The sequence below is a fragment of the Solea senegalensis genome, linkage group LG13, assembly GCF_019176455.1.
Source record: "Solea senegalensis isolate Sse05_10M linkage group LG13, IFAPA_SoseM_1, whole genome shotgun sequence".
NCBI lineage: Eukaryota > Metazoa > Chordata > Actinopteri > Pleuronectiformes > Soleidae > Solea > Solea senegalensis.
Genome location: NC_058033.1, coordinates 10,611,754 through 10,733,538, shown reverse-complemented (window position 1 = coordinate 10,733,538; position 121,785 = coordinate 10,611,754). Strand labels below are relative to the sequence as shown.

The window sequence follows — 121,785 nt, the reverse complement described above, 5'->3', positions numbered from 1 at the left end:
GTTTAATCGGCGCGTAATTACGCACGGTGGACCAGTGACACTCGCCCGGGATTCCACCATTTATCTGCCACTGTGTGTGCGTGTGTGTGTGTCTTTGGGGAGTGGCTTATCTGTGAAATTCAGACACCCCCCACCCTTCTGTTGTTTTTTTTCTCTTGTGGTTCCCCGTTCACTTGAAAACTGCTGTCGCGTGGAAGTTGTGTGACAGTGTGCCTGTGCTGCAGATCCACACATACACGCGCGCCACTGGAACTCTCCACAGATCCGTCTATATCGCTGTGAAAACCTTCAGAAACAATGTGCACGTTTATTAAGGTGAGCGAGAACATTTAGTATCTGCTTCATGCAAACGCTTTTTTCTGTGGCGCAAGAACAATCCGAGTCTGCTTTTGTGCCAAACGTGACTCCGTTTCTCTCCTGCAGATGGCTGGCTGTGCAGCTCACACTTGTGGAATACTGCTGGATTACTGCAGAAAGACTTCTTTACTCCTCTGGGGTTAGAGACAGTGTTGCTGCTGAGCGTCTTCTCTGTGAACAGCTGCAGGTTTTAGTCCTTCACCACACTTTGCTGAGATGTTTCCACAGCTCTATATCTTTATTGAAGTAGTGATTGCTATTCTCTCCATATCCGGCAACATACTGGTTTGCTGGGCTGTGGCCATCAACTCCACTTTGAAGAACGCCACCAACTATTTTCTGGTGTCTCTGGCTGTGGCAGATATTCTGGTCGGTTGCCTCGCCATCCCCTTTGCCATTACCATCAGCATCGGCATAGATCTGGACTTCTATGGATGTCTCTTCCTGGCCTGTTTTGTCCTGGTTCTGACCCAGAGCTCCATCTTCAGTCTGCTGGCCATTGCCATCGACAGATATTTGGCAGTCAAAATTCCTCTGAGGTGAGTGTGCAGACTTGTCTTCTAAAAACCAAGCGAGACCAAGACTGTCAAAGTCAATTCAACTGTTATTATAGTGTAATTATACAATCTGCAAGACTCTTGTTTTGGAACATTTCATCCCATTTCAGAAAACAGTGACCTGACTTTTTAAACCACGTGTTTGTTTGTTTTTTGAATATTATGCAAAAGAAGGTGATTCAAATTTCCTTTCTCCATGTGCATCATGTTTTCCATAAGAAATGTTCAAAAATCAATAGCTGCAACATCAACACCAGCTCTGTTAATTAGGGCTGAATGATTTCGGTAAAAATATCAAATAGCAATTTGTCTGAAATGTATGGTCATTGTGATTTGAGTTGCAGTGCAATATTTAAAGGTTCACAACAAGATTGAGATCCCATTAAGATATTAACGTGTGTAATCTAATGCAAGGATGAGAACTGAAAGATATAAATTGTTTCTGACATTTGTCACATACAGTATAGAGAGTATTGTATTTTCTCGTTGGCAGGAAACGGAACATGTAAAAACAAAAACAAATTGTGATGGCAATTTGAAAACAGTGAGTTGTTCGTATTCTGTTTTCTGAGGACATCAAATATTTATCAAAAGTCCTGACTTGATAATCACATGAAACCTGTGGAGTCAGGGGACAGACTTAAACACTTAAGTGTTTGTTATCTAATCATGATTTCATCATCTGAAGGGTTTTGGTAATCTTGGACATCTTATGAGGCAGAACCTCATTTTTGAGGAAGTGGTTAAGTTTAGGCCTAACATTTGTATTGTGGTTCGTCGTGGCTTGGGTGTCCAAATGAATGGAAATCAATGCAGTTTCCTAAGAAGAATAGCAGTACAAACTTGTGTGTCTGTGTGTGTATGGTGACTGTAATTACAGCAGTAGATCACGAAACAAAGTGTGTCTGAGTACTTGAACAGTTTTCCTCAGCTGGAAAGGAGCTAACTGTAACAGTAACAGCAGGCAGCCTTTAATATGACATCTCCTACAGCTCATTAACCGATGCAAAGATCTGTCATACAGCTGTGCGACTTGGCTCATCAGTGTGTGTGTGTGTGTGTGTGTGTGTGTGTAATCAATACCTGTGTCACTTCCATTGATCCTGATGGCAAAGGTCACAGAGCTCCAGCGTGCAGCTGCTGAGCGCGTCCGCCTCAGGAAACAGAGACAGGCGGGCACAGCACGGCGCTGCTTGATGTTTCCGTGAATTGAAGAATTTCAGCTTTTTTATCAGATGGGACTCCTGTGTCTCCAGGTCTCCTGTGTTGTTTTTGGCTTTTCATATGATCGGGGAGCTGGCAGTTGGATTTTTTTTTATTATTATTATTATTTGAAAAGGCAACATTCAGAGCAGGGAATGTTGTGGGCACTGGATGTTTTTCGGGGGGCTGTTCATGCTTAAGGGCTGTTTGGCTCTGATGTGCTGTCATTCCAATTACGCTCAAACTCGGGCAAAAAAAGTTGGCAAAGACAGTTTGACACCAGTCAGGGAGCAGGGCTGTCTGCCACTTGCCAAGTGGCTTGTAAAATCCACTTTTCAACATGCTTGTTCTTGACTGAGGAATGAACGCCAAGTCATAACACCACCTCTTATGCTGTACGTACAAACTTTGTAGAAGAGTTTAAACATCGATGTAACAACTGTTTTCTCTGTAAAAAAAAGTATAGTGGCGTCACAGCATCCTGAGCAGAGAATGAGGTCACACTCCAGCTGTGTGTGTTGAGATCCAAGCTTCTCTGTTCTTTGTTTTGGTAGATGGTGCAAGAATGCATGCATGTCGGCGCATGTGCACGCTGGTGAACACGCAGGTCCCTCCCTGTGCGGCAGTTGGCCCCTTCTCACGTTAATAACGGTGGTGACAGAGTCCAGTGAAGGTGAAAGTGACCTTTCAGTTATTTCTTCCACCTTCTGACGGCAAAGAAGCGTCTTTCACACACGTAATAAATCACAAGAACCAACAATTAAAGATAGACTAGGTAGGATTTTTTTTTTAAAATGTATTATATTTTCTCCGGGTTCTCTGGTTTCCTCCCACATGTCCACTGGCAACCTGTCCAGGGTGTGACCCCGCCTTTCACCCTATGTTAGCTGGGATTGGCACCAGCAGGCCTGCGACCCTTATGTGCAGGATAAAGCAGTAGATGATGGATAGATGAATGGATGGATGGATGATAGCCTGTCAGCATAAGGTAAATCAAGTGATCTGAGAGAGAACCACACTTGTGCACCTCCTCTGGACTCAGATTACAGCCTGACAACTTAATGTGTAGCTTCACGGGAGGCTTTGACCAATCACAGGGCAATTCAGAGAGAGAGAGAGTGAGAGTGAGTGCACACTCCTATTCTATTGTTCTACTACACCTACACAGGTCCCTTGGGTGGAATGATGGAATGAAAAAAAACTGCCTATGCTTCAAAGAAACTTAAAATGGAAAGAGTCTAAAAGAGTTTTGTACAATAAACACAATAAATGTGTGAGTTTTAAGAGATGGAAAGATCACCTCAGGTCATCTGCTGTGTATTAAATGAAAGTTTGACTGTCTGACATAGATATATGTTTGTGTGTGTGTGTGTGTGTGTGTGTGTGTGTGTGCGTGTATGGGAGGTCTCTTGAGTCAGAGAAGCGTGGGAGTTTGATGGTTCTGCCGAGGGTTTCTAGGACTGCACCCGAGATCTCGGATGTTGTTCCTGGAATCTGTTGAAGCCCCTTGTTTTGGGGGGAGGGACAGCCCCTGGTGCTCCTATGTTCTCTAGTTCCTCTTTCAGACCTTTGGTATTCCTCTGGCTTGTTGGTGTTTAGGGTCTGAAATATTAACAAGCTGTAAGTGCGTTTACCTCATCCAAAGTGTGTACGTGATGCTCAAACACATCTTGAATAAACCCAACGATGATACTCTCGTAACTTTCCACGTCCAGTGTTTTCAACAAGACATTTTCTAGAATCCGTTGAAAGCCCGGCTCCCTAGTGCGTGATTAGTGTGTGTATGTTCAGCTCATATAACAAGTAATAATGTTTGGTGTGTGTTTCTGAGTGTGCGTGGTAGTTGTGGTGGAAAGAGGGGAGGGCACTAATGTTTTCTGTGGGGACAAAAAAAAAAGTAAGCCATCACGATATACGTCATCGACTTTCAAAATGAATATGCGTTTTAAGGTTCGGGTATAGGTGGGGAATTGAAAGGGAAAGTAAGTCTGCTCTGAGCAGCATCAAAGTCACAGAGGTGGAGAATTAACACATGAGGAGAGATAAGAGACACAGATGGACTGTGAAAACGTCATATATGTTAAATATTAACCCAGAATGTGTATGAGAAAGAGTTTTTGAGCTTTGCTGAAGCCCAATTACTTCCCTATCCAGGGGAGAAGTAGCCACACCAGCAGCACCTCCTCCTCCTCCTCCTCTTTCGGTCATCTTCATTTTTCACACACCCTCATCATTCCCCTAATCCACAACCAAGGAGTCAAAGACGTACACGCTGCATCATTTGGTGAAACAGACCAAAACACAAACATAAACAGAGCTTGTGGGCTGTAACTGTGAATATCCACTGTTATCAGTGAAGCCACTATTCCAACCTTTCTGTGTGGAGTTTGCATGTGTGTGTGTGCACAGTCCAAAAAAAGGTTAATTGGACACTCTAAATTACCCGTAGGCGTCAATGTGACAGTGAATGGCTGTTTGTTCTCCATGTGATGCACTGGCGACCCTTCCAGGGTGTCACCCGGATTGACACCAGCATCCCCGCGACCCACACGGTGGAGGATAAAGCAGTAGACAATGGATGGGATGGAGGTTTTCTTAATCTCTGATAGCATATAAATGATGTCTCAACAAAATACATTCTTATATAATGCGTCTTCAAACGCTGTCTCCAGGAAATGAGTCTTAGCCAAGATAAGATCCTCCAAAGTCATGGAGTCATGACTGTGTGTGAGTGTGGCCCGTCCGCAGCCCTTTGGGGCTCCAAATCTCTCCATGATAAAAGTGTTTTCACAGATGTTAGTGAAAAGGGGAAAGGGCAGAAGCACATGTTTTAAAGCCCATGAGAGGACAGACCCAAACACCCACTCAACACTCTCCTCCAGTGCTTGTACGCCCCGGCTGTTGTTTTCTGTAGGAGCTTTAGGATTTACTGGATCCACATCAGCAGCACTGCCTCGCCGGGTGGCCAAGGCCTCCTGCCTCAGGCTGCAGAATCAGTACATTATATCTTAATCATTTAAATGGGCTGGTGTACGAGTCTTCTTGTCTCTGGTTCAGCACATGCAGGGGCGTGGTTAAGTGCCATGCTTGATGTAAATCCTGCTTTAGGCCTCAAAACACAGACATACAGAGAGTGAGATGCATCATCGTGAACAGCAGCCTGAAATTACCCTGCAAGTTGCTGTGGAGACTAAATCACTGTCAGTGCCGTGTGATGTTCATTCAACATGTTTGATATTAACATCGACATTTCCATCGCAATGTGTTTTGGAGGAAATTTGAAGCTGATTCAAAGAGTCCTTCATCGGAAAACAGGCTCTGGCAAAACTATCAGACCTGCCTGAGGGAGCATTTGTGTGTCGACAGCATAACATGGTGTTGCCAGGTGACACGAGATCCAAACACCACTACAACACAAAAAGAGAAGTGTGCGACTGATAGACTTAATTATCACTGCGTGAACTCGTTGGATCAAGGTTTGAATGTAAAGGCCTTTTATTTGTATTTAAAAGTGGATTTTTGGTTTCGATATCATTGCTTTGCGATTTAGGATGTGTGTGTTACAACAACAGAAAAAACACTTATTTGCTTCTTGCCCTCAGGGTTAGATGAGAGCACTGATACCAGCCCTGTGTGTTAAATGTAAAGCTACAGCCAGATACAGTTCACTTATCATAAAGACAGGAAAAAGAGGAGAGCAGGTGAGCCTAGATCTGTTTGAAGATAAATGATAATTAATCTTGTTTGAGGCAAACTAGTTGCAGGGATATGATGTTTTCAGTAAGAACAAGTGCCCATGTCTGGTTCCTGGTGCAGGGGGGCGCTCACATTATATTACATTAATCATTCAAAAATATTGTATTTTATTTGTTTGAAAATAGACTTTTTGTTTGTAATGATCGGAATTTTGTTTCATCTGACTCTTTTGCGTTTGTGCTCCCTCACTTGTTATTTGCGCTCCCTGATATGTTTTTTGTGCCGTTGTTTTGTGTTTGCGATTCTAACCATTTGTTTGCGATTCCCCAAGTTTCCCCCGTCGACAGCTAACGTTTATAATCTGACCACCGTACAATTGTTTTGTCGGAAGTAGTTCCAGATGGACAGCGAATCCAAGCCTGTGACTACTTGTGGTCCATTGAGCTGTCACTCCAAAACTCAGTAGCCAATCAGCAGGCAGCTTCCTAAGCCCCACCCATGGTCCAACGGACGAATGAACAACTGTTAAAGGAAACTGAAACAAGGAAATGCTGAAATAGTGTTTTATTTACAGTGGATAATAACAAACAGAAATGGGTTATATTGCCAAGCAAATAACACACAAAGATGTGTTATTTGTGTCTGGATTTCAGTCGCAAAATCCGTATGGGACTGAGGAAGACGCTGTCGATCAAAAAGTGGTTGTGCCTTTTAGACAGTCCCTCCAATCCTGCATCCACGCCTAGTCACTGGTCTATTTACTCCCAGAGACACTGAGCTTCCCTGGAAGTGATGATGTTACCGCATTTATCCAATCAGTGTCTCTTATGCAGCGCAGTATAAAAAGGCCATTCTGTGCTCTCTCGTAGAGATTCCACTGGTTTTAATGCTCCGTGCTGCTGCAGGAATGTAGAAACAATTGTGCGCCTTAAGTAATGAAATGTAAACACAGCAGTACATTGTGCATTTATTTTATGACATTTCAGAGGAAATGTCTTAGAGCAATCGCCTCTCCAAATAGCATTCATAGTGGATTTAAGGCCAAGCTGTGCTCACATGACGCTCCGCTGGACTATGCAGTAATTGCTTCACAGTGTCAGATGCACTTCTAGGCTGTATATTGTGAACTAAGGTTGGAATTTGAACTTTACCCCAAATTTGAACAGATATGCAAATTTTGGACAAAAAATATAACTTTTGCCCATGCCCTCATATGCAGCTTGGAATGTGTGGCAGGCTGACGAGCACACAAGAGAGTCAGGTGGAAGGTGTGGGGACACGACACGGACATGATGAGCTTTGAAGCCTCTGCACACTCACCCATCTCCCATCTTGTGGGCAGCGTGCTGTATTATTCAAGGCCCCCTGGGGTGAGCAGCCACAGGACCAAAGCTGGACTCACACACACACACACACACACACACACAGATGAATAATTGACCACTGGGATTTTTATAATTATCAGATCCTATGACTGTGTTTGGTCTCTGAGGCTGACTGATATAATAATGATTAAGCAACCTTGTTGTTCCAGGTTATGTGACTTTCATTCTATTGGCAAATTAATTGCATCTAAAACTACACATGAAAGCTACTTCCTCATAGCCTGCCATTCGCTGTCATCGCCCACAGCCTTTAATAAGTTCATAAATAATGATGGTGTGGATAAGAACTGTTCGTTATTTACTCGATTGCTCGTCCCCAAAAACACAGACAAACAGGATCAACAAGGGTGATTTCATGTTTTTACATGTCTGAACAATGAGCCACAGTTTTTTTAACACATAACAGGAAAAAAACACACTGATGATAAGTGTAGAACTATAATAATCGTGTGTACATAACAAATGTGATGCTAAATATGATTATTAATTATTCAATTGTAGACGAGTGATGTTGGTTACTTCTCACTAATCACCTACACATCATAATCACCACAAGGTGAATGTGTCTTCCTGAAGTAGTGTGACCGGTTCCTCTTTTTTTTTTATCTTCCTCCTTGGCTATTTGTGGCTCACTGAGAGTCTGTGTTTGTGTCTGCAGTGACCTGCTCTCCTTCTCTATGCACTGCTCACATTATGTCTGAAAATAGTGCCCTTTATGCAGTGACAAGTGCTTCATCCACACTACTGTGTTTTCTGCTGTGGATACACCTGCCGTCCACTGTACACAGGCATTTCAGAGTGATTTTGTAAAACGCTACAGCAAATTAACCCTTAAACACACCTAGACACATTTTTGTGTTTTTTGGCTTTTCATTTCTAGAATATTTTAACCTTTTTTTCATGCATATTTTAAAAAATGTTGGCCAAGTTGTGCATTTTTGAGTTTTCTGAATTTTTTTTTTTTTACATTTTTACAAAGTTAAGTAAAATCCTCACACTAACTCACCTACGCATCAAAATGTGCACATTGAAATCCATTCAAATCACAATTTTCTTTTCATTTTTTTCTTTATGAGCACATTTTGGTGCACTAGGTGTGTTAACATTCATGAGTGTACATTGAAAATAATTCGTTTTTTTAGACCATAACATGAAGGTACAATTTAACAAAAACTTGAACAGTATAAATATTATCTCCCTCACTGTTTATTTTCTTAGTATCTAACCAGCAAAGCACCGTCACTCTAGTATGTAAACCCGCCACGCGAGTTAGTTTGTAATAATTGAATAAAGTCTGCCTTTCAGTTTGTATGCTAAATGATACAATTTACTGCTTTTTATTATGAGATTAATTGAATATGAGCAGAATTTTGTTAAGTCCATAGGTCCGGCACACGATATGTTATATTTCTCATGTGGCCAATTTAGAGCGTCCAATTAACAATGAGCAGAGGGGATTGGGTACAATACCTTGCTTACCTTACCAAGTTCCCTTCCACTGAGCCATGGGCTGCCCCAATCAGTGTGTTTACATAACATCACAAGAAAATGACCCAAGCCACTGCAATACAGTCACTTGACATGGTAATTTCAAGTTAATTTATTGAAAAATAGATCATTTTCTTAAATGACTTTATTGAAAATACAGCGTAGACATTTAATAAACAGATGTATATTATAATATAACAAGTAAAAATGAGGGATGATAAGTAGAAGCTGATAAGTGAGAAACCCTGGTGTTTGTGTTAAGAAGCGAGGTTTACTGTACTAGAAGAAAAAAGAAGAACTGAATGTAGAATGAAGAACTGAATGTTGTTAATGGTGTGTCTGATAACGTGTGTGTGACTCGCGTGTATTCATGAGGCTAGTAGTCGCTTCCTTCTGGACGTAATGATAACTTTTGCTGTTTGCTGTAACCATAAATAAAGGCCAACGAGCCACTTAATGAGAGACTGCAGAGACAACATGGACGCTCAACCGCTAATTAGACCCAAATGGAACCGCCTTGTGATGGTTTAGTTCAGGTTTGTCAGGAGGAGTTGTGTTTGTAAATGCCCGTGTTTTGACCAGCGTGGGTGAACTGAATCTTACGAAAAGTTTATAAAGACACAGATGATATTGTAATCTGTAATCTGTAGTGAGGGTAGAGGGCAGGTGGAAGAGAGCCTGGAGACGTCTGCATCTTCGAGCCTGCGTGTGAATGACAGCGAGACAGTGAGTTTAATACCTGGGGTCAACCATACAACGCAATGGACAGTGCACAAGAGATAAGAGTGCGGAAAGGGTAGAGACAGCGTCGCTGTCTAAAAGACTGGAGGTGGTAGAGCTGAAGATGACGTGGTTTTAGTTCAGGTTGCTCAGGTTAAACGGTTTGGTGATAAAGTAAGAGCGTGAAGATTGAGATGGTTTGGTGACGTGCAAGAGGTAAAGAGGAAGACGACAGAGAAGGTTCATGGATGTTGTGAGGGAGGACATGAGAACAGTTGGTGTAACAGAAGAGGACACAAAGATGGAGGCAAACGATCGCTGTGGCGAATCCCTTAATGGAGAAGCCGAAAGACGAATACATTATACACATTCTTGCAGGTTGGACTTTTCTTAAGTGAGGGCTATTATGCATCTCCACTGGTCTCATGATTCTTAGATTGGGATTATCATTTCACCAATTCAGTTAAATTGATTTCCATGATCAATGGCATCCCCAATTTTCTATATTAACTACGTTTTCATCAGTTAGTATAAGCATCCATGTAGATATGAATGTAAATACGACTTTGAACAACTCTTTATTTATTTTAAGTTCATCAACAAGGATTTGGCAGATGGCTTTGTCGATGACACACGAGCTCAAGCTCTGGTCGTCATTCACTCATACTTTACCGATGACTAAGCGACACTGCAAATTGTTGCTGCATAAGTTGAGCTGCAAAAGCGCGCGCGTTGTCAGATGTTGCTGACCAGATCAGATGAATTATTTGTGGCATCTCCAGCTAAGACTGTCACATGTGCGCAAGAGCATCAACCTGTATGTGTGTGTGTGTGTGTGAGTCATTACCATGCGGTCGCTCGCCTGAGTGACTTAGACCAAACAGCTTCACTGGCTTCCAGTGCATTTCATGTGATGTGGACAGTCAGGACACTTCAGACACAGTCAGAATTTCACATTATATTTCCATCAAGCCGTGGCTCTCCGGGGATCATCCAGAATCGGTAAAATCCGATACAGCACTAAGTCAAGAGAGGGATTAAAATGAAGACCCCCAGCAGTTTCTGTGTGTTTCTCCTGAGCTGTGTTGTGTGTTGTGTATCTTTTGAAAGATTTCTTTATTGGGGGATGCTTGGAATTCAGTGCAACATACAAAACATGTACATAGTACTAAGTAACTATAATGAAATAATAAATAACGGTAATAAATAATCATGATAACTTAACTCTGACATTATACAGCATCTTCTCAGGTTTACAGTGAGACACGAGCTCAGTAATCCAATCCATTACATAATTATAATGATAGCACATTTGTTTTTTTGTGTTGCCCGCTTTCTTTATCACACTGTGTGCATGTGGTCACTGAAACACCACACTAAGCATACATACATGTATATTCACTCACAGGTGATGCAGGATGTGCATAGTGTCAGCGCGCACATGAGTTTGCTCAGTGTGTGTTTAATCAGGATTGCGTGGCAAAGTAACACCAGCTGATTGTTTAGGTTTTACGAGTCATGTTTCAGAATTATTGAGGCTTATAATTGTACCTTCTGCATCACAAGGTGAGTTGTTGTGCTGAGATCATCAACGGCAACACCATTTCCCCTTAAGTTTGTTTATTTAGATTTTTGACTACAAGTCGTTCTACAAAGGTGCTTATTCAACCGTTCAAGTACTTTTTCACGCCACTATAAGTCACTGCATTAGCTCTTATTGTACAGTATATACAATAACCATGATAACAGCTTATGTAGAATGTCATCACATATAGCTGTTTTTAGAATAGTGAAAATTAACTTTGCCGCAGCTTGCTGCTTACATGTGTATAATCATACCATCAAACTCATTTGTAACTGATTCTTTTTTACAGTAACTTGTTTTTTGACTCATTTTGGACGACATACTATACTATGACGTTTTTGACCGATTTTGGACGACATACTATAGTATGACTTTTTTGACCGATTTTGGACGACATACTATAGTATGACGTTTTTGACTGATTTTGGACCACATACTATACTATGACTTTTTTGACTGATTTTGGACGACATACTATACCATGACGTTTTTGATCGTTTTTGGACAACATACTATACTATGACTCTTTGGATCTTAATATAACAGAGAACTGTGAGTGCACTGCAAAAACTTCAGTTATGAGTGTTGCTTGCTGTCTGGCTTGCTGTTGTTGTATTAACAGCACAGCTTTGATGGGGACATGCCAGATGGACACCATGACAATTAAAGCTCTTCTTTGCGTTCAGAATAAAGAAGAAGAGATATAATATGATCACCCTATACAGACGTGAACTGTCAAACTAATATGACACTGAGAGGAACCGTGTAATGATACTTCATTATTCAACAGAGCCTGGTACTCTGCAAAAGTGAGGGAGATCTGTGTTATTTCTTCTTGTTCACTTTGATGGCAGCTAATGACAGACTATAACACTAGATAATTAGATAATAGATTAGCACTGACTGTGCCAAGAGCCGGCTTCAGACACGAGCGCTGTCTCACACTGAAAACATTGCTGCCAAGGAAAAAACAGATTTCACCCCCGTAACAGTAGACTCAGTGAATAAGAATATATCCAGTTCCCTTCAATATGATAATAATCCTTTGGTGAAAACCTGCTCTAAATATCCATCTTAATGGCGTTTTCAGGCACAAAATAACAGTCACGAGTGGCTGTTCTTTTCTGAAACTACCAACATCTTTTATTTTATCTTTTTCCAATATCTTTTGCATCCAAACAGAGTTGACACTGTACACAGTAGTGCCTTTAGTAAGTCACCTGGCAAGTTTGTTACACAAAAAATAGTATTTAAACAGTTGTTTTCTGTACATATTACATTCACATTACTTATATTTCTTAGAATTGAAAGGGTCATATTTCTTACTTCTAACTTCATGCAAAATGTCGCTTATTTTTATCTGTTTGCTAATATTGTGTTTTGGCATTCTTATACCTTATATTATTTTATTTCTAAGGGAGCAAATATTAGTGCATTCTAATTTTCACCCAGGTGTTAATGAAGTATTCAGAATCTGATTTACCCTAAATCAGTTTTTCCTCGAGTCCCTGCTGAGCGCCACAAAGCATCCATGTCTGTTGGTTGTGAGTAGCTCATACAGTCACGCTTCAAAAAGCCTGAATTGCCCCTTTAGAACATTAACACACCACCTTGACTCTCATGACGTGATTTTGTTTGTGACCGCCTATGAGAAAAAGGTGAAACATGAGCACGGCAGAAGTCAGTGTTTATCCGAAATCCCAATGTCATTTCATGATCTGAACTGTCTCTGTTCACTCACGCTTTCCTGCACTGCTCTCCACCATAACGTGCATCATGCAGGTAATCCAAACAAACAAGAACGTCTCCCTGTAATGTTCAGGCAAGCACCTGACAGCTTTCTGACGGTGCTTAATCAGAGCGCCGCCTGGCAGCCACTTAAGCCCTTTAACCTGTTGTACGATAGGACAGTTAAGACACCACGCCTCGTGTGGAGCTCATGGCTTCAGTTTAAATTAGACATGCAGACAATCTGATTCCATCGTCTTTGGTGGCGGGGATATCCATGAGCCCATTTATACTATGACAACATAAAAAGGCAATCTTGAGCTCAAAGCAAAGCTTTTGAATGTGGCATTTATGTGTACAATTTAAACTCCAGAGTAACTTGTGATGCCAAAGTAAAAATGTAGCTTCACTGACAAAGTAGAGCATTATTGTTCAGTGAAGTGACCTTTTGTTTCGTATATTACTTATTTATTCTTGTTTCCTGTTTTATTTTGAAACCCACGTCTTGTCTCGTTTCAGGTTTTTCACTTCCTGCCCTCCTGTGATTACCCGCACCTGCCCTAATGTGTCACACCTGCTTCTAATTGTCTCTAATTGTCTGTTCCTCTCCTGGACCTGGTTTTGAATAAACAACGTTACGCGCTACATCTTAAAATGGTGAAAAATGTTGATCTTTGACGAAAGGTTTCAAAAGGACTGTTTTTTTTTCCTCCTCGTTGCTGCAAAATCCTGTTCTGCTACTTTTCATCACAGGTATGTTCCTTCCAAAGATTCTACTTGGGTGATAAAGGTGGAAAAAAACACATATGAACATTTCCATAAAGACTATTCAATATCTTAAGGATATATATGTTCACTGCATTATCATAAGATCGAATGGAAACTGAATTTTGTTGTTGTTTTGTAAACCGTTCACTCCCCACACCAAAGTTCATAGAGAAAATCAGCAATTTTACATCACAGCAAACAGGAGATGTTGATCCACTGCTGTCTCCTCCATTGAGTTTGAAAGTGTTCACTTGTGAGGTTGGCGTTTGAAATCCTTCCTTGGATTTAACTAAGTGACATAAACTTGTCAAATGTGGCAGCAATAGATCAGCAGCTCCCAATTCGCTGTCAGATAAAAACACTGTTTTTCTTTATGGGTTTTGGTGTAGGAGCGTGAAGATGAAGAGCCTCAGTATCCAGTTACAAAGGCTGTTTAATGGCAAGATAAAGAGGTGAACACATTTGTCAGATATACAGAATATGTCAATTTTATGAGGTGAGCTTTTTGTATGCATGTTTTTCCCCCATGTATTGTGTATGGCAAGCATCTGTATCTCAAACTGGGTGCATGCACAAAACCTGAACTTTTTCCACCCACACCCAACAGTCATAAATAACGTGTTTTATAGGTGAAATATGTGTCAGTATTTCCCAGTTCCCTCAGACCAAAAGGGCATAGAATAGGTTTAAGTTCATGTCGTGACAGTCGCTCATAATATTACATTACTACAGCCTTTTGTCTGCATTGAATCAAATGTGTTCCTGAGAGCGCAACATGTGCACACTCACAACATGAGAACCTGCTAGAAGTGTCAGCTTTGATCACTGGCACAAATTAAATTTTTAAATGTCAACTTTTTGTTTTGGTGCCGAGTGAAGTTTGTTGCTGTGTAATCAAAGCACACAAGGAGAACACCGAGTCACTTGACTGCACAGTCTTGAAAAAAAATGAATTGTAGAAAAACCTGCTGCATGTTATTTCTACCGCTTTATCCTCCGTCACATGAGGGCCGCTGTGCCAATCTCAGCTGACATAGGGCTATCGGCGGTGTACGCCCCGGACCGTCCACCAGTCCATTGCGTGGCCACATCCACTCTCAACCATCCATCCACTTTCCCACTCACACCTATGGTCAGAACATGCAAACTGTGCAGAAAGGCCCTTATTCCAACCGGGGATCTTCTTGCTGCAAAGGCAAGAGTGCTAACCACTACACCATCTGTGTGACCCCTTTCTTAAATCCATGTTTTTAAAATCAAAGACGACACTTAGAGCTCCGTAACTCATATTAATGCAATGCCCACGCTGTTAATTTGTGTCTATTCGATATTATTGCGTTCATATGAAAACAGGAAGTTGGATAGAGCAGACCTCCTGCATGTGAACTTTAACTGAACTCTCCACCCTAAAGAGTTGCCAAGTGTGTGTGTGTGTGTTTTATTTTTCACAGTACAGGGCAGTCTTCCAAACATGACAGTTGTCACTGAGTGCATACAGCTGGGACACACACATAAGAACTATGGGGCACTGAAGAAAAATCACTGGTGGTCTTCCGGAGACATGAGCTGCAGCCATGAACTTTTGACCACATAGGAGCGTAATTGTAAAATTGAAGGAGGCCTCTTGGATGAGAGGTGAAACACCCTCAGTTGCGTATAGATGTATACATTTAAAGTACAGTGTGCAACATTTAGCAGCATTTATCGATGAAGTTGCATGTCAAAGCTCAATCTCCTTCGCCTCACCCTTCCTTTTCCAAGTGTGTTGGAGAATCTATGAAGATTTGTTAGTAAATCTCAGATGTTTAGTTTGTCTATTGTGGGCTACTGTAAAAACATGGTGGCTCAAAATGGTTGCCTGTGTAGCGCTCCTTTTGGGGTAATTCATTTTGGTGAAAACACTTAATAAAATCTGCTGATTTGTACATTTATAGACTTAATTTATCATTCATTTGACTTAAATGAAAATAATTTCACCCACGTTTCCCCTTGACCTTTGACTGGTCGCTGCATCGTCACACGGGTTAATGAACAAAGAGAGTGGCAGGAAGAGTGAAATGTGCATAACCACCACCACCTGCTGGACGGTTTCTGTATTGCAACAACAGGCAGCTCAAGGCACGTGATAATGGTGTTTGTGAATAAAGAACAACATATATGGAGATTTTTAGGGCAAATCATTGATTAAGGGAGGGAAAGTTAATTAAAGTTGGGTTGTAACACGCAAATTATTTTCTTAATGGATTGTTTACTTTCTTAATTTATCAATATGTTGTTTTTTATGAAATGTCAAACATTTCGATAAGCTCAAAACAATGGCATCCTAAAATTAGGTTTCATTTTTTAGTTGCTTGAATCAGTCCATGTCCCAGCATGAGTGGGTCTTAACCATCAAACAGTAATTATTTATTATTATTGTTATCCTGTTTAATTCTCAACGCTTGAAATGTGAAAATACGCTTCATACTGAACAGTACTTAAACCATAAACACATTTGATAATTTTCTTTTATTTAGACAACCCAAATAAAAGGCACATAACATTGCGCATGTTTATGTAATAATCTGACAAACGTACATTTAAAAAAAATGTAGGAATGTTTGACCTTTCTGCTAATCAGAAAGCCTAAGCCTTTCATATATATACAAAATTACCATTGTTAATGTTCTAATACAAAAGATTTATAAAAAAAAGGTTATCTTATCTTTCACATCTATTGTAACTACCATATTCTCAGAACTAAAATAGTTTGTTTTTTTACAAAGATATACATTCAACTGCTTTCACAAGAGTCCTGGAATTTCCTTTTTTTTTCCTTAAAAATAAAGAGATGTTCAATTTCATGAGAAATGTTTCAGGTTATCACATTGTTATTGTATCAAAATTTGGCAAACAGGTTATCATAGTGTTTCTACGCAAATGCATAACAACAACAAAAGAAGCTACGGTAACATTTAGTTTCAAACTAAACTTTGGGGGGGGGAATGACGAACATGCATATTCCATTTTTCAGGCCAAAAGTGGAACGAACTGCAACACAGTCAAAATAACATGGCATTCATAGAGTTGACGCTCAACATCTAGTGCTTGGGCTCATGCAACACCAATTATTTTCCCATTATTTTAATGGACACAAACTTGCATTTCATCATAGTCATCCAGCTCTCAGCCACATGACCATGCAGCCAGAGACTGAACTAGAATTTAAAAGAAATGTGTAATGGTACAGCGTGTACTCAATTAATCATTTAAATGGACGGCTATGTTTTATTTATAAAAAAAAAAGAAGCCTGGTTAAGTGTTCTCACACCAAAATGCCAAAAAATTTAAAAAAGGAACCATGTTCATGCATAATGGACTTTTATGTTTTTTTTCCTGAGTGAATGATCCTTAGTATCATCTTGGGGAGGGGGGCGCAATTACAGATAAATGATTCAAAATAAAACGTGTGTGCAGAAGAGTCAGAGAAAACTAATGACAGTAACAGACTGAAAAAGCTTCACTACACAGCCAGGACTTTCCATTTACAGCCACTAGATGGCCCACAAGTGAAGACTGGCTCACTAACATTCTTTTAAGACTTCAATTTGATCTTTGTCAATAATACTGCTGCTGCTGCTCACCTGTATGTAGGATATGCTTTCAGTGCAAGACTCAGTTCATTCTGACTTCATGGAAAAAAAACATTACAAATAGGCAAAGAAAAAAAACAACAACAGACCTTTGTGTTTCCATACAAAGAGAAAACAAAGCATTTCATCATCGAGAGGACGGCGTTGACACGTCTACTCGAATGACTGGAGCAAAAATTAAAATGCTGACATGAAAATACATTACTATGTCAACTGTACAAGTTAGTCACTGTACCTCGAGAGCATACCAACTATCTGAGAAGGAAACAATAAGCCATTCACTGTGAAAAAATATTCTTCCATGCAAGTGGAAGCTGCTGTCCCTTTTACTAGACTCTTTTTCCTATAACATTAAATAGTGATTAGCAGGCTATAGTTACAAAAAACAAAAAAAAACCACCAACATAAAAAGCAACACCCAGAGGCTTTGGGAGAGAAGTTGTAAAACATAACAAAAAAGCAATTTCTAATTATTGCTTCAGTCCATTTCTCATCTCCCTTTCACAAAAGCACTGGTGTGTGTGTGTGTGTTCCTACAGAGTCCTCGAGTGTGCTAGAGGAATCCTCTTCTCTCATTTGTCATGATACAAAACAAAAAAAATATCACAGTTTCATCATTCTAAGTGACTACACTAAGTCTTACAGTTTTGTCCTGATTTAAAGATAAATCCTACTCGATTCCTACTCAAGTGTCCTGCATCTGGTGTCAGTCACTGATCTCTGGTTGAGAAGTGGCTGCGACTTCTCCTGCTGGGCCGCCTGCACAGCTTGTGGAAATAGTCACTTCACGGTTTGATGAGTCAAGGAGGGTTTTTTTTTTGTGGGGGTGGTGTTGGTGGGTGAGAAAGAGCTGGACTGGACGAGCAAATCAGGAGTACGGGGGAGTCTCTAGTTTTGCCTTATTTTCCCTTTCTTTCTAGCCAGTTCAAAACTCACTCTCTCTTTCTCTCTCTCTCTCCTTTTCCTCTTATTCCTCTTTTTACCAGGGCGGGGAGGAAGGCAAGACTTGGGACAGAAAAGGCATGGTATCCACTGGCCTCATGGCGATGTTGAGCGGGCCGGTTATATTCATAGACATGGGGGTCGTTATTGCGACTGGGTGGGCAATATTCATCGGCGCCGTGGCCGGGATGTTGACAGAGGCGATGTTGAGGGGTCCGGTGATGGTGACCGGATGCTGGAGACTGATTGGAGACGTGATGTTCACCGTGTTGGTGCTAATGTTCATTTGTGCGGCTATGGTGACAGGGTGGTTGTTGCCCCGGTTCATCGCCGAGGTGATGGGGACGGAGACAGTCACAGGTGTCACTGAGGCAGAATTGCAGACTTCATTGCCTTCTGGAGACACAAGATGAGAGTTTAGTGATGTAGTAGGAAGGAGATAAGTTAGGGTTTATTTTATAGAGTTACTCTAGAAGTGTGGTTGTATGAGGCACTGATTGCAGTGTGCCCACCACTGACTCACTTCCTGTCTGTGCCCTGATGTTAAATTTCTCATTTTCTCTATTCTATTCTCTAAAAAACTTGAATAGCCACTCTGAAAAGGCAGTCCAATGGCCAGATAAAACTGAAGAACTATTGCTATACTGTGGTCTTTAGCAGGTGCAGATTTTATTCAGTGAGCACTTACACATTAAGTGGTTAAACTCTGTTCCTTATGTCCTCACTGGCAGCCATATGTAATATTGTCACAAATAACATTAGAAGAGGCAGATGATCTTTAATATCAAGGGCTTGATAAATGTAGTGGATGTGTTAAAAACATGGATGTGTCCTTTTCTACCTTCATTTATTTTAATCAATGACATCTCTGTTAGCGGTAAATTAGAGTAGACTAGACAAAAGGAATTATTATGAGATGAATGTGGCATAAGTCTTGTGCCTTTCCCAGTGTTACATACCTTTGTTACAGGAGTTAAAGTTGTTCTGTCCATGAGTCTTTAAATGGCTGGTGATGTAGGCCGCACTCAGCATCTTCCCACAGATGCTGCAGGTCACTTTGCCCTCATGCCTGATCATGTGGGAGCGGAGTCTGTCTTTGGTGGCGAAAGCAGAGGTACAGGCCTGCAACCGCGTAGCAGACAGGGTCAAACAACAATAACAGCAAATGAATCAATAACGCTAATAGTAGTAATAACAATAATAATCATTATAGCTTATTGTCATGGCTCTTACCGTTACTTGACATTTAAACGGTCTTTCTGAGGAATGCACATGCTTCACATGGCAGCTCAAATGGTCTGGCCTAGATTTGATAAAAATGAAAGGACAAAACAAAAGGCACATTTAAATCTTTGGACAGTGATGCAGTGAGTTACATGAGCTGTCAGTGAGTCACACGAGGCCCTTTGCCATCATACTATCAGAACATCTAGTTCCACATACAGACCATGTTATTTCAGCACATTCGTTTATATTGAAATTTCCATTTTAATAGGGATTTTCTTGAATTGAGAACAACTTAATACTTTAAAAGCATACAGACCAACAAATGCAAGACATATGCTTGATGCAATATTATGAGGTAATTCCCTTTTTAAAATCCATTTCAGCTGGAAGATGAAAATGTACCTCTAATATATTTTCATACTCTGGGCTTGTTTTTGAAAGTCACTTTACAGTTGAATTGATATAACCAGATATAAAGTTAAGTATGAGTTGTTTACAAACTATAATTTACGGGCATAGGTATCTGCAAAAACATACTGAGGGGACAGGCATTGGAAAAAGTAAATACACATTTTGTCAATGGCATTTAATTCTCCAAGATCACCCGTGCGTGAGGTAGTTTGACCTAGTTTCAAAAAAAAAAAAAACAAGGTGGTATTTCCCCTGTCATTGTTCACTTGTTTTTTATAAGACGAGTCATACCACGACAACATTAAGTATTTATTTTCTAGCACCCCTACTATTAGTCACCAAAACCGAGAATAAAGAGAATGTCAGTTATGGTTTCTGAATAAATTTGTCGACTGATCCCTCTCACAGAGGATTAAATGCAGCGTAAGTAGGCCATAACATTAATTTAATATCATTAGTACCACAAAGTGAGGGTTAATTATTGTATTTCTGACTGTTGTGCCACAGAATTAAAAAAAGGTATACCACAGAATTTAACTACATTTAAGAGTTTAAGTAAAAGTTATAACAACAACCAACATGCATGACATCACACAGCACGGTTTATTTGTTTTAAAATTCCCACATTATCAGGAATTTGCATTTACCTTGACCTTTTCTAGTAAAACTCCAGAATTTACACTGACGCTTCCATCATCTTGTTAACTTGAGGGCAGCATCATGTCAGGATGGACATGATGCAAACACTGGCAGCTTCCCACTAACCCAAAGTTTTTTTTCTTTAAAAACTGAGAAGATTGAAGAGGATTCTCTAAAGTGGTGCTATGAATAAGAATTAAGTCTTTATTTATTTTTTTTTCGTCCTCCAGACATCGTCTGGCTGAGTGGCAGTGACTCAGTGGCCTGTTATTCAGTCCCCATTCTCACTTTCCAGTATGCTGATGAATCCCTGCCCCACGTCACTGTGTTGGACTCACGCCTGAAACTGCCATATACAGCACAGTGATAGTGTTACAGCTTGACCGGGGATCACACTGTGTTGCCGTACACAACTCTTATTTCCTGAGCACACTCGATGGTTCAGTATTTTCTCCTTATGTATGTTGGATTGATAAATCGCTGTCTCAAGACGTCCCTGAACAACATATTTAATCTCCAAATAGCAAATGTGTTGACCCGAACGCATGGTTAATTGAATTCCTGGGGGGGGGGGACAGTGACATGCTGGCGGGAACCGCAAAGTGACAAGTGACGCCTCCCCTCCTCCCCCGATACCCTTCCACTGATGCTCCTCCATGTGTGACTGTTTAAACATGTGGTTGGACTGGAGTTGGGGGGTCAGTGCAAGTGCAAATCTAAAACTGTGTAGAAACATCAAATGAAAAGGCAGCCACTTTGCTGCTACATGATCAGTAAATGGCAGTAAAATCATACATTTAGAGCTGCCAATTAACAAACACACAAAACATTAAATCACAACCCTAGTCAACACACAGTATTAGTATTACTGGTTTCATAAATAACAGGCCTTTGTTTGAGGACCATTTGAAACTTGATTATACAACAGAAATAATTATACTATGTTCAAAATTTTAATTTGAGGATGCATAATATCTTGGCTTAATGGCTTTAAAATAGATATCAGCAAAAACAACCTAACTATAATGATTAAAAGAGTATGCTGAATATGCTGCTCTCGCCTTGTCACCTCTCCAACTGTTATAAAGAAAACCTATAGCTACATCTGCTGAGACACGAGTACATAAAATACTGTGTTAATTTCATTTGAAGAGACTAAAATAGAGTTAAAATAGAGGAGATGAGATAATGGGGAGGGGGGGGACACTGGAGAAGCATGTTAATACCAGGTGTAAATTCATCTATCTGATCACAGAAAATGCATTTTAATGTCAGATGTAAAGGAGGCCATAATAACCTCTGAAGTTGGGCAAAGGGAGACCCGTAAATATGGGTATTGGTTATTGGTCCAAGCACTCCAAATCTGTCCGCAAATTGGCACAAAGTCCAAAATCATGCACCTCTAATTTATTTTCTGGCATGGCACACCTGCAGTACCGTAAGTCACCTGAACATAACTAAATAAGCGATAACAAAACCTTATTCTTGAGTGCTTTGTAATGAATGACAACTCAAATCACTTCTTTAGATTGGAACCATAAGTCGGTGGAATTATTCACTGACTCCATTAGCATAAGAGCTCACATGCATACTTCCTGTTTAGAGTTGTTAATTATTGATAGAAGCACATGGGGAAAAACAGCAGCAGTTAAGTCATGTTAAGTCTTTTCTTACATTTGCTGCTATTTTCTCACTGATTTAGTATTTGCCATTGTCATCACACCTCATTCTTCATGTCGCTCATTCAATTGTGTACAAAACAGCTGCCATTTTTTGCAACTGAGCAAAACAACTTATGGATCACAGCCTGGACATGATACCCAACTGGAAATATTAATGTTTGGGAGTTGGTCTCCAAGAGTACATTCATTGAATCAGCTGGATAACATGGGTCCAACATAGAAACTTATTCCAACACTTTAAGAGCTATAAGAGGAATGTACAGAGACATTTGAAACAAGTAACACAATCTCCCCATGAAATCTCGTGCCAGCAGGTCACAGTCAACCATGGCTAAGGACTTTTCAGAGTGTGTCCCTATGACAAATATGTCCGGTAGTATGAAGACAAATAACTTCATATTACAGATATTATTTTGCCTTACAATGTGTATTAACCAGTTAAGCATTGCCTACGGTACTAATACAGATATATATTGGTGAAAAATGTCTAAGCTATAATGACCATTCATGTCAGTTGATGAGTTCATCAAATTCTCAGTATTGGTCCAATCCTAGTCAAAAGTGGATACAAGAAAACTAAACAAGTGGAATTTGATATGATCCGTAAAACCTAAATATCACTTTAATGCGTCACTAAGCATGGGTGACCTGCTGTACAGAGAAATGTGCACCACCATCATGTGACCAGGATGTGAGTGAGGGCTGCACCTGTCTGCCAAACTGTTTATGTTTTTGGCTGGTTATAGCGAGTGGGTAAAGGCAGCAGCACACTGGTTCAGTTGTTTTAAAGGGGTAAAAGATTACATCAAGTGATAATGGTGCCAGTCATGACAAAGTGGTATTTTGCCCTCTCTACTGTAAACTACAGAAATATTGCAAGTGTATACCATTTTATTAAAATGCCTCTTTCACAGTAAAGTTAGCAGGAAAAGAGAGAGGATGCTGATGAACCAAAGGGGTCAACAAAAAGTTGCCAGTGCTACATGGATAAGAGCCTCACAAAATGATCCTTACCTGGAAAATCCTTTCCCACACACAGAACATACATAGGGCTTGTGCACTCCCCCGTCATGAGAGCGAACATGGTAGGTCATCCGGTCCTTTCTTTTAAAGCGTTGCTGGCAGATGGGGCACTCGAAAGGCTTCTCGTCTGAATGGGACAGCTTGTGGCGATTCAGGTGGTAGACGTCACGGAATGCCTTGCCGCACATCTCACACCCATGGTTTTTCTTGACGGGTTTCGGGGGTTTCTTGACGACGTTTTGCTGCGGCATGTTGCCCATTGCAGATGATGTCATGATACTTGTGCCTGAGGAAACCGAGGTGGTTGCTGTGGAGAGGATGCCCGCTACCGTGGAGATGTAAGAAGGGGTGCCGTGGTTCTCTCGTGGCATAGAGGAGATCATGGGTACCATGGTGGGGGCTGTTTGGGCTGTCTTCTTTGGCCGTGAGACCATCTTAATACCGGTGTGGCTGGACTCATGGCGTCGCAGGTGGTAGCTGTCACGGAAGGCCTTGTTGCAGTAGCCACAGATGAACGGTGTTTTGCCCTTGTGTTCCTTCTTTATCACGGGCACAGGTGGTCGCACACCTCCACTGGCCATATTATCTTTGAGGAGGTCAGCAGCACTGACAGGTGGCTTCTGGTCCATTTGAATGGGCAGAATAGGCTTCTGGTCAATCTGCTCTGCTCCTGCATTGAGCAGTGGCAGCAGGCTGTTCTGGGCCACCTGGTGCTGGTGGTGGAGGGCTTCATTGGCCTGCTGATAAAGTAAATACAGAGACAAACATTTGCTTAAGTCATGAGTAATTCATCCAGACATGATATACATTTACTATGCGCTATACTATACATACATGCACTATAGTTGAGAGAAGTCCGGAAAAAAACAGGCAAACATTTACCGGGTTAGCTACTGCTAGCAATACCAGTCGATAACAACCCCTCGTGGTATTTGTCGCACACAAACGGTGCAGCAACATGTCCACGGATAAAAAATTAAACAGTACTATATGTATGACTGATTTTGTGTGAAACAAATACAACAGAAGTTAACAGTAGAAGTGGCAGTGTTTGAATGGGGGCAGTCATCTCGGCATTATTACTGGTAATCAGTAGTTAATCAATAGTCTGATGTCTAATAGTGTTTAATAGTAATAGTATTTAAAGCAATATGACTGCCAGTGTATCATTACTTTTATAGATCTGCATGAGAATTACTACAATAAATCAAGCATTACTGATTGCTGCACCAGCACCCCATGAGAGTCAGCAAGGTCCAAGAATACAGACATAGATATTCAAGATGTTAAACAAGAAAAAATGTGCTCTAGAGTTGTCATTTATGAGGGTGACGCAAGTCATGCAACTTATCAATAACACTATCCAGATGGACAAAAAAAATGTCTCCATCATGTGACAGTGCTGATTTAAAGAATCCACTTTAACTGCCAAGAGAGCTCTGAAGAGCAAGCCATTAGTTCAGCAACAAAGATCAGGGGATATGTTGATATGTTATGTTGTGGTTTTTTTCAGATGCAAACTATTGGTTCCCAATAACAGAACAGAAATAGAATGAAGTGGTGGGGGTGCAATTAGCAGCAGCAGCAAAACCAGTAGGGTCCAACTCATATAGTGAATCTTGTTTAGGTGTGTTTTTCATTGAGTACCAAGGTAAATGACAGCAGTGCACCTCAAGAATAAGGTGTGTCCCTCACAATCGACAGACTGCAAAGTTACTTAAAAGATAAGTTTAAAATCAAAAAGACAAATGTCTTGTATCAGCCCTAATGAGTTGCCATATAGTAGATTGTTGTACTATTTCTGCCATCATCCAAGAAAGTAAAAAAGCATTGCAAAATATATGGGACATTCATTGATGACTGTTTGATTCCTTGGTTGTTAGATTTACCCTTTACCCCCCACTAAGACAGTGGGGGTTTGCCCAAGGGCTAAACAATAAATTGCTTTCACACTGAACTTTCAAATAATGCAATGGCTGAAATGTATCTGTTAATGATTTCCAAATAGCTATTCATAACTTAAAGTTCTCCTCCTTGCATTAGAACATTTAGCAGTTAGAGGGCTTGTTTAGATTATCTGAAGTGGGGTTGTATGACGTACTGACAGTCAGTGATATCTGTACTGTACAGAAAAAGATGGCAAATCAAAAACGTCCATAAACCATTCAGGCTTCTTTTTTCCTATCATACACAAACATAAAAATGATATCATGACATGGTATATACTATTCTTGTCCCAGTAAAAAACATTTACAACTGTGTTGTCAACTACCAGCAAGAAAGGGCAAGGTGAAATACTTGACCTCCCCCTTTGAGGTTCAATCATCCATCGAAGAACGCCAGCCAAGGGAAGAGGAGGAGGGGTATAGCAAAGAAAAATGAACCACACAATGTCCTCCTTATGTCATCTGGCCTATTGTGAAAGACACAAATCTGAGCAGTGATGCACTTGGGCCTCAGCGGGGGATCTTTGTATGGTCATCTTCATTGATTTGGCTCATCTATTCATGAGACAGGGACATTGTTTATCCGCACACTAGTCAGCTAAACTATCCACAGTTCCCTTACACACAGAGGGACCTGGGAAACTCACAGATAATGCCACCGAAGCCCACTCATCCATTTGTCTAAGCACCTGCTCACACTTGCCACCTTCCAGGATTAGTCGTCATCATCATACCAATGCTGCCCTTCCACTGGCACACCAGGGTTGGGTGGAGTAGGGGCTTTATGTTTGGATGGGTGTGGGCGGGGGATACCAGCCAGGAAAACCTCTTTGTGAAGTTTGTTAACGGTGGGCATCATCACTACAGACAGACAAGCAGGCAGGCAGAGGTGCAGGGCCTGTCAGCTGCTGTGCTTCCTGTGCAGCTCTGACCATTTTGACACAAACATGCTCTGACAACTGGGACTGCTGCCTAATAAATAACATCAAAATGGAGGGAGAGTCCTCCTGATGGCTCCACAGGTTCCACAGGCTCCACTGAGGGCATTGGTTGAACAGTTTTGTTTATGTTTTGTGTACCTTACTACCTCATAGTTGTCTGACAAACTTTAATGTTCATATATATTATTTTATATTAATTCCGTCACTTGGGCCTGGACAAGATGATATTAGTGGACAATATCAACTGCTTATAAATTGATCACAACCAGTCTTCAAAAAACATAATGCACACTATAAATCCCGATTCATACCCTTATTCCATATTGGTACCAATGCCATGCAGCATATAGCAGAAATTGCTTATCCACTGAAGACTGATTTTCTATAACTGGATGATTTGGATTTCCCTTAAAGTCCAAGGCCAAAACTGAACACCCAAGCAAACATACACATTATAACAGATACCTAAAGTTTTGTTTTGCCATTATATATCCAAAGCATAAATACAAAAACAAAGTGACAATATGCCCATCAGTAATGTACATATATGATACACACAGCAATATTCCCTTTCTGTTACAATGCTGGGTGGTAAATAAACTTCTCATCCACTGTAGACATTTTGGCTTGTTATAGCAGGAAAAGGCACATGTGTAACTGATAACATTACTACATTCCATTTAGTTAAGTTGTTTCCAGAGCCTCGTTATTGTGCACACATGCTGGCTCAGTGGTTAGAGTTTGAGCCATTGATGATAAGTTTTTATTTCACCTGAGCTTTTGCGTGTTACGGCAAGTTAATATCTGCCTCGTATATGACACCGACTCAATACTGTATGTCTCTCTGGTATTGTTAAGCATACAGTGTTGAGCTTAGAAAACTATAGGGATTTAATACAAGGCTTAACATTGAGGTAAAGCTTGGTTCAACAATACACTGCATTTTACATAATCAGTGCACTAAAATTCCTTTGCATGTGTAGTTCTATAATGGTTCCTTATTATGACTGACTTAGCAGGATCTAATATTTACCAGTATTGCAGCAAATGGTGAGTGTTCATTGAATGAGTGAGTAGCAAATTATATCTTATCCATGACTAATTGAAAGATGTTTAGCCACCAGTTTGATCCTTTATAGTTTTGTGTGTCCACTAGAGTTGCAATGTTCGCAACTTGTTTTAATTATTTAAAAAAAACATAACACCCAAACCGATTAATTGATGATCAAAATAGTTGATGTAATTTGATTTAGTAATCAATAATTGTTTTCACTTAATAGATCTTAATATAATACAGATTTATTATGACTTTGTTACTGGCATAGCACTCTTCTGTCACTGCATTTTTACAGTGTTTGTTAAATATGACTTTACTTTACCCATGTTGATAATCAAGTAATTTTCAAACAATGATTATTTGAAACAATTGTCACACCATTTAAACTAAACCATTTGAATCATCAACTTTTCAAGTGACACTTTTTTTCGTAAATACCTTTCAAGAAACAGTAACGTGGTAGTGACTGGTGATCTCATAAAAACAACATTACTGCAAACCAACTGTTAATGGCTGAATGAAATATTGCTCTCCAAATGATGGAGAATGAACTGCCCACACATCTACACAGTAACAGTGTGAGGCACATTATATTATGCAGGGCCTCTGGCTGAACGCCAACATACTGCAAAAAAAACAAGCCACAAAGTCTATCTGCCTGTTTTATCAGGAATAATTAGCGCTTAAAGTTGTGCATAAGCATCGGCCTCTGCCACAACAAACATGCTGACTTGTAACTTCTCAATGACGACACTCAGAGCAGCGATGACAATAATGTCACGTTTTACCTGTACTTTTATATAATTTGAAGGAACAGTGTAGTAGACTATACGGCTTATAGATATGATCTTGCTAGCTCTTCACCATGATCAGTCATTATTAGCTTTCTGCGGGTTTCCAATTTCCGTTAACCAGGGTTACAAGATACACATGGTTAACACTCGGTTAATCTGTTGATAATATCTATGTTTACCAAACCTCAAAAACGTCTTCAAATGTTTTGTCCATTTACTGTCAGAAGAGCAAAGAATTCTAAAAAATATAATTCAAGAAGCAGAAATCAGGGACTTGTTTGTTTTAATATTAAAAACACTGACACTGATTATCAAAATAGGGGGAGGTTTATTTAGTAATCAATTGTTAAATGGATATCATTGCAGCCTTTCTATTAAGATTCAGTCTTGATCAATAAACAATACAAACCTGGCAACTGAGCCAAAGGACTGCACATATTAGTCATAAATTATTTAAAAGAGGGCAAAGTACTAAAAGTGTCCACTTCAAAGTAGGAATAAAACAATAACAAGCTATTCAACTTCTCATGTGAATATTGTTTTGTTTCTTTTGAGAACTTCAACTATTAGAAATTTGGGAAACATCAACTAATTGGGGGGTAGGGCTGCAAATGTTGCCATTTGCAAAGTTTGGTAACACTTTAAGTAATAATTTAAGCCGTTTATGTTTCGTTCTCGCTCATGAGTTAAAACATTAAGCTTTAATTAAGTGATAATATTCAGAAAAGTAATCTGTTAAGACGCAAAAATTGCACCTGTGACGTACGTCCATTTTAGTGACCAAAAGCTGACAAAACATAAGAAAATTTCCACTCGAATTGGCAGGAAAATGTTACATTCTTTGAAATGTACTACTTAAAATATCCGGGTCGTGTATTTGTCATGGCCAAGCTAGGTTTAATTAGTTTAAGCTAAGTAAGGCCATGGGGAATCAAACATTTCATTCATGCTGTTGAACAACAGGCTTCCATGTTTGCACACTGAGGAGAAAGCGGTGGCATAAAGCAGACGATCACTGCCTACAGCTGAACACACTTTCTGGCGGAAAAAAAACAAGGGACTTAACAAATTGCGTACGGTCGCTGCTAATTTCAACTCTGCCCCTTCATTGCTAGTGTTAGCTGCTACTGATATGTGCATAGTTCAAATGCCTTACTGCCGCGGTCACCGGAATAAATAGACATAATAAACAGAGCACTGCTCCGCTCGATATCAAGTCGTGTTTTCTAAGCTCCTCACAGTAGCATCGTCCAAATTATGCTCCATTTATTTGTGGCTAAGTGAGCTAGCGAGTTTTTAAATGGAGGTAGCCTAAACATCGTTAGCTAACTTGGCTAAATACAGTGAAACCGGCTTTGAGCAAGCGGAAAGTTCACCGCGGACTCGTTGGCAGTAAATCTCAGCAGTTCATAACTAAGTACACGCTTATTCAACATTACCAACACCAACCACCTAAAAATACGACGCATATGTTTTGTTATCAATGAAAATATTCGCTCGTGTTGGATCTCATTATCACACAGGGTCTGCTAATCAAAGCCTTCAGTGGAGAAAAAAAAAAAACAGGTCTGTCTCGATTGTAACGGTACGGTGGCGTCTCTCCAGATTTAACGTTACTTCAAATCATCTCGCATGTTTTGCTGCCTTCGACTTGGCAAACTAACTTAAAAATCACAATCCTTGTCGAGTTATCGTACACCTATATCCAAAATATCCGCACGATTTACACAAAAGCCACGTTTTCAAACACTCGTTCAGAAGAATTGATTTTTTTGTTCTAGCGTCATTCCCAAGCCTCACAGCTGGACGCCTGGATTCATATACCATTGTTTTGCTTGGTTACTTGAGATTAGCGTGTACTCGTTTAAAAATATGGCTTTAACCGCCAACAGTGCGATTGTTTGCGTTTAAATCGGTTGTTTAATGAGCTAACCCGGTTCGCCTCCCGAAGAGTGAACTTACTTGAAAAAGAAACGTACTCCAGCTCGGCTCCATTTCCACACTTACTAATTCTGTAGGAAACCTGGTAGAAGCGTACAACAAAGCAACCAAACATGGCAGCTGAAACAACTTCCGGTGACCTCGTGGGCGGAACCACTTTGCACACTATGTAGGGGTGCGAGTGTAAATGTAGTTTGCTAAATGCGTTTGCACGATTCGGTGAATAAATTAAATAAAGTGTGAAAATTAATTTCTTTCTAAAAATTTTTTTTTTTTTTAAAAATACCACCTGACTTGCTGCCTTGACACCAGAGAACAATTTGATCAAATGATCAAAAAACATCATCACCCTCTCGTTGTGTTTTTTTTGCTGGTTCCTCGAGGGCCATTTGCTACAATAGTTTACAGTCGCTTGCGTTAGGCTTTACCGTCGAATTTCCGTAAAGCTTCGGTCTAATTTAATGAGAAAACGCAGCACCTTTATGTACTTCATGCTATACATGCCAAAGCACCCCTGACGTTGGCCTTATCGACTACAGGTTCGTAAAATACGTCATATTATCGCTGCGGCCGACACCGCCAGTCCACGGTCTGCGCATCCAGAGGTGAAATACCTGTGATCTGCTACAGCCTAGTGTTCGACAACAAACTGTACAATGGGCAAAAAGTCTCGCGAAGATGGGTCCTCATCCTCTGAGGAAGAAGAGTATACCGTGGAGAAGGTTCTGGACAGGAGGGTGGTGAAAGGCAGAGTCGAGTTTCTCTTGAAGTGGAAAGGCTACTCTGAGAAGCACAACACATGGGAGCCAGAGAAGAATCTGGGTTGCCCCGAGCTTATTGCTGAATTCATGAAAACCTACAAGAAAAGCAGCAGCAGTGGAGGCTCCACACCTGGCAGCAAATCAAGCTCAAGCTCCATGGAACGACCTAAAGAGTCTGGTAGCTCAAAGAAAAGGAGCTCAGATGATGAGGAGGGGGGGGAGGAGGAGGAGGAGGAGGAAGAAGGTGGAGGTAAACCCAAAAAGAAGAAAGACGATGACAGTGTTGTTGTTCGTGGCTTTGAAAGAGGACTCGAGCCAGAGAAGATCATTGGAGCCACTGACTCCAGTGGGGACCTGATGTTTCTTATGAAGTGGAAAGACTCTGATGATGCCGATCTTGTGCTTGCTAAAGAGGCTAATCAGAAGTGCCCACAGGTTGTCATAGCCTTCTATGAGGAACGTCTGACCTGGCATGAAGACAGTGACAAGAAGGAGAAGGATGCTGTGAGTGCATAAGAGAATCACTTCAGGAGGGAAATGGAGCTTGTCCACCGCAGGCATGAGTTTCAGGCAGACATTTTCCACCCCCCCAATCATCACCATAAACCACGTCCACATCAGAGTATAAGGTCCCGAACGCTTGATAAAAATCCATCTGACAAGAGGAGATGGTGTGGCAGGCTTGGATGAAATGCTATTGTACTGTTGGAGGGTTTATGCTGTATTGTTTTATTGTCTGTTGCAGGGATAGTTCAGTTGTACTTTTGCTTGATGAGGTATCGACGTGCATGCCCCTATAACAGGAACCAGCTTCATACAGAGACATGTATTCTCTCAAAAAATGACTGCCAGTGAGAACACACATAAAAACAAATTTTAGCCACTTAAATTCACTGAATAATATCTATACCCAATTAAGTCTATAACATTTTAAGAATATGTTGGCCAATTTATCACTGGGTATCCTTTTCCTGACTGGAAAGTTTGTGTCACTTTGTAAACTGCTCACAACCTGCATCAAGGTACATAGAGGAAGTGAGGAATTTTACGTCAAGACGCATTGTTGTTAATCCATTTATGCCTCTATTAGTCAGTTCAAATGTGTTATTTTGTCACTGTGACAATGTGTCACTACCTCATATACACTTAAGAAAACCAGAACTATCCCTTTAAAAGTCAGGCTATAGTATAGCATCCCTTTTCTTCAAGACCATTTTTCTCATCATTGAATGAACTTTTTTTTAATCTCTTGTACATTTTCACTTTGTTCTGTTTACTGTGATGAAACTTTGTAAAGTTGTTGAGAATTGCAGTCAATTAGTATCTTTGTAATGTAGTTATGATATCGTTGTTAACTTTTTAAATCTCTTTTTAAACTTCTTTATGCTCTCACTAGTTCAAGTTAAGGACAATAAAGACATTTTTGTTTTAAAAAAAGTGGTCTGCATGGCAAATATTTAGCTTTCCCTCTTCAATGGAGAAGTATATCCGTCCAAACAGAGCCGAAGATGACTCCCATGAGTCGCAGCATATGGCTGTCCATGGTTTGAGTGATTGAAAGCATCAGGTAGGTTTGGCTATTACGGGAAAGTGTTATTTGCACAGTTAAATACTTACATTATACATATATTTTTATATAGCATTCATAAAGAAAAATACCAGAAATTTACAGTAATTAACTGTATAATATGATGTGAATTTAGTGATTTAGTAAGAAAATATTACTAAATGGTGTTACTATGAAGTTAGAGTGAAACACTGTTAGTTTACAGCAATTGACTTTATAATGAAACAGTAACCTATCGTGACAGTACATTAGCAGGAAACTGTGAAAGTAGTAGCAAGCAGCCTATCTGCATGGAGTTTGCATGTTCTCCCTGTGTGTGTGTAGGTTTTCTCCGGGTTCTCCGGCTTCCTCCCACAGTCCAAAAACAAGCAATATGGGGATTTGGTAAATTATCCATAGGTGTGAATGTGAGAGGGAATGTTTGTTAAACCAGGCGTTCTCCTTTGAGATAAACATCTAAGAGAAACCCAGCTGATAAATGCCACGTCAAAACTAGAAACATTTATGGCTCTAAATCTTAATTTTCTTTCCTACTTTATTATTTATCATTATTATTATCTTGAGGGAAATTTAATCTACAGCGTGAATCAAATGTTAAAACACACGCTTGAAAGAAGTATGGCAACAACAGCACCAACACACATAAACATTCCACAACACAAATAAACAACGGTCTGATTTTATCATGTGTAATTAGTACCACAGAATTTAATGAGAAAGTCACCGAGTCACTGTGAACATGGTAGTGTTTAGTCATTGGATTTGTTGTGCTTGCGTGTATTTTTGACTGAACATGTAGAGTATAATGCACTTTCTCTTTGACATCAGTTACTCACTCTGTGGGAGACGGATCAAATAAGAGACTTGACAAATGTAATATGAAGCATTACAGTAACTAGACTGTACAACACAGATGTGTGTACTCTCTGCACCTGTGATTGATGAGAAAGCTGGATGATCGTTGGTTGATTTGAGGACTGGTTACGTTTAATTTCTTATTTTTATCTGGATCTTAATCTTAATCTTAACCTGGAGCTGGTCAGTAATAATGAAAATGTGGCTGCCTGCCTTAATCTGTAATCTTTAACTGCACCCCCTGTGTTCTGGTTCATTTTACTGTAAGTAAAAACACCAGGAGGGGTCACTGCTGTCCAGTTTCTATTTGTGCTTCCTTCACATACTGTTGGAATTATTTTAAATAGTAGCCATTTACACACAAGCAACCTAAATAGGAGTTTAAAAATTAAAATGAATTTGTTTTTACAGATCTTATATACATATATATGCATACATAAATCTTTTGACACTGAAAATATATCTTTTGTCATTGAACAACGGTTGCTTCAGTGTAAATTACAATTGTGTAGCGTACACAATTGTGCTACATAATAGTATTGTATAAAATGTTTTTTTTGTATATTAGTCTTTTGTATATTCATATTTTATTCGTCTGCTGCATCACTCACATGTTTTTTTTGTTGTTGTTTTTTTAAATCAAAACACACTGACCACGATTGGTTTACGAGAACTCGGAGCTTGCCACGAGCACTTGAACGCACCATTTCCGTGCACCTGCTGACTATTCCGTAAGAAAAATGCAGAAAACTTCTCCTAGGATAACAACACTGATTTGCGGGCTATCACAGGTGAGTCACGGTCATATTTGCTCACTATGTGTTACTCTGCTGTTGTCTTCATGTTTTTACTCTGTGCTGAGGGCGCCGTTGTTTGAAAATGAGGGCAAAGCAGCTTAAAGAGGGAGCATTACGGTCAGGTTGTGGAACAGTGGCAGCGACAACCTAGTTATGTGTACCATGTGTATAAGAAATGTTAATTATTCAAGCTTAAAAGTAAATAAATTAACAACTAGCAGCGATTTTTTTAAAGCATGTTCAGAATATGCAAACAATGTAAAGTCAGTGTAAATGTTTCTCAGCTTCTGTCAACACGTGATTAACTGTGGATTAAGTGCGAATTGAGTGTTTGTGGCTTCACATAAACAAAAGCAGGGCTGTTGACTAAGCTGAGCTGATGGAGGATGTAGCTGAACGTCTGACAGCAGGACAACTTCAAGTGTATTGATGTGTCAAGGTCATGGACTAAGGGGACACAATTGATCACTGCATCAGATATCGCACAGATAAAAATGTACTGGTTATATTGCGTACTTCTCTACGATTGTGAAAATGTAAATAGCACTCAGCAACAGCATTTTAGCAGAGTCATGTTCATTTTTTCCTTATTTGAGAAGAATATTTGTGATATATTTGGACAATAATGTCTTTGACGAACTTTGAAATGGTTAGCACAATAATGTGTTGTTAACAGTTCTATCTAAAATGGACTATTGGACTGATATTGGTATCTTCAGATACTCAAGTTTGTGTTATCAGCAGTGGTAGTGGATTTGAAAAGTGGTGTTGTGCCATCCCCAGAGCAGCGTTTCTTAATTTTGTCCTGGCCAAGGATCCTTACAAGATAAAGAAATATTCTGAGGACCTCCACCTGTGCTTCCTTGCAATAATTTGACCATCAATTAATTGATTAGTAAGTAACTATTTCAGAATACATAAGACAATTTATTGTACTCTGAAGCCTTTCATAAAGGCTGATGTGTATATATATATCTCATTGTATTTGTGAGTGAGACATCTGAAAAGTGGTTGGAGTATGACTGAAGCGGCACCCACGAAAAGTTTCAGTAGTGAATTATACAGCTTAAAAAAACAGGTCATCCAGCAGTTTGAGGGGATAAATCCCCACCCTGCTCTGCTGTTGTATACACACAAATACTCCCTCAGTCAGATCTGATAGTATTGCTTGATAGGGCCTGTTGTAAGGTAAAGGACACAGCAAACAAATAATATTACACCTTTCTGTTCATGAAATGGAGGCAGAGTAATAACATCAAAAGGATGGTGGAGCTACAACCTGTTTAATTGATTGATTAAGTGGACTACTTTACTTTGCCCAGCACACATGTGCTTGTGGGTAATCAATTTCTTGAATGAGGTGTTTCTTCTTCTGTACTAGGTGGTGACACACCCACTTTCAGTTTGTGATTATTAGGCGTTTACATCATAGCCCAAGGAAACACCTGGCGAGTTGATAGCGGGTTGAGCACCATTTAATTTCCACTGCAAGACAAGTGAGCATACATCCATGGAAAGACAGTCAAGTCAGCTGAGGACAGTGGATTAAATCGACAGAAATGAATGTGAAAGTGTTTACATTTAGAAATCGTCAGGGTATAAATAAATAAAAATACTCTTTATGTATACATTCCATGTTATTTTAAAGTATAAATTATATTAAGGCAACGGTGGATCATCTGCCCGCTTTGAAGTAAAATAATAGATTTTTTTGTTTACAAAGTGATAGCAACTTCAGTTTCCAGTCTGACGAGGCTGTCTATTGGCGAAATAAAGAGACAAACATATTCTGAGGATATCGTAGACTTATGTAATAGGTGATGTAAGATGTAGATAAGTAATCATTTCTGGCAGCCATGTTTTCAGTGAGGTTTCGTGCACATTTCAGCTCTCCTAATTAATTCAGACAACCAAGTAGCAGAATATACGAAATACAGCTGTTTGACTGTTACACAGCAAATAACAAAATGACTTGCACACTGACAACTTAATCTAAACGCTCTCAGCTTAATGAGCTCCAGATATTGATTTGATGCATTCAAAAAGTTGCACCGTGTTGTATTTAATGAGCTCCAGTGACAATGCACACTGAGGGGAAAAAACATCAATGGATAGCAAGAGTAAGGGGTAATATTGAGGACAATGCAGGGGAAGTCTTTGAAGAAACATGGAATGTCTGAAAAGCCTTCTGCAGAGTGAACAAGCCATGTGAGCTTAAGACACATGAGAATGAGAGCGAATGGCAAGATGTTCAGTGAGAGAGGGTGCACACAATTGTAATCAAGTATGATCAAATGCTCTGTAGAGCAAGTGTTTAAAGAGAATGCAAAACACTGAAGAAAGGCTTGCATACTGGCCTTGCAACCAGAAAAAGATAGAGGAAATTATATGTCTGAAGAATATTCTTGAGCAGAGGGCTAACACAGGGCTAAGAAGGGGGAGGAGTAGTTCATTGAGGAACCAAAGAGGAGGGGGAAAAAAAGCTCAATCACAAATGATTTCAGGTTGTCGTTGAAGGTTGGGACTGAGATAATGGAGTTGTTTGAGAGAATCACCAAGCGATAAGAGGTCGCAGATAAAGCATAGTTAAAATATCTCAGAGGAGACAATGCTGCTGTATTTACAGGCAGACTTTCTAAATCTTAAAACAAAGAAGGAGGTGAATGGACTGGTAGTGCAGACAGCCCTGTCTATGACGATCACAAAGATGAATCTGACAGGTGGTTCAGGAAGACCACTTCAATCTTTACTATTGCTTTGCAGAAGGTCACATTTTGAGCCCCCTAGATACTCCCTAGCAGCATGGACCTTCATAATCACCCTGAAAATGATGATGGTATTTTAGTTTGGGAAACAGTTGGTTAGGTTACCTTCAGCTTCAACTTCACTTTTTTGTTTCCCTGTCTCGTACTGATTTTCAAAGGATTTTACAAACATTTAACTTTTTGGCCCAAAATGAGAAATGTTTTCAAGTTAGGCCAATAACTTTTTGAAGACAAGGCTCATATTGCACGCAAGTGTGGAAGCACAGACGCACACATAGAGCCACCAAAAACAATACTTCACTCCCACTCCATGGGGTGAAGTAATAAGGAGGTGATGAGAGTGAAGGCTGAAGTAGCACCTGAGCCTCCACAGAGGAGTTGTGGATGCCGCATCACTGAAAATGAGAGTGAGGCCCTTTGTTTTCAAGTGAGGCAATAACTTTAATAAGACATGCTTAGCTTTAGGCAAACTATATGGCATGAGAGCATGACACTTAAAGGATAGTTGAGGTTTTTTGTGGTTGTATGAGGTACTGACACATAGTCAGAGCTGACTACACTGTGCATGCTTCTGGCCTCCCCCCCAAGTGGGGAACCAGCTTGAGATATGGACACTCGCTCTCAGTGAAAACATGGTTTCTTGGTTTCTTAGATATCTTTTCCAAGTGGAAACTTAAGGTTGTGTGTAGTTGCTGTTGTCTGGTGAAAATAAATAATCAATGAACACATTTGAAAATATTTGATATTTTAATCAAATTCCAAGTGAATTATTTGATGATTTTTGAGTTGAAAAGATTCCACTGATTTATTATTCTCCTGGCAAATATGATTCTAAATTTCTCTTATTCATGTCTCTTCTCCACAGATCACATCACTGTTCACATTCCTTGGTGCTTCAAGGATATTTCTCCATTAAACAGTTAAAAAATTAGTCAAAAGATTTCAAACTGGTGAATGACAGCAGGAAGCAAGCATGTTTCATCTAATTAAGAAAGACAAGGAGAAGGACTTTGGAAAGAAAGAAAAGAAAGACAAAAAAGAAAAGAAGGAGCGTATGTCCCAGGCTGAGTTGAAGAGCCTGGAAGAGATGAGCATACGACGAGGCTTTTTCCATCTCAATCGCGGGAGCTCTAAGAGGGACGTGAGGAGCAGGTTGGAGATCTCTAGTCCCATCCCCATTAAAGTTGCGAGCAACACAGAGCTCAACCTAACAGACCTGGGGGGCGAACACCTTCACAGCACACAGCAGCAGCAGCATCAGGATGTGCAGCAAATAAGTGCGAGTACCTCTGGTGAAGACATGAAGAGAGATGAACTAGTACATCACCAAAACTCTGTTAAAGAGAGAGCTGCTAAGTTTGGAGAACTTGCCAAGCTGAATTATACAGTGGGGCAGAAACATGTGTCTTTTAATCACAAAAGCAAAGCGGACAAAGCTTTGAATCCTTCTAGTCAGAATTGGAGTACATCTTTAATGTCCAACCTGAAAAGCACCAATGTTGTTTTCATTCCTGAAATGGTGGAGAAGACCTTCCCTGGTGTGGACCTTCAGCTGCCCGTGCTTGTTGCTCCACCAATACCAGACGCAAGAGAACTTGAGTTGCAACGTCGCAACACGGGGGACTTTGGCTTCTCTTTGCGAAGGATCACAATGCTAGACAGGCGCCCTGACGGAAAAATGAGTCGACGCGTGGTTCACTTTGCTGAACCAGGTGCTGGGACTAAGGATCCCGCTGTGGGCCTGGTTCCAGGAGACAGGCTGGTGGAAATAAATGGGATTAATGTGGAGAACAAGAGCAGGGATGAGATTGTGGAGATGATCCGTCAGTCTGGAGAGTCGGTTCGGCTAAAGGTTCAGCCGATTGTGGAGCTGAGCGAGTTGAACCGCAGCTGGCTGAGGAGCACTCAAGAGCTGCACAAGGAGGTCTTTGATGTAAGTAGTACTTTCAAAAATCACTTTCAGTCCTTTAAATAAACAGTAGACACATTTTCCACAAGGGTTGGTTGAGTGGTCATATATACTGTATTTGTTGTCTGTGATTGGATAAATCCATTGTCCCTTGTTTTTCCCCTATAATTAAGTTTGTTCTTCTGTTAGCTTCTTAGCAACGTCCCGTCTATATTTTTTGACAGATGTTTGTGACATACACAAGTATGTTCCCCGTAAAGTTTGGTAAGAATCTAGCCACTGGATTATTTATCACATTTTCAAGAAATTCCTTTCTCTTATGATGGGCAAAACTGTAGAAAAAATGTATCTGTCAAAAGTTCAAGTTCAGATGTGTATATCTCACTGATATCGTTTGTGTAAGATGCTATAAGAAGGTAAAGTTCTATACAGATCCAGAAAGTCGTCTGGATCCAGTGCATCAAAATGTAAACATTTCAGGTGCTGTATATAAAACGAAGGTGATAAAGTGTTTAAGCTTTGGTATAGGTCTGGTGGAGGTCTGCCTTGTTTAAAAAAAGAAAAAAAAACTGAAGGATTTTAAGGATATATCTAATTGCAGTTTTACAAGATGATGCAGCAAGAAGACCTGGGGCCTTTCTGCATGGAGTTTGCATGTTCTCCCTGTGTGTGTGTGTGGGGGTTTTCTCTACAGTCCAAAAACATGCAATATGGGGATTATGTAAATTTGTCACTCGAAATTGACCGTAGGTGTGAATGTGAGAGTGAATTGTTGTTTGTCTCTGTGACGGGCCCTGCGATGGACTGGCGAACTGTCCAGGGTGTACCCGCCTACTGCCCTATGTCAGCTGAGATTGGCACCCCAATCTCGAGGAGGATAAAGTAGTAAATAATAGAGGGATGAATTACCATCACTGAAAACCATCAAAAGTGGGTATAAAACATGGGTCAGATATGCTATATAACATAAAGCACATATATAGAATATCCTTAAGTGCAGCCTTTGCCTTTTTATTAATCACATTGCAGTTTTGGTCTGAAAACTATTGGTTGCATAGCTGTATTGAGAGTTCAGCTCCATAAGTCTATCAGTGTGCACATTCATTATGATGAGCCAATCTATTGTGTAGGTCTCATACTAGTCAAAATCATTGGATTAGATGATGGAAAAATAAAAATAGAATATACCCCCTGATGATTGAATATCATATTAATACTTCACAAAATCAAAAGAGGGAGGTGCACTGCTGTCATTTGACCAGAATGGGAGTGAGGGCTGCTTGCACTTGCCTCGCTGCAGTAATAAACCGCTTTATCCTTCATGTGAGAGTCGTGGGGGCCAATCTGGTGGTGCTGACATGAGGCGAAAGGTGTGGTACACCCTGGACAGGTCGCTAGTCCACACATAGACAAACAACCATTCACTCTCACATTCACACCTGCATGCAGTCAATTTAAGTGTCCAATTAGCCTAATTCATTACAAAAACTTTTGCTTTTGCATGTAGTATATTGAAAATAATTCATATTTCCCTGGGGTTCCATCTAAAAACATGGTAGCATCATGACAAAAACCTAGCATTTAAATGTTTAAAATCTTTAAAAGTTAATTTGTATTTTATGCCAATAATTAGGTCAGTTGCTGGTGAAAGAAAATCAGCTCAATGTAAAGTAGAATATAATAATGTATCATATTTTTTATATCTTACTTACTAATATTAGACCCGGCCCTATGTCTGTAACAATAAGGTTGTCAATTCATCATTAAGAGCTCAGATGTAGACATATCAGAGATAATACTGGTATTTATTTATTTATTCATTCATTGATATCGGTCACAAAAAAGTGATATTGTACCATAGCTAATTATTATATTAAATAGATTTATTCTTCGTTCAGGCTGAAATGCTGTTTTCTACAGATCCCAGGCGGAACACTCTGGCTGCTCAAATTTAGATTAAAGTGTATTTTACATCACTCACATGCAGCAAGCATGTCATGTGTGACAAATTCTGCACTGCCACTTGATTGTTTAGCGCTTGAGATAATGCAACGCCAACTTTTCCTGCATCCACAATTAAAAGCAATGTCACATACGTGTGTACCCCTATATCTTTAGTTCCATAGCAACTCATGCAGGTACGTTGGTTATGTCTTGACACACTGATCCACTTTGACCACTTGCAGTTAACAGTGCAGTTAGTCTCCCTGAAAATATCCGATTTTTACCTGCAGTTTGAACACCTCGCCCCATTGTGAGATCTTATGATTATTAGAGTGCCTGCTCAGCGGTGCACACCACTGAGCACTCCGTAGTAATTATAACAATTATTTTCCCATGTTTGTGCTGCTCTGGTAAAAAGCTGCTTTTTGATCTGTGTTTTTTTTAGATTTGACATGGGTTTAGGGAAAATAAGTGCATACGTGCCTTGACCCAAAGATTGCCGTTACAGATTGTAACGGCAATCTGTCGTTCACCTGGTACTCCAAATTACCACTACTATTAAGCAGTCTTCTTGGCAATAAGCTTGACACGAAAATAATCTTCCGAGGCAGTAACTCTGTTCAAAAAAATAGCTTTACTTAAGAAAGCAAAAAAAACAAACAAAGTTACAAGATTCACTCTTGGCATATTGTCAAAAACTGTCATCATGATGTCATCATCAGTGTGATTAAAGGAGCAGTTCAACATTTTTAAAGGAAAACTACTAACCCATTGTAAGCAATATAAATATGGCTCTTACAGTGCTTTTTTTAAATTTCTTCTTTTATTTAATGTGTTTGGTAATGAGTGTATTTTGAAAGAAATGTGTTCTTGGGTGTATACCTCTCTCACACACACACACACACACACACACACACACACTAACCCCGCTTTGCCAGTAACAAAGGGATACTGAAGGAAACAATGACCTAAACATCACAGCAGCCAATAGACCATATGGTGTTGTGAGTCTTGTGAGCTGGCTGTTAATTAACCTCTTCAGATAATAATGTGCAATAAGTAGAAGAGCACCAAGTGGAACTGTTTATCACCTGAAGTGTTTTATCATCTTCACTGTGTTTTAAGTATGACTTAAACTTGAATGTGTAGGTTTTAAACCTCTGCAAAGAAGGTTGTGATAGTGACAGTGTTTGTGTCAAAAACCAGGCTGGTAGAGGCTTTTTTTCTCTCTCTAAATGCTTTTTCTGAATCATATATCATGAGTACAATAGACTCAACTGTTATATTATAGAACTCTCTATATCATAGAAACATTTACATTTAAACATGACCTCACACTCTTGTCATTTCAACTATTTTTATCTTGTTTTTCTGTTTAAATCCTGTTCACATCTTGATAGTCAATAATAAATTAGGTTGTCTGGAACAAAACTACACATATTTCAAGCTGGATTAATATATACTATACATTTATAGGTCTCAATATTAACTGTAAATGGTTTGGATTGTGGATAAATTGTCTTAGCAAATAGGGTTGGTGAGGGTTTTTTGGACAATGACTTAAAAGCACTTTCATGGCCAGGTATGGCCTGTTACCTCACTATTCCCTGTCAGAAGAAGCAGATGAAGGTTTGCAGCTCACTGCAAGTGTTGAATTTGTATTTGGTGGCTAATGAAATGAAAGGTAATGAAATGGAATGTCTTTCAGTGACCAAGTCGGTCGGTTGTGGGTTGGGCCAAGTTCAGTTACAGATTCACAATGATGTAAATGTTCGGGCCTTGACCCATAATATGAATAGGGTAGATGCCTAACATGGTATAGATTTTTTCATGGAAGGAAACTGACCACTTTCATTAAACTGACCGCTTTGCACTGTAAGACATCTGATGTCAACTTGATAAAACGTGTGTCTGTTTATGTTTACCTTTGAAATTCTACACTGGACCATCTGGATGATTATATACACAGTCAGGTCACAGTTGCTTTGCTTCTATAGAGCAGTCACTTACAGTATCTCCCTGTCTTTACTGTGTCCTATATTCTCCAATTCGTTTATAATCATCAGTGGTAGCCATTTGAAAAAAAACAAAAAAAAGCAGAAAAAGTGCAAGTGAGGTTGACCTAGAACCAACAGCACTATTTATAGGGGTTTATAATAAGATCTTGAGTCTGGATGTAGAGCTCTGCAACACACTTAGACACCATATTGGATGCAAGTGAATACGTCAACGTTACACTCTCATGTCTGTGCATGCTACAGCCAGGATACTTAGCTTAGCTTAAAGTGATCGTTTTTGAAGTGTAGTTTTGGAAGCACTAACGCATAGTGGCTCCGTGGTCGAGCAACTTGGAAGGTTGTGGGTTAGATTCCCAGCTCCACTAGTCTACATGTTGATGTGTCTTTGAGCAAAAAAAAAGTAGCCCCATGTGCGATAGAAAATGTGAAAATGCATTCAGTGAGTAAATGGGTGTGAATGGCAAAACTGTCATTTAAAGCAGCATTAAGTGCTCATCAAGACTAGAGAAGTGCTGTGTAAACACAGACCATTTACCTCTGTTTAATGTCAGTTAAACTGCTGTGGTTTTTGCGGACGTTTATGTGCTGGATTATTTCCTGGCCAGGAGCAGCAATGATCTGTCTAACTGCTGTGAGTCTAGAGTACAATAATACATAGTAGTATCAGTTAAACACCTGCTCTCCATCTGCCTGCTGTGTTTTCCTCATATGGTTTCTGATTACACTACTGTCAGAGGGTTTGCTCACTCCTCAACTTTACATACAAACCAGTCTGGCTTTTCGAAAGACGGTAGAATCGACCAATGTACAGACTTTGGTACTAAATAATGTACTCTCAGATTTAATTAGAGGAAGAACATTGAAACAAATGGGCGTTATGTTTCACTGGGTGGCAGCCATTGTTCATCATACAACATCAATAAGATGTTACCTCCATGTTTAGACTAAGAGTAGGCACTGTATTTTTTGCAATTTACATCAAGGTACACAAAAAATGTTAAGTAACCAGTGAGGGCCTTTGTTGGCTGAATATGAATAAACCAAACTTGCAGCTCTAGTTTTTCTTTCTTTAATTTTTGAAATACCAAAGCAAAGCTGAGCTGATTTAAAACTGAGATTAGGGCTGGGCAATCTATATTGTGACATAAGACAATAGCAGAATTTGACAATGTCTATAGTCGGTGGCATTGTTTCTAACACACGTAAATATCCATCATTTAACATTAAAAAGCTCATGAAATAAATCAGGTATTATCTGAAACGAAACATAATAATATGTGTATCTTAAGATCATGCAATACAAATCAAAGAAACAACCTGTGTGCAGCTTTATATGCACATATATCACCTATATCTGGATATAGCCTAAAATATCCAGACATTATATATTAGCCATATTGCCCAGCCTTAACCGAGGCTCTCAGTTTCTTGCCAAATGTTTCCTCAAAAGTCTCGGCATTATTCCATATGTTTCGTCCTGCTCTTTTAGACACAGTTTTAACATTAGCAAATAACCTCCCCGAGATGCCATTTAAATCACATCATCCTCATTCGCAGTGAAGAGATGCTACAGTAGCTGACAGCATTAGCACAGGTGTGGTTTAGAAAGAGGCAAGGATGAATTTGATGTATTTTTGCTCTTAATGTCATTGTTAATGATGATATTTTTATATGTCTTTATATTTGTGTATCTTTATGTATATTTTCCTATTTTTTATTGATGTAAGATTCTTTGGCGCATACATTAGACACAACTCACACCTTCATATCTCATGTAATGTGGTCAGCTGAAATGAGGGATCAGGACTAGTTTGATAGCAAATGCTAGGACAGACATATTTGACATTCTTAGGTGTGTCACTGATAGCGTGTCTGTCAGTGGGACAGAGACATATGTCAAACACACCCTTATCGTGCCAACTCAAAGGAATGGCCATTTTGGTTGTATCAAGTGGCAAATACAGTATTTTATGCTGTTTTGATAAGACAAAGCATGTTTGCTGTTAACATGGTGATCACTGTCGCAGCTGCTGGTCTTGTGTGTGTTTAAGCTGAGAATTGTCTTTGCCTGATACGTAATAGGGCTTATGTTGTGATTCCATTTGCAATAATTAGAATAACCTATGAGTATTTCACCCAAAATCACTGCACAGACAGTCAGTCTGACATTTATTTTATACAACATGTACAGTAGAACCCCCCCTACCTGTAACACAGCAGTATTTTCTTTTAATTTTCTTCTTCAGTCCAATGACAGAAGATGCAGATGAACACACACCTGAGTTTAAATGTGCTGCTCTTAGATCATACACACATGGCCCACATTCAGAGAAGATGTTCTGATTTTCAGGCCTATTTACTGAATCAAAATCTAGGTCACATACAGGATGGAGGATTGCAGAGCGAGTGAGATCCCATAATTCATTTCTGGTTTTATGTCCCAGAGTAGGGACAATAGTCACATGTTGGACATACTTTTTCTGACTTCGTATTGTATATATTTTAAATTATAAATGCACAAATAAGCTTTCGGTGCATAAAGAATTAATAGCAATGAAAAGAGAAATTTACATGAATCATTGTTTGCTGCTTGTTGCAAATGGCTCTGGACATGAAATGTACACAGTGACAATTTTTTTAACTTTGCATACATTTTTTTATGAATGCTAAGTACAGCCAAGCTATCCCACTAGGTAGTTACGTTTGAAAAAAATGGCTTATGTCAATCACAAATATTGTTTACTGTTTACCAGCATATTCTCTATGATGATACTCATTTTGTCATTGAATATATGATTAGTTATTCAAAATATATACATTTTGTATTCTTCTGTTATTTTAACTGCGGAAAAACAATTCAAACGGGTTGCATATGATCAAATAATTAACGTGGGAGTGCAGGGTTTATAGCAAATGGTAACTCCATTTGCTATAAACCCTGCTCTTTCTGATCCACATTAATTCTCCAGTGTGACAAACAGTCGACATGATGTCCTTTGTCCCAGTAACTGACTCTGAGGGATTAATACTCAGTTTGTCTGCAGTGTTAATACAATAATATGTGAAGCTGTGGTAATAAGTGCCATATATGTGTGTGTATATATATATATGTATACCTGTTTGCAGATAACATTTAATTAGTGTTTATTGTCTCATTCACAGCCACTGATTAAGTGGTGCTACGTTCTTCTAAGTGGTCACAACTGAACAGTAGGTTGATTTAGGTCAGTAGAGAGCAGTGAGTCTGCTTCTATGAAATGGAGAAATCTGATAGATTGTGTAACAGCTCCCTCTTGTGGTGTAGGGAATGACTTCAAATGTGTATGAAGCCTCAGTCCTTAGCTATATTTGTGTGTACATTGGTAACATCAGTGGTGTATGGAGTACTGGAATCCATACTTGAGTAAAAGAACAGGTACCTTATAATGTATTCAGTAGAAATGAAAGTTACTGAAAAATAACAAACATTTGCTGTACTTGATAAAGGTAATTTCATTTAAATGTACTTAAGTACTGCAAGTGAAAGTACAAGTTCATTTTGATAATTATGAAGTCACTTCACCACCTCAAACATGTTGCATAAATTTGAACGGCAAAGGTAAGATGTGAAGTATGTGTGTCGCTGTGTGACATAAAGGTAGTTTTTTAGGTAGTCTCTTCTCCTGCTGGTTCAGTTAGTCTAATAATCACACAGTTAAACAGTGTAATCGCGGGGCTTGTGCTAGTTCTGTTGTTACCATGACAACGTGCTGGAGCTGTATTATTATACCTTTTTTAAACAATGTAATGAAGGTTCATGGGGAAAATGTGTCAGTGTAAAAGTGTGCAATTTAGATAGTGTAGTGCAGTGAAAGTGGAATATTAGTGTGCTGTCAAAATCAGTGCTGTTACCGTTTTATTTACTTCCTGTAAAGGGGGTATTCAACAATAATACCTGTTTTTAGGTATGTTTGCTTTGTGTTAATTCTACATTAATTCTGTAATTTCACTTGTAACATTAGTAGTATTACTTTGTCACATAACGTCACTGCCCACCATAATATGCACACACACACATTCTTGTATACTAAGAATGTTATACACAATCTTGTATAACATTCCTAGTCTACGTTCCCTATAGCCCCTTATCCTAACTCTAACCGTAGCCATAACCAATTAATGCTTAACCCTAAACATAACCTAACCACTTATTTAAGTTGAAATATGTTCTGCAATCTGCACTTGATGCCTCAACCGCCCTCAAAGTTTCACCTGAGGGTTTGTCTTTTTTGTAATTTTGGATTTTGCTGAAATAATACTGTGGGAGCACAACAGTTTGCTGCGGATGAGAGAGTCGACCTCTCTGATTTTCTGCCCCCATGAGGAGAGAGGGAGTGAAACGTGTCTGTGGATATTAATGTGACTGCAAATTCTATTTATAGCCCCTCTGTATTCCAGCAGCTGTCCCTCTTCTATCCCCCCTGCCCTGTACCCTCTCACATTCCCCCCCCAACCACCCACCCTCCACCTCTTCAGCCTCTCCACACTTGTTGTTGCTCACCCACTCCCTCAGGAGTAGTGAGCGTGTGCCCTTCGCAGACCCGGGTCCTGCTGTGGTCCAAGTGACAGAGCCAAGACTGGAAGGTTAACCCGGGCTCAGAGAGAAGGTAACCCGCTTGGACCTTTGGTGGAGCTTGTGTGTGTGGTGAGCAGCGTGATCTGCTCGTGGTGAACATGCTCTGGTTAGCTCTTCCATTACGGCTGTGATGGCGTCTCAGAATGGCCTCCTGCTGGAACTATTTATAGGAGGGAGCTTCTGACTGATGAAAGCAGGGTTAGAGATGGTGAAACACTTTTGCTGCGCAGCTGATTTAGCTTTTTAAACCATTAATGGAAAGTCGTCATGACAGGTTTTACACATTTTAGCAGGTTGCATGTTTGCGTGATCAATGGAATGGAGTGGTGTGCTTCTGTGTTGTTTTGCTCTTGTCATCACTTGTGTCATCCCCACAAATGAAACAATATCTTTGTGTTGTTTGTGGGTCTTAAGAACTGAGTGAAAGCCATGTGATGATGACTTTTTCAAAGTCTTTGTATGAGGACCCACTTTAATAAGGTGGCACACTGTTTTTGACCTACAGCCTTCTGGTTTACCAGTGAAGCTAAACATATTTTAATAAGCCACCAAGGTGTGACGACAACATCTGTAAACTTTTTTAATGGAGTTAATGGTAGGCACATATTTATATTAATTAATTTTTATATTTAAGTTAATATTTTTGAATCCGTAAATCAGCTATTTCCCAGACACATAATCATGCCCGACATTCAAACTGTGAATGTGTAAACGGCAAGTGACAAAATTGTGAATCTTAAGCGACCCAAAATACATTCTCCAGTATCTCATCTGACCCGGTCTCTTGGAATGACTGTGATACATAACACTGACAGTGATCTGTAGTCTTGTTTGTGATGTTTAAGTCTTGTCAGATCTTCATGTTCTTGTTTTCCATGTGCCTCTAATTCATTTTCTTCCATGTTGCGAATGTGCTCTGTACTCAGTACTGCATGGTCCAACTGCCCTGTCAGTGTATGACCTGTTGAAACTACATCACATTATTCCACCACTCATACATAAATTCCCACTCTTCACTGTTCCTCACAGAACCTCCTCCTCTCCCTGTATTTCTTCTTATAATTCCATATATTTCTATTCTCCATGCCATCCAGCTTGTTCCATGACTTTGGCTGTTCACCATGGCACACAAATCACGCTATTCTTTCTGGGAGCAAAAGGGAAGTCTCATTTTTTTTGGATTTTTTCCCCCCTAGCCCTTCAGTTCATATCTGCATCATGTTGCTTGTCAATTTTCTGAAATTGTTCTATATATTGATACAAGAAAGCTTTGTCCTGAATATGTGGTTTTATTTATTGTGTGTGTGTTGCTTTATGTCATATAGGTTAAAGCTGAGAACAAGCCAGAAGTAAGTCTTCCGTCGGCTGCATGTCTTTAAACAGTAATCACTATGATGCAAAAACAAACCTACTAATCATGGTCACAACGTTCTGCCAGATAAAGGCAATTTTCTAACCAGGATCTTTAAAAGTTAAACTTAAAGTTAAAATACATTTTGGACTTGGTAGTCTTAATCAACATTTAACAGGGAGAGTACAGTTCTTTGACTTGTGGTTGTGTGATGACTATGTAAACTAATATAGTTTATATACGGCACACAGGAGTTGTTGATTCACTGCTGCCTTCGTCAAAAATTATTCGGATTTATGCAAGTGACACAAACTTGCCACATGAGGCAGCAGTAGACGAGCAGCTCCTTTGTCCCAGCGAGCTAAAATCACAGATATTATCTGTGATTATGGACTTTGATGCAGGAGAGTTTCTAGCCATAAAAGGCTGTCCAACAGGAATAAGCATATCCCTAAGATACTGCAAGCATATATCTTCTTAGGTGAACCATTAGTCAAAACATGTTGTTCCTTTTATCTGCACTGGCAGCCATGTGTTCAGTGACAGCAAGCGCCCATGTCTCAGGATGGTCAGCTTATACAACCACACTTCACAACACCTGAAGAATCATTTGAAATCCTTCTTTTTGTAACAAACAAATATGAAGTTGAAATCATGTAAGCATTATCTATATCTTGCGGTCTAAAAAAAAACGTTGGATTTGTGCATTTTCAGTGTTTGCTTAACGTCTTCCTCTTTTGCCACAAGCTGCATGCGTCTCGCTGTGCAGATTTAGTTGTAAAACGGTACCTTCAGTTTCTAAACTGTTGACTTGACTGCATGGGCGACACGGACTTCAGCACTTGCGTTGACTAACTTTAGTGAGGGTTTTAAGATATCCAAATGTATAAACGTAAGCTAATATATCCATATTTAAATGCTTTTCGATAAAGAAAACTTGCTGTTAATGTGTTTTGACATTTTATCAACATTGGCTGTGGGAATAATCCAAACTGGTGTCTGCCTTGCTCTGTTTGTATCCAGTCTGATGCAGATAGCGCTAAACCTGAGCTAGAAACAGGAAGTGGTGCACGGTCAACTGCAGTGCCCGCTGAAGTGCCCAGTAGTAACGTAACGATGCCCGGCCCAGACGAGCAGCAGAGTTCTGGCAGTAAGAAGGTGGTGAGGGTTGTCCGAAGGGTTGTTAGACGAGTGGTTCCTGCTGGGACTGAAGAGCAGAACCAGAACCAGCCTGCTGTTTCTGAGTCAGCTAGGGTGACGGTCAAAACTGCTAAGGCTCCTGGGGTGGACAAGGATGATATCTCTATGGGTTTGACCAGCCTGATGGGCAGAAGTCGAACCAAGGAGCACCGACCACGCACCCGCACCCAGGACCGCAAAGAGGAAGATGGGAAGCAGGATGAGGAGAAAGAAGATGAAGAGGAGGAAAAGCAAACAGTGCAAAAAGCAGAGGAGGTCACATCCAAATCCACATCTACTCCTTCATCACCAAACCCAGCACCACCAAAGGTTAATCTCTTCACTCCTCCTGCTGGGTTTATCCCTCAACCCAAGCCTGACCCCTTGGCACCACCGGCTGGTTTCATCCCTGCCCCCAGACAGAATCTCTTGTCTCCTCCACCTGGTTTTATTCCTGCCAGGAAAACCAGTCCAGGTCCGCCAAAACAGAATACCCTCCCAAGACCCCCAGGATTCATCCCCATCCCAAAGACGGACCCACTGGCTCCTCCAGCAGGGTTCATCCCTAAACCTCGCACATTTGGTGTAAAGAAACCAGAGGTATAGTGTGACAGAAGTGTATGTTTGCAAATAAACCCCAGGTTTGAGCATGATGTGTGATAATAACCAGACATTACTCTTCATATCCATGAAACCTCCTCATGATCTTTACCCCCGGGAGACTTTCAAATAGAACATGGTTTTACATCCCAGACCCAGTTCACACATAGGTGGGTATTTTTGAAAATGTTGCTTTTTCGCTAGCCTTTCATACGTAGGCTAACTGTGGGTCAGATCTCTGGAAAAAATTGTTGAAAATTCCTGCTAGGGTAAAGATTTTCACGAGCTCCATTCACATTATGTGTAGACCGAGAGTTTTTGGCTTGTCGTCACATTTGTTTACATGAGACGAGTTGTTTAATGGCATCAGGCACAGCCAAGTTTGTGCTAGTGTTAGCGTTGCTAACTAGACCTTTAGCATACACAATTGATTTGCTTATTTTATGGTTTTGTCTGCCACAACAGGAAGTGACATGTAGTATATCTGCCTTCTGCTTGGCCAACAAAGCTTTAAAGTTAAGGGAATATCGCCATTTATTGACTTGGCATACTTATGACAGCACTTAACGGTGGCTTTTTGTGTTTTCGTGAGGACAAAGACATTCTTGAGACCGCAGGGTGACATTTTTGAAACCTTGGCTTTCAAAACTACCCACCAGTGTGGAGGAGGCCTGAAAATGGGACTTTTATTTTAAAACACAACTGACATCGGAATTAACAATACATCTTTGTTATTAATACAGTAAATCGAACTCTAAAAACTTTTTCTCTCAGCAGCAGCTGATGATCAGACTCCATCAGTGGTTATAAGAATGTGCTCATGGCCCACACTCTGTTAGTCCGCTCTGTTGGAGATGTCTCCGAGCACTGAGCTGGGACTCATTACTGTCACTTTCTGCAGACACACAGCTTTGAAGTCGTGCTCTGTCTGTGTCTGCTGTGTGGACCACAGAGGCACCAGCTTTCAGGATCCTTTGGGAGACGTTTTGTCAAAAGGAATCAGGACAAGAATTTGTCGACACAACATATCACTTTTATCATTTAAACATCCTTTTCTTAGAAGTGGTTCATCACAGAGCCAGCGTCCCTAATGCTTGTCACTTTGGTTGAATCAAAAGAAGTAAATGATTCAATTTAGCTTCAGTTAAAAATGTAACGGTACTATTCAGTTGTACAGTTCTAGCACTACTTGGCTCGACTCAAGTCATTATTTTATAATAGTGGAATAGTACCTGGGGCTTTTTTTCAGAATCAGAATCGCTTTTTTTGCACTGGTCGATATTAAAAAGTCAGAGAGTCAAGAGTCATGAGCGCGATGTCCGACACAAGAATCAAACCGAACAATGCCGATTTAAAAATCCTGAAAACATGCGTTAAACATGTCTAAAATCTCAATATTTAACAGAGGAGTCTGGTGTGGAGTTGAGCCGTGTGGTGCTGGAACTGTATTGTGCAAAAGCAACCTTCGTTGTATGAGGTAAATGGAGATAAAGTGGCAAACACACTTAAGATATTGTAGACATAAGCAGGAGTAGATCTGTTGAGCCATTTGTCCAGTGGCTTAAATCTTTTTGTCCCTGTGTCTCTGCTGACAACCGTGTTTTCACTGAGACTAAGCCTCTTGGGCCAAGTCAGCGCTGACTGTGTGTCAGTATCTCATCCAACTACACTTTGAAGACACCTGTACTAGCCCTTTAATTTTCCCTTTTCAATTTTTTCTTTCGACAAGGTTAGATTTCCCTTGGTTACATTTCCTTGGTGTTCTGAACACCATGGACATCACGGGATGTCCATGAAATCTAGTGAACAGCTGGATGTTTGGATGTCAGACATATTCTGTAAAGCTCCAGGTGATTCTGCTCAGGGACAAAGGGTTTAACTCCGGGGAGAGAGTCAGGTTTTAGGTGTTAAGAGCAGGATTAAGATTTCAGCTGAACTTGGAAATGTATTGTGTGAGCTGACTAAGGATTTCTTGAGGTTTTTGCTCTCAAGCTCTTTTCCCCTTACCTTTTTTTCTACTTTTCAGCTCTTATAGGAGCTATACTTTCTGTTGTGGAGTTCACCAGTGACGTTTAAAAATATGACCTGTGTGTTGTGTTGGCTTCTAACTTGAGCCATTTCCAAATGCAGTGTTAGGGTTAGCGCAAATTAACTTCTGAACCTAACAGCCATCACTCCATCATTCCTGATCAGCACAGAATTAAATGTCCCATCAAATATGGTTCCCACCAATTGTGAGAGATACAGTATGTTCCAGCGTGGGTGTTAGGGACCAGGGCCCAGCAAATCATATGAAACCTGTTACAATAGATCCAGCCTAGAGTTGGCAGATTAATTTCAAATGCTATGGCTATTTTAAACTTGTTAACAACTTTTATTTATTTATTTCACTCTTTGGGAATCATTGTCCTCAGGCAACCTCATTATATACTATGTCACATTTATATGTGTATGTATATGTACATATCAATGAGTATTGAAATCGCTATGTTAACCTTCATTATCATCTAAAATGAAACTCAGAATCAGATGAATTTACTTATTATTATTGTTATTATTATTATTATTATTATTATTATTTTAATATTAATAATGATATTAATTAAAAATAGTACATTAATAATACAATCAAATCAAAAAGTTACCAAATTAGATTTAATACAAGTATGCTGTATTTTTCCACCACAAAATCCTTGAACCACTGCTCTTTTTTTGTAAGCTGCAATGCTTAATGACCCAATTTTTCTGTAATGGCAATTTTCCTTTACTCATTTCTTCATTGAATTAACAGGAAAATTAAATCAGTGGGAGGCAACATCCCGTGTAATGTGTATAAATGTCATGCTCATCTTCATCCTCCCATTGCAATCTCATCTCTCTGTGTGTGTTTGTGCATGTTTGTCTCTGTGTTTGTGAATATATATATATGTAAACACTGTGTAAAGGTAAATGAGACATCATGCCCCCCTGTGGCTCCCAATGGTAAACGGTCCCCCGTTGCTCTGCCCCAGGCTCAGACTCCACCAAATGAGCAGGTACTCGCATGGTTCTCATCGTTTAAAAGCACTAGATGGTTTTTCACTTATGCTTTTGTGTGTTCTGTTATTTTTCATTTAGTTTGAAGTGCACAGTTGGTGGGTCACTGATTTTGCTTTCCAGCTTAGGCTAACCAAAGAGTTCTTTTTTACATTTATTTTTAAATATTGTTAAGTTACTGAAGACTGCAACCAAACTATTTCCCTTCGTTAAAACATAGCCCTAAACGAAGAAAAACAACAACAGACCATTTAGGCCAAAGTACGGAGCCCCGGACATGACATGGGGGAACGAAAAAGAAGTAAAACTGCAGGTTTATCGTTCACATCAACAGCTTGGACACCCGTGCAAGCACATAGAGCTTGAAACTGTGACACTAAAGTAAAGTAAAGTAAAGTAAAGAAAAATATTCACTGATTCAAACTTCCAGGATCAATAACATTTAAAGGAAATATTGTTGAAACACATGCGAATGGGCAGTTAAGTACACTCAGTCTATTTTAATTTAAAACATACTACTACTACGATTTCTCTGCTTTGACAGATCGTCGACACAATCTAATATCATCATAACACTCACCTCAGTTATATCATATATATTTGCACTCACCGGTCTTGCTGTGCTGTAACTGTAGGTGCCGGTGCTGATTCCCACTGAGGAAGATTATAAGCGTGTCACAAGGATCTTCACCACCAATGACAATGACGTAACATCTTTTGCCCTCTGTTTGTTTTGGTTTGCGCCTGTTGTGCTTAAGAAACCCTGAATCACATGCTTGAATCTTCAGAATGGAGATAAAGGGTCTAAATATTATTACCCAAGTCCTTGTTGGGCTGCTAGCCAGTCACAGCTGGGGTTTGTCACCTGGGTTTTTGGCTCATTGGTGTAAAATCTTAGTTCAGGAGACAGTAAAGGCAAAAAAAGGACTTGAGTAAAAGCAGAACTTGTGTTGCCGGAATGGTTTTGTTAATAGTATAAAGGAATGGCGATTTTTTTGTTTTGTTTTATAGAATGATAATCATTAATCCCATTTACATACAATAATTAGATTTACAGTGTGGATGAATTAAACTATTTGCCGGTTATGTCTTCTTGGTGCAGCTGACTCGTATTTACGTTGCTTTAGTGACAGCTTTATTCCAAGTGTCTTCCTTTCAGTCATTCTGCAGAAGAAATGGCTCAACAGCACTTTTTCATTTTGGAAAACAGATATCGATATCACACCCCGATACCTCTGATACAGTAATAAATTCACACTTTTTAAACTCGGGAGCACATTTGTTCTTATCCTTTTACCCTCTTACAGATATTCTTCTATAAAGAAGAAATAAACAGTGCACAACGTGACTCAGCTAAAATGCTGTAGCTCATTTTTATTTACAGTTCTACAGTCTGTGCATAGTGAAGCCTGATATGTTAAAGGATGTTTGGATTGTATCGTGTTTTCCGTTTTTCTCTTTTCGATATGTGATATCTAAGTATATACCGTGTTTCATTGGCACATCCCTGGTTTATATTATTATAGAACTGCTTTGTTTCATCAGGTCAATGGGAGAGCCTATACTTCAATATACTCCTGTGATTGTTTTGCCTGTTTTTGTTGGATTTTATGGCTGACTGTGTCTGGTTTGTATGGTCTTTGATGAGAGAGGTGCAATGCACTTACTGTGCTCAAACTGATGACTGATGTGTTTTTGTTTTGCCTCTCTGTGGGTCTCTGGATCCTGACTTTGCTGTTGTCCTCTTTGCTGTCGTGCTAGCGTGCCAAAGGCCACAAATCCTCTCAGGTACAGCCTGCTCTACTGTGGCTTCACCACACTGGACTCTAAGCTTGTTTTCCTCTACTGACCCTCTCTGCCCTACAGGGCCGGCTCTACCTAATTTTGTGCCCTAGGCGAGATTGTGTGTGTGTGTCCACGAGCGTGTTTGTCGCGCTCAAAAGTGACTGTATACTCATCACTAGTCACCTTGCGGCGCCCCTCCAGCAGATGGCGCTCTAGGCGACCGCCTATATCGCCTATGCCAAGAGCCGGCCCTGCTGCCCTACTACCTTAGCCTGGAAGTAGGCCTGCATGATAATGTTATGGAATATTGAGGTGATGATATGATTTGCGATAACTAAACAAATACTTTAGTATAAAGTTTTAATGTTTTTCTTACACCACGATCAACTTACTTAACAGTTTTATGGTGTGATGTAATCATAAATTATCTTCTCATAGTGTCGTCATATGCTGCAGTTTCTCATCTACCTTATACTTTTAAAAGAAAATCCTATCAAACTTGTGTGAGACTTTAATTATTATTTTTTTTTTTTAATATTACATTTCATAATATCTTCGCATTAATGCAGCACCATATCATCTCTATGGCGACAGTAATTAGCATTGACTACGACTGTGTCACACTTGGCTGCACAGTGTCTGGCATGTGTGCTACAGATCTTGTTAACTGTGACTGCTAATTTGGTGGAACATGATTTATTTATTTATTAATTTTCTGCCCAGAGACCATCACACTGCATTTTAAAGGCAGCTTGAAAACCTTGCTCATTCATGCATCAGTGCTGCAGTTATTTTCTGGTGAATTTGCTGAACAGCTCGCTCTGCTACCGTTGCTTGACTTAATATTGCATTTTTAACTGCTCCGTGTCTTGCTACAGAGTTGTGTGGTGTTTTTAACGTGATGATTAAGAATAACGGTTTCACCGTGCCACAATTTGTGCTCTGTTTTCAAATTTTGAATCCAATCTAAATTTCAGCTGACCTCTGCTTCCTCCTTCTCCAGCCCAAACTTGTTGAAGACCCTGTGGCCGTCCTTCAGGCAGCACACTCAGCTGCAACTAAGGTCTGGCCATGGAGGCATATGACAGAAGTCATACTCCTGTTTCAACGTGATGCATGATTTGTCTGTTCTGTATCCATGTGTGATGATCGAGTGAAGTTTCTTGTGAGGATGGTCCAGTACTGTGGCAATATCACCACAAAGAAACCACTAGGATTTGTCTTCACTTCAGCTTTTACCTTTAGTTTATCTGAACTGTCTGCTGTCCGGACATCTCAGTGGGAAAGAAGTAAATGCAGTTGTGTTGCAGTTTTGTTATGCTGTGCAGTGTGAAAGGTTCAATGTGTAAGGATTTTATGCCTTAACAACTGGTCAAAAGCTGGTTTAATCCTAAATTCAAATCAAATTTAGACCAAGGTGGAATGTGTTAAGTCGACAGTGATGCAAATTCCTGCAACACCTCCAGCCCAACACTAAGACATGCATTCACATGAAAAACATGAAAAACAAAACACCACGGGACAAACCAACCACAATGGGATGGGCGATGGGAATGGTGTTAATAGCCATTTTTTGTGTGGTATCACTCGCGATTAGTGAATACATGTAATGGTTCGCTTTTGCTTCAAAACACACTCTCTGGCTGGTTTGACTGTTCAAGCTGCTATAGAAACAAGGTAAGGGTTTTTGTAAGTCAATAAAAAACCCTGTCCTAAGGTGAAAAAAAGCGATTATATATTCATTAAACCACATCTGGCAATAAGCCCTCCTAAATGTCACACCCTGTACCTTTAACTATATATATATATATATATATGTATATATATATATGTATATATATATGTATATACATACTCAACCCTAACCCTTATGTCTGTGATGTCCTTGTATCTTTGTGTATGTGTCTTGATAAAAGAGGTGTGGGGAAACATGAACCAACATATTCAAAATCATATGCATACACATTCATTTATTTGTAGTTGTAGATTGTGCAAACAGCTTTGTCTTGTACTGATGGTTCACCTCTTGTAACAGGGAAAGACTGAGGAGCAGATCACAGCAGAGAGAGCCTGGTATAACACAGAGAAAGTATGGCTTGTTCACAAGGATGGATTTTCACTGGGTGAGTGTCTTTAATTGTCTATTTGTAAGTCTTTTAAAATGAATCCTCAGCTCGGTTCAGTGCCGGTGTGGATGATATTTGATTACACCGTTACGGAAATAGTCTTAAACATAGAAAATGATTTTGAAATTTTCATTTTAAAGGGAAAGTTTTGTTTTTAAATTGCACTCGCTCTCAGTGACTGACTGGAAATACGGCCTCCAAAAGGAAACTCCACTCATTTAAAAAAAGACACCCCTAAGGAAATATTTGCTCCTGTTAATTCTGCAATCGTTTAAGAATATGTTTGCCTCTTTATTTCACTGTTAGACAGTTTTTTTTTTCTGACCGGTAACTGAAGTGTGGAAACTGCTTAGTCTCCCACACCAAAGTACATAGAGAAAATCATGGATTTCACACCACAGCACACAGGAGTTGCTGAGCCACTGCTGCCTCCATTAGTAAGTTCAAATGTGTTATTTTATGACCTCAGTGTTTGAAATCCTTCAATTAGGTTTACCTCAGTGATTTACCAAATGAGGCAGCAATGCTGTAGCGCAGCAGTTTCTGTGTCCCCTTCAAGCTAAAAACACACATTTTTCCAATGGAATTCTGCATTGGAGTCAGTGGTTTACAATGTACAGTTCCCAACCAGAAAATGCTTTCTTAAAGGTTGGTACTCTTAAAATAAAATACCATAGACTGAAGCAGGCATACATTATTTCAGATGAGCCTTCTGATAAGTGGTTAAATTCTGATGTTTTCAGTGAGAGTGCCTTTATGTTTCAGTCTGGCTGCTCACATCAGCAGTGTGCCAGGGACGTGCAAGGCTCTCCCAGCACTGAATTTGTGTCGTTAATTCACAATTAAAAAACCTGAACTCTCACTAAAGCGTTAACATTATATACCACTGCCTCACATGATCAGACATGAGAAGATTTGCACGAAGGGTGAAATCATAAGTCACAATAAATGAACTTCAATCTGTGTGGTGATGCAGCAACTCTCCTGAGGACGGAGGCGGGCAGTCTGCCAGAGGGGAAGGTGAAAATCCGCCTGGAGAGTGATGGATCTTTATTGGACGTGGATGAAGATGATGTAGAGAAGGTATTTAATCATCAGATCAACTCTGATCCTCATCAATTACGGGTGGCACTGGGCGAGTGTGTGAGCAACCTCTGACTTTGAACTGCAGGCAAACCCTCCAGTGTCTGACCGAGTGGAGGACCTGGCCTCTCTGCAGTATCTGAATGAGTCGAGCGTGATGCACTCCCTGCGGCAGCGATACGGTGGCAACCTGGTGCACACACACGCTGGACCCAGCATGGTGGTTATTAACCCCATTAGTGCCCCCTCGATGTACTCGGAGAAGGTAGGCTGCAGCTTGTGGTGTATAATCACACATCTGTTTCACATGAACAGATTGTGAGATTGTAATCACCATGCAATAAAGTCAAGGTGCTATTTGATATACGCAACTGCTTCTCTGCCTCTTTGGCTACGATCCAGGTAATGCAGATGTTCAAAGGCTGTAGAAGGGAGGATACTGCCCCTCACATTTACAGCATGGCCCAGGCCGCCTATAGAAATCTCCTGACAACTCGCCGGGATCAGTCCATTGTCCTGCTGGGAAAGAGCGGCAGTGGCAAGACCACCAACTGTCAACACATCATCCAATATCTGCTCACCATTGCTGGCAGCACCAACAAAACCTTCTCCAGTGGGTTACAAAGGATCCAGACGCAGAATGAGAAATAAGTCTGATGTATTGCACGCTGTTGTTACGTCCTACGAGTGACTCTGTTTGTCTTTGTCTGTCTGTAGCAGAGAAATGGCAGGCGGTCTACACAGTTTTGGAGGCTTTCGGAAACGCCTCCACCTGTATGAACGGGAACGCAAGCCGCTTCTCTTACGTCGTTTCTTTGGACTTTGACCAGGCGGGTCAGATGACCTCAGCCTCCATCCAGGTATATGATAATCAAACACATGTTCATTTATAAAATGAATCCATTTTTTTTTTATTTTTTTTTTTGTCACAGTAGTTGTATGAGGAACTGACATATTGTTAGTGCTGCTGGAGGTGTGCACAGTCAGCCTGTTTTCCCAGAACCAGCATAAGACAGACGATGCTCACTATCAGTGACAACACAGCTATCACTCAAAAAAATGCTGATTTAATAAAAATATACCTATAACTCCCACAATATCTTTAAGCATATGTTTTCTGCTATATCTCTTTGTGAGCTGTAAACTGAAGTGTACAGTTCCCTTCGCCTCATGAGAATCCTGCAAGTGTCCCATCCTTCCTTCCTTTGCCTCTCAGACTATGCTTCTGGAGAAGGTGAGGGTGACCAGAAGACCGGAAGGAGAGTCCACTTTTAACGTCTTTTACTACCTCATGGCAGGAGCGGACAGCTCTCTGAGGTCAGGTTTGAAATCACACAGTACACTACACCATTTCATTTCATTGAATGGGCATTGTCTTCCCGGATGCTTTTAATAACCTGGACAGAAACAGAAGCAATGTTGATGTTGTCTTTGTTTTTTGTCATTTCGTCAGAACGGAGCTGCATCTCAACCACTTTGCTGAAAACAATGCATTTGGAATCATGCCTCAGACAAAGGTACCTCTTTCAACAGCCACACGTAACAAAAAGTTATTACGTATTATACCATTTATAAAGCTGAATGTGCAACAATTGCAGCAATTTTTTAAGAATGCTGGTAGTTGTTTTGTCTGGCAGCAAAAAAGATTCCCCTTATATCGGGTGTGCCCTTGCTCCAACATTTATTAACATTTGTTTTTGTTTGTTTTTAGTGTTTTGAGTGTTCAGTCATTTCACTGTACATGATGCTTGTCACATATAATATTATATTACAGTGTCATTATAAGCTGGTCTTTTTCTGAGCCTCATTTTAAAGAACATGGAGTAACATCTGTCTTTATATTCACATCTGCCTGAGGTCAAAAACATCTGACAAACATCAGTCTGCCTCAGCACAGCGTACCCCGCCTTGGAAAAGGCAAATGCTATAAAATGACATTTCTACAGTAGAACTGAAAGTAGATCAGAGATTGTATTTTCAGTCGATTTTGCAAATCCTTGTTTTACTCATTATTTTAATACATGCTTTGAATAACTCTTATCTTTATTTCAGCGCTGAAATCATTTTTATTTTGAATATATGTGTCATATGTGTTAGACTGAGGAGAAGCAGCGGGCCTCTCAGCAGTTTTCCAAGCTTCAAGCAGCAATGAAGGTTCTGGGAATGAGTGGTGACGAGCAGAAGGCCTTCTGGCTCGTCCTCGGGGCCATTTGCCATCTCGGAGCAGCAGGAGCTACCAAGGGTGAGACATCATCTTTGATTTGTACAACACTGAAAACGAGATGACATGTATTCTCCCCAGTGGAAATCATTTTAGTGACTCTGTATGTCATAAATATAAAGCGTGCGTTACGTCACTGTAGGTAACACTCTGTGTGTGATGCAAGGCGGCTGTAAGTCTGATCACTGAGGTATGCATTTGCACCTTAAAAGCATCAGGTTGTTGGACTGCTTCCCCCACACTCATTCAAACATCAAAATAAAGATGATTGGTAAGAGGAAATAAGGTCAACTGTATCAGTGTCCTGGTGGTTACGGAACGGCGTCTGCTTTTGACAGACGAGAGGACAAGCAATTCAAAATATCTACTGGAATTATTGGGGACACAGACACCTTAACATAGATTGAACCTAATTGAGTAGGACTGACACTTCTTTTCGGTCAAACCTTATAAATCCTCATATAATTGTCTTGTTTCACAAGTTTTTGTAGGAGCACGCACTTTTTGAAGATACCCATCTGCTGCGACTCAATTCACAAACATTTATTTTGTCTTTCCTATAACCTTTTCGCTAGTGACAACAAAAACATAACATTAGCAAGCAAACAATTAGTTACCAAAACAATCTCACAAACAAGGAGGGGAAGAAAAGATGAACTGAATAGTTAGATACATAATATATGAATAATGTACACAGGGTTAGCATTAGAATTAAATGAGCACAACAAACATGATAGTGTTTATCATCTCCTCTTATAAACATGTAAACAACCTCTTCCATAACATGACGAGACTAGGATTTGATAATTAAATGTTGTACAGATAGGTTTTAAAAAGAAATCACCATTTCACTTTATGCATGTTATGTTATCAAAAACATATACACATGATGCAAACTTTAGAAATGAGACAGAATTAATTCAATTAATCCAGAGGTAACAGAATATCTGATAAATATATACGTACACCTTAAAGTTGCCGTGTGTAACTTCTCTTGATTTTTTCATCTGGAAATGATTTGTCAAGCAATACTATCAGTCCTGACTGAGGGAGCGTTTGTGTATGCAGCTGCAGTGGGTGGGTGGGGACTAGAATAATTTATCCTGTTGAGCAACTGAACGACTGGGTTTTGTCAGTAGTAGAATTCACCTCAGAAACTTTTTATTGGTGTTTCTTTGTGTTTTCAGTCATACTCCAACCTATTTACAGCCATATTTAGGTCTATTTTAAAGGACCTTCAAAGCTAGCACTACAATTGAAGAATGTTCTAAATGACCTGTTGTTTTGAGTCTGGTTTACTTTAACTGCAGTGTGTTCTTATACTGGGTTTTTGCAGGGATCAGTTCATGTCCATCCTCATGCTAGGTTACTTTACATATGATATGATAACATATTAGCAGGGTCTTTTGGGGCCTCTTGTGGCTTGCTGCTAAATTGTGGATATATAAATTTAGAGGCTGAAAAAGGCCTCCTGTGACCCATCTGTTGGTCCTGGCAGTACCTGAATTAGACTAAGGGCTGATTTTGTGACATTACTTGAACCCCAGTCAACCTCACTGAGTCATTGAAATCAGGAATCCCATTCTGACCCTAAGGTCCGACAGAACATTTGTCTTGTCATAAGAATTTATTAGGGATCAACAATCCTCTTGTACGTGAGAAAAAAAAAAATGGTTCCTGTCTCTGAAGCTGTTTAAATGATGAAATCTGAGGTAAGAGGGTTTGATTTTATTGTTTCAGCTCTGAAGTAGTAGATCTGCCTCTCATAGCATGTGACCTCCATTTTAAAATTAGATATCTGCCATTTACAAAGGCTGACGCTGCCCACAAGATTGTTTTATTATGGATGAGGTGAGTTTTACTCATATTTTATTCCTTAATATGAAGGACACGTTGGCTTTTTAAGGACACAGTTGCCTTCCCATACAGAGATTTATAGCTTTTTATTTATTTCCATCAAATGCCATTTCTTCCTGGTGATGCATAAGTGATTTTAAAGATTTAACAATGTTAAACTGAGGACACTTAAAAAATGTATATGAATTGTCCTGATCAATGGCAGCTGTAGAGTAAACAAAGCCTACTTGGTGAACGCTTAGCACATATTTAAGGCTGTATAGTGGCAGTATTTGTGGATTTATGTTTGATCACGTTCCACCCCCTGCGTCCATTGTAATCGTTAGTCACTTAGGCAGAATTGTTTGCCAAACCATTTTCAGTGATTCCCTCCAGCTAACTGCCAGTCAGTTTCATGGCAAATAATATTGCCCTGTGCAGCATCTGCTGTTAGGAATACAGCAACTAAACATTTTTACCGAAATGCAAATCACTGGGTGACATATGGACTTATGCAATGAAATTAAATTAAATAGAAATAAAATATAATACAGTAAGACAGTATAAGATAAGAAAAGATACTCCTTTATTAGTTCCACAATGGGAAAATGTCCCAACATCACATCTATGAATGTAGAATATAGCAATATATAGACCATAGACTATGAAGACATAGACGAGAATAAAATAAAATAAATAGGTTTCTGGTGGTAGTGCAGTTTCACAGATCAACACAAGAGGGCAGCAATGATCTCTGCTCCACTACCGCTAATTTAAGGAACCGTCTGAAATGAACTTGCTTTTCTATCTTCCCTGCACTGTCGACACTATTGTCACACTGATAAGTGTAGATAAAAAAAGCCATAGCATGCACTCAGGCTGCTTTTTAAGTGCAAATGTACAAATGTGGATTTATTTTATCTGCTTTAGACATACACTCAATGTTTTCCAAAAACACTTATATTGGCAACCGCAATTTCCTCTTTTTGACTTTTTTTTTTTTTAATTAGAATTTAAGCTTCATCAAAGCAAGTAGGTCTTTGCTCGTCTTTACACTTTCTGTGGTTATCGTCATGAAAAGAATGCAGAGCCACTGATGAAGCAGATAGAGCCCACCACTCTGTGTGAAATCCCTCTGTTATAAGTCTCAGAAGATTCCACTTCATGGTGGATTAAAATTAAAGTTTGCAGTCATATCTGCATGTTTCCAGCACTCAACCAGTAGATTAAAGAGAAACATGTATTTCCCCAACAGCTTTTTTATGTAAATAAATGAATGATGTGCCCCAATTATATGCTTTTATTCACATGTTGCTAAAAGAGGCAATTGTTGCTTCTTTTTTTATTTGCTTTTTAACCTCAAATGGAACAATGAATTGAGCATTTTTAGAGTTTATATGAGGTACTGTCTGCGCTTGTGTGCGACCCCTGCTGACCCCTGCTGGCCCCTGCTCCAGGAACAAGCTTGAGACGAGGAGGGTTGCATTAATGAACACATGGCTGTCAGTTGGAACACACAGATAGCCTTTGGAAACTGAAGTTTTAAACTGCTCACGTTTCTTGCACTAACGTCTGTAGAAAAATTCGCATTTTGAGCTGACTGGTACACAGGAGCTGCTGGCTTGTTTGGTAGGATCAGGATTTAAAACAAAACGAAATCACAAAATAACACAAAATAACCCACTGATGGAGGCAGCAGTGGATCTATAACTCCTGCATGCTGTGATTTAAAATTGCTGATTTGCAGGGAGTAAATGGTTTACGAATCAGCACAAACCTTTATTTTCAGGTCGTAAAAGGCTAATTGCACAGAAAAGTGGCAAACGATGTAGATTAGCCTTTTGTTAAGTGGTCAAGAGGAGAGGACTGGTTCTCAGCACTGGAGTCACACAGCAAAGACAGTGCTGATTATGTGTTAGTACCTCATGTAGCCACACTTCCAAAAACCTGAACTATCCCTTAAAACAGGGGTGTCAAAATCAAATGACCTGGGGGCCAATGAGCATCTAGTCTGGTCAAGAGGGGGCCGGTCTAGAGAAAAAAAGTGGAAAAACTATAGCTGCCTTTTTCTTATCAATAGTTATATTTCAGATTAGATTAGATTACACTTTATTGATCCCACAACGGGGAAATTCACTTGTGCAGTAGCATACATGTTACAAAGGACAGAACAGAATGGCTGAATTTCCCAGCCACAAGCATGTTTGGCAAAAAGAATCATGCTTTTAGTGCACATTCTCATCGGCTGTGTTAGTGTCAGCTTGACCAGAAATATAACCATAACCTGTCCAAAACATGACGTGTGTCACAAAGCGTTTTCGTGCTTGTGTCTTAGCCGGCAGGAAACAGTTTGCGCGTCACGAGTGGGCCCAGAAGGCAGCCTACCTGCTGGGCTGCACCCTGGAAGAGCTCTCCTCCGCCATCTTCAAGCACCAGGCCAAGGGCAGCCTGCCCAGAGGAGGGGGTGCTGGTCGACAGGCTTCTGAGGAAAATGGCTCGGCAGACGCAGGTACTCCTCACTCCACATTTACCGACATGCTCTTTCTTCTCCATTCCTCACAACTCCCCCACCCACTTACACACACACACACACACACACACACACACACACACGCACCACAAACACAAACCTTTTCTTTCCCTGTCTTTGTCACTTTCTCTCTGTTTCCACACACATTCGCTTCTGCTCCTCATCACCCGAGGGAAATTGCACGCTCCGGAGAAAGTGAAGCTTATCTTAGTAATGAATACCGCAGCTTTTACAATGCCTATTGACAGATAAGTACACACACTACGTAGGGACAAGCAATTTTGGTCCTTCTCTTTATTCATTGTCCTTGAAATCATAATTGCCTCACATTGATTTCTTTCACATGTGCAGGTCCTTTGACTTCCATCTTGTCTGAGGCATACTTTGAAGGGCAGGAGGAGACAGTTCAAATTCTATCACAGCAGCAATGGACAGACTTGACCTCTGTTTCACCCTCCCTGTATCTGCAGTCACATATGAATTTACAGTTATAGATGTAAAAATACCCCCCCGAACACTCTAGACTCAACATTTTGTGTGACAGTGGAATGAATTAGGAGAGCTTAACAGGTGGCCATTGCCGCCAGGCACAGACGTAAGTATGTGCTGTTTGAGATGACCGTTTCGGAAACACCTGAGTCCCTAAATGACATTGCTTTACGGAGATAATTTCAGACCCAGTTTGAAGACTTCTTGTGTTATATGCAGATGGAGACTGTGTTTTTAGTTTGCTCTTTCTGACTTGCTCCGTGTCTGTTTTTTATTTCAGGATCTAAGGCTACAGCCATGGACTGTTTAGACGCCATGGCATCAGGACTTTACTCTGAAGTCTTCACTGTCCTTATTTCCCTAATAAACCGGTTAGTATTTCGGTTCCAGTTGTTTGAACTGTATAAGCTGCATGTCATGGTTCCATCATTTATATAGTATAATACACAACAGTCAAACTCAATTACAGAAATTAAAAACTGTGTCCAAGTCGAGGACAAGATGAGGTCACCATAACATAAATAACAAAATTCAGAACAAAGCAAGCTTTTAGGTTAAATAAAGAAACAAATCAGAGATCAAATTTAAAATGAAAGATGTGTCATGTAAAGATATATTAGTGAACGCAATGGATAAAAAATGTACTGATTTGCCCACGGACTAGCCTCAGACAATCTAAATATCCATAGTGGATGCCTTTCAAAGTTATATACGCATCAGTTGGAGTACTCACAATAGGACATAAATGTAGAAGAGCCTTAAACACTGTGTGATTTTGTTTTTTAATGGGTTTCCATTGAAATCAGCAGTATAGAAATACAATGTCTGTCTGTCTCACCTGATTTCCTGTGATGTATTTCAGTAGAACAGCACAAACAATTTGCTGCATAATATTTACTATACATAAAAATGTAAAAGATACAAATGAAGGACTGAGCCTCCTTTAACCCCCCATTTGGTTCCGGCCCTGTGTTTTCAAAGTCCAATTTAACAATTTCATTTGTTTATTTCTTTTACAGGCAAGGTCTTTGTGCGGTATGTGTGTCAATGGAGGAGCAAGAAAGACATGTCGCATGTGGTACAATAGTGTGCACCTCATTTGACCCATATTTCCTTTTAATTGTCATTGATGATGACGTGGCAAATTGAATTTAACTATATGTAGTGTAGCAAAACTAGCTTTACCCTGTTTTATTTGGGGATTAACAATGACAAGACAATGCTGTACACCCTGTACTTTTCCATACAACATACCACTACAATAACGACGCTCTGCCAATTATATTAGTGAACTTGGGCCACACTGGACGCATGAACATCGGCATCACTGAACGTCTTGCTATTCATTTCAGGCCAGTTAACACTGCCCATGTGAGACATGCTTTTCAGGTGCATCTCCATGTGTTCTTGAGATTAGAGACAAATTGCTTTTGTTTCATCAGGAAAAACAGATGGAGAAAATGATATTTACTTCTACATCTGCTATAAATGTGCAACAAACACGTCTTTTTCCCATTTCAAATTAAAAGCACTCTGATATATCAGTCTCTTTGATCCCTAGAACGTTTTATAGTGAAATATTTGCAGGATCGCAAAAATGCAGCTTCATACTGGAGTAAAAAGGAAGTGATAATCATAGAACTTCACATGATGTGATCTCAGAAGATAAATGGTAGAGAAGTAAAGGTTCATCTAGTTTTTTTTTTTATATATACATATATTTTTGTTTTGTTTTTTCATCTGACATGAGATATTAACATTGTTTTGGATATTTTATATTCCGTGTCACAATTTCCGTAAAATGTCAAATATATACTGTATAATTTTCATTACATTTGATTTGAAAGTCAGATGTTGACAACACATATTAATATTTAAAAATACTGTACATTGTTAGACATTATGATGTTCTGGACCTTTTGCTTAAGGACACTTTTTGTACTTCTTGGGGTTTGTATTGAGAAACTCTGATGTCTGAACACTGAATACATTTAAACAGATGTTTAAAAGCAAAACATTTTCAGATTTTATTTTACTTTTTTTCTTCTTGTGTTGTTTTAATTGTTTCTCTTAAGATTTGATTTGACTATTAGAAGTTCATGACTTTATCCTACAACATTATTACATGTATGTTTTTATAGGGACATTTTGCTGTTTATTTTTCTTTTTTGTTCAAAAAAAAAAAAATGCATTAGATAGTTAGGACGTATAAGAGGATATTTGCATTTGGATTATGGTTGTTATATGCAGTGAATGTCATTAATGGAAATGTTACTTCAAGTATCAACAGTTTGTGTGTTTGTCTTGTTGTGCTGCAGGGCCTTGAAGTCCAGCCAGAACTCCCTGTGTTCTCTTCTCATTGTGGACACACCGGGCTTTCAGAACCCCAGGCTGGGGAAGCGTGAGTGCGGTGCAACCTTTGAGGACCTCTGTCACAACTACACTCAAGAACGGCTACAAACGCTCTTCTACCAACGCACCTTTGTGCAGGAGCTGGAGAGATACAAAGAGGTAAACGCGTGTGAACTGTTGTGCACCGTGCACACGCGTACACTCCATGCAGAAACTGTCCAGACACCATTCCTGGGAGCACAATATTTTCACCACACCTTGAGAGAATGTCTTTATATCTGGTATTCATGTTCAGTTGCACTCAAGGACGAACTGAATAAATTCTGGTGGTCAAGTTCAAGGCCACTGTGACTGTGCCTTGTAAACATTTTATCTCAGCAAATCCTTCAGGGAATCCTTTCCAATTTGGCATTCACATGATTTGGATTTTTCAAAGTCATAGTTCAAGGTCACATTGACCTCATGTTTCTTTTGAATGCGATATATAACCTCATGTACCTGATGAAAATTACATCACATAGGATACTTCGTTAAGAAGACTGTTTTTACTTAATTTTGTGTAGTTGTTCACAACTTACTAACAGCCAAGTTAATTAACATATTTTTTAAAGGCAATTTTGCAAAGTGATAAAAAAAAAAAAAAATTAAAATCCTTACTATTTGTTAGTTGTTTCAGAATTATTGTGGCCCACCTGCAGTACCTATTTGAACCAATGTGCTACAGCCCACAGTTGTCACAGTCATTTAATTAAAGAAACATTTCCTAATAAACATCGAGATGCAAAACATTGCCATAAAGTGAGACAGTGTGCAGCATTTTGTGTTTGCTGTCGCTATAGTCCTACACACCTGTCTCTTGGAATAGACGTGCAAAGTATTGTGTTGATAAATGATAATGCAAGTAAATACATTATACATTATTGGATTAGTTCATCATTAATCACTATTTGTTTTCAAAGAAAATTGGGATAAATCAAGATGCATGAGATAATTGTCGCCCTTGGACAATCATAGTGGAATCACTCCTTCTGAGAGTCCGATATCAATCAATCAATACCAATAAATAAACAGCCCAATACACGACTCAGCTAAAATGCTCATGCTGATTTTTTTATTTACATTTTTACAGGGTGTGCATAGTAAAGCGTGCAAAAACTCAGGATTTTTGGATTGTATCGGATTTTGTATTACTGATTTTGACCAGTATTGGACCGATACTGATGAATATATGAACTGATGAATGACGAAAATAATGATTATTTTAGAGCTGCAACACAAAAACACGTGAAGAAAAGGAAGGGTATGAAAAACCTTTGAACGCACAGCGTTGTCATTTTCTCCCCCTCTCTTCCCCCTAACCCTCTCTCTCTCTCCCCTTTTGTCTCTGACTTTCTCACTAATATATCAACTTCAATATCGCATGTGTTCACACATCAGATACGCCATCCCTCCCACCTGTCACGAGCCGTGACAAGCCAAAGTAGTTCACATGTTAGACTTTCTCATTAGCGATGCCAGACTTCACCTCCTCTGCTGACATCAAAGTGAAGTCACTCACAGCTGCCGTCGGGAGACAAACTCACATGCACAGCCCAGCAGCGCCGTTTCTCCATGATTTAAGGAACTATTCTTCTTCTGTCCTCCTGTTTCTGACCATAGTTATCCCTGAGAAACTCTGTTATTAAAGCATTAGATCATCACTGCAGCCTGAACTGTAATCTTAAAAGCTCTTTTTATTTAAAATATGTCTGAAAGCACACTAAAATTAATCATCTTATTACTTTTAACACCGCTGCGAGGAAGCATTCTGGGGTTTTCCCACCCACATCCTTTCCCTGCATGGGCGAAAAAGGGATTTTGAGTGAAATGAAGTTTTGCATAAAATAGTGTAGCTGTAATTCTTGCTTCATCTGTGCATCTCGATAAATATAAGAAGCCGTGAAAGTGTCATTGAAAAGTGGGTCACGCTCATTTAAAACGGCACACGGTATCTACAGTGGCAGTGACAGACAGGTGAACGTGTGATTCACGCACCATCAGGAATAGGCTTTATATTTTTGAACTTCCTCCAGTGTGCAGTCTAATCTGACCAATTTTACATCTTTCTAAAAGCATAAATACACTAAGCATGTGAACAAATGTGATTTCTGATCACTAGTTTCACTTAATTTTCAGTGGGTTGGTCATTTTTACCGCTCAAAAATGACCCTCATAGGAAATAAATCCAACAGAAGGTAAAACATATTCACCCACCCACACATTCACAAACCTTCTTTCTATCTTTCAATTCATGTTTTTTTTCAATTCAAATGCACCGGTCACATTTGACCAGGGGTGTCCAAACCCTAACCTGCTGTATTCAAGTACTGGGATCACAGGTTCCCTCAGTAAATACTCTTTAAATAACACATTTGGACTGTATCTATCTGTCATTAAACTTCCGTGACATTAAATATCAGCTTCATTTTAAAGAGTCAGAATCTGAAGTGCACATGAGAATACGCTGCTTATTTTCCTGCCTTCCACTAATTGACCAGTTGCAATTTCAGTGACCAATGTTGTTGCCCAGTGTTGCTCTACCTTTACATCAGGGGTTTCAAATGTATGGCCCCAGGATGAATTTGTGTTTTTTTTCACATTATGATTAGAATCTAATCTAATTTTTTAGTTACAGATACCTGTAAATGGTTAATTTAATGTAAAACAAAGGGAAACATTTGGAGTGCTTGTTGTTAGTAGGTTATGATGCTATTATTTGACTGGTCCTGCCCACTTGAGATCAAATTGTGCAGTATGTGGCCACTGAACTAAAAATGAGTTTGACATCCCTGCTTTACATTGATGTCTTGCACACAGATTTTGTTTCAGTGATGTTTTTATATAAATATATATATATATATATATAAATCTAGCACAATAAGTAAGGACATTTGTATGTGGTGGATTAATTCATATGTCTGGTGGAACCAACTGTGAGCAGACCTGCATTCAGCCACTGAAACTGAAATATGGGAGAATTCAAGGAACACTGAATGAAGGTCAAATGACCTGCCTCTCTTAGCGGCTGCTGTGTGGATAGTTTTGTATGTTCTCTGCACAGTCTGTGTCCAGAGCAGAGAACCACCACCACCGACAACAACAACAACAAAAATTCGACTACTTCTCAGTCAATTTGAACACTGGCATCCGTCACACCAAACATCTCATGCACCTCACACTTTGTCACCCTGACCTGCCATATTCCCGTTTTGCTCTAGTGAAGGTAACTTAGTTTATTTTCACTTTATTCCAGAAAAGCTATCATCTGTAACAGTAATGACATTTTCCTTTCGATTCGCCTATAGGAGAAATAGCCTCTATAAATGCCAAGTGTTCTTATTATAATAAATGTGTTGATGCTTTTTTAGTTTTTCATTTAATATGCTATTATTTTCAATAAAATGCTTGTATATTATTTCAACATCCATAATAAACCTAGGAAACAACTGAACTCTAGTTGTCTGCAACTACATTATGCCGTGACAAAACATAACGTGAAGTTTCACATCTTCTTGTATGTCCAGATGTCTACATTAGCATATACTGTATGTAGCGCAACATTGAAATAAACAGATTACATTTACAAGTCAGTATCAGGGCAGCCTATGGCCAAGTGGACAGGGAACTTGGCTTGCTGGTTCAAATCCCGACCACTTCTGAGCAATTGATTGAGTGAACTTGACTTATGTGGAGTTGGACCAGTTACATTCGAGAAGTTGTTTTCGACGGCATGTTTGGATTACTTCTTGAAGACCAAACATTTTCACCTCGTCCAAGAGGCTTGTTCACCTCAGAAGTGAGTTCCGTTCAGAATTCAGGAAGCCTCTTCACTGTTCGCTGTTTCTACACTCCTCAAGATACTCTGTCCTTGGTGACCGAGGACCTTCACAGACCTGGTCCAACTGTTGATTCAGAGTTTCAAGTGTACCTCAAAGGGTTCTTCTGCACTGTTGGGCGTTAGGATCTGTATCGTGTGTTACCATCTTTTCATCCTCTTGAGCACCACACTGGAATTGAGTTATTTTATTTTATTTTGTCCTCGAAATCTTACATATTTATGATCGAGTCAACAAATGGATTTACTCGATATCAGAACCTTTTTGGTTAAAGATCACGTGTTTGTCAATGGCCATAGAAATGTATAAAGCCAGGGCTTCAAACTGCCTGGATGTACTTTAAAGAAAAAAAAAACAAAAAACTTAAAATCTAAAGACTCACCAGACCTTATCTGTCTTTCTTTAGGAGAACATCGAGCTCGCTTTAGATGACCCAGAGCCCAGCACCTCTCTCTCTGTCGCAGTGGTAGACCAAGCCTCAAGTCAAGCACTGGTAAGATCAATGCAACTCTATTGTGTTTCTGTTTTGTTTTTCCCACCTGCATAGTCACTAACTAGATTTATTTATACACATTGTATTGTCTGCATCAGATCTTTTGCTTAATGTGAGTTTTCATTTATTGAATTGTGGATTTGTGTGCGTGTGTGTAGCGGCTAGAAAGAGAGTGTAGCAGCAGGAAAAGAAAGGTTATACAATTGACTCCAAGGAAGAAAATCAATGTTTGGCCTTTGCGGCCTGTGATCTGCACCATGGAAACAGAAATGGCAGAGTTTAGAGAGTCATAGATCACTTTGGGTAGAATTTCCAATATGTTAGGTTTGAGTGCTTTACTTTTAAAATGGCCCCCACTCTAATGGGAATGGTGGCAGTGGACTGTGCTACATCACAGACAAAACTGAAAGAAGATCATTTTATTTATTTATTTTTTATTTATTTTGTGTATTGTCTAGTTTTCTGTTACAAAGGGCTTTATTACCTCAATTCATGACAGACCTCATAGTTCAGTCAGGACATCTCCACTATGGTGACACATTTTTCGCGTTGTGGGTTAAGTTTCCATGGCAGGTTTCCCAGCGTGGATTCAGGATTTATATTTATGTCAATCACTCAGTTGAGACGTTGTTTATTTTCGTCAGTTGTAATCACAGACCTCAAGAATTGGACACATATTCTTTAAGTTCCGAAGTCTCATGGTTTTTGAAATCAGAGTGTCACTTACTAGAAATAAGAAATAAGCCAGCTCCTTTGTCTCAAGGGGAAACATTGACTTTTTGAGGTAACTCCAAATGTTTACGTTGTCTAACAGTTCATAAGTACATCATACACCACAAATAAAAGCTCCCCAAAAAACCAAAGCTTTCACATTATATTACCTTTTTTCTGACTAGAAGTTGGCAAAGCTAAACTGAAGTACATACCCTGTTTATGGATTTGTAATTATGGTTTAGTATCGTAAGAGCAGACTGCGATGACAAGGACTGAAGAACAGTGACCTCATTATTGTGGCTACATTATGTTTGGGATTGTGTATCAGGTTATGCATATGGTATGAATACTAATATATGAGCTGCACAGGCCAATAAAATGACATTTATGTCGCTGGTATCATAAGAAGAGGGCAACAAAGGCTTTCCTCATACTCTCAGGATCACCAGTACTGCGGTGGCTTTTCTTTTCTTCCCTGTGTTCACACTAATTAAAATACTAATTGTATTATGCTTTAATTCCTTCTCGCCTGCCTCCTGTCACATTCATGAACTCCCTTTTTTATTTCCTCTTAGATTATAAGGGAAGTGCTAAATAGATGATGCTATTATTGCAGCAACTGCTGAAGGCCATAGAAACCACAAATGCTTTTGAAACTCCAAATTTGAGTGTTAATACTAGGGAGTAATAGTAGTTCAGGATTTTTGTATGTGTGGCTGTACTCGCCTCTTGTGCCGACAGGAGGCTTGAGACATGGACGCTCACTCTCTGTGAAAATAAACAGTAGCTTTTGGCAGGGAAAAACTGATTTTTGCCTCATGACGAAAGAATCCACTAATGAGATCCATGCCATCTTAAATCTATGATAGTTTAAGAATATATTTGCCATTTTATCTCACTATAAGATGGACTTTTCTGACCGTAAACTGATGTTTATGTCACTTTGTAAACTGCTCACTGCTAGCATTGGTCCCTAGAGGAAGAAGTTCATAGAGAAATTCAATAAATGTCATCAAGGCACACCGTTTTGTTGCTTAGGCACACATGAAATCCCTAATTAGGATTTATGGCAGATTAGTTGCAAGTCCAGTAAAGGATATCTAACATAGATAAGATAATCAGCTCTAAACAGTAGGTGAGTTTATATCAGCCTGTTTTATGTGTGCACTTTTGATTTGTACATAAGAAAATCTGAATGGAAAAACAGAAAATTCCAAAACAATCTTGAAAGGGAGGTGAAAAGGTTATGGAAAATAGTTATTCCTCAAATAACCCAATGCTTATTTTCCTTTTTTCTGCTGTTCTTTAAATGATGGTGGTACATGTCTCTGATATTTCCACATTTGTTTGACAGGTACGGACAGTTCGGACAGAGGAGGCTCGGGGCCTGTTGTGGCTGATGGAGGAGGAGGCGGTGCAGCCTGGTGGATCAGAGCAAACACTGTTAGGACGTCTCTTTAGCTACTATGGACCTGCTGAGGGCGAGAGTAAAGGCAAGGAAGGGCAAAAAAAAAAAAAATTTCAATTTGAAGGTGCTATATATCAGAACCTTATTATATCAAGACATAAAAGCCAGTGTTAATTCATAAAAGATTAAGGAAACATGTTAAAATAAAATACTGGCATGGAGGATAAAGTGGTAGAAGATGGATGGATGGATAGATGGCTTCACTGATAACAGTTTTGCAGCCAGTATATTCCTTACTTTAACTATTTCCTATTTATAGATTCATTTTGTGTCATAAGTATGTGTTTTTTATTGTGAACCGGTATATACATACATATGTATTTATGTGTGTATATATATATGTATATGTTCTTTTACTTTTGAACTGATTAGACAAAAGTTCTTTGATATAATTGCCTCAATTCAATGTCCACATTTGCAAAACCTATTGAAAACATTCCTTTCTTTGACAGGAAAGTTGATTTCACATAGACATGCATGCACATGTTTAAATGAATAATTCACTTATCTCTTCAACATTATGATGTTGCAAACCTTTGTTTGAAGAGATCTTCTATATGTGGACCTCACAAACCACTCACACCAATCAGATTATGTGTGAGTAAGAGCATTGCTTTATGAGAATAGAATGTTGTTGATTTTTCTTTTTACAAACATGGACACAGGAAACTGTTTTTTGTGTGTGTATATACTGTATGTTGTCATGTCTCTGTGCTCGTACAATGAGACACTGGATCTCACGATACCTCTTACATTTTACACCAGGTCACACTTTCCTCTTGAAGAGTGAAAAGGAAAATAATTTCCTGCTGGGTCACAGTCACGGAACAGACTGGGTGGAGTACAACGTCTGTGGGTGGCTGAACTACGCCAGGCAGAATCCTGCCTCTACCAATGCTGCAAGCCTCCTGCACGACTCCCAGAAGTAAGCGGCATACTATACATACCAACATATAGGAGAAATCTGTCTGCTTGTGACATAAAAGACATAAAAATGCCACTTTAGCCGATTACTACACACAACGTCACCCTGAGGTGCTGTACTTCCTGCAGGAAGATCATCAGCTCACTGGTAATGAGCCGAGCGGGTGGAGCCACCGTTCTGTCCGGTTCCATCGCAGGCCTTGAAGGTGTTTCGCAGCTGTCCTTGCGACGAGCCACGAGCATGAGAAAGACCTTCACCACAGGCGTGGCTGCTATCAAGAAGAAGTCCTTGTGCATCCAGATAAAACTTCAAGTGGTGAGAGGAGAGGACCGGACAAATCATTATACTGTGTATTCAAAAGTCACACTGCATAAAGTAGCCTTTATTAATCCTTTATTATTATGTGAGTATACCGGTGAACATTACATTGTCTACATAGACTAATCAAGTGATTAAATAGAAGAGGTGGGTAAAAGTTTTTTATGTATTCGTTTATTGTATTGTCAAATACATTATAAAAAAAACACAGACATATCACAAAGCACATACACATACACCATATGACAATTATAACAATTATTATTATTATTTTTAATTAATTATTTTTAAATAGATTGTGAATTCATTAATTTTTAAGATGTAAACAATGTATATATATATATATATATATACAGTATATATACATCTATCTATATATATACAGTATATATGTATATATATATATACTGTATGTATATATATATATATACTGTATATATATACTGTATATGTATGTATATATATATGTGTGTGTGTATTGTTTTGTATTATTATTATTATTTTTTTTGAAATTCTCTGAAATATTTAGCCACACCTGTTAATCAGGTGTGGCTGAAGGATAAGCGCAACACTTGCCCCAGTGCACACAGCAGGGACTGTAAAGACAGGGCTTGATGAGTTTGGTGTGAAAGAACTTGAATGGCCCACACAGAGACCTTTGGGATGAACTGGGATAGATATTCTTAGTCAGGCCTTCTCGTCCAACATCAGTGCCTGACCTCATAAATGTTCCACAAAACACAGAAATTCTGGAGGAAAGTCTTCCAAGAAAAATGTAAGCTGTTACAGCTGCAAAAGAGGGACCATCATCAGGCGTCTGAATACTTTTGTCCATATAGTGTGTGTTGAGCAGATAAAGCAGGTACTTTCTCTTTAATTTAAGTTGAATTACAATGCAAACATCACAGGTGTTTTCAACATAGTTGATTTAACAGTGGATTCAGTGATGTGCTGCTTCTGCTGCCAATGCCCTCTGAGAATCAACACCTCAGTCGTTAGTTTCATCTTTACTAACAGTTTTAAAGTGAAAGCTGAGAGGCTGATGGAACATGTAAAGGCTCAGAGCTTTTAATTTGTTTTGGAATATGTACGTGGCAGACACAAACAGCATATTGCGGCTTTATACAAAATTGATGGGATTGAAGGCTGCACCCAGAGATTGAAATCAATCTGAAAATGATATTCGGTCTGGTGTGGGTGTGCATTGAGAACAGCTCTGCAGCTAGTTTGCTTTCAAACCCACTATTTGACAAATAACATCAATACTAAATATTTTTTTCAAAACAACCAAAGAAATGTAATATATATTTTTATATAATAAATTTGGTGGTGTGCTTTAAAGTAAAGTAGCCAAACAAAATGTAACTACACAATACCATCATATCCCATAATACAGTAACCAGAGTGATGTATAGATTACATATGATTCATATTTTTGGCTTTTATTTTTAGAGATGTGTGATTTTTAACCAGAGTTGGTTGAACATGAGCCATGAATTGAAAAAAAAAGCAAAACATACGGAATCCACATTAAGTTTTAATGACATACAGCTGTTTATACAGCACACATTCACTTAAAGGTAGGCTGTAAAGTTTTAGACGATGCAGTTAAATTTATTATCAGTCTCCCAATGTTGTCAGTGTTATGAAGTACTTGCATCCACAATCATCCAGACTAGATTGTAGATTTTACATGTGTCTAAGTAAAAAGAGACATTATTAAATGCCATTGATTGTTTAAAGTGAAGATGGAAAGCTGCCGATTTACGTGTAGACGCATTCCTAGACCTAATGATACATGTAGACACCGCTTTGACCAAGTGCAGCAATACTTCACCATTGCTGCCATATTGATCCAGGCAACAGCAGAATGTAATCAAATAGAAGTAAACAGGGGGAGACATTGTTTCTTGCTTTTGTTCTGGATTAAATCATGATAATCTTACCATTTGTTAAACAATTGCTTTTTATCCCAGTTACTAATAATCAAATACATATTTAGTGATGAAGTCAAATATTTTATATTGTTAAAAATAGAAATTCAGGTGTTAGAAAAGCTTATTTACATGACATGGTAAAAATATGACAAGCTACAGTACAAATAGTATAGAATATAGTTAATACCATTTAAAATGCTAGATGTAGTCCTACAAATATAAAGCCCAGCATATAGTATAGCAGTGTAACATTATAAGTATATTATAATAATATAAATATATAAAATAGTCATAGAGTAAGTAATAGTATGATAGTGCAGTCATTATTTACATCGCTATTTATGTGCATTTCCTGATTTTGTTCCATTTTCGATTTGTGACTTTTCATGTTGTTACAATGTCCGTCCAGAATCAATCACTGATTATAGCCTATCAATTATATTCATCAATAACCATAGACAGGTTAGCAGTAGGGCTGCAATAAACAATTATTGTCATAATCACTTCAACTTCAGTTAATTTTCTCAATAGATTAGTCCTTAAAATGCAAAAAAAAGAGAATTGTGGTAAATGTCAATCTGTGTTTCTAAAAGCCTCTAAATGACGGCATCCTCTAATGTTTTGTTTTGTCCAGATATGCAGTTTACTGTCACCAAGGAGCAAAGAAACCAGGACATATTCACATTTAAGAAGCTGAAATATTTATTTTTTATTTACATATTTACATTATTTTTTATTTACATATTCAGTAGAAATATTTCATGTTTTTTGTCTAAGCTGCCTGCATGTGTGTGAGTGAATAAAGTACTGCTACTACTAGTAAAATAGTTAACAATAGCTGTTGATTAATCATTAATTGCTCAATCATTGCAGCCTTAGTTAGCAGGCCTGCTCACAGATCATATATATCCACATTTTTAAGTCATTTGTTAGATGTAAACAATATTATGCTTTTTATCCAGAAAGTCATAGTTTGATTCTATTGTGGTCTTGCCTGGACCAATATGGTGGTGACATTGACGCATGACTCAGGAGCTAATGTGGTGTCCCTGTCCCTTCTTCAGGATGCTCTTCTAGACATGGTGCGGAGGTCCAGGATTCACTTTGTTCACTGCATATTGCCCAAGGCCGATGCCCTGAAGGCTCTGAGTGGATCCATGTACAGAGGAGGGGAATGTGAGACTCAAGGGGAGAGTGGAGATTCAGGCCTAATGCAGTTGGATGTGGCGCTTCTCCGCGCTCAGCTGCGTGGCTCCAAGCTGCTCGACTCTCTGCGGATATACAGACAAGGTGAGGGAGCTGCTTTAATGACGTACCAAGGGCAGATAAAGAAACACAGACCTCCTTGTCTCACCCGCACTATACCTACCTTATTACCTATAATGATATTCACAGGTTACCCTGATCACATGGTGTTCTCCGAGTTCCGGCGGCGCTTTGATGTGCTGGCGCCGCACCTCACCAAGAAGCACGGGAGGAATTACATAGTGAAGGACGAGAGGAGAGTAAGTAAATCAGTGAGGGAAGGAGGGAGGGAGGGAGGCAGGGAGGGAGGGAGTCACACACTCAGCTCCTCCAGTGGCCAAAGCACAGTGAAGATTAATGTTGTGAGGAGGCACTTTCATTACATCTGCCCCTGATTTGTCAGCAGTCGACTGACAGAGAAATAAACCCCCATTCATCACAGCTATTGTAATGATCTAATCAACTTAACCTCATCAGTATCTTGACTGGGAAAGAGGAACATCAGACAATGTTTCACTGCATTTAAAGCTACAGAATAATATACAAGTAAAAGTACTCATCGCCTTTTGCAACCATGGGCATTTAAAGGTGCAGGTTCTCTCATAATGTAGGATTTGCAATTCTGGTGCCCCCTACAGTTGGTAAGTGACATTGTCTGTTACAATGGTCTTAAAATACATCTCGCAGTAGCGTGTGTATTTGTTGACAAGCCAACGATACTGGTGAAGAGCAGCTACAGTAATATTATTTTATTCTGCCAGGTATTATAAGTGAAAACTCACCGTGAAAAAAAGGCAATAGTACTTTTGTTAGCATTTTCAACCCATCTTATATAACCTATTGCTCATTGTATGCATATTGAATCACTTGATTTATGAACATAAACAGAGGACAAGAGGACATCAATAGCATGGCCTGACACACCGCAAACTCGACTGTGACATATTCCTTGACATAGTCAAATTTTGCAGTTCTTTTTGTGTCATGGTGCTGACCCGAGACCCATCGTGCCAGTACAGATGATGCGGACCTTCTCAGGCTTTGACATCGGTGCCATTCACCCTATAGTAATTTGATGTGCCATCAAAATGATCTTGGAGACATTTTCTCAAGCACAACAGGGAGCTACGGGGGCCTTAAAATATCTCGTTCTTTTCCTTTTGTGTAGTAAGCTTCCGCTAAGAAATGTAAAATGCACACTTTGGTGGGATTGTCCATTCAGGCTGTCGGAGAAACATGGCAGCCCAAGTTAGTGGTCTGTGTAAAGTGAGGCCTTTGCCTAAGTGTGGTGCAGGTAATAGTCTTATTCTAACTTTGCGTTCATATCAAAATCACATAGTGTCAATTGCATGAATGGTAGTATCCTCAATTTCTGCCAACAAACCCAACTAAATATTTCACACTGGACCTTTATATGAGAAGAATGATTTTTAAACAACTAGTAAGAATCCTGTTTAACAGCCATATCAAAAGTGTTTAATGTTAAATTGAGAACTAACTAACTGCATCCTGAGAAACAACAAGCGTGAATGCAACTTGCAAATTATTAGAGCCGCCCCCTCAGCTGCCATCCTTAGACCCGCAACAGTTTTATCTAATGTTGAAAAAAATCTGATTTTATGTTCCAGCTGCTTAGATTCAGCTCTATCCACATAGTTTTTTCTCCGTCTTAATACACACACACACACAGTCACACAACAAACGTGTTGGCAACATTGTCAGATTTGTTTTGTTTTCTTGGACAGATGCTAAAATCAAATTTGCATCCTGCGTGGGTAAATGATATCTGGTTACATGTGGTCACAGGAGACTCATACAGGATCCATGTTAATAAAAGGTGTGAACACTTAAATTCAACATTGTCTGGCGATTGAATCACTCAGGATGCATGTTGATATCAGGCCTGAACATGGCCTACGACATCAACTATCAAAGAGCCCGTTTAGTGCATCGTTCCTCTCGAAGCGCAGCTCTCTGGACAGCAAAAAAGAGTGAAATCAGAGAAATAATGAAATAATCCCCATTCTTAAGGGGGAGAAAAGCCGTCTCCCCCTGTGTCAGTGTTGCAGGGCTGAGTTTCTGTGGAAACGCTGGCAAACAAAAGCCCCTCAGGGCTCGCGACAAGCCTCCTCTGGTCTAATCTAGATGTGGTGTTTCAGCCTGGAGGCTCAAATGGAGACACAGGTCTGACACAGTGATACACCTACAGTATACCCAGATTCATAGAAGGACAAGGAAAGAAGAGGCTCTACACTGACTGGTAGTGTACTTCTGTATTGCTACAGTTCAGTGCTGCAACAGGGGAATCAAAAGGATTGATTCTGGGGGACAAGATGTAAGTGGTTTGTTGTCGTAGTTGGAAGATTTTAAATCTGTGGGGTCAAACATATTTGTCCTAAACTGCCGAAAACAAAATACAGTCAGCGAAGATAAGAAGGACCGTACTATTGTTGAGGATAGCATCTTTAGGGAACTGTGGACATCTGAGCTGGAGAAGTTTCACACTGGATCCAACCTGTGTGTGTGTGTGTGTGTGTGTGTATTCATTTGTGTATGTGTGCGTTTTTGCTTTTTTCCAGGCGGTGGAGGAGCTACTTGAGTCCTTGGATTTGGAGAAGAGCAGCTTCCACATGGGACTGAGCAGGGTGAGTCATTTCACCACACCTCAAACAAATGAACTGCTTTTGAAATAACTAAATAAACCATTGCTGTGAACCACTGCCAGTTTCTTTCCTTCTTAAAGCTCCAAACACAGAGCTGAAGCACACAGTTCCTTTTATTCTTGTATGTATTTAAAGGACACTTGCTGTCTGGGGGAGTGTGTCTTTCATTACACTTGTTCCTCCTTGGGGTTTGTTTGCCACCCTTTTGTTTTTACGGGAGAGTTGCCAAATCGTGCCTCTTCTTTAACCAGTTGCTACCCAAGAAGCATGTCTTTTCTCTGCCTCACTACATGACCATAACTCACTCTTTCATTTCAGGTAGTTGGGAGCAAATTCTCCCAGCTGATGTCTCTCTTTGTTTTTCACCACAACCATTGCAAAGCAATCACAGTAAACACAGCCTGGCAGACAGATTGTCTAATCCTATCAGTCGTAAAAAGTGGCCACCATCCAAGTAAGAATTCAAAAGAAGCAATCACGCAGCAAAGAGTAGAACTTACGCTCCCAGATATGAAAAAAACTTGACACAGTAAAGACTTGGAGGAGCTTCACATGATGCCACAAGTTTGGAGTGTGAAATGGGCTCAGAGTTGAGTCGCACATTTGGCCGTTCCCAAAGCAATCCGGTGGCGTCTTAGCAACCTGTCTCCCCTGCATGGTAATTTCACCGACCTCATATAACCCCACAGCAATGGATTCAAAGCCTGTTCGTAATAGCTTTACACGTATACGTACACGTGACGATTTCTTGTAACATTTACCGATATGACTCACTGAATGCATCAGCCCTCCCTTCTGATTTGAAGATCTCCCAGCCAAAGCTGTTTGATTGTTTCCATCTTGTGCTTTGTTAAAATATCATGGATGTGCTAATGCATAAAGCACTTGGACCTATATTTAGACAGACATTGGGTTGAAAATGTCATCTGCCATCTATATGATATGCAGTGTCAGTCCAATACAGCACAAAATCCATCACTAAAAGAAAAGCATGTCATCTGCTATGATTCAAAAACCCAAAACATCCTGTGAACTAAGCACACACTGAATACACATGTATGGATGTGAGTGAGGGATGCAGTGATCAAAAACAGTGTCGAGCCATTCCTAATATATAATATATAATATATTAATTAATGGCATGCTGTCATTAATTAATGGAAAACATTCACAGTTCCTGATCTCTCTGAGCTGGTTTACCGGTGTTTTACCTTTGGCTCTTTCGAGACAGACTGGACTGATTGTCTGAGATAATGCCTTAATCACAGCTCTCTCACTCAGATAAGACCACTCGTCCACAGATTACACTGTTTCTTATTGATTTACTGCTTCAGTGGACCTCTTTACTTCTTAACTCCTCTGTCTATTTTCCTGCTGGGGCTTCACATTAAAGAACGGCCTTGAAATCGCATTTCCCCACGGCTGAAATGAGCGTCACACAATATCTCAATGACTTTATCCTCTACTAATAAATTAATTTGATGTGTGTGTTTTGCTCCAGTTGTTCTTCAGAGCTGGCACCTTGGCAAAGTTAGAGGAACAGAGGGATGAGCAGACCAAGCGTAATCTGACCCTGTTCCAAGCGGCCAGTAGAGGCTTCCTGGCACGGCAAGCCTGCAAAAAAAGAAAGGTAGGGAAGATGGAATTGATGCTTTTTGTATTAAATTAGTCAAAGCCACATGTAGAAAACACACAACATCAAACCTGCATCCAGCCCGTGGACCACTTTTATCCAGCCCCTCAAAGGAAACCAGAACAATAACCAATAATTAATTAATAGTATTAACCTGTGCAGCCATTGTATGAACCAATTACACTGGGCTTGAGTTGAGATGAAGCTCTATATTAAACTAATTTCTGTAAAAAAAATTTGTGTCACTTGAACTTAAAGAAAATCTTTCAATAGAAGAAGAAATCAAAAGACGATTTTCTGCGTTTTCACTGGCAGATCTAATTCATTCATTGTTTAGCACTTGTTTAAGGAGAACGACAACCAATCCCGGGTGACATAGGGTGAAAGGGCGGGTACACCCTGGAAAATGTCACCAGACCATCGCAGGGCAAACAAACACACAGAGACGAACAACCATTCACTCTCACATGAACACAGTTACTGTACAGTGTCCGATTAACCTCTGCATGTTTTTGGGCCGCAAACCTGAACCTTCATGCTGTGAGGCAACAGTGTTTGCCACTACTCTACCGTACAGCTGGCAGACCTGATTGTCTTTTGACTGTAAAGGTTATACATGTAACACTGTGTGGGAACGTTCCACGATTAACAGGTTAACTGTGAACAGACGAGGGTTTGATAAACCAAAGGCTTAGTCTTTGCAAGTAAGACTGATTATTTTGTGCCAAACTTCTTGAGAGAGTATTTAGTTCAGAAACAATGTCTAAACAGTTTACTTTGGGTCTTTCACCATCTACATTACATAGTTCTGTGAAAAGACTCGGGCAGACAGAGGAAATCTCAGTGCAGTTTCCACCCTGGATGCTGAATATGCATGAACACCGAGCCCTCAGGAGGTATTGTATGTAAACAGTCATGCTACTGTGATGACATAACAACATGAGCTTGTGAGCGTGTTGCAGAGTTCTCTGGGCTGGAACTTATCTGAGAGGGACTGAAAGACAAAACATGTTCTGCGGTCAGACGGAAGGTGCAAGAACCAGCATGTGTGATGTATACAGTAGTAAAGCATCAGGATTTGGTGCACTGGGTTGACGTGGTAAGCCTCTGCTTTAAAATGCAAAATGCACGACCATTAGGCCTGCTGTAAAAACATGGCAGCGCAAGTTGTTGGCCTCCATAAAGCTTTGCCAAAAGTACAAAGAAAGGCCAAGGCAAACATGCTTATACGTAGTACATGGACCTTTAAAAATGTAAAAACAGTGATGCATGGTGCATATTTGATGGGTTCAATTCAGTTGGATATTTTGTCATAACCGGCAGCATAGTGCATGTGGGTTTTGTCTCTGTGTGTTTGCCCTGTGATGGACTGGTGACCTGTCCACGGTCTACCTCGTCTTTCGCCCTCTGTCAGCTGAGATTGGCTCAGACAATTGACCCAAACAATCATGGAGAGGATGAAGCAGTCAAAGAATGGTTGTTGTCATAATTTCATGTGCGGCCATTTTGTCACCATGACCCTCTGGAGAAAAATCCCACCTCCCTCTGATCTAAGCTCACCAAAGACATACAAAATAATAATACTTGCTTGTAAGGTTGAAGAAGTAAGTAGGAAAGTCCATTTTGCTGCTTAGGTTGTTTTTTTTTTTTTTTATTATTTATTAATAAGGCAGTTAAAGAATGTTGAGCTCCAGAGGCCATGTTGCCTTGGAGTCCACCAGGAGTTGAGAGTTCCTTGTTCAGAGCTAATTTTAGTGTCTGTTTGCTCTGCTCTTGGGGTAGATCTAACACGCTCTGCTGTAAATCTTCAGCTAATTACAAATATGTTCTCGAAATCTATTGCTCTTTACCCTTCATTCTCCTGTACTGTAATCCATCCACTCAGCTCTCCCGAGGGGATATTAGATAATGACACTTCCACTCCTGTTGCTTTTTTTTTATTTTTTTATTTTTGCAGCCATATCACACACGCTCCACCCTTCTTCCATTTTTCTCCCAGTGTGATGGGTCCATCTTTCTGGATCTCATCCATGTTGTCTCGTGATATATGGAGCCGCGCAGTCCTTCTGCCCGCTCTGCAATTATTGTTTAAGTGAATGTGCCACTTCAGTTAGCTGCTGATGAACCCATCCACAGCAACAGAATCAATGTTACTGGTCTCCATCCACTCTGACATGCTGTTAGCGAGTAGATATCTTGTTCACTCGCATGTAATGCCCGTGCAACGATTAAATTGTCATCTTTGCTTTAAGGTAAATCAATATGACCTTTTATATTGCTTAACTTCCCCCTCTTTTCTGCTATAAATGATTTCACCATAAGAGTTGTAGTAATGGATACTGGTTGAAAATGGGGCATGGGTTATTTATATATCTTGTGCCCCCATATGACTATGGTCCTTATTTATACACTACAGCAGACTAAAAGCGTAATGCTTCATAAAGTGCTGCAACTTAGAGGGAAAATCAACAGCGGGTAATCTTTCAGAAATTGCTAAGCAACTGTGCATTTACAAAGTCCATTAGCAGAAAGGCATATTTTTCCCTCCACACTTTTATGTTCCCATATGTTCTGCAAATGTGTGTATATATATAAAGAAAATGTTGTAATTCTTTATTGCTTAAACTCAGTTTAGATTTGCATGGCAAGTCATGAAGGAGTACAGGATGATCTAATGTAGGTGTTTCTAATAGTAAAGTCAATGTGTCATGTTGATTTATTTCAACTCATTTTAGGGGTCTATTAAAAAGTGACTTATAATGCGACATAATAACACACAAAGTCAAGCACGATTTTAAGGCACAGTAGTACTTAATACAATATACATTTGGAATCACTTTTAATTCATTTAAGGCAGGTAATCTCACAACATACATGATCTCAAGGCAATGTACATAGTAAGTCTCCACATGGGTCTCTCTCTTTTTCAGTGTAGTGGTGTTTAGAAAATAAAATACATTTCTACTGCTTGAAAAACTCGGTCAGTCAGCAGTTACTCTGCTGCTGTATACACACACACACTCCCTCGGTCAGGTCTGATAGTTGTGTTTGACAGAGGCTGCTTTCTGATGAAGGATGCAGCAAAAAAAAATAATGTTAGCCTCCATCGTTTATGTTCCCCAAGACCAAACAGAAGCAGAATTCGAACATCAACAACAACAAAAGTCTCCTGTCTTTTCAATTATTGTCTGCTTTTGAAGACAGATACTAGAACAATTCTTAAGACAAGCTTTCACTAGAATGATTTCAGTCAGTGTCTGCAGTCATGGGATGACTTTGCAGTGTAGAAAAATCAGAAGTAGTAGATCTAAAAGTGCTTTACTCCTCAGATGTTACATTTATCCATTCATAAGGTGCCTGTCTATGATGAAGATGTGAAGGACATTTGTTTTCCCACTCTTTGTATTATTACGGATTCAAAGCTGTGTTGGAGTGGATTACTAACAGGTTTACATTTCTTCTCCAATAACATTCAGAGTGTATTGCCATTGAGTCTTAGCTTAATCAATAACAACCACGCGTGCCCTTGATGTCACTCTGGTCCATATGAAGAATGTAGATGGTCATTTGCCTGTGGAAAGGTGTGAGAGAGTTGTGGTGAAGCCTCTCAGACACTCGCTGGTCGGTTGATATATGTGGATGTGACAGAAAGTCACCAGTTCCCTTGATTGATGTTCTCTGGCATGTTAACCTTGCGATGCTGTGCCAAGCCTGTGTGACATTAAATGGCAAAAATGACAAAAACACATTTTTCCTCTGTTTTTTTTCCCGTCACCATTCTTTCAACTGACTCCTCAAGGGGACAACCTGACATTTTAAAAGTCTGTAATTTTGGCTCAGCTGGTACTTTTCACATCGGGAGTTCTGTCCGTCGGATATCTTTTTTTAGTACTTTATAAGAACAACAGTAAACAGAATGCATTAGCCAGACTTAGTCCAGCACTACTAAATCATATTAATTGAAGTGTTTCCATTCATTGCAGCAGTTCACCTTTTTTTTTTGTTGTTTTATTCTGCATACGGGAGTTTGATGTCAGAGAAACATGAATACCTCCCACTGTTATGACACCGATTATTTATTTTTTTATGTATGTAGCACTTTGAGATTGTTTGTTTAATATAAAGTGCATTACAAATAAAATTCATCATTATTATTATTATTATCATTATTATTATTATTATTATTACATTAGTATATAATGAAACATGGGTGCATTACATGTGCTCCTTCAGAATAAAAATAACACGGACACAAAAATAAACATGACAAGTATGTGCTGCTAATTGATATAAGCTTTAAATTCTATGACAATAATTAATTAATTAAAGCTGAATAATGTGTGCATGTAAAGTATGCACAGACATGATGGTAAATGTCCCTTGAAGGTTCTGCTTTCAATGATAACGACCAACAGTAGATGTAAGACACACGTTAGAAACCAAAAGACCAAAACAAAATGTTACTTTAGAATTACTTGAATGGAAATGGTCTGTATTCATATACCTATTTTTCTAGTTTTGATGACCACTCAAAGCTGCTCACTACAGTTTCTTACCCATTCAATCTCACCAGTATTGATCAGACCTCACAGTGGGTATGAGTTGATGATTGAATTTCAAACTTTTCATTATGAATTCAATTCAAATGGTAGTAAATGTTTACGTGTACATACATACCCTCAACATTGAACTAGTTAAGGGAAAATTCTGCTGCAGCTCTGCTAGTCTACATGGGGATGTGTCCTGTGGTAAGACACCCCACATTGCTCCTGATGGATGGGTGACTGAATGGCTAAAGATGTGTGATAGAAATTGCATATAGATGGGGTGAATGAATGTGTGAGTGGGTGTGAATGGCACAAACTGTAGTGTGAAGCATCTTTGAGTGGTCATCAAGCAAGACTAGAAAATTGCTTTATAAATACCCGCCCCCTTCCAAAGTGTGCTTTGGTTTTGTATGTCATTTTGTGTAAAAAAAAATATGTTTTTTTTTATTATGTTTATCTGCCTTTTAAATTATAATCTCAAAATGGAGTTTAATTCTAAGACGTGTATGTCATGTTTTACAAATAAATATATTTATAAATAGTCAAGCATTATCATCATTATATTCCTAATGAGGCCCTACATGAAAATCTTAATAGTGAGAGTTGATTTTATGGTGAAGAATTCCCCTGAAAACGGCTGTGAAGGATTTCACGTAATTCACATAATGCTGTCTCACAGTTGTCACACACTCTTAATGTGATATGTGATATGAATACAAACTGTTTATCCACGGCGCTCCTGCGGTATAAGCTTTTGTTTGTTTCTTCCTCATGTTAGACTAAATATGACAAGCGAGAAGTGTTTAAACATTCGGTTACAGATTTGCTGCATTTCGGTCCATGGTGAGGCTTTCACTGTGTGACAAATCCTAATTGGTCATAGAGAGTACCTTCAGGGTGAAATGTACCTGATGCTGAGAGCTGTGTTGCTCTAATTGGGTTTGCCCATAATCTGCCTCTTGTAGAGGGCCTCATACATAAGCACCATGGAAATCGTGTAATACTTTGAATTAGCTGCCAACATGTTTGATTTAATTAATCAAAAATTAGCTTCCAGCTTCGGAAAGCACTGTGTAGCGAGCCTGCAGGTTTTCACACACACACACACAGGCAATATAACACATGATTGAAAAACAGCAAATGAGCTCTGTAAAGGAGTCATTAATGATTTGTGTTATGTAATTTTTTGCCATTTTTCCTCAGATTTAGCCAGTAATTTGCTTCAAATTGTGTTCATGCTACATGGTAAGTTATCTAAACATTAAATATTGTATATTGTAAATCAACAACTCTTTAGTCCATGGAGAATTGTGTGATTTGCTTCAAAGGGAAATCTTCTAATTCACCTTGTTTTCTGGCCTATTAAGCCAACAATTCCACAGTCGTTTGATTTCACATTTAGGTCCAAATGACCCAGGATGTGGAGCAGCCTCAGGAACAGAGAAGTTGCCTCAGAATATCACGTTTTTACCCACATATCCATTAAACTAGTTTTATTTTGAAATATTGACAGCCAAATGGAAAATCATTTTTTCTGCATTTTTGCTTTTAAAATGTAAACGATATGCATGTTGCATATAGATAAGATGGGTTTAATGAATGCAACTTCTTTAATTCATACATTTTTCGCCCTTCACTTTTTCATTTATGTCAGTGTGCCCTGCAATTATGACTTACAGATACACTTACAAGTAATTACAGTCGCACTATTATTGTGACAGAGTTAACACACACACACACACACACACACACACTACAACAAACGCCTACATCCGCATGCTGTTTATGGTCGTCTTTGGCGATTCCTTCTCTGTGTGTGTGTTTAGATCCAGGATCTGGCAATCCGCTGCGTCCAGAAAAACATCAAGAAGAACCGTGGCGTGAAGGACTGGCCATGGTGGAAGCTCTTCACCACAGTGCAGCCCCTCATTAAGGTCCAACTCAGTGAGGAACAGATGCGAAGCAAAGACGTGAGCGCACACCTCTATGTCTGATACCCTCAACTGTGCAGCCTCTGATTCATTGTCAGCATGGCACTGTGTGATATTAAAGATATATTTTTTTTTTTGTCTTGTAATACTTAATAATTTACCCGTGACTGAACATGAAATTTTACACATTGTTTTATTCTGTGCTACAGGAGGAGCTGCAGCTGCAGAAATCCAAACTGGAGAGGGTGGAGAAAGAGCGAAATGAGCTGAGACTGAACACGGATCGATTGGAGAGCAGGGTGGGTCCCTTCACCTGTGGCAATGCATGCTGGGAGCCTGGTGTTTGATAGTGGCAGTGGAGTTAAACTGTAGTCATTTCTTTCATATCAGGATCTGATGTCTCACTTGTTCTTTGGCAAGTATTGATGTGTTGGTTTCTGTGCTTCTGTTCAGATCACTGACTTACTGGCAGAGCTGGCTGATGAGAGAAGCACCAGTGAGTCAGTATCACAGCTGCTGGAGACCGAGACTTCAGAGAGACTTCACCTGGAGAAGGACATGAAGGATCTACAGGCACATAATATAATGCACAACATAGATTCATGTTTCAAAAATAAATGCAACAGGGCTGATTTTTTTTTCCCCTGTTTTTTGTTCCAGGCTAAGTTTGATGCCATGAAGAAAAAACTAGAAGCACAAGAGATGGAGTTGATGGAAGCTCGACTCATGAAAACATCAGAGCTCAATGGGGAGATGGACAATGATGATGATGCTGGTGAGTTGAGGCAGAAACTGCGAGTCATCATTTGTGACATTGCAGTCACCAAAGAATCCCATGCAGTCTGTCCAAGATAAAGAAAAGGACCAAAGCAGACACTGAGGATGTGATTAGATCCTGTTTATATCTGATATTATCTGGTATCAGCGTTAAATACGACTGTTCACACCTGGCACTAAAAGTCCAGTGTGTAAGATTTAGTGACATCTAATCATTAGACTGCAATGGAGTACTCCTCTGCTCACCCCTCCCTTTCCTGAGTGAGTCAGTGAATCACTGTGGCTTTCGTATACCAGAAAAGCCACATATATATATATATATGTATATGTATATGTATTTATTATGTGACATGATCTAGCGTATGGACACTGGGAAGTATAAAATCTTTGTGCTGTGAAACTGCAACAGGTCAGAGGACATCACTCGGGGAGATTTGGTCTTTAATTAGAATTGTTTTATTTTGAACACACACCAATTAGCGGGAGTGAATTTGACCCCTTCATTTAATTCGTGTGTGGTCTCGTATGTCTCAAAGACCCTGTTCAGACTTGGAATTAACAGATCGCATTAAGTTCAGGTTGCAATGCTCCTTATCCCACCCAGAATGCATCTTCAGATTCTGTCATGGAAACCTCATTCTGGGTTGGCTTGACATTACATTACATTACATTACATGTCATTTAGCAGACGCTTTTATCCAAAGCGACTTACAATGGAATTTAGTACAATCAGCGAGGGGTGGAATCGAACTTGCGACCATTGCGACCATGATGTTTTTCGCACATAGGGTACCGGTGTTAACCACTGAGCCACTCCACCCCTGACATCACATGTGGTCATGACAAGAGGACAGATTAGAGACTGCCTCTTCTGCTCATGACAAGCGATCTGCTGCAGCATAATATTAATGTATTGCTATATATCGGCTAATGCGCTAAGATCCCCCCATATGACTAATGGCTTAAACAATAGGCAGAGTAGGCTGCTACCTTCTTGACTTCGATTCTAGCGCCCTGTCCAACTCACATGTGAACTCATATTTGTGGTCAGGAGATGCATCCAAGACATAATTTAATGCCAAGTGTGAACAGTCCTAGTTAAAGCTTACCATATGTGATCGGATCTCTCAGTACGGATGTTAATACCATGTCTGAACAGTTTTAGCCATTAGTGTTTTTGAAACATTTAACATTTAAATGCCTGATTTAATTATACCTCATGACAAGCTTTCAGAAGCATGTCTAATGGCTATGTCATTTCAGGTCAAAAGCATCATTTACTGAAACTGCTCCTATCAGCATTATGTGTGTTTGTGTTCTGTGTTCTGTTTTTTTTTTTTTAAATCCCACTTAAAGCGAAGCAGCAGGGAATGATTGTCTTTGTTTGACTGTTTCAGCAGGAGACATCGCACATAATGTTCTTAAGTATATTTTACAACTTTGGGATATACTGCATTGCTTAGGGATGAAGATGCCTGCTCTCAGGAACACCACTAATGCCTGTGGTTTACTGGTGTCTCCCTGCTGGGATAGAAACAGAGCCCCCACATCGAGCATATTGTCTATGAGGTTTTTTTCTTTTCCTGTGTTCCTACCTCCTTCAACCCACGTCAGCAGACAAGCCATTACAGAGCATTTCAGAATTCTTAGATGAATGAGAAAATAATCGTTAGGATCAGAGCCGGTGGCCCCGCAAGTTGTCATTATGCTATATATATGCTAATGAGCGGCGCTGATGGAAGAGCCAGCGTTGGTATGTGAAGGAGAAATGGACATCCTCTAAAATGATAAGGCTTGGAAATGAATCTGAACCCGAATGTGCGCCTGCATGGCCACTGTTATACGTCTGATAGCCTGTGACAGCTCCAGAATTAGGGTCGGCTAAGAACTGTGGAAAGTGCCACTTAGACGTGTCCTTCTCTAACTACTATTGTGGTGTGCTCTGAATCCTTACCTCAGGTTTATCCAAGATTAGAGCTTAGAAATGAAGGCTGCTTCTTAGTTTCCCGTCGGAATTTGTTTTGACCCCATAAGGTCGAGATATGACGAGTGCAGTTTTACTTCCCGACAGATTCTGTATTATTTTACTCCTTGAACGTGATAACGATTGCAGCCAGTACAGCACACTTCTTAATCCACAGCATCAATCATTCCTGAGCTCTTGAGCCTCTTCCTCTGTGTACACCCTTTATTGTAAGGCCTGCATTAAAGGCAAGAGACACCCAAATGTCACGCATACTTGTTCATCTTCTTCTAAATTCTCTGTCTTCCTGTCTAGGAGGGGAGTGGCGGATAAAATACAACCGAGCCATTCGTGAAATGGACTTCACCAAACAGAAGCTACAACAGGAGTTCGACGAGAAGCTGGAGACAGAGCAGCAGAGCAAAAGACATCTTGAGAGAAGGGTAAGAACGTTTTGGTTTTATTAAATCAAATCCAAAAATCTATTCAATGTATACATTAAACTATCACTAAAAGAGTAATGCAAATGTGTGTGTGTGTGTGTGTGTGCTGCAGGTGGCTGATTTGCAGACAGATAACGAGGATGTGCAGCGCATTGTGCAGCAGCTGAAGAAAAAGTGTCAGAAACTTACAGCAGAGCTACAGGACACTAAGCTTCACCTGGAGGGACTGCACAGCCGGAATCACGAGCTGGAGAAGAAACAAAGGAAGTCAGTTTCAAATAATTCTCCAGCCTTCCTGTCTTGTCCTTCTATTTAATCTCTCTGTTCTGTCCTTAAGTCTTCCACAGGCTACATTCATACTACTCATACTAAGTGCACAGCATTTGCTCCAGATGCACCTGTCAACTTATTGTAGTGTCAAAGACAAAGAACTTTAAAAACACTTTTGGCACCGTTTTTGTTTGAAAACTCCAGGGCTGCATTTTCGTAAAGAAGGGTGAAAACTTAGACCTTTGGAAAACTTTATGCAGTTACCATTCACTTCATTTCCCGATTAGTTCTTATTAGTGGAGAAAAGGTTATACTTACTTTTTGTTTCACCTTAACCTTGTCATTAGTCTGGTCTGATTTCAGTGTTCCCAATACTGAATATACAGTAATTTGAGGGGAAACCTGCGTTTTCGATGCGCTCCTTTAGGAAAACATGGTTGGGGGAACCAATGTTATTGTTATGAATTTTGAATATGAGTAATTAATTCATTATAGAATAGTTAATTACTTATTAAGAAATTGAGTCAAACTCAAATTGGGGCACAGGAGAAAAATCAGTTCTGAATGAACCATTCATTCATAACCTCCAAAAAAACAGTCTGATGAATGTAGCTGATTACCAATTTGTATTATGATTAATAATTAACTTACGAATCAAAGGGCCCTATGGTCTCCATCCAAGATGCACAATGTCATAGTTCCACCTGGCTTGCACCTGCATTCATTGTCGCTTGTCTTTGTTGTTTGTTTCGTTTTATGACTTGTATTTTCCTTCCTTTGGTTCATTCTCTCTTCTGTTTCCGTGATTGTACACATTATAGATTATGTAAAAAGTGGTCCTAGTCCTGCGGTTACAAAACAACGCCTATTGGATGATAAATGCCATGTTTACATTCTATTTTCCTCTAAATGGAAGCATATTTCACATAATTGACATCACTGTCTGTTGAAAAAAAAGCTAAAATGAGTGTTTGAGACCGTTTATTCCTCAGGAAAATGTTTAGTGTTTTTTTTTTTGTTTTTTTTTATGTTTTACCTAATCAGCAGAGTCGCCCCCTGGAGGCTTAGTACTGCTTCCTAACCTCCACTCTTCAAACCAGAAGGCTCCAATGTCTTTTTACATACAGTCTACACAGGGAGCACGACCCGTTTCTCTGTGTGTCTGTGCTCCTACTCGGCAGAACACTAAAGTTTCCTTTAATTTGAATAGTGACTGAGATGTTCTGTAATCTGTGGAATTGCATTAGCTGAGAAAATGACTCCGACTTTAAGCACTTGAGAAGCTATCGCTGTGGCAGAATGTGATCTCTCCCCTGTGGTTAATTGAAGACGCTCTGTGGGTGAAATTATTTTCAGCTGTGCTTCAGAGAGAAAGGAAAAAAAAAACACCAGGGAATTACAACAAGCTGACAGCATGAAACACTCAGCTATTAAGTTCACTAACCATAAGTGCTTCTGCCCTAGACAATTGAAGAAAACATTTTGCACATTATTACAACCCAATTGTAAATTGATGGCTAATGGAAGTGGAAAACCGTTGAGGAGAAAATAGAGGTAGTGCTCAGCCTATTCTAGGCTCTGTGCCGAGGATAAGCTGAACATCTTCCAACTAACTGAAGTTAGGTATTTAGTGAGTAGTCGCAATATAATTATTCTTTTGCTTTCATACCTGGCGGCAGTCAGTGGCAGTAGACATTATCTTTTCAGGTTGTCCATTTATTTCTATTTGTCCCTTCATCCATGTGTTTGTCTCATTTCTGTGACGACAACATCTGAAGAATGCCCGGAGAGACATTTTCAAACGTTCACTTGGATTTGTTCATGACCTCACATTTGTAACTTTGCGTTTTGATTGCATTAGCTTAGCTTAGATTGTATGTACAGTAGGCACGGTGTTTTAGTCATGTTTGATGAGATTTTGATTTACAGGGTCAAAAATCACATTGGAGTCACAAAACATTACATTCGGAACTTTAAATTCCTGTCCCATCATAAAGTGCTCGTTGTACATTGATGTATATATCTGAAAGTGTACTATTCAGTTTTATTATTATTTCATTCATTATTCATCATCAATCATAATGTATGTGTCATGTGACTTGAAGTAACTGTTGTGCTGGACACTCACCGCACTTGCATGTGTGTTTCAGATTTGACCTGGAGCAGAACCAGGCTCAGGCCGAGGTGCAAAGAGAAAGGAGCCAGCGGGAGAAATTGGCTCGAGAGAAAGATATGATGACCGGTGAAATGTTTAACCTCCGTCAGCAGCTGCAGGTCAAGCTACTTTAGAGAACATACTCCACATACTCAGGTGTCCTCTCTTGGGGACCATATATGTCCGATCTCTGTGCTCTCTGTATGACATAACCGGGCGGGTCCACACGTGTGCTTCACCCTTTTTTCCATCCGTCTGCAGGACAAGGACAGTGAATTGTGCGCTGCAAGTATGAAGGTGCAGCAGCTGGAGGCGGAACTGCAGGATCTGGCCTCCCAGGAGTCCAAGGATGAAGCCTCTCTAGCCAAGTTGAAAAAGCAGCTTCATGACCTTGAGGCTAAGGTGAAAGACCAGGAGGAAGAGCTAGATGAACAGGCTGGAAGCATCCAGATGCTAGAGCAGGTACAGTGTGCAGATTTGATTTGATTTGATTTTATTGCTAAAATCTGCTCATATTGTGAACCATAGAAAACCTTAACATAATACCAGCTTCCCTCCAAATGTCAAAATTTGAAAACTGAATGTACAGAGTCTTCCTCTCATTTTGGATGGATGGGTTTTCGAATGTGTTATATTTTTGTTTCCTCATCATTCACTCAGGCAAAGCTGCGGCTTGAGATGGAGATGGAGCGACAGCGGCAAACTCACTCTAAAGAAATTGAGAGTAAGGATGAAGAAGTGGATGAGATTAGGCGCTCCTGCAGTAAGAAGGTATTATGTGCTGCTTATTAATAATCTCCCTTTCTTGCATAATATTATTTTACATAGCGTCACTGTCCTGGTTGCACACCAAGTCACACAAGTCACATTGAGATTAAAATCTTTTACAAATCACAATAACAAAATTGCGCCACAAAACAATAATCAGACAGCAAAGCAAAGCATTCATTAGGCAGCACAATGTCCATTGAAGTAGCTACAACTCTCCATAATGACTTCATTCATACTATGTTTAAAATCATTCAGAGGGATGAGGGCCTCACGTTTGAGTTTAGTCTGGAGATCATTCCAATACAAACTTTCTCTATTCATAAGCAGGAGCGGTATCTTTTTGCGAAAGGCTGTCTAACGCACTTTCTTACGACATCATAGACTTCAGCTGATGAAGTGAGTCTTTTGCTGTGTGGCTAAAATTAGTTTTTCTTTGTGTCCCTGCTGATACCCATATTTTCACTGATGACCTTCAGGCGTGTACATGCAGGTTCTCAGCTGCAACCATAACCACACCAAAAAACCATTCACATTTGCATTCACATCTACATGTTCAACGTCTTCAACAGTGAAGATGGAACACAACACTATGTCTTCAAAGCAGTGTTTGGTGGATTCCGAGGCTATTGCATTTACTGGTGCATTTTACATGTCATTTTTTAACCTCCGTTAAAAAATGGAGGTTGTCTTTGATGTGTGTGAAAGAGCAGCCATGTCTAACAGGATGCCTGACGACGTGTTCAATCTGACTTTGTTTGCCACTGATCGTCTGCTGGTGCCTCCTTGACACTCATGTGCATGTGTCGTGCAGCTGAAACAGATGGAGGTGCAGCTGGAGGAAGAGTATGAAGACAAGCAGAAAGTGTTGCGTGACAGAAGAGAGTTGGAGTCTAAACTGCTGAATGCCCAGGACCAGGTACTGTCATCACTCAGCACTCCACCTCTGGTCTCTGTCAGTGCAATTAAGTGTGTGTGATTTAGTGTTGGCCACTTCTTTGAATTCAAAGAGAAGCTGCTTGCGAGTATCAAGAGACGGAATTGGGTTTTGGAGGAGCCTGAATGAAATGAGTGTTTGTAACCATTTAAAGCGGGGTTGGTTTGTCCTTCAGGTGAGTCAGCGGGATGTGGAGACAGAGAAGAGACTGAGGAAAGACCTGAAGAGAACCAAAGTCCTTCTGGCTGATGCTCAGATTATGCTGGACCACCTGAAGAGTAACGCCCCCAGCAAGAGGGAGATCGCCCAAATCAAAAATCAAGTATGTTTTTCTACACATGCTCATCCATGGTCAGCCAAAACATGTGCTCCTTTCTCTCTCTATTATTATATCATTGTAGTGTCCATTTATTATTGCTTCTTGTATACATAACAATTGTTTTTTTCAGGAATGTCCTAAACAGCTTGGCCCCCGATTGCAATCCAATCTTATTACTATGGAGTATCTGTTGTTGTTGAATTACAAACAATGAATTTCACCTAAAACCTACTGTTACATCCCTGGCCTAGGGAAACCATGGGTAGCATGTGTGTGTGTTTTCCACCTCGTCTTTCCAAAGAAAGCCAAAACAAATCCAAATTCTGAAAACAAGTGCAACACTTTTATTATTTTTTGGAGAGGATCAGTGCCAAAATTACAAACCAACACCTGCAAATAGAAAACAGAAAATAAATGATAAAAAACATACCTAAGCTCCTAATTGAAAACAGGATGAAACAAAATGGTTTCCCTCTCCTACTACTGTTACCTTTTAATTAATCCTAAAAAAATACAACAACATAGGATTCTTTTGGAAAGGTGACGGGGAAGCCCAGAGTGCACGTCAGGGAGGGTTTTTGTAGTCCAGGCCCTCTTCTCTGAGACAATCCCCTTCCAATTAGACACTGAGATCCACCTGAGAGACTGACAGTCACACCACACTCACACAGACACTCTCAAAGGAGGAGAGAAACTGGAAATAAAAGTGCTAAACGAACCCAAAACTTGTGACCGAGGGTCATAACACTCATGCACAGGCGTGTAAAAAGAGTAAGGGGCTGGCCACACAAAAGAGTCGAGGTGAATCTGTTCAAGTGTTTTAAGTTGTAATCGTATTGGCTTTGACCCGTGAAGCACATTATTTTTGAAAACCGGTCCCAGGGCGGGAAAACTATTGTGTTTCCTACTTCTTTCTTTCTTTCTTTCTTTCTGTTATTTTTCAATTTTAAGGTCAGTATCACCACACTTTGAGTATGAAAGAGCAAATTAATACTAGTCCACGTTTGTGATTTTGTGACACTAGTTAATTATGGTGTGTTTCCACCAGCTCGCCTCGCCTCGGCACAGTTAAGTTGCGTTTCCACTAGTATAGTACTTATAGTGCACAGTGCTCAACTGTATGTTTGAATCGCTGATAGTTAAGCGCAGGTGACTCAAAGGTGGCAGGTTTGGGGGTCACATGACTTGCTGCATTTCAAGGGCTTGAAACATCACCTGGTCTGTAACAAAGACATTTTCTGAGAGCAACCACACATGTGCAGAAGCTTTTTGATCTGTGGGCTTATGTTGGACGTCAATTCAGTTTAGTTTTATTTGTATAGCGGCCGATTCAGAACATACATTATTTCAAGGCACTTCACGCCATAATTGTAATGTCAGGCCTTACAATTATTACAGAGAAACTCAACATGAAGACAAAGAGCAAACACTTCTGAGAGTGAGTGTACAAACATCCGTCTCGACTGGTAGAAGAGAGTAAAGAAAGGAGGTTGTTAATGCCTCTTGTCCAAACACCATCTGGGATAACCACATGCAGCATGCATATGAACTCTGGCCTATGAAAACACACACACACACACACACACATTGAAGAATCCGCTGCCCTCTGCATATCCAGTAGTGGCCCTTGATCTTGGCCTACTTCCATTTGCCCTTCACCTTTCCCCTCCTTCTGTTCCTCACAGCTGGAGGAGTCGGAGTTCACCTGCGCCGCGGCAGTGAAGGCTCGGAAGAGTATGGAGATTGAAATTGAGGACTTGCATATCCAAATGGACGACATGGTCAAAGTCAAGATGTCGGTGAGTTTTGACATCTGTTTAGCTGCACGTTTCAATTATTCACTCAAGTGGGCTTGAATGCCAATCATCTTCACATGTGCTTGTTTGTCGGTGGCATGAATCAATAGTGTGTGTAATTTGACACACAAATAATGAATAATGAAATACCCCAGACCTCCCTCCCTCCCATTTCACACTCTCGATAAGAGAGAAATTGTTTCTGTAAGTGCATCTATTCCCGTCTTTTGGCGAGCAAATTAAACCAGAAGCACACAAACAACATTTAATTAATGGAGAGCTTGTGCCTGTCAAACTCCCCCTCTTCAAAATGCAGCAATATTAATATGCATACATCATCAAGCTGTGGTGGGATATTAAAATAAAAAATGGCCTTTGGCATATGTCTCATTTCAACATTTTGCGCTAATGGATAAATAAGCTTTGTCGTTTTTGTTTTCCACCTCCATCTGCTCATTAATGGTCGTCTAATGAGAATACTGCCTTCATTTCAGACGTGAAGACTGAGGATTTTTGTGTCTCTGGGGATGACACACACACCCACGCACACACACGCACGCGCACAATTGCTTGTTAATTGCTGCATTTATGGAAAAAGGAAGGTCTTGCAAATGTCCCAGTTTATAAAATGCATATCGAGGGCCTGAGCCTCTGAACGTGGATTATGAACTCTAAATAGGACATCACCAGTATGTGCGACACTGGCTGCACTTTCCCCAGCCTAAATGAGCCAATTGATTATCTTCAATTGGTCTCGTCCTCCAGCCAGAAGCCTGTCCAGATTGTGTTTCATTGCTATTAGATGAGATTCCTGCGCCGCCACAGGCCGGACCAGTTAATGACCATTTATCATATTCAATCGCTCATGAATAAATCCTGTCACTCTAAACTAAAGTGCGCACTCTCGCTTTGTCCCGCAGTTGGACGAGCAGGTCAGTCGGCTGCAGAGAGAGAAGAATGACCTGCAGTCGCGCATGGAGGAGGATCAGGAAGACATGAACGAGCTGATGAAAAAACACAAGGCCGCAGTTGCTCAGGTAACTCATCTGTTCTCCACACCTCAGCATTGCTCATCAAAAACCTTGGAAAGGAATCAGAACTGCCTCCTTTATCAATGCCAACACTTTACCCTTAAGTGAGGAACTTGGACATTAGAAAAGTGGGGAAAAAAAACCACAAGGGTAGAGAATAATATGGAGGGCTGTCTTTTAGATTTTAAATGCAAGAATATTATACATTTAACCAATAAGGAACAATAATAACAAAGTGATGTTTTAAAAGAAACCAACTGTATTTAACAAAAGCCCTTATGAGTTAAATGATTCGCTGCATGAACGTAGTAAGTGAATGGTTTTTAAATTGTTTGTGCATTGATAAACTTTATTCAAAGTGAACATTTAAAAATAAGTAATAGTAAATAATAGTGTTTAGACTGAGTGTCTGGATTCAGGTGTCTAATTTTACAACTTATTGAATTCCTGCAGGCACCTGGTTGGTGACCACCAGTTCATTTATGTTTAATGCAAGGGCCATAGTCATTTCTGTGTAATATTTTTTACACAGAATTTTTTATATATCAGGGAAACTACCACAGATGTTTCCAGGTATTATACCTATAGACGGGAAGTGGCGTTAGTTTCTTTACGACCACTCTATGTGATTTATGTTTTGTTTTGATTTTCCCATTCATTTAGTCCACATGTGGTTTCTATTTAGTCCACATGTCAGCTTATCTGAAGAAAACCTCCTCACTCCTATTGCCACCAATCAATAAAGTTGTATGGGGTAATATCTAACCTGCCGTACCGATACCAGTCGATGCTGCATTCATGTACTGGTATGTCTATTTTACATATCTTTAAGTGAGTTGAGCACTTGCGCAGCAATAAGTGTGTGTCAGCAGTTTGGAAATACTTTGAGATAAACAATGAGGACAACAGTAGGACAGAGTGTAACCTGTGCTCTGCTCGACTGTCAAGAAGAGGAGGAGAAAAGTCGCTCGTTTGACACAAGACACAGAGCAAAGGATTTGACAGTATTATTCTTTTACATCAAATGCAAGTCTATCTTTCTATTTTATTCTTATTATACATTTTATTTTTGCTGCAAATGGTATTATGCATTTGTATCATTTGTATCTATACTGTTTTGTGTCGCAGGTCTTACAGGTTGATTAAAACACGATGATCCAAAAGAAGCAAATTAATATGAAGTATAAAGTCCAGACAGAGACAATTTGCTCAACCAAAGGAACATCATAACGTCTAACACGTATTGTTAAGTATTTGTATCTGGGTGTATTCTATTACTGACTTTCATATTTTAAGAGGCAGTTGTATGTCCGGGGTGTCAAATGCATATGATGCAGTCACAGAGCATATACTCTCATATAAGTAAGAAAAAAATAATACTTTAGGGGGTAGAGCACATAAATAAAAAAATAAAGTGCTGTTCCAGGATCAGCAGTTCAACAGTATTTCTGTTTTTTTGTTTTTGTTTTTATTTACTGAAGTTTAATTATTGTCTAGTATTTGTTTATTCTAATTTAGTTTGAAACGTTGTGGGATTTTACCTCTGACATTGGCATCAGCATTACTATTCTGTTCTTCTCTGTGTGTTGAAGTGGAGAGGCTTTGTGGTTTGGAGGACACACTCCCCTCTGAACACTGTGTGTATGTGTGTGTGTGTGTGTCAGGGAGATGCAATCTGTTCCACAGCAGATCACATGACTCATTATTTGGCATAGACCAGATATTCATTAACCATTTATGTAAAAGCTGTTTGTCCTTTTTTTTTTTTTTTTAACAGATAATTGAAACATGAACCGACAATCACTCTGTATGTGACACACACACACGTACATACACACATTTTCTGATGATTGACTTTGTGTGTGTCTGTATGTGTGTATTTATGTCTGACAGTCTGCCAGAGACTTGAGCCAGATCACTGACCTGCAGGCTCAGCTGGAAGAGGCCACGAAGGAGAGACAGGAGATCCAAGAAAAGGTACGAAGATCTTTTATTTATTTATTTTTGCCTATCAGGAACCTGCCCACTGCCTCGACTCTGCGCTCTGATTAGACCTTCGAGATTTTCTGATTACTGTGACCAAAAAAAGTGTTTTTTTTCTCAATATTGCAAAGCGATTTGCATTTAAATAGCAGGAATCAGTGACGATTTAGAGTCAGGGTGAGAAAATGTTCTTTAGCCTTTTCTCGACTCGAGGGCCGTGCACATAAACTCAGCAGCACGTTTTCAGGCGGTTTAAGCACTTGGGAGGGAAAAAAAAAATGAAAGCCCTTTTTATCAATGATGAACTTGATGAGGCATCTTCTGACTCAGTGATTTCTTTAAAGTGTGGTTGTGTCTGCAGTTCCACTGCAAGTGCGTCGTGTTATTTCGAAAAAGATGAGAAAGTATTCAGGTAAACAAAAAAATAATTATATATATAATATAATTTGAAATAAGTATGAAAACAGTGTCAGAGTGTGGTGTGTTTGTTAATCCAGTGACTCACCTGCTGATGTTGATTACACATGATAAGTCAGCAGCAAAACCTGAACTGCACACTGGTCATTTTATGCATTCTATCCTATCATTATTCCAATCAACTGGAAAAACCCTGACGGTTTCCTCTCTTCACAATTGAGTCATATTTGAAATGGCAGACTCCTATTCCTCTGTTCACTCACACATACCCAGTACCCTACTATGTGTGTTTTCTGTGTGTTTGACCAAGGATGACTTTAGATGAGCAATATGGTAGGGAAGACTTTTAGCATAATGTAAATCAAGTTATCTAAGAGTGAATATGACATATTGGCTCCTCCATCGATGCACTGTGCTGTGTCTTTTGTGTGCATGATGGAGGATGTGCAACATATGATCTGGTAAGAAATTTCCTCCGGTCATCTGTCACATATGAAACACGTCAGTTAATCTATGCTCATCTGACAATGCAACAAAGATATGACAGAATCATAACCCGCATTTTAATTTTGTCTTCATCTTGAACCGTAACACATGGTTCTAACAACACATTGTTGCAATGAATGTTTTTCCTTAAATGTTTCTGTGTTTATCAAGTGTTTGAAGCTTTCTGTCCTATTTAAACCATATTTAACAGATTTCTTCAACTTCCAATCTGAAGCAATAATCTGTCTTACTATCTGAAATTTTACATGTGAAGCTCACTCGGTACTTAAACAGTACATGTTAACAATCGGCACTCTGAGTGTAGATTAACACACAGACATTAGCTATGATGTAATCTTTTTCTAGGCTTAGTTACTGTTTACTGTAGCCGAGTTGTCAGTTAAAGGCCACGTAGACCGGAAGCTCCAATTAACGCTGCGTTTGTGTATGTGTGTGTATCTGCGTCATTACCTCGTTTATGAAACCCTAAAGTTTCAGAACAAACAGTTCAGCCACTGCTGAGAAAATAGTGTTGTATTGTTTTCCTGGGCTCTGTGAAGCGGATCGGCACTTCCTTAATTTGATGTCGTCATCAGAAATCCTCACCCCTCCTCTCACCACCGTAACGTCTCCCGGTGTGGGCACTAGTCCGGGCACATCCGGTTGCGTACATTCAACCGCAGAAGAAGAAGAACTACTCTCGTCTTAGCCGCTGAGATGCAGAGCATCCACCGTGCCAGAAGGGGGAGCTGTGTATCTGAGAGCTGGCCTATCTATTACGTCACTTCCAGGTACCTGGACAATCACTGGACAGTAGGAAAGCTCTTGTTGGCTGGCCAATCACAACACAGTCCACGTTCTGGGGGTGTGGTTTTGGTCTCTAACAGCGCGGCTGACGAGAGCATCAGTGAGGAGATATTTTGATCAGCTCGTTTGCAGCGATTAGGAGGTTTTTAACCATGAAAACAAGTTAATATATGCAAGTAGACCTCCATAACTAACATGTGATACAAGCATTCTATGTCGCCTTTAAATGGCTGAGGTTCAGCATTAATGTGTATTCATCATGCATAATGCATGTGATTTCAGCCTACAGTTATAATAGTGCTTTTATAATGACAGTGTTATTTTCTGTTTGAGTGGTTGTTTGTTCAGAGGACACCATCTAACATGTCAGGTGTCATATATTCATGTGGGCCTTGTCTTTTGATGCGTTTGTGTGCAGAAGGAATTTCAGCTAAATGTAGTCATTATATTCCATACTTTAGTGCGTTTTTGCTATCATGCACACACTCAGGCTGGACCTTTGGTTTGTGTTTTTATCCAAATGCTGTATTATAGTTTTAAATGTTATATCTAAGCATATCTATCTTTTTTAAATACTGATATCACAGCTTTTTTTTGGTTTTTTTAACTACGAAGATGTGAACAACACATTTGTCCTCATGCATTTACTGATATTCTGCTCCCTTAAAGAAGAGATAAACAGCACACACGTTACAGACTGTGCTTAGTGGAGCATTTAAGTGAAATGTAGGGTTTTTGGACAATATCATATTTTAAAAATAGGGACACATGGTATTATCCATATCAGCTGATAATGGCTTAATAATGGGTGAAGATCCCCTAATATGACTAATGACTGAAAAACATTTTTTTATTTTTTTTATTTTAGGGCTGCAACATTTGTCCAAAAATATGTTGGTTATCAGACCAAGCACTCCTGATATATCAGCATATCATAAATCAGCAAAAAGTCAAATGTCGTTATCTCTATTTTTAAGTTTTTCTTTTTGAAATATCTGATTCAGTGATTTTGAAGGGATTCTGACCAATACTGATACTACGACGGCGTATTAGAGCCAAGTATGAAAATTAAAAAGATACGGACGGGGGGGGGGTAATATTTTGGGAAAAATGTAGCAGATTTATAAGATTAAAAGTGGCAAATCTACAAGAAAATAAAGTCACAGTGGGCATTTTCAGCACCACAGACAGCGTTAGATTGCGCTCGCATGAAAGAGCAACCAAGCAGGCCACCTGTGAACCAGCAATAAAAAGCAGATTGTAGTAATCAGTGGGTTCCCAGTTGTGGTGGATTAGCCTACCCACACTAACGTGTGCGTGTGGCATTTCCTTCTGATGTGTTGAGGTTGCTTGACAAAAACAAAACACTATTTTTTGCGACTTTAAACCTCATAAATCTGCGACTTTATTTTCTTGTAGATTTGCTACTTTAAATCTTATAAATCTGCTACCTTTTTCTCATAGATTTGTTACTTTTAATCTCATAAATATGCAATTTATTTCTCAAAATATTACCCCCCTCCCCCGGGTCCGTAAATATTTTTTTTCTCATACCCTAATACGCCGCCGTATGATACAGATACTGAGTTTCATATCTGCTCATTCCTAGTATTCCTCATATCTATACCCTGGTTTTCTTGTATGAAGTGTCACATGTGCTACTGGTCCATATCATATGAATATTTTTGGCTTCACTAGAGACTCACAAGCTGTGAGGCGTTGTTAAATTCTGCCAAGGAAGGTAGTGATAGGCATCTAAAGCGTCTGACCTTGAAGTGGTTATCTTATAAACAGTAGGGAGGGAAATCTGCCTTCTGTAGAAATATCAAAGGAGAGCTCCAAATCCTCCTTGTCTTAGATGCAAACTCCCTCATTAGGTGCCACGTTGCCTTGTGGGCTGGTGTTATTGGGACGTACCTTTCCTCTTTTTTTATCAGTCATGAGAAAACGATTCAGATGGAACAGGAACGTGCTTTGCATGAAGCTCATCCCTGCGACGTTACTGCGTCCCAATGCTGCTGAGCCCCAACCGCAAGCTCCTCTTCTGACCGACTGTGGTAAAACTGTGAGCTTATCTAGAGCTCATTATTCAGACCGGGTGCACAGCATTTCCATTTACTGAGATTTAATGAATTTACACATGAAGGGTGAGAAGGTGGACGCTAATTTTGTTTTAAGGCACACATAACATCAGCATAAAAGTCTTTCACAGTACCCACTTAAGAAGAGGGGGAAGAAGAAGAGGTCGAGGAGGATGTGTGCAGGAACTGCCTCTCCTTAGGGAGTGATTGTGTTTGTTTATATGCATGTGTGTGTGTGCGTCCTTCCTCCAGCTTCATTCGCTGCAGAGTCAGCTAGAGTTTCAGGAACAGTCCATGGTGGAAAAGTCTCTTGTGAGCCGTCAGGAGGCCAAGATCCGTGAGCTGGAGACAAAGCTGGAGTATGAGAGGACACAGATCAAACGCTTGGAGGTGAGATGATTTGCCAAGATTTGCCAAGCTTTGAATGCAAATTCAATCCTTAATATTCCACTGATCAAGACGGTGAGATAATATAAAGTGAGGGTACAGGGTGGCACCTCTTGCATAGTTTGATATTGTTGAGGTCCTGATTAAGAAAAACATCCATCGGCCACCATAAATATACTTTGATCAAAAGGCTTTTGCACATCAATGGCAATGCAAATAAACTGCACGACATTGAAAATAATTTGAAGGTGAACTATAGTGGAATCATAAAATCACCTCGCGAGATTTAGCAAGCTGGTGCACATTTTACTTCAGGAAAAAAAAGAATGAAGAAATATCTGAGTTCATCCAATACTGAATAAGAAGGGAAAGCTTACTTGGGTCAGGGGCTTAAACTTTATCTCTGCTTCGCTGTGGCCTTTATGGTATGAAGGAGTATCAAGGCCTGAAGGAAAACAAAAAGCTTTCGAGAATTAAGTTTTAATATTATGAAAAAAAAAGTTGTGATAGTACGAGAAAAAAGACGCGCCTTTACTTTTTTTTCCAGTTTTTTAGTGGTATATACCTCCATCCACATGATGTGACAGCTAATTCCTTCTATGCCATTTTCAGTCTGTCTATTTCATAAGAAGCAGTATGCAATAAAGACCCCACACTCGTCTAATTATCAATCTAATTGTTACTTCAGAAACTGTCAAACCTCTGAACAGCTATTGTGGTGCTGATGTGCACATCAACTCCAAAAGATTATCTACTCTTCATTATTGAAGCCCAAACCACCACTCGTCGCAGGTTGCAGCTGATCATCTGAGACTGCGTAATATTACAACTATAAGAATATTTTTTTTCTTTAGTATGGCCCGACTGTGTTATTCTCTGTTCTCTTCTCTTTCTCTTGTTCAGAGTCTGGTGGGTCGCCTAAAGGAGAATCTGGAGAAGTTGATGGAGGAGCGAAACCAGCACATTGCTGCAGAAAACAGGGAGAAGGAGCAGAATAAACGGATGCAGAGGCAGATAAGGGACCAGAAAGAAGAAATGGCAGAGCTGTCCAAGAAGGAGGGAGAGGCGAGCCGCAAGAAGCACGAGCTGGTAAGTGCCCTCCGTGCTGGGAGACTGGAAGTGACTCAGCTTGCACCACAGGAGGTAACCTGCACTTCTGTGCTCTGATCCATTTACCAGGAGATGGACATCGAGAGCTTGGAGGCGGCAAATCAGAGCTTACAAGTGGACCTTAAGCTGGCATTCAAGAGGATAGGTGACCTGCAGGCTGCTATCGAGGACGAGATGGAGAGTGATGACAATGATGACTTAATCAACAGGTACTGGAACTCGCTGGTCTAAAATTGGATAGGTGGCTAGCTAGCTATAATACTGTAACTCATCATATATGGTATAGAGCCTGATGTTTCCTTAATTTTCTCAACAAAACGACGTAGGGATGTGTTGCTTGGTAGAGTTAACTCGTCAGAGAATGATCATGGATGTTGTTAAGGAGGACATGAGGACAGTTGGTGTATCAGACGAGGACACAGGGGATAGGGCAAGATGGAAGCAGATGATCCGCTGTGGCGCCCCCTTAAAGGAGATGCTGAATGAAGAAGAAGAAGAAGCAGAGGCTTGTTAGAGTTCACTCGTATCACCAGTCACAGTTTGAATTCAGTGTGGACGAACACTACTATCCTCTGATTTCACAGTTCAGTAGAATGCTGAATGATTACAAAATAAATGTGTCTTCTCACCCCAAGATTCTAATGGTGCCTTTGCACAAATATTTGTGTAACTGGATCATAAGTGGATCATAATTTGCATCAGCAATGCAAATTCCCCCTTCTCCGTCGCCTGGTTTTGCTTGCTCGCGATACAGCATCTCACCACTGACATGGTGTCATGCAGACTTATTAGCTCGACTTGTAATAATTCAACTGAAGCGAACTGAAGCGACTCAAAATTCCAACCTTTGCTCGCATGTACTTCCATTTGCGGACAAATTCTACAGTAGGTATGAATTATGTATGCACTTTTCCCAGAGAAAAGGTGACGACCATTACTCCCAAGTATTTATAAAATGAAACATTTTTTAGTGTAGGATATAAATTACAGCCGTAATGTATGTGTGGAACATCGGGGAGATGACGTACTGTAGTGAAAGCATGTTTTCCTCACAAGTTACAAGAAAGTTACCAAATGGGAACAGCTTGTTTGTCAGTAGTCTGAAAAAAGAATGAGGAGATGTGAGCCGGGATTGACAGTCTCCCACATCTTCCAACATCTATTTCTCTCTCACCTCTTTTGTACTGAGTGAGGCTTCCTACATTGTCTGTTCCCCAGGTACCTCTCACACGGTTTAATTTAGCTCCCCGCTTCTGATCTCTTGTCTCAGAGCTGGAGTTCTCCGTTTGGTTCCCCCTTCCCTCTTTGCAGCGAGGTTGAGGGTTAGACTAGCTCTGAGCACACTGAGGTAAACACTGTCTGCAGTAAAACAGATCTTTGAAAGGAAGACATTGAGGCCAGCAACAGCACGAGTTGATTTGTCAAGTCGCTGATTTGCAAAGGATAGTTATTTTTCCCCGTGTGTGAACATGGAAGTGTAAAACCATTCATTTGCTGTTATCTTATTTGTGTACCATTCTTTACTCTGTTGTTTGTGTATCTCACCTTCTCGTTTTTTTCTCCCTGTTTTTTCACACTTTTGGACAGTTTGCAAGACACGGTGACAAAATATCAGAAAAGAAGGAACAAAACGTGAGAATGGAAAACTGCATCCTTTGTTTGTTTTGTTTTGTTTCCTCACTCATTTTCAACCACAGAGGAGAGTAACGCAGTATTCCTCATCCTTTCAGTGTGTGTTGTTCACAACAACACAGCGAGGAGAATTTATTTTAAAGAGAATGGAAATTTCATGTCTGTGGTAAACATATGTGATAACAACAACAAAAAGAAGAAGCTACGCTTAAAGGGCCACATGTTTCATTCAGTTTCTTTTTTTTCTGTGGGAAGTGTCTCAACTCCATCGACCTTGATGGAGATTTTTAGTGCTTATGTTTCTTCTGTCAGAGTGATGGCACATTGGATATGTTGTATATTGTTGGAGGAAATGAAAAGAATAATATTTTTAAATCAAAAAGAAGAAAAACAACTCTCCTCTTATACCTGTGCTACAGTAATACTGCATTATTGTCTCTATGAATCGTATTAAACCACATCCTCTGCTTTCATTTGCAGCATGATCGTCAATTAACCAATAATCCCACTCACTGAGATGTATATTTCTTGTCTTCTCTCGTCTTCCATGGGCTGTTTTCATGAGTATTACCTCCATTTTGTATTTAACAAAAAAAAAAAAAAATCTATTAACAAGAATTACACATCTTAATAGAACAAAGAAGGACATTTGATTTATTATATTATTCAAAACTTAAAATCATTTTAATAAGGCCTGCATATTAAGCTAAAGTAAGCAAACTAAATATATCCAAAGATAATGTACTGTATGCTTTTGAAAATAGACTATTTTGTCACCTTGGTGTGATGGTAGCTCAGTGGTGGAGCCAGTTGTCTTTTAACTCAAAGGTTTTGGGTTTGATTCCCAGCTCTGCCAGCTCTGCTAGTCTACTGTGTATGAAAGATGAGTAATAGAAAATGTGCTGCACACAGATGCGCTGTATGCAAGTGTGAGTGAATGGTGCTACATACATAAATACAAACCATAGATGGTTTGAAAAGGGATTGATTTTGATTTTAATGTGTTACTCAGACTGTGAATTAATAACAGTATCTTTATTATCTATATACTTTACTTTATCTATATACTTTACTTTACTTTTGTGATATTTAGTTCAATCGTCACGGATTTACACTCCACGGTGAACTCTGACGCCTTGAAAATGATGTTAGCTTTATGTTCTGTTGATTCACCAAGTTCCAGTTGCTCAAGTTGCTCAGGGGTAACCCAGCCCTTGACCTGGCAGGCATTCGAACCTGCAACCCTCCAGTTACAAGCCAAATTCCCTTTGACTCAAGTGGGTTAACACATGTGCATGTCAAGTCATTTTATGTAGAGACATTTCTTCAGTTCTTTGCACATAATTACAGACTTCATTTCCCACTCTAGCATCCAGTTGTTTCCTTAAAAACACATGGTGTCGCACACTTTATTGCTCTGTGTGTGTGTGTGTGTGTGTGTGTGTGTGTTGTTATCCATGTGTCATCAGTGAACCTGGGTGTGTCACAGCTCTCTTCCTGTGAACAATGATACACCATGTAAACTTAATTGCATTCCTCCCTCCTTTGACATCATTGCATTAGCAGCATGGATGAGCAATAATGGAGGCGTTCTAAACACAAAGTGCATTTTCCAGATGATTCGCGTTATTAATCTGCATTTGTGTACTCCGTGTTTCAAAACAGAGGTTACAATGGCATTATGTCTTGTTTTGTTTTAGTCGAGGATAATGTAAAAAAAATAAATAAAAAAAAATAGAAACATTAGCTTATTGTTGCCACGCCAGAAAAAATAAAATAAATCATAGTCACGTAATTACGTGAAAAGTTTCACTCTATGAGATATTTTCGTGTTATTATACAACCATATCACATTGTAAGAAAAAAGCCAAACTATCACATTATAACCTGAATTTGTTCAAGATTTGACATGATTATGATAATTTATCATATTAAGTATATGAAGACAAATTTCTTATATAAGTTTGAATGAATCCGAAGTCATTTTTGTTTGTCAACCATTTCCTTCACTGTCTAATCTGACTTTTTTTTTTTTGCCAGCATATCTGCCATGAAAATATGTTTTCCTTACAAGTGCTAAACTGCTAAAAAAAACACCAGCCACACATGCGTCGATTCTGAGTTTAAGTATTTGTGACAAAGATTTACAACCAGCTCAGACTGATTGTCAGAAGCGATTAACGCTCACCGCTAAATTCTTGGGGCTTGTTTGTATCTGTGAGCCTCAGGACTGGTTAGCTCGCTGTGTGGAGGCCAAGGACAAATCGTTTGTGACACCGTTTGCACAGCACTCAATTGCGAGCCACCTTGTACTTCATGTTTGTGTGGGTGATGATTTTTGCGTGAGCTGGCTCCAGTATTCTGTTTTGTAATAGACCATGTTAAAAAGTCAAAGCATCATAGAGCTGACAAATGGGCAGCGAGAGTAATTAAGTCCCCTGTACTAATGAACTGAACTGCCTTCCCTGTCAGTCCCTGTCAATCACTTGAAAAGTTTTACTTTTGATATACAATCTATAACATGATCAATTATCACATTATATAATAATGTGCTCACTTATAATATTTCAACATGAGGTCATTCATTTTATGTGATAACCACCAATAAGTGATATTATACACCAGTGAACACACACTAACCGGACACATGGGGAATTGGTTACAAGCCCAAATGGCTATTGGCTGTCCAGTGAAACATGTTTTGGGCCAGTTGTGCCAGATCACAACCAGAGTGTTGGTGGAGATTTCTGTCACCAAGGTTATGGGATAAAGTGATTAAATCTCTGGAATCAGTGATGAGTTAGGTTGGAAGAATCTTTTGCAGACAGCTCAGTACCAAGAACAGAGACGATGCCAGACATAAACTGCAGGGCGTCATCTCTGATTCGGGTGAGCAACTTGCCAGGGTTGACGCATGTAATCACACCAATCTTTGAGACGGTGCACAAGACCAAGAGGCCCGGTGCCCTCGCTCTCTCTCCAAGGTCCATCTACTTTCTACTTGACAGTGCATAGTTTCAGGCCTTTAAGTAAGCATGAGTCTTTAACCCTTTATGGAGGACGGAAAGTGCCAAAATTAAATAAATAAATACACCATTAAATAATTAATTAAATGTCTCATTAATTATTAAAATATCAATTCATTTTACGTAAAAAAACATTTCATTATTTCACTATTTAATTAACCACGTTGCAGTGCAACATTAATTTGTTTTATCTGTCAACGGTTAACAGGAAATGTCCTGTCGTAACGTAATTCTTTACACTTACTTAAGTTATTTCGTGATAGTAATTAATAAAAAAATTCTGGTGTCGCAGCAATTCACTTCTGTAAATAAGAGAGGTATAAAATAATCCCATAATGTACAATAGATACACTTGGAGTCACAGTTTTAGCTCGCTACCTCATGAAATTCCACTTAAACTCCAAGATGAACGTTTTTTTTTGTTGGAAATAAATATATCAGGTCATGTATTCTCTCTGGGATTATCATTAGTATCACCTTCCCCTAAGAAAAACCTGGCTGTGAAGTTGATGGAGGGAATGTTGAGTGCGGGGAAAGCTCTTAGAAGGCCTGCACATTGCTTAGTCTGAGATTCTGAGCTTTGTTTTTGTCTGTGCTGACGTGCTCGTAATGCACATACACCACCAGCAGCAGCACCTTTATTGTGCGAAGGTGGAAAAAAGAAAAGAAAAAGCTTTTAGGCAGATCCAACACCCCTCCCCCCGAAAGAAGAAAGTGAAATAGAAGAGAGGACATGGTGTTCTCTGAGGAAACATGACATAAAAAGTGACACAAAGCTTTTGGTGAGAAAATAAATGGTGCACCGCTCACTGCGAGACCTGCCTAGATGGATATGTGCAATGTGGACAAATGATAGAGCTCAGCAGTCTATCTGTCATCTCACACCTCCTCTGTCTTTGCTGCTTTTATGCATTCCGTGTCACGTTCCAAGGTTTAGATGGATAAGCCTGTGCGAGAAGCAGGAGCTGTTACACCTGCGTCACCGTTTCCCTTTTTTCTTTTTAATGATAGCCGGCTCCCTGTAGATGAAATATACATCGACAGTGTTGTGATATACAAGGCAAACATTTAGATGGATGGAGCGCAGGTCCAAGAATGCGAAGCCATGAATAACGGTGGAGATGAAACTAAGTCTGCTCTAAATCAAAACAAAAAATTGAAATAGTTACTTCACTCTCAACAATATCTTCAGATACACGGAAGTTTGTCTTATTTCCAATCAAAAAACTATACTGGAGACAATGTCATTTTCTCTGAGAGAGATTAACATGGCAGCACATGTTACATGAAGGATACGTAGTGGATATGTGATGCTTTGGATGCAAGCATCATGTCCTTTCAAAATCCCAGACATAAAAGTCGTTTTAAATGTAACAGAAAGTCATCTGTATTTAAAGCTTACATACTACTGCTTTAAAGGTGTGAAATGAGAGTAATTGTTGAAATCAAATGATGGCAGTATGGCCCGCCAGTCTTCAGGTTGTTTCTCTTTTGCCCCATCTTCCTCCTCATTTCCTGTCCCGTTAAGCTTCCAGGAAACAGTGGGCATAATCCAGGAAATGCAGTGTCGATTTGAAACGAATAAATAAAGTGGCAAGCTCAAGCAGGTGGAATCTGCTGGGCTTTTCTTTTTTTTTTTTTTGATCCTCAGGTCTCTGTTTATTGATTGTTTTGTCAAGCATATAGGGCCACTGGGCTCCTGGTGGCTCTTCTCCAATAACAATCACCAGGAGCAGGTGACGCAGCACACAGATGCTCACAGCCAAGAACCAGCCAAACAAGTTAATTATGCCTCTAAGACCTTCATCTACCTTCTGCTTCTGAGTAGACAACACGAAGCACATCTCTTGTGTCTGTGCCATTTAACGCACGTCAGTGCAGTTCCCCACACTTTTGATATCTTTTGTTTTGAATATTTTTCCATATTTCTGATGTTAATATTGCATGTTTACCATTTATTACCCTTTCTTTTTAACTTGTATCCTGTTTTTGTCTTGTTCTGTTGCCTTTGCTTCAGTCATTGTTTAAAAGAAAACGGATATGTACAGGATACATATAGTCATGCTGTAAGCTTTGGATTGCTGTGCATCATTGCTCATTGTCAGTTATCTAATTTGATTAAGAGATTTCATAGTAACTTGTTACGGTGAATATTGAGTCGCAGTTGATTCTCACAAACGTGATTTGGTTCTTCACAGCGCTGATGATACAGAGACAGATTCAGAGGTGGAGGACCGGGTGGACGGTGTCAAGTCTTGGCTCTCGAAGAACAAAGGCTCCACTAAGACCATCTCAGATGAAGGAAGCCTGAAAAGCACCAGGTTAGTTATTTTGTCCTTTTGTATCATGACAGTGTATCCCTGCGGTGACATCGACATGAAACGACCCACATCCCCTGACCTTAAAAAAAAAAGCAGGATTACTCGGGGCAGTTTGCAAAAGACAGATGAGTATTTTCTGTGATTAGGTGTCATCCCTCTTTCCGAGTACTATGTCCAATGAAAGGAGGCGGTAATGGAGGAACGGCTGCTGCCAAATATATTGAAGTGGCCCCGGGCCAGTTCTCACACCTGCTAAATGACGCCTCTGTTACAGTTTGATCGATTTTCGCACTGGTTGACTGTCTCACATCGTACAGTTGATACTGTATACGATAGGAAGGCAAAATAATTTGGATTCACAATATTAACGCAATAAGTGTAAAAATAGGCTTTAAGGAGCTAAATGTTAGTGTTTAAAACATGACAACAAGACTTCAGGTTCTCAGGCTATGCATCTCTGTCTTAGAAGACCATGTGATATGTACGTCAATACATGGAATTGTACTTGTATTATGCTATGATTCATTTACTCACCGTGTACTGCTTTATCCTCCACATGAGGGGAGTGGGAAGCTGGAGCCAATCCCAGTTGATATAGGGCGAAAGGCGGAGCCCACCTTGGATGAGTCGCTAGTCCATCACAGGGCCAACATACATACAAAGATAAAACAACCATGCACTCTCACATTCACAGCGACAGTCAATGTATAGAGTGCCTGTCTTTGTACTGTGGGAGGAATCTGGATAAAACCCGTGCACAAACAGAGAGAACATTCAAACCCCACACAGAAAGGCCCTTGGTTGAGCCGGGCTTCAAATTGGTGCCTTTCTTGCTGTGAGGCAACAGTGCTAGCCAATGTACCACCATGGCACCACGCAACAATTCAGTTTGATTCAGTACAATTTGATTAGTTTGAGGTGATATCATAAGATTTGATATAATACAATTGTGATAAAATCGTATAGTATTAAAAACCCTAATCGTATGGATAATCGTTACTATATTATGGCTGGTGAAGAAAATCTGCAATACAAAGTACATGAAATACATTCTATGTGGTCTAAAATTAGAAGCTGGTGATGCATTCTTTCAGGATTTTTTGCCCATTGACTCTTATTTTAAGCCTTATTTTAAGTTTTTTGGCCAAATTTTTCTATGGCAGCAGAGCAATACATCCCAGAAAGTCAAACAGAGTTTGCCGTTCATATTCATGTCATGTCTCTATTGTCCAATCACAAGCCAGAGGCTTCTGTGTTCCCAAGAAGTTACCACACATGAGCTGTGGATGTTGCAGAAAACAAGTTATTTTGAGTATCTTTTGTGTGTTTTGTTGATTGTGCCCAGAGTCAAATTTACTTCATAACCCTTCAGATATGCAGCAAATGCAGATACCAAGGAGGTGAAAGAAGGTAAGGAGAAGATGAGTGACACCAGCAAAGATGGGAAAGACATAGAGCAAATCAGATCAGTGTCTGTCATGAGTTCCCTGAGCTACAGGAAACGCTCCAACCTGAAAGACTCCATTGGGGGGACGGGCGACGAAAACTCCTTATTTAGCACTCTCAAAGAGCAGCCTGACATGCCAGACCATACCTCGCTTCGTAAAGCCAAGACAAAGTCTGGAGAGCTCCAGGAAGAAAGGAAGAGCCAGGCACAGGAAGACTTAGATGACAAAGGCTCTGTCATCTCCTTGGCGTATTCTGAGGCCACCAGTAGAGCCAGAAAGGGCCTGGAGTCCCGCTGGACCTCCCGCAGCAGCCCTGAATTTGATAAGGAGTCCATGGTGTCATCTGTGGTTCCCAGCAGGATGTCCACCAGGAGGGGTATGTTGGACATGGAGGATGACAATAAGTCGACGATCAGCAGCGTGAGCCGCTCCAGTCCCCGGTCGCTGCATCGCAGCACTTCTTGGAAAGACGAGAGACAAACCAGTTCACGCTTGTCCCTTGCCCGAAGCTGCGGCCTCAGCGAATTTGGACTGCGTTTACGTGACAATGATGACGGTGATGCCCAGAGTGTAGCTTTCAGTGAAGGGGGGACGTCACCTTATAGTCCCCGCTCAGTGAGTCGCAGCTTTTCTACCCCGGCTCAACCGCGCTCCTCAGACGGCAACGCGACAGAATTATCTGACATCAAAACAGTCACACACCGCAACTACCTAGATCCTGACTTGGAGGCGGCAATCAACGAGGTGCTGAGCTTCAAACCCATTAAATTCAAGCGCAGCAAACTCAGCGATTCTAGTGGTGAGGAGGAGGATGAGAGGACGACAAGGGGAAGTGAAGAAATGAAGAAGAAGGGAGAGGATGAGGGGCTTGGCTGCAGCTCATCCAGCCTGCTGCGCTCCTCATCAAGCTCTGCTCTGGACTACAGTAATCGGTCATCCAGCACCCTGAGCACCAGCAGCTCCCGCAGTCGCAGAGATAAAAAGAGTAGAGTCTCTCCATCAGACGACTCGTCAGATGATCATCACAGCAGGAAGAGCTCAAGGAAGAAGAAAAACAAGAAGTCCAAGAGGAGATCTAACAAGAAGCCGAGTGAGTCTGAGGATTCCTCTTCCTCCTCTGAGTCGTCGTCGTCGTCCTCTTCCTCCTCCTCCTCCTCCTCCGACTCCACCATCTCCTACCGCAGCTCAAGCAGCATTAAACGAGCCCCAAAACACCCAGATGATGATGATGACGATGACAAGGAGGGCACAGGTCGCGCACAACCTAAGAAGAAGGAATCCAAGAAGAAGCAAAAGAAGATGGATAACTTGATGATGAAGTATATCTACAGGCCTGGCAGTGACTGACAGTAAGGGGATGCACGGTGATGCAAAAAACATGACTAAAAGATTGCCGTGTGTGTGTGTGTGTGTGTGTAAGGTTTTTTATTTACTTATTCTCACTCTGCATATCATCCCTGTGATACACTAACACTCAACTTTGTTTTTTGACTTCCCGAAGAAAGCGTTAACTGATATAAATGATAGCACAACACAAATACTCTATTAATTATTTAATGTTTACACATGTACTTCCAATTTGTGTTTTCGCTAATAAGAGCTTCCCTCTTGTCAACATTTACAGGATAAATACTTTATTATATTGTAATTTGCCTCCTCCATTGTTTGTACAGATGGATCATATCTGTACAAATGTGAGTGTCTCTGCTTTGATGGAGGTGACTCTCTTCCACGCGCAAAAAACACAAACAGATGTTGGCAGTGGGATGAAATGAAATTACACTTCTTTTTTTTTTTTTTTTTCCTGGATGTGTTAACTGAGAGGAGTCTAAAGAGAATTGCAAGACACTTTGCATCATAATTAAAATGTCTAAAATTATCTCTCAGCTTCAAAAGCGATGTGTTTGCGGAGTGATTTTACTGACAGCTCCTCTCTTGCTCCTGTGTGGTTTGAAAAGAAAAAGAAAACGACAGCTGCTTCATGTTTGCAGTAGAACAAGAATATGAGTCTCCACTTCAACGCTGGCTCTTGGGTTCACTTGAAAATGAACTGGTGAACATTTAGTGGACTTAATATTGCACCGGCTCTTCTGGGCTCATGTCAACGAAATACAGACTTTGAGTTTTTCATTTGTTTAACGTGAGGATAAAGCTGAGGGGCACTCTTTCTTTAAATAGTCTTCATTTTATTCCAGGAATCATGCCTTTAAATAATAATATTATCAATGATGTAATTAAGGACATAGTAGTTGATACAGCAGTGACACAAGGAGAAAGAGACTTGACCAACTTCACAAAATGCTCAGAAAACAGAAAACTGCTTAAATGTAAAGAATAATGTATAATGTAATGTAATAGTCATTTTGTTTTTTAGTATTTTAGAGACACAGATGCTGCTGCTGTCTTGTTGAGAAAGTTTATGTCTTAGGTAGGTAAATCCAAATGAAGGATTTTAAACATCAAATCACAAAACAACACATTTGAATACACTGATGAAGGCAGCAGTGACTCAGCAACGAGCTAAATTGCTTATTTTCTGTATAGACGTTGGTGCAGTGAGTACGAGCTTTACAAAGTGACACGATGTTATGTTTTCAGTCAAAAAAGATTGTCTGACGGCGAGATAACGTGGCAAACATGTTGTGAGATATCGTTAACTTAAGTCTGCATGGGTTTTATGAGGTGGCTGAGAAGTTTTTTGTTTGTTTGGACCAAACTGATATTCTTCTTCTGGAATAACGTCATAATATTATGAGAATAAAGCAAAATCTCAGATGATCAGCTGCAACCTGTTTCGCGAAGTTACATTTTGATAGGGGCTTCACAAAATAAAGAAATACTTAATATTTTTGGCACATCAGCACCACATTATCTTTAGCATCAGGACTTTGAAAAGACTGCAAGAAACTGAGTCTGTTTGAAAGAAAGAACCACAGATTTGGAGAAAATCCTCTCTTGCGGAATGGAGGACGAAAGGTGTTCTTTTTTATTTTTATTTTAATTTTTTGCTTATTATTATTGTTATTGTTAATAATAATAATAATAATAATAATAATAACAACAATAAAAATAATAATAATCGTAAAAAAAGAATCTCATAATATTACGACTGTATTCTCATAAATTATGGCTTTATTCTTGGAATATTATGACTTTTTATTTATTCTACTTAAGTAAAACACGAAGATACATAGAAACGTAATAACAAATACATAAATAAATAAATAAATAACCAAAAAGCAACACACACATAAAAAGAATACAAATTAAAATAGGTATTTAGAGCTCTGGCAATGCTTGTAATATTGGTGTCCATTTTTTTCAAATTTTTCTAATTTCAGTTGTAATCCTTTTTTATTCTGTCTGTCCATTGCATTAGGAATATTATAACTTATAATAGTATGTAGAGCAGACTCTGACATTTACTTCACTAACTGCACATTATTTACTAAATGTGGGTGAAACCTGGTCATGGATTTCTGTGATGCATTAACTAATCCAAACAAAAAATTCGGACGCAGTCATGACACATAAATGATGCATGTTTTTTTTTGTGTGTTTTCCCCACATTGCCCTCTTTACACCATGTCTTTTCTAATACGTCGCTTAGTCAACATATAATCTTGTGCCTGTGTGCGTTGACCCCCATAGTCCTCCCGTGTGCCGCAGACACCTGAGCGTCGGCAGATCTGATGAAGAGGAGGAAGTGCAACGAGGCTCAAGCGGGCAGTCGCTAAAGCAGAGCGACAGCGAAGGTTTATTGGCAGAGAGCGCGACGTAACCCGTGCAGGCGACCTTGTGCTTTCATTGACACCAAACACAGAAGAGGGACCAGCACCACTGCACGGCTGCTGAGGATGGAAAAAGTGGAGTCTGGCCATTTTCAATCATATTTGACATACTATAGTGCCCCCCCTTTCACATTATAAAGTGGTTTGCTGTCATAGTCGGTGTGCTTCTATTTAATAGAATGTATTGAGTAAACCCAGTCAACATTGAGCAGTGAAGTCAAGCACTTTCTGAGGAAGTTCTTGCCGCTGCTGTATTTCTAAGAGCTTCTTTTCAGGCAAATTTAAACACTCCTCTGCTCTCTCCTCTGATATCTCCGCCAAGAGGATTTAGATAAGCTTCACTCAGCTCAAGCTGGACTTCTCCGTGAAGGTCTGACCCACTATTAAAGCAGTTCCTTATCGCTTCCCTGCTAATGTGGACTACTGTGGTGGGAGGAATTAACCCACTTTCTATTAATTATCTCGCTGTAAGTTTACACGTGGCATTTGTTCCATGTTGAGATACCCGTCGTTTGAGTGAAGCGATGCTATAGGTCAAGATTGCCGACATGAAAGTGAAAGCATTTCAGGAAATACATTTCTCCGACAGTGTTTGATGTTTTCTGAATTTTTAATCCTATTTATATATTTGAAATGCTGGGAATTTAAAGCGACGTCTCTACAGTAAGCATGCATAGTTAGCATGTGGAGTCAAAGCCTTTACATAAACATATATACAAGGATTTCCTGAAATTGTGTTAAGAAAATGTATGTCATATTTCTGTATATTTTTATCTTCAGTGCATGTTTGGTTTGACTCTTTCGAGGCTCCCTTCTGTCATACAGTATTTGTAAAAGCTAAACAGGAATGTATTTGTTTGCTGTTATAAAGGATTTTTGGAGCTTTTGCGATGTGGCGGATGCACTGATGCAGAAATGTATGCCGTTGTTGGTGATGCATCGGCGTTGGATGTTTCTTATAAATGGGAAATTGAAGCTTCTTCGCACATTATGTTAACAATTTGAACATAAACTACTCGAACGAATCCCATTTGGGACTGTTTAGATGAAATAAATTATTTTTGGTAGGTAGGTAGAGAAAGAGGGTAGGTGACCTGCGTTCTGCTGTCAAGGACAAGATGGGGAGAGATGACAATGATAGATAGATAGATAGATATACAAATCATGATAATACAACTATAATAATAATAATAGAACCAGGTCATTAAAGGTACAGTCTATAGATTTTACAATATTTTTATAATCATGCTGTAGCTGAACATCTTGCACCTCACGCTTTCCTCCAAAATGTGTTGGAGAACCTGTGTCGCCTTCATTTAACATCAAAGCTCAAAGCATAGTTTGTCCATTGTGGGCTACTGTAAAGCAAGACCCCACTCCTGGTATATATGTAAAAGGCTCATTCGGGGGTAACGAACAACAATTATTAAGCAAATTCTAATTATTTGAGCATTAAATTCTATTCAAAATGATACTAAAATTGTGAGAATGGTGACACGAGGCAGCCCTTGGAATCATATTGTGCCCTAATGGCCTTCATAACATACAGTATATCACAGAATGAGTGACTTTTTATGAAGTCATTATGAAGAAAATGTTTTTTTCACCACTGACTCCAGGGTCTGGTTTATTTTAATCATTCAATCTCTGCCAGAACCTCCTTGAAATTAAAAGCCAACCAGTGCTGTTTTCATGAATTCTATTTACTTTTCAGATCACTCATGCTATTGAAAGTCCAAGGCTACACGCTACTGTCCACACTCATATGAAACTTGCTGGGTATTTCTATATTTAGCTGAACACAATGATAATTGTGTAGATTTGAATGAGGAGGCATATAAAGTATAGTGTGCATGTGAAATCTGCTCATGTGCAAAGAAATGCTTTGGAGGTCTGGCTTCCCATTTGCATATCTTCACAGAAGAGGCTAATCTGCATTTCATGTCTTGTTTTCGCAGGGTTTTTTTTTTTATTCCTTTTCTTCAGACATGAATATTAATGTGGAACATAGGGAACTTTGATGTTTTAGACAATACTTGTTCAATAAAAAAAAAAGCAACTTACAAGTGCAAGCAGCTGTCATTAGACTTAATGCTTCCGAAACATTGCAAAGTACATGTCATATCTTTTGGAAAAGTCGGTTTTCGTTATTGATCAGATGAGTGTTTGTAAAATGAGTCATAATAGAAATAAATGAATGGAAATATAACTGCACTGAGGTATTATATGGCTTTGTTTGTTAAAACAGCGGGAGAAGAGGAGGTTAGAAAAGAGGCAGGGCAATTTCAGAAAAAAACCAAAAAACAAGCCATTGATGTTTTTGATTAATTTCAGCTCATCTACCCCAGAGAAGCTTCTCATCACAACCATCCACTTTCCCACAGGAGACTATAGAGGAAACAAACAATTTGCAGAAATGATTAATTCTGAGCTGGAAACCTAGACTGAAGGTTGTGCTCGCACACACACACACACACACACACACACACTGCCTTACAACACTTGGGTTGTTAATATGACTGCTGCACAGCTCCACTGTTCAAAACC

General features: G+C 39.7%; 3 protein-coding genes across 7 annotated transcripts; 2 read left to right on the top strand and 1 right to left on the bottom strand.

Annotated features, from left to right (window-relative positions):
• Nucleotides 1–16,891: 16,891 nt before the first annotated feature.
• LOC122780150 (vascular endothelial zinc finger 1-like) lies at nucleotides 16,892–29,841 on the bottom strand. Of its 2 annotated transcripts, none has more exons than XM_044042967.1 (5): nucleotides 29,744–29,841; nucleotides 23,035–23,783; nucleotides 19,295–19,364; nucleotides 19,021–19,183; nucleotides 16,892–18,454 (listed from the first exon to the last, which is right to left on the bottom strand). In XM_044042967.1, the coding sequence occupies exons 1-5, from the start codon at nucleotides 29,774–29,776 to the stop codon at nucleotides 18,099–18,101; spliced, it is 1,371 nt and encodes a 456-aa protein (XP_043898902.1). In that variant the 5' UTR covers nucleotides 29,777–29,841; the 3' UTR covers nucleotides 16,892–18,098. The 2 variants fall into 2 exon arrangements, with proteins under 2 accessions (XP_043898902.1, XP_043898901.1); XM_044042966.1 differs by having other exon boundaries at nucleotides 16,892–18,457; nucleotides 29,744–29,839.
• Nucleotides 29,842–30,085: 244 nt separating this feature from the next.
• Nucleotides 30,086–31,920, top strand: LOC122779188 (chromobox protein homolog 5-like). The gene has a single exon (XM_044041318.1). It carries the CDS (start codon nucleotides 30,379–30,381, stop codon nucleotides 30,997–30,999), a length of 621 nt encoding a protein of 206 aa, XP_043897253.1. The 5' UTR covers nucleotides 30,086–30,378; the 3' UTR covers nucleotides 31,000–31,920.
• A 1,681-nt stretch (nucleotides 31,921–33,601) lies between these two features.
• LOC122779530 (unconventional myosin-XVIIIa-like) lies at nucleotides 33,602–121,452 on the top strand. 4 transcript variants are annotated; one of them, XM_044041981.1, is made up of 47 exons: nucleotides 46,929–46,984; nucleotides 48,048–48,113; nucleotides 48,279–48,302; nucleotides 49,328–50,083; nucleotides 53,029–53,118; nucleotides 54,881–54,907; nucleotides 55,908–55,967; nucleotides 56,940–57,027; nucleotides 58,007–58,113; nucleotides 58,202–58,378; nucleotides 58,516–58,726; nucleotides 58,831–58,973; nucleotides 59,330–59,430; nucleotides 59,567–59,630; nucleotides 60,211–60,355; nucleotides 64,506–64,679; nucleotides 65,470–65,560; nucleotides 67,508–67,700; nucleotides 71,823–71,909; nucleotides 73,978–74,116; nucleotides 74,857–75,016; nucleotides 75,145–75,331; nucleotides 78,336–78,561; nucleotides 78,667–78,776; nucleotides 81,096–81,161; nucleotides 82,681–82,809; nucleotides 89,186–89,329; nucleotides 89,500–89,589; nucleotides 89,744–89,863; nucleotides 89,951–90,065; nucleotides 92,346–92,473; nucleotides 92,586–92,740; nucleotides 94,894–95,017; nucleotides 95,160–95,360; nucleotides 95,559–95,669; nucleotides 96,481–96,585; nucleotides 96,779–96,925; nucleotides 98,608–98,721; nucleotides 99,639–99,755; nucleotides 101,643–101,726; nucleotides 105,776–105,913; nucleotides 106,814–106,999; nucleotides 107,090–107,229; nucleotides 108,608–108,652; nucleotides 113,877–113,999; nucleotides 115,372–116,796; nucleotides 119,099–119,163. In XM_044041981.1, exons 2-46 carry the CDS (start codon nucleotides 48,075–48,077, stop codon nucleotides 116,792–116,794), a joined length of 7,404 nt encoding a protein of 2,467 aa, XP_043897916.1. In that variant the 5' UTR covers nucleotides 46,929–46,984; nucleotides 48,048–48,074; the 3' UTR covers nucleotides 116,795–116,796; nucleotides 119,099–119,163. The 4 variants fall into 4 exon arrangements, with proteins under 4 accessions (XP_043897918.1, XP_043897917.1, XP_043897919.1 ...); XM_044041983.1 differs by lacking the exons at nucleotides 46,929–46,984; nucleotides 48,048–48,113; nucleotides 48,279–48,302; ... (2 more) ...; nucleotides 54,881–54,907; nucleotides 115,372–116,796 and adding exons at nucleotides 33,602–33,696; nucleotides 37,333–38,400 and having other exon boundaries at nucleotides 119,099–121,452; XM_044041982.1 differs by lacking the exons at nucleotides 46,929–46,984; nucleotides 48,048–48,113; nucleotides 48,279–48,302; ... (2 more) ...; nucleotides 54,881–54,907; nucleotides 55,908–55,967 and adding exons at nucleotides 33,602–33,696; nucleotides 37,333–38,400.
• Nucleotides 121,453–121,785: the final 333 nt, after the last annotated feature.

Bases quoted from the DNA above. Each gene is read 5' to 3' on its own strand.
- LOC122780150 (XM_044042966.1), bottom strand. From the start codon at position 29,776: ATGGAGCCGAGCTGGAGTACGTTTCTTTTTCAA. The intron at 23,784-29,743 runs GTAAGTTCACTC...TTACTTTATCAG, and splicing joins GGAGTACGTTTCTTTTTCAA to CAGGCCAATGAAGCCCTCCA. The intron at 19,184-19,294 runs GTAAGAGCCATG...ACGCGGTTGCAG, and splicing joins CGTTTAAATGTCAAGTAACG to GCCTGTACCTCTGCTTTCGC.
- LOC122779188 (XM_044041318.1), top strand. From the start codon at position 30,379: ATGGGCAAAAAGTCTCGCGAAGATGGGTCCTCATCCTCTGAGGAAGAA.
- LOC122779530 (XM_044041981.1), top strand. From the start codon at position 48,075: ATGGCACACAAATCACGCTATTCTTTCTGGGAGCAAAAG. The intron at 58,114-58,201 runs GTATTTAATCAT...TTTGAACTGCAG, and splicing joins ATGAAGATGATGTAGAGAAG to GCAAACCCTCCAGTGTCTGA. The intron at 105,914-106,813 runs GTGAGATGATTT...TCTCTTGTTCAG, and splicing joins CACAGATCAAACGCTTGGAG to AGTCTGGTGGGTCGCCTAAA.